Source organism: Barbus barbus (genome assembly GCF_936440315.1).
Source record: "Barbus barbus genome assembly, chromosome: 6".
Taxonomy (NCBI): domain Eukaryota; kingdom Metazoa; phylum Chordata; class Actinopteri; order Cypriniformes; family Cyprinidae; genus Barbus; species Barbus barbus.
In genome coordinates this window covers 14,505,539-14,649,717 of record NC_136734.1, presented here as the reverse complement: position 1 = coordinate 14,649,717, position 144,179 = coordinate 14,505,539, and the positions used below count along the sequence as shown (strand labels likewise).

Genomic DNA, 144,179 nt, shown 5'->3' with positions numbered 1-144,179 from the left:
GATGACTTAAGGGAGCTATTTTGGTCCCTTAATTTTTTAAGGTGAAACGGTTACTAAGGACTTTGTAGCAACAAAGAACACTTTAGAACACTTAAGCAATTAAGGGAAATACTTAAGTGACAGCCTTAACTTCCCTTAAGTAAGCCCTTAGGTTTTTTTCTTGCAACCCATGTTTCACTAAGGGTACCCTTAACCTTATAATTAAGGGTTTTCTTATCTTAAGGGTTTTCATGCAACCGGGCCCTGGACTGCAGGCTGGCCATTTCAGTACCCGGATCCTCCTTCTACGCAGCCATGATGTTGTATTTGATGCAGTATGTGGTCTGGCATTGTCATGTTGGAAAATGCAAGGTCTTCCCTGAAAGAGACAACGTCTAGATGGGAGCATATGTTGTTCTATAACTTGGATATACCTTTCAGCATTGATGGTGCCTTTCCAGATGTGTAAGCTGCCCATGCCACACGCACTCATGCAACCCCATACCATCAGAGATGCAGGCTTCTGAACTGAGCACTGATAACAATTTGGGTTGTCCTTGTCCTCTTTAGTCCGGATGACATGGCGTCCCAATTTTCCAAAAAGAACTTCAAATTTTGATTCGTCTGACCACAGAACAGTTTTCCACTTTGCCACAGTCCATTTTAAATAAGCCTTGGCCCAGAGAAAACGCCTGTGCTTCTGGATCATGTTTAGATATGGCTTCTTTTTTGACCTATAGAGTTTTAGCCGGCAACGGCGAATGGCACGGTGGATTGTGTTCACCGACAATGTTTTCTGGAAGTATTCCTGAGCCCATGTTGTGATTTCCATTACAGTAGCATTCCTGTATGTGATGCAGTGCCGTCTAAGGGCCCGAAGATCACGGGCATCCAGTATGGTTTTCCGGCCTTGACCCTTACGCACAGAGATTGTTCCAGATTCTCTGAATCTTTGCATGATATTATGCACTGTAGATGATGATAACTTCAAACTCTTTGCAATTTTTCTCTGAGAAACTCCTTTCTGATATTGCTCCACTATTTTTTGCCGCAGCATTGAGGGAATTGGTGATCCTCTTGCCATCTTGACTTCTGAGAGACACTGCCACTCTGAGAGGCTCTTTTTATACCAAATCATGTTGCCAATTGACCTAATAAGTTGCAAATTGGTCCTCCAGCTGTTCCTTATATGTACATTTAACTTTTCCGGCCTCTTATTGCTACCTGTCCCAACTTTTTTGGAAAATCTAAAATGAGCCAATATTTGGCATGACATTTCAAAATGTCTCACTTTCAACATTTGATATGTTATCTATATTCTATTGTGAATAAAATATAAGTTTATGAGATTTGTAAATTATTGCATTCTTTTTTTATTCGTAATTTGTACAGTGTCCCAACTTTTTTGGAATCGGGTTTGTATAACTTTTTATCTTTTTTGAGCATTATCAACTCTGGATGATGGATAGTAAAGCCGAGAGTGTCTTCTTTCCAAAGATACCGAATTTGTGTGTGTAGCACACTTTGTCACGAACTGTTACCATTTTAATTTAGGTAGGTTATTTTCACCTATGAGGCCCACAATGGGGGCGAAGGTTAACAGGTTAAAAAGACATACACAATGAGTGATTGGAACATGCTAGTCAAATGTGTGGGTTACATACATAATATGGAGTTATGCATAGAAATTATTAGTTCCTCATAAGCCCTTTTAGCGTAATTTTTTGGTGCATATATACATGGAAAGGCAATTTCTGTAAAGTGCGTTCTTCTGTGACGTGAGAATGTGTTCTGTGAAGACCAAAGAGGTTAAAAGGTCTCATAAGGAATCTCAGTCTGGTTCTTGTCCTCTAGGTGCGGGGAAGTCAATCCAAAGAGCTTGTGATCATGATTACTATCATGGATTTACATGTGATGGTCATGCTGTGCATCTTTTTGACCATCAATCTTGGTTACTTGCCCCAAATTTGACAAACTCCTTTCTGAGTTGGGATTATTAATAAGTGTTCTATTGTGTTAATGTTGCAAGCTGTTCTGTGAAAGAGTTGGTTGGTTAGGCTTGTTTCAGACTTGGGGTATCATGGACAGATTTATGACGTTGTCTTGTTATTCTTTGTGGAAATTGGCTCTTTGGGTTGTTCCAACACCAATCTGATCGAATCTTAAATTGTCTGATTCGCTCTGATACCCTACAAAGGTCAAGGCTATAAAACCTAACAAAAGTCAGAGGGGTGGACCATCCTGCAGCATTGCAAATATCATGCATCGATACATCGGATGAGAAGGACTTGGAGGCTGCCATACCTCTGGCGGAATGAGCCCTGACCCCCAGTGGTGAGGGGAGACCAGAGGACTCGTTAGAAGTAGTGATAGCTTTCACTATCCACCAGCGGAGTGTCTGCTTGTTCTCAGTAAGACCCTTCTTATGAGGACCGTAGCAGACAAATAACTGGTCTGACTTTCTCCACAGGGCAGCTCTGTGGACATATCACACAATTAACCCTCTGGGGTCTGAGGGTGTTTTGGGGGCCTGGAGAACTTTCAACATGCCCTGACATTTGTGCTTTTTTCAGTTGCTTATAAAAATATAAATGGCTAAAGTCTAATAACACTGTAAACAGCATAAACTGGACTACAATAATATGTTAGCAGCATTTATGTACATGATTGTGTTTTTGAGAAATCAACGTTTATGTGTAGTTAGTGAAAAACTAAAATTTTGAAGTCACTGAAATAAGTCCATTAAACACATACAGAACAATTGTTCACAAGACTTTTGAGAACTGGATCTTGTAGCCTAGAATTTTTGCTTCAAAATTATGTGAAAATCATCGTGTTTATTTGCTCACAGAAAACAATACATTGATTTAAATTTTTAAAGACAAGTTTTGTGATTGAAAGCCAATATTCGAGGGAGTGGTAATGGCCTTGAATATTAAGTGATTTTCACCTGAGAGACAAAGGGCCCTCCCTTAAAGGCTGCTAATGGGCCATCAGTGTGACTGTGACTTTGAGGCAGGTAAGAGAAAATGTGAGGAGATTGAGAAATGTTTTTTTTTTATTAAATTTTAAATTTAAATTATGTATTTTATTTACAACACAGTATAATCAAAACATACATGATGAAGGTCAAAGAAACATTATTGTGCACACTGATCTAACCACAGGGATGTGAACAGACTTTGAATCATTCCTCCAACAGATTCTGTTCAACAAGTGAAACAAATAAATCATATCTGATATTTACGTGTTATGTAAGTGTTTCTGCTACTTTCCATGGATTCAAGAATATATATATATATATATATATATATGTGTTGTAGTTTGGGAAAAACCCAACAAGTAATGTGTTCAAGTTTATGTCACAATAACACGTTAACTAATGCAAAACAGAAGCATTACTTACTCATCAGATCGATCTTCTCTACTTGATGAACTCTTGCTCTTATTTTGAGGGAAATCTAGCCTTTACTCAGCGCGTCTTCTTCCAGAAACGAACAGTATAGCAGCGATGAACTCTTCACTCCTGACTCTTTGTTTATGTTGGGCATCTCTACGCGCGCGGATCAAGTGGTTATTTACATGTGAACACGAGGGGGCGGGATCTCATTAGAAATAATAAGTTAGACTGGACAGACTGAACATCGTGTTGATTTCATACAGATTATTTCATCACAGAATATTTGTTTTCGATATGTCTTCATTTGAAAGAAGACACTTGAAGCTTTCTATAGATATAACTCTCATGTTTCTGTGTTGAGTATTTGCTGAGTTACATTTCATTTTAGTGACGCGTTTCTGAAAACAGTTCGCGGAGACGGAGAAGACAGAGAGCGCACGCTGTTTGTTTTCTTTACTATGAGTGTATACAAATAAAAGTAGACCCCTTACAGATTCGAATGGTGTATTGCTCTTATCTGAACAATCAAAAATGGCAGAGTAATTCAAGCTCAATTCTGCCTTATCAGGAAAATCTGCCCCAAAACGCGTATATGTGTTTGTCGGCCCCAGAGGGTTAAACTCAGTCTCCTGGTACCCTAGAGTAAACATGTCACTAACGGGTTCCTCCCCAGAGACCGCTCGCCCACATGAGCATGGTGAGCAGCAATAGCAGCCACGTAGACATTTAAAGTGGAGGAGGATAACTCTGAAAGATGGTGCCCCTCGCCTGAGAGAAGCCTTGGAATGCTTGAGGGAGAACCACAGGGGACATTGTGAGGTCTCTCAAGACGCAAACAAGTCTACCTGGGCTCAACCAAACTTCTTCCAAATCTGCTCCACCACCTGAGTGTGGAGCTTCCATTCTGCGGGCCTCAGCTCCTGTCTCGACAGGATGTCTGCTCCCTGATTGGGGTGCCCAGGGATGTAAACTGCCCTCAGGGAGAGCAGTTATCCCTGGGCCCACAGAAGGGTCTGGTGTGCCAGCCTGTAAAGGCACTCATGACCGCTCCCCAGCCCATGAGGGAGGCATCTGTCATTAGCATTATGTGACGACACGGATCCCCCAACACGATGCCTTGTGACACGAACCAAGGTTTCTTCCACATGTCTAAGGCACATAAGCATCGCCGTGTGACCTTGATCATGCGAAGCGGGTTGCCCCTCGGGGAAATCCCTATGGTCCTGAGCCACCACTGCAAGGGTCTTATTTACAGCAGGCCAAAAAGTATAACGTTGGACGCCGCTGCCATCAGACCCAACAGTTTATGGAACTGTTTCACAGTGAGTGGCTGTCCTTCTCTCCCTCTCTTGACTGCCGTGAGGATCGACTCAATCTGAGCAGGAGACAGATGTGCCTGCATCATGGTCGAATCCCACACTACGCCTAGATAAGTGGTCCTCTGTAGTGGAGAAAGCACACTTTTCTTTGCGTTTAGTCTTAACCCCAACTCTTTCATGTGAGTGAGAACGACATCTCGATGCCGAACCGCTATCTGCTCTGATTGAGCTAGTATCAACCAATAGTTGATGTAATTCAGTATGCGGATGCCCTGGAGTCGCAGGGGAGCCAGAGCAGCATCCACACACTTGGTGAAAGTGTGAGGTGAGAGTGCAAAAATAACCCGGTATTGGTACACTTCACCCCCGAAAGCAAACCTCAGGAAATTCCTGTGTTGAGGAAGGATGGATATATGGAAGTATGTGTCTTTCAGCTCTATCGTTACAAACCAGTCCTTGGACCTGATTTTAGACAAGGCCTGTTTGATCGTGAGCATTTTGAAGTTGAGTCGCATTACTGAGTGGTTCAACAAATGCAGATCTAGAATCAGACATGACCCCCCCATCCTTCTTCGGAATAATGAAGAGCCGGCTGTAGAACCCGGACTCTCTGTCGAGAGGAGGGACCACCTCAATAGTCTCCTTCCTCAAGAGAGTGTCTACTTCTTGTACCATGACCAGAGCCTGCTCGGGGTCCACCAGAGTGGGAAACACCCCGTAGAATAGGGGGCGGACGCGACCCGAACTAAACCTTGTAGCCTCTTTCTACAGTGTGCAGGACCCAATGAGACACATTTGGCAGAAGCTTCCATGCTACCAGATGATGTACTAAGGCAACCAGTTTCTCGAGACTGGCCTCTGGTGTATTTAGAGCTGCTAGCTCGGTGCCCTGAAGTAGAGGACCAACAGGAGAGGACCGATCTAGCTGCTCTAGAAACCTTCTTGGCGTAGCAAGCCTCTCAGGACTGCTACGTTTCTGGGCGGAAGCTGTGAGATACACTCACTGGTGTTCGCTGTGCTCTGAGTCCACAGACTCGTCTCCTTCGGCGCTCACCTCAGCCTCTTCCTCATAGGAAGACAACACGAGAGACAAGCCATCTCTCAGGGCGTAAGAAACCGTTTCAGAACATGTTTCCGTCCCCTGAAAGAGAGTGCTACACTCAAAAAAATAATAATTTTTCTTTAAGAGGCTCCTCTGTCCTCCACTCGTTACTTGTATTAATAGCACCTGTTTGAACTCGTTATCAGTATAAAAGACACCTGTCCACAACCTCAAACAGTCACACTCCAAACTCCACTATGGCCAACACCAAAGAGCTGTCGAAGGACACCAGAAACAAAATTGTAGACCTGCACCAGATTGGGAAGACTGAACGGCAAGAAGCTTGGTGTGAAGAAATCAACTGTGGGAGCAATTATTAGAAAATGGAAGACAAGACCACTGATAATCTCCCTCGATCTGGGGCTCCACGCAAGATCTCACCCCGTGGGGTCAAATGATCACAAGAACGGTGAGCAAAAATCCCAGAACCACACGGGGGGACCTAGTGAATGACCTGCAGAGAGCTGGGACCAAAGTAACAACGGCTACCATCAGTAACACACTACGCCGCCAGGGACTCAAATCCTGCAGTGCCAGACGTGTCCCCCTGCTTAAGCCAGTACATGTCCGGGCCCGTCTGAAGTTTACTAGAGAGCATTTGGATGATCCAGAAGAGGATTTGGAGAATGTCATATGGTCAGATGAAACCAAAATACGTGGCTGGGTCTTTCAGCATGACAATGATCCCAAACACACCGCCCGGGCAACGAAGGAGTGGCTTCGTAAGAAGCATTTCAAGGTCCTGGAGTGGCCTAGCCAGTCTCCAGATCTCAACCCCATAGAAAATCTTTGGAGGGAGTTGAAAGTCCGTGTTGCCCAGCGACAGCCCCAAAACATCACTGCTCTAGAGGAGATCTGCATGGAGGAATGGGCCAAAATACCAGCAACAGTGAAAACCTTGTGAAGACTTACAGAAAACATTTGACCTCTGTCATTGCCAACAAAGGGTACATAACAAAGTATTGAGATGAACTTTTGTTATTGACCAAATACTTATTTTCCACCATAATTTGCAAATAAATTCTTAAAAAATCCAACAATGTGATTTCCTGGATTCTTTCCCCCCATTCTGTCTCTAATAGTTGAAGTGTACCTATAATGAAAATTACAGGCCTCTCTCATCTTTTTAAGTGGGAGAACTTGCACAATTGGTGGCTGACTAAATACTTTTTTGCCCAACTGTATACTGTTGACTATGTGCAGCATTTTTGCATTGAGGCAGATTAAGCGTGCATGTTTTTTAAACAGAATTCAAACAGATTTGACATCTCGAGGTAAAGTTACCTTTTACTTTCACGCACTCATCTAACGTTAAGCATAAAAGTTATCTGCATGTAAACCTTTACATGATTTCTCAAAAACAAATCTGTTAACAAATTTTTGTAACTTGGATTATTTTCGACCGACTGTGCATCTTTTTAGGCAAATTACACGTGTATTGTTTAAAAAAAAAAAAAAGATAGCTTTGTCATCTCGATTTCACTTTGCAAATATGAAAAAAAAAAAAACGTTATGGAAACAGACGTGTACATGAAAGATGTATGTACAAGTTCAACAAATCGCATTAATCAAATGGAATAAGCATTCATTTCATGCTGCGTTGTAATTTCATTACAAAACTCAAACAATATGTCATCTTTACTATTTCAGACACATTGTCGTCGTGATATTTCAACATTGACTCCAGTGTGGGATATTCACTCAGTTATGGTATGTATAAGTTTTTGTTTTTTGTTTTGTTTTGTTATATAACTAAACTTTACTCATTTCTTTTCAAAAGTATTGATGTTTTCTCTCTCTTTTTTGACTTTTAGGTATGAAAGCTACATGTAAAAGTTTATAGGAAATGTGCTAATCTACATAAAGTGTTCAGCAGCAAAGGAGGTGTTTCTACACAGAAGATATCAGACATTATGTCAGTTGCAGACAAGGTGTGGTAAATTGCATTTAATTTCTTTAGAACTAATTACAGTGATTGAACTTATCAGATTTTATTATTGTGCCATTTTTAATATACATGTTTTTAATGTTGTTATAATTTCAGTGTGGTGACACACATCAAATGAGAGTGTGTGTGTGTGTACCTCAATGAGGACATGACAATAGTCAAAGAATTCCAGGTTAGTATATATACTTTTTTTGTATAGACCTAAACATACATTGCCAGACTGTATATTGTCAATATTTCAGTGAAACTGAACAATGTGTTGTTGTTGTTGTTTTTTAATGCCTTAGGACTGCAACCCTGAATTCACTCTGAGACTTTCCAAAGAAGGTGCTGCAGATGAGCCAGATGTTGGAGTTTTGATCGATGGTGTGAAGCTACTACAACACTTGGACACACAACTATTTCCTTTGGATTAGTAATGCTGTTCGGACTGATCTATGCTCTCAACTTAATCTACCTTCAGAGTCTCAAATTAATATTTGAATATTACTGATAGTACTGATAAATTTGGATGGCAGCGAGCTTTCCTCAAAGCCTCAAGCACTTAAAATTTAAATGTTTCAGTCAATAGGACATAGGACATGTTTCCAAAAACTGGAGGGATATTGAAAACTTTTAAGCTTAAAGACATGACTAGGATAGAAATAGAATTCTACAAACTGATGACACTAACTCCAGCATGGAAGAGACTGCACCTAAAGCACCTTTCTGTTTCCTCTAGCTGTAATAATTTTGATATGGGAGATGTTAGCCCTAGTGCTACTGACTCAGGCCAGGAAGTCAGCTTATCTGATGACTTGTTTTCCAGCAGCACTGAGACTCTTACTTGTGTATCCCGAGATACACAAGTAAGTTCTTGGCCTCAGGTTTTTGTAGTTCCTCGTTTTTCATGTTTTAATGAAATTCAACTTCAGAGAACTGAATGCTACTTATTCCATCACCAAAACTAAGATCTGACATTCAAGACGAGGAGCTCTTTAGGTATGCAACAAATCACACCGCAATTATTAGGATACTTTTTGTTGACTTAAATGTTGAAATGTAAAAATAAAAAATAAAAAAATTATATTTTATTTTTATTTGTTTTTTAAAGTGTAGAAGTGCTTAAACTGTCATCACTAGTTATATGTAACCATCCCAAAGAGGCACAAAATCACTTTCACTGACTTTTTTATTAACCGTTCCCATCTGGTGGAATGACCTGCCTCAACTGAATCCTTACCCATATTCAAGAAACGGCTAAAAACACATCTCTTTCATCTTTATTTGACCCTCTAACTCTAGCACTCTCTATTCTAATTTCATTTTATCTATCTGTCTTCTTTTTATTAGAAAAAAACACACACATTTGACCCTCTATCGATTGCATATTTATTCTCTAACTGCTAGCTTTCCTTGTAAAACTAACGCTAGCTTACTTTTTCTATTCCCTCTTGTTTCTTAAAAAAAAAAAAAAAAAAAAATACTAGTTCCCTATCGATACTCCACTTGTACTGCGTCTTGCTAAAGACGCTATGGGAAAAAGCCTTTTTTCTCCTTTACCGAAGCCTTATTCAATCACGCAGTGAAACTGCACGATCATTGGTTCATGCAGTGTGTTAAAACGAACCAATGTGTCGGCAGCGGAGCTGCACGAGCCTATGGCGACGGAGCCCGCCAGATCCCGCCAGAATGGGCGGGGTTATCTGGCTATATAATCAGCCGTCTCGCCATAGGATCCTCAGATTTCTTCTCCTTCAGCGACGACATCTCGCCTTCGCTGATCCCAAGAAGCCGCCATCGCCGTTGACACGCCGAGCTCTTCCGTGTCCTCTCCAGAGCGGTTGAAGAGCTGGGACTGGATTGGTCTCCACCAGAGGAGCCCTCTCGCAGCCGTCTTGATGAGTGTTTCCTGCCGGGGCGCCGTCAGGCCCCTCTACAGCGACCCTCGCCGTTCTTCCCTGAAGTTCACGACGAGCTGACGAAATCGTGGTGCGTCCCCTACTCCGCCCGTCTCCGCACTTCCTCTTCATCCGCCCTCACTACAATTGACGGCGCTGAAGAAAAGGGGTACGGGAAAATGCCTCAACTGGATGAGTCAGTGGCTGCCCATCTCTGCCCACCCACTGCAATCGGCTGGAAGGCTAAAGCCGCCCATCCGTCCAAGCCATGCAGGACCACTTCAGCACTCGCTGGACGCTCCTATGCTTCAGCTGGACAGGCGGCGTCGGCACTTCACTCTATGGCGGTTCTACAGGTCTATCAGGCCAAACTCCTCGCTGCTATGGACGAGTCTGAACCTGATCCTGCAACTCTCAGGGAGCTGAGAAGTGCAACAGACCTGGCTCTGCGCGCCACCAAGACCACCGCCCAGGTGATTGGACGGTCCATGGCCAGCCTAGTGGTGCTCGAGCGCCACCTGTGGCTCACGCTGACGGAGATTAAGGACGCAGACAAGGTCTCCTTCCTTGATGCACCGATTTCGCCTAGCGGCCTCTTTGGACCTGCGGTGGAGGGTTTTGCTGAACGCTTCACGGAAGCACAGAAGGCGTCGCAAGCCATGCGACACTTCCTGCCCAAGCGATCAAGCTCTTCTGCTGCCGCTAGTCGCCCCAAGCCTGTGCCGACTAAGCAGCCTGCGAAGCCCCCGCCTCCTGCCTCCGCCTCTCAGCCTGCCAAGGCTCCGTAGACGCGAGGGCGTTCTCGATCAGCCAGACGCTACCCCCATCTGCAGCGCCAGGGGCCCTGACCCAGGATTGTGTTGGACCCTGCGCAAGCGTCCTTGCAACCGTCCGTTGTTATAACGGGCAAAATAAAACACAAACATTCTCAAAGAGAGAGCAAATTTCCTCTTCCTTCCATCACGAGCGTCCTGCCTCCGTGCAGTCGATCGCTCAAGTTTATCCAGCCCCTTGCCACGCGGGCCGAGGCCTGGAGGGCCATCCCCGGAGTGTCAGAATGGGTTGTACGGATAATAGAAAGAGGTTACTCACTCCAATTCGCTCGCAGACCCCCGCGCTTCAGCGGCGTGGTCTCCACTTCTGTAGACGGCAAGAACGCTCACGTTCTACGTTCAGAAGTGATGACGCTGCTGGAAAAGGGAGCCATAGAAATGGTTCCTCCAGCTCAGAGCGAATCAGGCTTTTACAGCCGTTACTTCCTCGTTCCCAAGAAGGATGGCGGCCTCCGGCCCATCCTCGATCTCAGACGCCTGAATCGCGCCCCTCATGAGGAGGTCGTTCAGGATGATCACACTGAAGCAGATCCTCTCGCAAATTCGCTCAGAGGACTGGTTCTGTTCCCTGGACCTGAAAGACGCATACTTTCACGTCCAGATAGCTTTCTTGAGATTCGCCTTCGAGGGAGTGGCTTATCAGTACACGGTCCTTCCCTTTGGACTGTCCCTGGCTCCACGCACTTTTACGAAGTGCATGGACGCGGCTCTTTCCCCTCTCAGGCAGATGGGAATCCGCATTCTCAATTACCTCGAAGACTGGCTCATTCTGGCCCAGTCAGAGGTACAACTACTCTCACACAGAGCCCTCCTCCTCAGCCACTTAGAATGCCTGGGGCTCAGGGTCAATTTTGCCAAGAGCGCGTTGTTTCCCAGCCGACGGGTGTCGTTTCTGGGAACAGTTTTGGACTCAGCTCAGATGAGAGCTGTGCTAGCGCCGGAACGCGCTCTGGCCATTCAAAAGCTCGCAGCCTCCTTCCAGAGCGGCACCGCTCGCCCCGTCAAAGCGTTTCAGAGGATGCTGGGCCTCATGGCCGCAGCATCGCCGGTGCTACAGTTGGGCCTGCTTCGCATGCGGCCACTTCAGCGCTGGTTGAAGCCAGGCCTGTGTAACAGCCCTAGCCCCCTGGAAGAACCCACAATGGTTCAGAAAGGGTGTGACCATAGGGATGGTCTGCAGCAGGAAAGTTGTCACGACAGACGCCTCCAACATGGGTTGGGGGGCACTGTGCGAAGGCAAACCGACCTTTGGCCTTTGGTCGAAGGCGGAGCAGAACCTCCACATCAACTGCTTAGAGATGCTAGCAGTGTGTCAAGCCTGCCAGTTTTTCCTGCCAGAGCTAAAGGGACGACATGTGCTGATCCGCTCAGACAACATGTCAGTGGTGTCCTACGTAAATCACCAGGGAGGTCTCTCCTCGAAGCGCCTCTTCCTTATGGTAGAGCGACTTCTGGAGTGGGCTCAGCTCAACTTGCGCTCGCTGAGAGCAGCACATTTGCCAGGCAGATTGAACCGAGGAGCGGATATGTTATCACGGAGCAAATGTCCCCTCAGAAGGGTGGATGCTCCACCCGCAGATGGTTCGAATGATCTGGAGAAACTTTGGCAAGCCCGAGGTAGATCTTTTCGCCTCCAAAGACAACTCTCACTGCCCAGCCTATTATTCGAAGGTCAAGGACGCGTTGGCCCACGACTGGCCCAACCTCCTCCTCTATGCATTCCCTCCGATCGCTCTGATTCCTCAGGTCATCAGGCGAATCAGGGAACAACGACACAAGGTCTTGTTGGTGGCCCCCCTGTGGGAGAACCAGCCTTGGATGTCAGAGCTGACCCAGCTGCTAACCGCAGCCCCCTGGCCCGTGCCCCTGAGACGAGACCTCCTCTCTCAGGCGAACGCTTTATTGTGGCACCCTCGTCCCGAACTGTGGGCGCTTCACCTCTGGCCGCTCAACGGGAGCCTACCAGACTCCCAGAGCGAGTGCTAAATACCATTTCTGAGGCTAGAGCCCCGTCTACGAGACGCCTCTATGCCCTTAAATGGGCGGTTTTCTCCGAATGGTGTCTAAACCGCGGTGAGGACCCCCCTACATCTGAGTTGGCAGTGATTCTGTCCTTCCTGCAGGAACTGCTGGATAAAGGACGCTCTCCCTCCACACTCAGGGTGTTCATATCGGCTATAGCGGTCTTCCACGCCCCTATCGTGGGCCAATCAGTGGGCAGGGACAATGTTATCGTCCGCTTTCTAAGGGGTGCCAAGAGGCTGAATCCGCCTCGGCCCCTTACTGTCCCTACGTGGGACTTACCCACTGTGCTAAGGGCCCTGAGGGGCCCTCCTTTTGAGCCGCTCCAGTCCACAAACCTTCAGTCGCTGTCGCTGAAGACTGCTCTGCTACTAGCACTAGCGTCAGTCAAGCGAGTAGGAGACCTGCAGGCGCTCTCTGTGAGCCCTGCCTGCCTGGAATTTGGGCCAAACGACTCCAAAGTCGTCCTAAAACCAAGGCATGGATACATACCTAAGGTACTTTCCACTCCGTTCAGAGCTCAGGTCATCACACTCTCCGCACTTCCTCCTGAGATACGGAACGAGTACTGCGTACTTTGCCGTGCCAGGTAGCTGCACGACTCAGTGGTCGCTTCAGTCGAAGTAAACCTGAGGATCCTATGGCGAGACGGCTGATTATATAGCCAGATAACCCCGCCCATTCTGGCGGGATCTGGCGGGCTCTGTCGCCATAGGCTCATGCAGCTCCGCTGCCGACACATTGGTTCGTTTTAACACACTGCACGAACCAATGATCGTGCAGTTTCACTGCGTGATTGAATAAGGCTTCAGTAAAGGAGAAAAAAGGCTTTTTCCCATAGCGTCTTTAGCAAGACGCAGTACTCGTTACTTATCTCAGGGAACCGAGGTTACGATAGTAACCGAGTACGATTTTTTTTTTTAATATTCTATCAACTTGTTTTCTTTATTAAAAAAAAAAACCTTTCTACGTGTACTGCATTAGGCTAACCAAGACTTGTAATAGCACTTGCATGTTGTTGCTCTTTTGTTGGTTTTGATTGCTTCTAATGTCCTCATTTGTAAGTCGCTTTGGATAAAAGTGTCTGCTAAATGTAAATGTAATGTGTGAAGTAAAATATAATAGTTGCTTTCCTATTTTGTATTCCACCCCCCAAGGGTTCTGGTTGTTTAATTGTTCTAACAAATAATTAGGAAGGGGAGGGACCATTTACATTTGTGTTTAAAATTATAGGTCAGGAGAAAGTACAAATTGTATACTATGCAATGATATAACAATACTACTTAGAAAATGTGTAAATGTTTGATGTTAAAGCAATTAATGGAGCAATTGCAACACAATAAATGTTTGACAATTTAACATGTTTTTGACCATTTATTTAATAGAATTGAGAAAATCTAAGGTAATTATATAAAGCAAGTAACAATAAGTTATTGGAAAAGAGTAAAGTTTATGTATTCCACAAGCTTAAATCACAGTTCATACGATTACATAACATTTATTAATTCATGTCAACTGAACATGACAGAGTTAAGTTGAAATAAATGTTAACTTTTACGTTGAATTTATGTAATTAAATTGGATGGAAAATTGACACGTAATTGAAATACATAAGTTTTAAGTTTTGGGGTTAAATATTTTTTTGAGTAGATCTGGCAGGTGAAGAAGAAGAAAGGGACATGCCTGTCTCCATTCTCTCTGCTAGATCCATCTGTGAACCCTACGATTTAAGGCGCCGCTCTGCCTCGGCAGAGGTGGGACCCGAACCGCGGGGAACACTGGTGAGAGCACCCTGCTCAAAGAGTGCTCTCCGGGAGTGGAGCGTCCGCATTGAGAGATGAACACAATGCAGACAGTCAGCTCCCTTGAGAGCTCACCGAGCATGCTCCGCTCCCAGGCAAGCAACGCACAAACTGTGTGTATCCCCACCCGTAATGAAACGATAGCAGGGAGGAACACACAGCCTGAACGCTGCTTGTCAGACTCTTTACTCTTGCCAGGCTTTGCCATAATGACGATGAAACTGGGCATACGACAATAAATATGATGTGGCACACATAGAGCGCTTACTGAACAACAGAATCTGCCGCTGTCTCCACTGCACATGCTTTTATACTTCCTGGTCATTACGTCATTCCCGCCAGTGACGACACGCCATTCCGTTGGAATGATTACACACGTGATTCAGAGCGTGGTCTCGCAGAAGCATTCCCAAACCGTTTTCCAACACAGTGGCTGTATCCGAAATCGCCCCCTACACCCTCAAATGCACTATTTGAGGGGACAGCCATTTTAAGTGGTGATCGAAACCATAGTGGATGTTCTCCAGTGCACTCATTCAATCCCACAATGCACCGCAAAAACGAGTGTACAACCGATGTACACTCAACAGCTAGAGAATCCCCAGAATGCACTGCGAGAGTCGCGCGCCGAGTCAATTCCCGCGTCTCACCAGAAGATGGCGCCCGCTGCTGAATCATCCATCCATTGATTTTAGAAGCGCTCGTCCACGGCGTAATACAACACAGGTACAAATTAATTGTAAATTGACTATTAGAGTTTATACATAATTTCCGTGACAGAGTTCATTGGAGCTGCCCGTATCAAATGATTATTTAACAGCAAGCAAACTTTGCAAAAGCGGCAGTAATTCCGGTGCACTCAGTGTCAGAATTCACTCACTCGTTTTCATTCACTCCTTCAAGTGAACTGTATGAGTGGACTAATGTAGGGAATAGTGAATGAGGGTATAGGGGGCGATTTCGGATACAGCCAGTGTGAGTTCTTGAAGGTGAACACATTTTTTGAATAAAATGTACAATTTTTATTTACCTTATTTTTTTCCTCATAAAATCTCCCTCATATTTCATGTCTCATAGTTGCTTCACATTTTCACACAATAAATATTAAAATAGTTTATGATTAGTTTTCATACTTTAGAATATCAAATATAAAAATAAAATAAAATAAATATTTTATGTATTTAACAAAAATGAAAAGTGTCCATAGTTGGAAAGAAATAAAGACCTTCTAGGCATTAAGAAGAAACGAAATCTAAGAAATGTAAAACTGTAGTATAAATGAAACGAGTGTCCTCTTTCAGTAAACAAGAGCAGAGATATACTTCTAAAATGCAGTCATCACTGTAGGTGTTTAACGTTTTATATTCCGTACATATTGCTTAATTCTGGGTTAGGCATTTAATCCTATTAAATAGGTCCATGTCAAGAAATGCCTACAGACTCTTAACGTGACTCTTAACGTGAATGATTTTGCAGAAGGCAATAACTGAATCACCTTGAAGAGCTTATCTTATGTGCAGATGTGCTCACACCCTGAATCTCTACTAACTGGGTCTTATCGCTTGAAACTTTGCTGAACTCAAACGCTGACTAAAACATTAAAACACAGTGCTCCTGTGTGTGTTTATTGCTAGTGCAAGCATAAATTACACATGGCAAACATTAGCAGTGTTTCCCCTGATGCTACACTCACAGACCTTGTGATATACAAACAATTCACATCAAACCTTGCTGCAGGTGTTACACATTGTGTGAAAATGTACAGGCACATTTAGGTCACATTCCCTTGTTGGTGGTTCTTTGGAGTTGGATTTTTGATTTAAAAATCCTTACCTTTTCAGCAAAGTACTATGGTGTTTATTTATTTATTTATTTATTTTTTTCATCCAGCAAATTTTAAACAGTAAAATAATTTAATAAAAAAAGTCAACAAATATTGTAATAAGTCAATTGTCTTAAAAAATCAAAACCTAACCCATTCTTGCTAGCACCAAAGCACCAGAGAATGCTTAGTCCCCTGACAGCCCTACATTGTCGTAAGTATTTTTATAACAAAAGAATGGTTTTGTCTGTGGAAGGTGGTCTAAAGAAATTATTTATGCTAATTCCCAAAACAAGCTTTCAAAGGTAAATCCTCTTGGGGAGTGGGCTATTTCATGTAATTTTGTTCAAGGAATCCTTTCAAAATCCAATATTAAATCCAATAATTCAATATGGAATTTGTTCAAGCTCAAAAAATATCTGTAAGGTATTTAGGTTGTTGCACAGTTCAACCTGACTGTCAGGGATAGTTTACATAATGTGTATGAACATTCAGCACTGAGCGGAAAAAACATGATGAATAGCCCACCTTTATTTATTCCAAATGGAGCTGTAAAAAAAATGGAACATAAACCAAACGCCATTGCCATAAACTACAGCAGAACAGATATGCATGTAGTGCTAATAAATGACTAGAATTTGGACAGTTGTTTAAACCAACTTTATTACAGCCTTAAATTTGGGATTTTCTCATTTTGTTGGGTGACGGGTAGTGCAGAATAGTTTTTTTGTAAAACTATTTTTGTCTTCCTAATTTAAATGGAACATAATGTTTTCTGAATTGACTGTCAAAATCTTGTTTTATTTAAAGTTATATCTAGTTTGAAGCCACATTTATGTTCTGACAGCACTTCTGGGATAAGTATTAACAAGTGTTATTCTGAAATGGTGGACACGTTCTTCTTAATTTAGGTAACAACAGGTTTTCTGCATAGTTTTGATATACATATATATAAGAGTTTATTTGCAGAAACAGATAACTCCATTAAAATGTTCAAAAATCATGTTTTTTATTAAACTGTCATGTTTTTATTGTGTTTTATTGTGCTAGTAAGATAGTATTTTTAGTTATATTATACCTAATCAAAATAACCCAAGTGCAGTTTGATTGAAACTAACTGGAATGCACAATGCAAAAACTTGATTTTTGAAAATGGTTAAAAACGGAGTTAAATTTTTTTGCAAATTAACTCTTCATATATATATATATATAATATATAAATATATATATATATATATATATATATATATATATATATATTTATATAAGTAAATAAATTATTATAACAGTATATCAGACGACTTAAAATGCATCGAGAGAGAGAGAGAGAGATCTGTAAAAAGATTTCATAGCAAATAGACATGTACCGCAGTTACATGTAGGTTGGCATTACTTACTAGAAAAGTATTTTAACTATTAATCAGAAGACAGGAAGCATGTAAAATATAGTTTACAACAGGTTTTCTGCAAAATTTTGATCATGCTGATACTTTAGAGTCCTTTAAAAAAATCTAGCTTTATAAGTAAGCTTTATGGGGTTTATAATAATAATAATAATAATAATATTAATAATGATACACAAAGTTAAAAAGGTAAGTTACTCAGTTTTGTTTGAAGATTACAAAGCTGTTGTTTTTTTCCCCCTTGGAATAAAATTTTCCATCCTAGGGAACCAAACCTATTAAAGGAATATCACAGAATAGGAATTAGCTCGAAAATGTAATTCCATGAATCAAAGTCAAATAAATAAATTTAATCTCAATCTCTGTGGAATTAATGCATTATAGAACTGAAGCAGATGGAGCTGGGCTTTCTCCTTGAGTCAATAAAAACCTAATAGTTATTCAAACAGACATGCTACAGCCTTTTCCCAATAAATGGACTAGTCCTGGTCAATTATTCTTTGATTTCTCTGCCTCCATTGCATGAAATGGTGTTGTCTGGACCTGTGAAAGGCAGAGAAATTGATGCCTTTTATAAATAGTTGTGGGCATTTTAAAATGGGTACAGTACAATACAGCTGATCTTCAGTGAAAGAACTGAAAACAACAGAAGGCAACTATGTGATGTATTATACTTTTAAATGATTTGTCAGTAGTGTCATTCATTGTAAACAACTATGCATAATCGTCATTAATCAGGAAAGCAAACATGTGGGCTGGCCACCATTAAAATGGCACTTCTAAAGGAGTGATAGGCCTGTGACTCATTGGAGTGGGATACAGAAGCTCATTAGAGGTCAATAAAAATGAAGTAATCATCCAGCAGGGCAGCAGAAGGAGCAGTTCTGCTCTCAGGGGTCAGTTTCTCTCAGCAGTGACCAAATTAATCATATTTATTCCTGCAAACAAGAACCACCTCAGATCTAAAGCACATGCTTAAAGGATGTCTGACGCTGGCTGTTTTTCTTTGAATGTGCTTGTTTGACATTCTTCCATTTCATTTCAAGAGGCATCAGGTATGTAACTAGACAGAAATATGTAAAACAGAAAGCGAATGCTTGATAGGAGATTTCCTATCAATGTAAAGGGATTTCACATTTGTCATCTTCTAAACCCTTCAGTGCTTTTTTTAATGCACAAAAGCTCAATGGCTTTGAACTTGCCACTCTTGTTTACCCCCTTGAAATCGAGCATGTCTCTGGAGACATGCATTGTGCAAGTTTGCAGGAATGTAATAGAATGGTTTTATTACTATGGTGGCAAAGCATGTTGAGTTGACTTAGAAGATGCTGACATCTGAAATCTGAACCACAGATTACAACATATATGCACAAAGATCTGCCCTTGCAACATCCTTCCTCTGGTCACTTTAGTTTCAACAGAACAATGAATTAACCTTGCCGTGGGTACATGATAGTATTTTTATCTGGGCTAACAGTGAATGATGTAAGACTGAAAAAATTGGGTAAAAATGGATACAAAACCCTTTCTGTTTTCTGGGTTTCTGGAAATGGGGCAACAACTACTTCCCAAGTATAGGCCCAAAGCTATGAGGAACTCTACTGCAGAAACAAGAACAGGAGGTTTTCTAGGTAGTATTAAGGGCATTTTCTGCCTCTTTCAAGTACACCGACAGTTGGAAACTCGCACCTCCGAGTCGAAAAGCTCTGCTGAAGACAACACAGTTCAGTTCAGGTTTTGTTCCTGTCTGATATTTTCAGTGCAGTCAAATCAATAATATTACTGAATACTGTTTTTTTAAATGTCACACATTGAAGTAGGAAACATGACATGGGTGAAGCCTAAAGTAAAACAAATAAATGACTACATACATGCATACATTTCTAACACTTACTATTTATACATGGTGTAACTACTAAGCGTCTTTGTTAAATAAAGTAATAATTCACCCAAAATGACAATTTGCTGAAATTTCTTCACTTTTCTTCACTCTCGGGCCATCCAAGATGTAGATGAGTTTGTTTCTTCATGGGTACAGATTTGGAGAAATTTAGCATTACATCCCTTGCTCACCAGTGGATCCTCTGCAGTGAATGGGTGCCATCAGAATGAGAGTCCAAACAGCTGATCAAATCATCACAATAATCCACAAGACTACAGTCCATCAATTAATGTCTTGTGAAGTTAAAAGCTGTTTATTTGTGAAAAACATCACAAAAAATCCATCATTAAGCATTTTAACTTTAAACCGTTTAAACCTTTAACTGAACTTAACAAATTGTATCATATAGATATCAGAGTTTCCCACTTCTAAATATGCTTTGCATGGTCGTTCCTGAACATTCATGTAATACAACATTTCCAATTTTACTTGAAGGGCACATAAGTACACGGAGTAACAGGAACTTAAGGTGAGACTAATTGGTAACAATAACAAACTGAGGAAATTAACACAGGAAGTTAAAATGGAAACAATGGAAAAGAATGCAAACTATTATATTAAACAGTATTAATTATCCTTTATAATAGTTTTTTACTAACTTGACTGTTTTTAATAATAAATATGTTAACATACAAACATATTAAAGCATTGGTTGCTTGTTCATAAAGAAAGGTAAATTGTTTCCCATATGCCTTGAACATGAATCCTGGAAATGGAACATCAGATGGAAATGGTGCACGAGTTGAGAATGGATGAAGAAAGAGAAGGGATTTTGGCCCCTTAATTCAGAAGTCCACTACAAGTCATTCTACTGTATATATTGAATAAATCTTACTGGTGGATTTGTGCTAAGATACATAACAATAGACTGAGCTGAGCAGAAGATATATTCATTGACCTTCATTATAATCCAGTAATGTCTCTGTCACCTCAGTCTTAGTCATTAGGAGTGAGAGAACTTTGAAGAGAATGAAAGACAGCATATAATAGAAGGCCAGCCTTCATTTTCCAGAAGGATTAAGTTTTAATTTCCTTGAAGGTGCTGTGCAGTGGTGAGAATAAAATATTTTGAAACCTGCAAATAGTTTGAAGTGATTTGGGATTATTATTTATTAATTAATTCCAGGTCAAATAATGAGAGCATTCAACTGCTGCTATTGTATAGAAGTTATAAGAAGAAACATTCCTTATTTTAAATCATCATCATTTTTGCCTTCCTTCTCTTGCCTTCAGGTCCAGGCTGAAGAGAGGGCAGGTAGACATGAGGTGCATCGCTGTATATATATATATATATATATATATTTTTTTTTTTTTTTTTTTTTTTTTTTTTGATGAAATAACTTTTTTTTTTCTGTTCTTAGTTAGATTTTATATCCAAAAACTGCCACCATTGCTCTGTCCTAAAATTTGATTACCTTCCTACTTGATCATTGTTTTAAGACATTTTACAATACCAGTCAACGTTTGGATTTTTGAAAGAGGTCTCTTATGCTCAACGAAGTTGTATTGTGCAATAGTTTGGTTTTATTTTGTCACATGATCCTTAAGAAATCATTTTAATATAAAAATTCAGCTTTGCTATCACAGGAATAAATTACATTTCAAAGTATTTTCAAATTAAAAAACAATTATAATACTATTTTAAGTAAAAATATGTCTTTATTGTATTTTTGATCAACACATGCAGAAAGACTTCTTTTAAAACATGAGAAAATCTTAATTATTCCAAACTTTTGACCAGTACTGTATATTCACATCCAACTTGAAGGATATTGCAAACGTATGCAACTAAATTATGCTGATAAAATACCTAAAACTTAAAATGACTAGTTTGGCCAATTATAATACCTAGTTTTAGTCCAATTCTATTCAGTTGCAATAATGGAGGTCCAGAATTCACTTAGATGAGTTCAGTGGAAAAACAAATCCAAGATGGTGACTTAAGCAAGAAAAATATTGATTAAGCATATGCATATATGCCATTTAATAATGAAAAGTTTATACAGAAAATAGTTCAGTGTAAATAAATGTATATTTTACTTTAAGTACCTAGTTCAGCGCAAGTATTTATTTGAACATTAGAGTATTACACTGTTGGCTTAGCAAATATCAATCAATGAGTCGAGTCTTTTGTAAGAAGTGCTATTTCTGTGTTGTGTAGAGTTGCTGCCTATTGAAATTGATGCCAAATTGGTCACATATTAGGTTATATGATGGTTAGCATGCAACCTTACAAGGCAGATGCCTTTTTACGTAGCTGAAAGTAAGGCTGCTCACTAGCTTTTTGTTTTTGTTAAAAGTTTTTATGACCTGTCAAACCTTTTCTGAGTGGATGAAACCATTAGTATTAAACAATCGTACTGATGCAACTTTCTTTTTCCAAATATCTCTGTCCTCTGGCTCATAAATTATTACTTTAAACTGAGTTTCTTTCATCATCACAGTGCTTGAAGGCTTCTTTTTTGAAAGCACTTGATTCTTCCATCTTTCGGGCAACTGGGAGCTTTGTCATTGTACTGAATAATTATGATGTTGTAGCCTTGTGTCCATTATTATTATTTAATGAAAAAGTCTTTCTAACTTCCAAATTGTGTAGACATTTAGGGCAGCAATCTGTTCATTGTAAGAGTAGTAGCATTATTTACTTATTTAAATGTTAAACTATTCTCATGTCATATATGTATGATCATATATGTATGTAGGTACAAAGAGCTCCTTAAAAACCACAACACATTCCTTGTGTGTTTGCGCACACTTGGCGAGTAAAGCTCATTCTGATTCAATTCTAAGGCTGCTTCAAGTGAATTCAAGTGAATTTCTTATTAAATTGAAAGTAATAAACAAACTTGGTAAAGACTCACAGCATGACTGCAATCAATTTAGCATGCTGTAATTGCAAAAGCAAGAGTTATTTGAAATAATCTCAATATGAAAGCGCAAGCTTAGGAACTTGGGAACTACATGCTTACCATGTCTTAAATTCTACAATGTTACATCTTATACGGATTGAGCTCTCAGGAGAGGCCTCTTTGTGTTTCATCACATTTGATTGTATTGTCACATGCACTGCTTCTCATCTTGTTTGTTCAGGACCCCTCTTGTGCTCGCCAGTGTTCTTGTAGCTACGCTGCTTGGTCTGGTTTATAGTCCGCATTCATCTTTACTTTAAAATCTCAGAGTTCCAGGACATGTATCATATAAAAATCTTCATTAATTCACAGTGGCGCTTTTGTATTTTGGCTTTGAGAGAACAACATGAATAATCTGCAACTGCAAAGCAGTAAATCAGCTCTCCTAAGCCAAAACAAACTTCTAAGTCAATTAAAGTGTTTCCTGGAGGGTTTTCTTGATGACTGCAAAGTAAATTGAAAACAAAACAGCAGCTGTTTGGCAGCTCTTTGTAATTTGGTGAAAATCAAAATGAGATAACAGTGTTAAACAATCCTGATAAAAAATTTCAGAACAATATGTTCCAACAAGCTGTCCCTATGCAGCTCCTGCTGATTCATCTATCCTTAGCATTCAGACAACGCTCCTATTCGGGAGTCGGTATGATCCAGTGCATCCCAGGCATTTAAAAAGGTGAGCTCCCCTTTCACTGCTTGGAGCCTGTCCTTGTATATTGACTCATCACTTTGTTGACAATGATTAAAGTCGTTTAAAAAAAGTTATGTTCACAGTGAGCTGTGTGAGTTGGGAGTAAACCATCTGCTTGTAACATGACCTCTGGCCTGAGCACTGATTTTCTCATTTTCTCACCTCTGTACCTAATCCTGGTGTGTTCCTGTGAATAGGGCTGCGGAAGGTGAACAGTAGGAAAGTTAATGCTGAGTCGTAACCTATCATTCCAGCTGACTTCACTATGGTAATTTGCCCGAGCCGACAGTTACTGATAATAATAAGAGTTTACATTTTTAATGACACAAAGCCATACTCAGCATTGTCTGTGAAATATGAAACATCACATTGTGGATAATCCAGATTCTGAAGACTCTCCAGTAGTTTATATTAAAATATTTTTGGAGTAAAAAGCAACTCATTCGTAATGCAAATGCCTCAGAAAAACAAACCCAGAAAAAAATAAGAATTACAAAGAAATAAATGAAGAAGAAATTATATTTAGCGTAAATAAAAAAAAATTATTTTAGGATTATTGGGAGTGAGATCACAGTAAAAAAATAATGAAACAAAATTTTTCAAAATACATACAAAATATTTCTTTAATAACAGAAAATGCTCAAAAATGACTCAAAAATGCTGTAACCAGAAATATATCAGAATTTAAAAATATTATCCAATCAATAATTGATTTATTCAATCAAATAACATTAGGGAAATAAGGTAATATGATTGTGGCCCATTTAGCATGAAACTTGTAGATTGCATTTTTTCCCTACAATTATCAAACATTTGGAGTCAAATATGAAAATGTGAAAAATTAAATAAAAGATTTAATTCATAGTGTTGAAAAACACTATGAATCATAGTGTTGAAAAAGCCAAGAGTGTGTGTATAAAAACAAGTAAACTTTGCTGTTATATTGCAAATGTTGACAGTAAGGAGATTAAGAGAATTAAGGAAAACCTTGATAATCCTAAAATTGTTTCAAATATTTAAAGAAGATCCTGGCTTTCAAGCTGTGCAGTTGAGTTTGACTAGAAGAATGACATCACTCCACTGTCTATTTAAAAAAAAAATGTGTCATATGACTTGGATGCAATCCCAGTTGCTAAGACACCCTGAGAGATGGGGTATGTGTAGGCGCTCTCCCTCCATCCAGAACATGTTGTGATCAACAGATAATGCCTTTCATTATGGAGGGCTCGGTGAGTATCTGATAATGTTCCCCAGGCCAGATGTTCCAGCCACGGCCTGTGCAGAGAATCCAAAAGAGCTTTTTCACACGATATTACAACTGTGCAATCTATTTTATGCAAGCAGTAAGTGAAGAGCTGTTTTATTTTATGAGATTTAGCCATTGTATTTCAAAGCCCATATAAAAGCAGTAAAAGATCACTGGCTGTACGTATAAATTTTACCGGCGTTCTTAGCATCTATGTCTGTGTTTTGTCCAATTTATTTTATTCTATAGTCAGGAATGTTTTTTTTGTTTTGTTTTTTAATCATGCTGGCTGACTTTTATTAGCTGATTTCTCTGTTTGTTAAACTTGCCGTCTTTGGTTTAATACTACAGCTCATATTCATGTAGCTGCTTAGAAGTCAGGTAAAACTTTAGATTAGGGAACACTATATGTTATTAACTAGTTGCGTATAGGCATATATATTGGCTGTTAATTAGTACTTATAAGGCACATATTAATACCTTATTCTGCATTACCATATTTTAGACCCTTTAAACCCCATACCTAAACATACAGTAACTACTACAACAACTAATTTACTTTCTATCAGTAAGCAGAAGATTAGGATCTTGAAGAACATTTAAAATTGAATAGAAATCTGTTCTCTAGGTACAACCCTTTGGGGCACATAAATAGGCCCAACGCAATTATACAAAAATAGTTGTATAGTCAGTATTTACAGCTCTTTTGTTCAGGTTTGGTTATTTAAAGCGAATTGTCAAAAGAGTCATTGGGATTCTGTAAGCAGAAAAATCCTGTTCAGTGTTGTGTGAGTCTCTGGTGATCTGCACTCAGTGTATCTCTCTGCTGTTAGGTAGGCATCTCCTCACTGAGTAATCGATGTTATTGTTTTATAATTTATGCACTGGCTTCTCATTAATTGTGTAATTGGCATGATACATAAGAGCACATATTACTACTCTGAGGTACAAATACACACTGTTTAGGGCAAGCGTGGGGAACGTTGATCCTGGAGGGCCGGTGTTGCTGCAGAGTTTAGCTCCAACCCTAATCAAACACACCTGAACTAGCTACTGTAATCAAGGTCTTCAGGATGCGGTTAGGTATTTTTTTTCCAAGGGGTTTTTCAGGGTTGGAGCTAAACTCTGCAGGAGAGTGGCCCTCCAGGATCAACGTTCCCCACCCCTACTTTAGGGGGAAAGAGGTGTCCCTTTGAGGGTACTGCCTCAGTGACAAGTAGTAAAACTGGTACATTTTTTGCACTGTCAAATAAAAAGGTATATTTGATTTCTTCTGTATTCTTCTGAAATCATTATTTATAGTAGATTATTTGTTGTCTAGTGTTACTGCAAATCTGCATTCAAGATAAGTCAAACTGAATGAATGAATGAATGAATGAATGAATGAATGAATGAATGGAGCATGTGGCACATAATTTTGACCTTTTGATTTTTGTCTAACACTGACTTATCAAGTTGTATGAACAGGAAAAAGCAAACATATTATTTTATAAGCAAGCAAATTTAAATGCATTAGTTAACACTGTATTCTCTAACTAAGATTGGACTGGCAAGTTTGTGACCATGAGATCCATGACTTGGTCAGCGTGGGACTCTTTGTGATATCAGGTCACTAATGAACAAATAACTGAAGAGTAAGGGAATTCTAGAATATTCAGATATCCAAATTTAAAAAACAGAACTAAAATGATAATTACCCCAGTATACATTTTAGAATAATATGAAATTAGTCAGCTTGAGCACAGAGCTAGGAGAATCAGGTTGAAAATAAATTCTACAAAAATGTAGTTAACCTTAGAGAAGTGCAATAAAAAACCTATACTGCACACACAATGTACCTTAAAAATGCAATAATCTTAAAAATATAATTTGTAAGTCAAATACTACATTGTTTTCATGAAAAAACATTTAAAACCTTTAAATTTTAAACTTCTAGTCCAAAATTTTAGAAAAACAATTTCATTTATTTTCGTATATTAATTTATTATTGTGACATTTACTGTACAAGTCACTAAATTTGAATGACATTTTAGAGTGTACAGAGAAGTGGTTCTCAACGTTTTTGATTTCCCTTTGTTCAAGACATATTTATCTAAGTTCTTTGAATATTGATCTAATAGTCATCCTAAGATGATACCATATGTGCCTCTTGTACTAAATTTGTCACGTTAATGCAGCTGAATCTTTATTTTAGTGTTTTTTTATTTCTTTATTCTAGTGTTTATATGTTCATATAAATACATTTAAATAAGGTCCATCCTTTAGTGTTTATGGAAAAGTGAAGCTTGAATATTCTTCAACTTTTATTAATTTCTTTCTGTGGAACACAACAGCATATTGGAACGGCATAAAGGTAAGGAAATAAACATAATTTTAATTTAGGATGAGCTATCCTTTTTAATGAATTTTGACTGTGCATTTGTTTCCACTCTATTCAGATCTGAATTCATGTCTTTGAACTGATCTCCAGGTTTCTCTCTGGCTCAACAATGAGCTTACTGACAAGGTTGAGGTTATCTCTGTTCATCGTTACTCACTCGTCTATGTTTTCCATTAACAAAACCCCCAAGATTTACTCCAGCCTTCATCCGAATCTATCAACAACAATATCTCATTTTGCTCTTTACCTGTCATTACATCAAGCTGAACTACAGCCAAAGAGTCTTTATTCTGTATTAGCCATCTTAGACATGGCTGTTTTTTTGTTTTAAGATATTCCCTGAGCTCCTGCTGTCCGACATGATTGATCTGCTCCGTGAGCGGTGTAGCCTTTGCTGTTTTGAAGGCCAACATAGCTTGAAGGAGACTTAAGGGGAAACAGTAAATATACTGTATTACGCAGATGTTTTACAGATATACAGTTCACATTCTGTCAGACTTATGGAAATAATACATGTTGAGAGGAGAATGTTGTTAAATTATCACCAACTATCCTTACCTTACTATCAGAGTGTCTTCATTTTAGTGTATTGGTTAAGACTAAAATCCTTTTGGGAACAGCTGCAAATTAATACTTGAATTTCTTAGTAGGTGGGTCTGCTATGATATGGTCATGCACAAAACAATTAAAAAAAAAATTAATGAATGTACAGTATGAATGTTTCTGTTCAGTGTGTGTCATGGTAATACTTTTATGTATTGCTTCTGTACAGTTTTTGTAACTATTCATAAATTGCAAAAATTGTTAATAAAAATTGCTAAGTTTTGTTGTTCTTGTATTACTGCTCTAATGACATTCTCAGGGTCACGAACAAAAAGTTGTATAGACAGAAAGAGAAGTGTATAGTTGGTCAAAACAACTTATATTTCAAAATATGTTCTTCACATTTTTGAACAGTGATGTCTGACTTTTATTTCTATATACCATTTTCAGAGGTCTATCGATTGAGATAGGAATAAATATGCTCTGGAAACAGAATCAGTTAAAACTGTCTGCCAAGGGGATCGGAAGCAGGAAAAGTTATTTTTATCAGAGTCACTGCAGTTACTTTGCACTCTCTATGGTTTCAGCTCTTTCAAAAATCTATTACACTCAAGGTCAAAAACCTGAAGATGATCATGACTTGGATAAAGATTTTAAGTTAAATGCCAGAGAATTAAATGATCATATTAGTACATTATTATTGTTGTTGTTATTTAACTAGTTGCACCTTAAAGTCTGGCTTCAGGCAAATGCAAATTAGCAATAAACCAGTTAGTCACTGCTGTTTGGAAATTTGTGAAGATAGCACTGCCCCAAAATTGTCAATATTGTCAATCAATATTGCTCTGTCAGTCTAGATTGATGCTCAAACAAACAGAGTAATGTTTGAAAGGGCCACATGTTTACAATTATCAGGGAATCAATCTATCAAAAGTTTCCTTGTTACATTATTGTTTCTGCATATTCAGATGGGACATGACACACATACTGTATACACCTAAAACTTGCTTAATTCTGAAAAATTGACTAGTACTGCTTGTAAAAACTAGCCTATAAAAATGATTGCCTTCGAAATGCTGTGAAATGTGTCTTTGGCTGTTGCTCTGTTGTACTTGTAATGCACAGTGGGATCTTGTGTCATTTCTGTTCTGCTTCATTTTGGAGAATTTCCCGTGGAGTGATTCTAAACACAAGACATTTCATACCAAGACACCTTTTTATTTGTGTCAGGATGCTTCATTTTGACGAATAGACCAGAGAGAATACAGACAGATAGAGGTTGTAAAGCTGCTTCCAGCAGCCTGAACTCAGGAACTTTAACAGGGAATGAACAACACACCGTAAACTACATCTGGTTTCACATTTAAAGATTGCAGGAGAACAAACAGTTGCCACTTGTTGTGACTCATGACATGAAAGTAAAAAGATCTTCCCACTTCAATTTAATATGACATATTTTAGCATTAGTAACTGTAAACTTTGTAATTAGTGTATCTTTTTTTTAAATGACACATTCTAATGACTCACTCTTCCCTTTAATGTGCGATGGTCTGCTGTCACCACATCTCTGATCTAGTTCTTTGTTCCTGTTCTTGTTCTGCTGCCTGTTTTTATTATAATTACTGTAATTATCTTGTTTTTCTAGGACATATTAATGTTATGAAAATAATGTGTTCTGTGAAGGACCCTGTGAAGGACCTTTTCTATCCATAATACATAAGAGTCAGCTAATACATACATTTCTCAATATGGTCATATTACACTGTTTACTGTGCATTTAATCTTGATATTTAAATACATTCAGTAAAAGCAAAAGCCATTTTTGGAATGTGTGTGGGTGTCTCCGACTATCTTTCTGTCTTTGTGTGTGTGTGTGTGCATGTTTATGTGGTTTATGAGGACACAAATTTGTATAATGACATGGGTATGACAGAGGTATTACAATATGAAGGTGGTTTATGAGGACACTGCCTATGTCCCCGTAATTCAAAAGGCTTAAAAAACATACTAAATGGTGTTTTTTTGAAAATCTAAAAATGCACAAAGTCTCCTGTGAGGGCTAAGTTTAGGTGTAGGGTTGGTGTAGGGCAATAGCACACACAGTTTGTTCAGTATAAACATCATTACGCCTATGGAGAGTCCCCATAAACCACAAAAACCAACATGTGTGTGTGTGTGTGTGTGTGTGTGTGTATACATATAATAGAAATATTGTCAGTGACAAAAAGTCTAATCCTACAGCATGCACTTCTGTATTCAAAATTGAAACATCTAAATAATCCCTTCACAGTTGAAATAAATGAAACTGACAAAGCTACAATTTGAGTGATACTATGAGTGATACTATGATACCTGTTGTTTTGTCCCTCATGGTCAGAATGCTATGAAGTCTTGGTTATTACAGTTTCTCCCTGTGCCAAGCTGTCATTTCAAATGGAGTTACATATCAACTTCTAATACCCATCTGTTTCATTTGCTCTAATAGAATATGTTTATGCCAACAGGTGAGAAATGATAGGAAAAGCAAGAGCTGAGAGATTCATGATAATTTTACTCTTAGTACAATATTTGCTGGTGCACACCTTTAAACATTTTCATATTCACTCTGTCCACTCTGAGTTTTTTTTTTTCAGTTCAATAATCAAAGGTTATACACCCCCCCCCCCCCCCCCCCAAAAAAAAACAAAAACAAAAAACTTTTTCTAACATTTAAATGAATAGTGTCACCAGTTTTGATCCATTTCTTTATCCGCCTACTTACAGAATCTGTTTACTTGCTGTAGAAAAAAAAAAAAATAATAATGTGAATAATAGCATAATGTATTGATGTTAACAGTCAAAATGTATCTACGTCATACTGAAAACAAACATATTTTACAGCTTGAGAAGGTTTCCATTTCCAGTGACGCAATTCATGATTATCTTTTTCTGAGGTCTTCCAGAATTCAATAAAAGTCATTTTCAGCAGTACAGCCAGAGATTAACTACGACTTACTGTTTTGACTGCTTTGAAATTGGAAAAAGAAAGAATCCAGATAAATAGAATGTAATTCATCATGTAGACAGAAGTGTTATCATGGGAATGACTTCAGTATGGCAGCTCAAGAATGAACTCTCAAAGATTAAGGGTTGTACAATGCAACCCAAGTATACTGAATGTTTTTTGAAGCCAACAGAATTGCAGAAGGTTTTGAAGGCAGCAACAGGAAATTCAAGTGGTGCTTCACTGGGATACTGTGTTAAAGGAACATTTCTCCTAAAAATTGAACTCACCCTCAGGCAGTCCAAGAGATAGATGAGTTTGTTTCTTCATCAGAACGGATTTGTAAAAATTTTGTATTACATCAATTGCTCACCATTTGATCCTTTGCTGGGAATGGGTGCCGTCAGAATGAGAGTCCAAACAGCTGATAAAAACTTAACAATAATCCAAAAGTAACCAACACGACTCCAGTCCATCAATTTATGTCTTATGAAGCAAAAAACTTGTAAGAAACAAAACCATCACTTCTGGCCAAAATACAAGTCCATAATCCATAAGAACACTTCTTACAGTGACCCCTTGCGCGACAGAGAGCAGGAAGCAGGGACCCCCGTTACAAAATGTGTTAAGCAGAGCTACATATTAATCATAAAGCCTTTGATATTAATAGAAACTAACCATTTTATGATTAAGAATAAATTATAATATGTTATATGTATATTATGTTAAGACAGTAGATGAGAACTATGCACATTGTTGTTGCACATGCGTCACTGCCTGTTTATTCAGTTTATGTTTATCCTGTTTATGTTTATCTTTTTTGTTAAAACAATCATTTTATTCAACGGATTATTGCAATATAGCATTGAAAGTGCGAAAGTCTGCTCACTTTACAATCACTAAAAAGCTGTCACTTATCTTAGTTACAACACTACATTGAAATCAATAAACTAGTCTACTCTGCATAATGAATCTCTTACTTACATTGTCTCATTGTTTGTTAATGAGAGAGGATTCGCGAGACATTTACATTTTACATTTAGTCATTTGGCAGACGCTTTTATCCAAAGCGACTTACAATTGGGGAATACAAAAAGCGATTCATCTTGAAGAGGCAGTCAGACAGAGGAAGTGCTCGTAACACCAAGTCTCAGTCATTGTTCAAATAAGTACAAACTAGTAGGTGGAGAGAAAGATAGAAGGAAAGTTTTTTTTTTTTTTTTTTTTTTTTTTTAGTTTAGGATGAAGTCAAGTACTGCCGAAAGAGATGAGTTTTCAGTTGTTGCTTGAAGGTTGCCAGAGATCCGGCGTTCCGGATAGGGGTGGGAAGATTATTCCACCAGCCAGGAATGGTGAACGAGAATGTTCTGGAGAGTGATTTTGAGCCTCTCTGTGATGGTACCACAAGGCGTCGCTCACTAGCAGATCTCAAACTTCTGGAGGGGATGTAGGTTCGTAATAGTGAGTGGAAGTAGGAGGGTGCAGAGCCTGTGGTAGATCTGTACGCAAGCATCAGTGACTTGAACTGGATGCGAGCTGCCACTGGTAGCCAGTGCAAGGAGATGAAGAGTGGTGTAACATGCGCTCTTTTGGGCTCGTTGAAGATCAGTCGTGCTCGTTGAAGATCAGTCGCGCGAGAGTGTGTATAACTCTGCACTGAACAAAAACTCAGGCGTTTCGAGCGGTGAGTGAGTGGATTCTAACTTAGACACCTCTGATTGGCCATTGCGTTCAAGAGATCAACAAACATGTCTGTGATTGGCTACATTTCTCACCCCTGCATAAACACAGCTATGATTCTACAAACTATTACCAAACATAGTTTTATTTATATAGTTCAGTAGCACCTGCATGTTTTGATACCACATAATTATTTGCATTTGTGCTGTTCATTTTGGCTTTTCTAAGTAGCATCCATAATAAAAATAGACTACAACTGTCCATCAGTGTCCTGCCCCTTTAATCTTCGAGGCTAAAATGCCCTTTCGGTAAGATCTATGAAATCTATGCATTTCTACCCCCCCTCCAACTGACTGAGATTTTGTCCTTGTAACATTGCTTGTCCCCTGCCCCTCCAGAGGTCTGTGTACGTCACTGCTGTCCATTATGATAAAACATTTAATAGCCAACAATTATGCATGGGTTTTAGTATTTCACCTTTTAAAATTTAATTACCTATTGGTTGTTCCCTGTCTATCATATCATGGTTAGTATTCAACAGTAGTGCTCAACAGAATTTTTAAAACTTAACCTCTTCAGTGACAGTACACTTCTCGTTACTGCATAAACATCTGATATAATCATAAACGTCCTATTAAATATTATTAAATACATTTTAAAAAAGGGTTCTACTACTGAAAGTAAATCATCTGTCTAAAACAGTTCAGTGGAGCATTCAGTATATTCACTTCACCTTTAGTGACAATGAAGACATTTCGGCTTGATATTTCTACTGTATTCTTCAGAACTTTTGACATCACCTGTTTGACCTGAAAGAGTGCTACTTCTTTCAACATATGCTTTGTATTGGCTGAGGTCAAGAACAAATGTGACCCTGGACCACAAAACATAAGGGTCATAAGGGTAAAAATTTCAAAATTGAGATTTACACATCGCCTGAAAGAATAAATAAGCTTTCCATTGATATATGGTTTGGCCGAGACACAACTATTTGAAAATCTAGAATCTCGCCTTTAAAGTTGTCCAAATGAAGTTCTTAGCAATGCATATTACTAATAAAAAATTAAGTTTTGATATATTTACAGTAGGACATTTACAAAATATTTTTATGGAACATGATCTTTACTTAATGTCCTAATGATTTTTGGCATTAAAGAAAAATAAATAATTTTGACCCATACAATGTATTTTTGGCTATTGTTACAAATATACAACTTAAGACTGGTTTTGTGGTCCAGGGACACAAATTACAACTGACATGTCACTGGAGCTAATCAGGTGTAAAAGTTCAAGTTCAAGTTCAAGTTGAGCTTTATTGTCATTCCGCTACATGTGGGGACATACAGTGGAACGAAATGTCGTGTCTCGCAGGACCACGGTGCTACATAAATACAGTCATACAACAATGAAGTAAAAAAACACTATAAACCTATACACTACTAACAGATTTAACTATAAGTATACTATATTACTTTACTTATTTACCCTATACAAACTAAAAGAATAAAGGATAAAAAATACAACTATACGAATGCTTCACATAAATATTACCCTATACAAACTAAAAAATAGAAGATAAAAAATACAAACTATACGAATGCTTCACAAATACTGTACATGTGCAAAGAGACATTTGAGTCAGCAGCTGGTTGGGGAACAGTGCAGGATGATTTGTAGTGCATGAGCATGTAAACATACATATATTGCTGAGTCTTTTGTGAGTTTGTGCACGCGCAGCAGTGTGTGTAAGTGTCCATAGTGCACATAGTGTAAAGTGTAAGTGTCCATAGTGTAAAGTGTCCATAGTGCACATAGAGGAGAGTGTCCATAGTGTAAAGAAAAATAAGAATAAAATAAATAAAAAAATAATTAAAGTTCCATACACTTTTTCTTTGGTGTGGTAAGGTTTGGGGTGGGGGTTGGTCCATGTTCAGGAGGTAGGGGTTTGCATGGGGTTTCAGAGGGTGGCAGGGTGGTTTGAGTTCAGGGCTCTCACAGCCTGGGGGAAAAAGCTGTTGAGCAGTCTGGCGGAGCGGGCTCTGATGCTCCGGTACCGTCTTCCTGATGGTAGGAGCTGGAAGAGACTGTGGGAGGGATGGGTGGAGTCCTTCACGATGCTGTTGGTTTTGCTGGAGCATCGTGTAAGGAAGATGTCCAGGATGGAGGGGAGAGGGGCACCGATGATCTTTGCAGCTGTGTTCACTGTCCGCTGGAGGGTCTTACGGTCAGCAGCACTGCAGTTCCCGTACCAGACAGTGATGCAGCTGGTCAGCACACTCTCAATGGTGCCTCTGTAGAATGTGGTGAGGATGGGTGGAGGGAGACTTGCTCTTTTCAGCCGGCGGAGAATGTGTAGGCGCTGTTGTGCCTTTTTGGAGAGTGGCATGGTGTTGGTGGTCCAGGTGAGATCCTCTGTGATGTGCACCCCCAGGAATTTAGTGCTGCTGACTCTCTCCACAGTCGAGCTGTCGATGGTCAGTGGGGGGTGGTCAACGGAGTTTCTCCTGAAGTCCATCACAACCTCCTTTGTCTTCTCCACATTGAGGGACAGATTGTTTGTGCCACACCATTCAGCCAGCTGTGCCACTTCCTCTCTGTAGTGCGTTTCATCGTTGTTGCTGATGAGACCTACCACTGTTGTGTCATCAGCAAACTTGATGATGTGGTTGGAGCTGAACTTGGCAGTGCAGTCGTGGGTCAGCAGTGTGAAGAGCAGCGGGCTGAGCACACAGCCTTGTGGGGCACCTGTGCTCAGTGTTGTAGTGCTCGAGGTGTTGTTGCCGACACGGACTGACTGAGGTCTTCCAGTTAGAAAGTCCAGGATCCAGTTACAAAGGGAATTGTTAAGGCCCAGCAGGTTTAGCTTATTTATGAGCTGTTGTGGGATTATTGTGTTGAATGCCGAGCTGAAGTCAATGAACAGCATTCTAACATAGGAGTCTTTATTTTCTAGGTGGGTAAGAGCCAGGTGGAGGGTGGAGGAAATTGCGTCGTCCGTAGAGCGGTTTGGACGGTATGCAAACTGGAGCGGGTCGAGTGTGTTGGGGAGGCTGGTTTTGATGTTATGCATGACTAGCCTCTCAAAGCACTTCATCATGATTGGAGGCAGTGCTATGGGACGGTAGTCATTGAGACAGGACACAGGTGATTTCTTTGGTACCGGTATGATTGTTGTGGATTTGAAACACGTGGGGACGACTGCCTGACTCAGCGAGGTGTTGAAGATATCTGTTAGGACATCTGTCAGCTGTGCAGCACAGTCTCTCAGAACACGGCCAGGTATGTTGTCAGGACCCGCAGCCTTGCGTGGGTTAATCCTAGATAGGGTCTTCCTTACGTCGGCTGGAGACAGACAGAGCGCCCGGTCGTTGGGAGGTGTGGGCAGTTTTTGTGCAGGTGTGTCATTCTGCATTTCAAACCGTGAATAAAAGTGGTTGAGTGCATCGGGGAGGGATGTGTCCTCATCACAGGCCTGTGGCGGGGGCTTGTAGTCAGTGATGGTCTGGATGGCTTGCCACAGGCTCCGTGTGTCTCTGCTGTCTGTGAAGTGGTTGTTGATTTTTTGGGCATATGACCGTTTTGCTTTTTTGATGCCACAGGACAGATTGGCTCTTGCTGTTTTGAGGGCTGCTTTATCTCCTGATCTGAATGCTTCATCTCTGGTCTTTAGCAGCCCACGAACCTCTGCTGTCATCCATGGCTTCTGGTTTGCACGTGTGGTGATGGTCTTGGTGACTGTCACATCATCAGTGCACTTTTTGATGTAAGCAGTCACAGTTTCAGTGTACTCATTCAGGTCTGTGTGGTTGTTGTAGGTGGCTGCCTCTTTAAACATGTTCCAGTCTGTGTCCTGGAAGCAGTCCTGCAGTGCTGAGGTGGCATTGTCTGGCCATACTGTGATCTGCTTTCACAGTATGGCCTGTGAAAGGATGTGGGGAATGACGAAAACATTCTAGGTCACGCCCTTGTGAAAAATAAATGTGCTTAATTGTAATGAATGTGCATGTGTAGTGTATTTAAAATGTTCTAAATAAGAGCACACTTTCATCAATATATATATTTTTAAACACTTAAGTACACTTTTAAAAAGTGCACTTTATAGCCACATTTCAAAGATAAAATAAGTAATTATTAAATACACACAAAGATGTACTTAAGTCCTATATCAGCGGTTCAAAAAGGCACTCTTAGATTCATCTAGTTAAAGCATATAATTTCTGTAATAAGCACTCTTTAAAAAAGTATTCTGAAGTGTACTTCTTCTCCACAAGGATTTGCTGCAGGTGTTGCATCAGGAAACAAAAACAAAAACAATAAAACAAAAAGAAAAGAAATAAAAAATAATAATGAGAAAAGACAGAGTAAATATGTGCACTACTTTAAGCGCTTATTTTTTATTTATTTATATGTTGATATCATTGGGAGACTTGATCTTATCTTGTAATCTTTTGTTAGCACTTGCCTTTCAACTTCTTCACACGAATGCTGTCCATGGTGCTGAATACAATGACTTTTGGCATGACTAAACTTTCAAGAGATAGTTCATCCAGAAATTTGAAAATTCTGTCATAATTTCCTCACAATCAAGATTTTCCAAACATGTATTACTTTATTTGTTCAGAGAAGTATTCATAAAATGAAATGAAAAAAAAAAAAGAAAAAAAAAAAGGTAGAGCAGACCAAGTACCATTATAACAGGGTGTACTGTGAATATTTCTCTTCTCCTGCAAGTTCAAACTGCCATTATCTATGGCACATTCCCATTAGCATCCACTTTAAAGGGTAAGTTCACCCAAAAATGAAAATTCTTTCATTAATTTCTCACCCTCATGTCATCCTAATCTTCAGAACACAAATTAATATATTCTTGATGAAATTCGAGAGCTTTTTGACCCTGCATAGACAGCAACACAACTGACCAACCGACACATTCAAGGCCCAGAAAGGTAATAAGGACATCTTTAAAATAGTCCATGTGACATCAGTGGTTCAAAGGTAATTGTATAAAACTATGAGAATACTTTTTGTGCGCAAAGAATACAAAAATAAAGACTTTCTCAGCAATCTCTTCTCGTCTGTGCTCGACACACCCTCACAAGAGTACTATGACACATGTGTGTGCATTTATCTGCTTGTAAACAAGACACAGCACATCCAGGTTCAACATCAGAGCTTCTTCTCCTGCATTAGCAGCACATTAGCAGTGTCATGGTACTCTCATGAACACGCATCAAAGACTGACACAGAGGAGAAGATATTGTTGAATAATATTGAATATTGTTGAATATTGTTATTTTTGTGCATTCCAAAGATGAATGAAGGTCTTGCGGATTTGGAACGGCATGAGAGTAATTAATGACAGATTTTTGGAAGAACTATACAGTAGCTTTACCAATTAAAGTGCATGGTTCACATTCCTGCAAAGATATTTAATCTTTAACTGTCTTGGGTGGTACATTTTTGAATTTCTGACTTTCTATCTTTTTTTATTGTGAATTTACCATTATTCCTGCTTGGCCATTAAGAAAACACAAGCTGTGGCTTTTATAATTATTGATTTGCCTTCATCAATTTTTTTTTAAATAGTGGGAAAAGTGTGCAATATCTAATTTAGTTCATTAACATTTATGTTAAAAAAGTACTACAGCTATATCAAAAGTGATGCAGTTCTTTCACCATTAAATGTGGAAAAGTCTTGAGGTCCCTGTTCTAGTGGTCCTGGAGGTCTTAGCCTGCTCATCTCTAATCTCAGACATCACACTAATTTTTATTGGGTGTCTGGGAAAACTCATTTTGAAACAAATCTAATTGGCTGATTTTTAAAAGTTTTCAGGCAGTCTGTTGTGCAGCAATCTTTAACAGTTCACCAGGAAACAAAAGCAATTTCCAGGATGGCATCAGTGAGCACTTAAATGGAGCAACTTAAAAAAAAAAGTTAGTGAAGTTCACAGCTTTTAAAAGACATTCAAGTGTTTGGTAGGTAGTTGAATTTAAAACAGATGTGTTAAAATGTTCAGTAGCTAGTGCCCAGACCTTTCGTTTTCAGGCAAAGGTCTGGCATTGCGAGACTAGGTATACTCCCTAGTCTAGTGATCCCGGATATCCCTAGCTTGATAGTTACTGCTTTGGTGGTCCTGAGAGTGCTTAGCCCAGTGATAGTCCTTAACCTGTCTTTGATGATCTCTCTGTTGGCTCCACACATTTCCACGCTAGATTCCTCTGGCTCTGAACCTTCCCTCAGGTGGCAGCATTGCTGCATCTTTCCGGTGGTGGAGTCTGCTTCCGAACTCCTCATCATGTTGACAGAGGCTGTCTCTGAGTTTCAAGACATGGCTGAGATGTCATCATCCTTGTCTGTCTTTCCTCTTACTACGTATCTCTAACACCATTTCCTTCCTGAATATTGCTTATATATATTGTTGTTCTTTGTGGCATCATGAGCATTATGAGTCACCCTTTAAATAGGGAGGATTATGTCACAGTTTGTGGTTTTTTGTTCCATTTGGACTTTTAGTTTGTAGATTTGTCTTATTTCTTTCTTGAGGAACAGACCAACTCATAATTGGAAAATTTTGGATTTGTTTAACCTCCTTAGGACAGTCCTAAGTAAGGACATGCCCAAATGTGAGGATGCAGAACATGGTGTCCCGTGAGAAGCATTAACAGTCTCTAAATTAGAGTGACACATTAAATGACATTGACTCATCCAAAATTACCATGAACTTGTTTTCCTATCTTGATGCCGAACAACCTTGAACAGTTTTAGCATCTGAAAGGAGTCTCATTCATCTTTTAATTTGATACTATACAAGGTTAACTTTGAAGCTATTTTTCTCCACACAAAATTGCACCCTGGGGATTTCCGAGTGCTAGACAAAGAGGAAATGGTGAAAGGATGTCCACTCAAGCCAATATTCCAGCTGCGGCAAACTGTTACTATAGTAGAAAAGTTTGACCCTGAAGCCTGTTTTGTGATGTGAATATCATGGATGTCATGCTGTGAATATTATCATAGTGGTCTTTTCTCAGCTGGCTTAATGAATAAATCAAAATGGTCTTTTGGTATATACATATGCCGGATTCTTGTATAATCTTGTATAAACTTGTATAATTAATTCAGTTTGATGCAATTTTTGCACAGTGGTTTTCAAAATACATATTGGTCCAAAACAGCTTGACAAAGAATAGTGCTTTCCAACTTCCCAGTCATCAAGCTAAAAGCGATAACAGAAAAAAAAAAAAAAACTTTCTGAGATGTTAAGTAGATGAGCAAGAAATATGGGACGATCCGAGACAATTAAATAGCCTATTTACAGTAAAAAACAAAACAAAAAACAAACAAACAAAAATATACTGTAATTAAATATTACCTTCTGGCATTACTGCAGTATGTGATACTGAATGGTAATTTTTCTGATGAAAGGTTATCAGATATAGCAAGAACAAAGAACAACAATTTCAGTGATCCATAGAGGGTTTCAGGGGAAGTTATATGGCTTGGATACACAATATGCACATACTTTGAATTTTGCATGATGGATGGGAACACTGCATGATCCCTGATTACATTCTGGACATGCTGTGGATGAATACAATCAAAATGTATTCAGCAATCATCCTACACAATAACACATTCCATGAATGCAAAGCGTGCTCTCTAGATGTGATATAAGCAGCAGTGCACTTTTGTTAAAAGAGACACAGGGCTTTGTTTATGGTGTTGTCTCTAACACTCCCCTCAAGGTACTGGACCTCCCCTGTCTGTTGATAGCTAGACCACAATATGATGAATCACAATTTTTGTGTGCATGTTATACAAGGTATTGACACATCACATGGGGGCGTACTGCTGACTGTGAGAACTGATTCACAGCCCTTTAAGGCAAAGCAATTATGTGGGTCAAGGGAAGGAAATTGTTCTAAATGTAGGCACTTTTGCAACAAAAAAAAAAAGAGTGATGATGCCAATAAAGTGCTATAATATTTCAATAATCTGCAAAGATACCATAGTGAATCTTTTCAACTTGAACGTCATTGAAAAATAGTAAGAGTGAGGCTTCATTCATTTTAACAGAAAAAATGCAGAGACTGTATACTGGTATACTGTTGATTACATACTGCTATGTACAAAATGCTAATATGCAGATGGTTCCTTAATGATCCTTTGTGCTTGATCTAACCTGTATTTTGAGTCTGATCTAATGCAGTCAGGTTAATTTTTCAGAACCCAGTTGTTGGCGATGTCACTTTGTAAAGAAACACTATGCACATGTACTCATTTCTACATGGAGATGATAACAATAGCCTATCGTTTTCAAACACTTGCACTTTGAAACTCGTTTTCAAAAGGTTTTTTTTTTCTTTTCTTTTTTGAAAATGGTGTCCTGTATAAATGCCCTCTGAATTAACAAAATGATGCCATTAATGGGACGAAGACTAATTAAAAGGTAAGTCAACAACTCACCTACTCATACTGTATATCACAACTTTGTCACTTTAAAATGAAACTTGAAATAGCATAAACACATGATCTGTGGGATTTTTATTGAGCAATCATCTTGGAGAAATTAGGCTGTGTCTGTGATCAGTATCTGTGATCATGACTGATGGTCAGAAAATTAGCTGTTAAAAATAACAGATGAAGGAAGGTAAATCTCAAGAAACAGGGTTGGGCACCCCTGGTTTAAATTATTACTGCCTTGAGTTATTATTTTTGGATTGAATGTGATGCTTAAAATGCCTAAAAATGCTAACTTAATGAGATTTATACTTGATTCTATGAATTAAACATTAATAACATAATTACACAAAACAGAATTGTATTTGGTTTCTTACTCTTTTTTGATAGTGCAAGTAATTATTTCTATGTGTGTGTGCCGCCGCCTAATTTACCTTATTTGCATGTAAGCTAAATGCAGAGCTGGGTAGATTACTTACAAATTGTAATCCGTTACTGATTCCAAATTACACAACAAAAATTGTAGTCAGTAGCATAATCCATTACATTACACATTTTATGTAATGTAATCGGACTACTTCTTGATTACTTTTAGATTACTTTTGACCTAACTCGTCTATCACATTGATTTAAATAGGATAATATTGTACCATAATGATGTAAAAATAAAAGAGTAAGACAATATATTAAATTCATTGTAATTAACAAAATTAAGTGGTGAAACAGTGGTAAAATATAAAATAATGCAAATAACACTTTATTTCGATAGTCCACTTTAGACATTCTACTGACAGTAGGTAACTTTGCAACTACATGTCATCTAGCGGTCATTAGAGTATTAGTTGACTGTCTGCGTAATATCTTCTAACATTTTATTTTGATGGGTCCACAACATACAACATACTGACTATGAGAAACTTTGCAAGTATATGTCAACTTATTCTACTAACCCTAAACCTAACCTAACAGTCTACTCTGAGAGTTAGTAGACATGTAGTTGCAAATGAATGAGAATTAATTGACATGTAGTTGACACGTAGTTACAAAGTTACTTATAGTTAGTAGAATGTCTAAAGTGGACTATCAAAATAAAATGTAACTTTTTTTTTTTTTTGGGGAAAACGAAGCATGAACACGTGTTACAGTAGCATCTACTGAATGATAATTCAAGTAAAAGTGAATGTGTTCATCAGTAGCTGATGCAATGTTGAAATACTTAAACTTGAAATGATTTCTGTAAATCCAATGGTCAAATGCTGTGTAGCCACCTGACTAATGACTGATCTCTGTGTGAATGTCCACAAAACTAGACTTTCTGAGTGTATATAAGTGGCAGGCTATTTTAAAAAGGAAAATTTCAAAGATGATAAAGAGGAATTGGGGAGAATCAATAAATTACAAATAAAATGTGTGTATAATATGTAAACTAATCATGTAATCCATAAAAAAGTAACTAGTCTGATGATGGGTATTTCAAAATGTAATTTACTCTAAGTACTTAATTTTTGGAATCTGATTATGTAATCCAGATTACATGGAATCAGTTACTACCCAGCTCTGCCTAAAAGGTACATTTTAGCCTCCTAGACAGCTTTTGTACCTTTATTTCTGAGAGTGTAGAAAAGTGTGTTTGTACTAATATATTATTTGCATAACCTAAATGGTACATTTTTGCCTCAGAGACAGATTTTTACTTTTATTTCTGAGAGTGCAGGCTATTATTACAATAGCTGTCACTTGGTTTGATTTTACCTAATAACATTCATGCATTTTAAGTGTACTTTAGGGGTTTTCCCCCCACCGGACCGGGTTTGTATCGTACCTTCTGTTCGTCTGTCATTGGATCCTCTGCTCTGGATATTTCAACACGCGCTCGTGTTGAGATCAGTCAACTCCGCCTCCTACCTGCCACGCGCTCACAGTTACTGCTGGATCAAAGAGCGGCACTGCGCCCGGCATTCGTGCTCTTCTGCTGACAGCACGCACTTCATATAACTATTGAAAACTGGCTTTTAAAGTTAGATGTAAGACTACAAATCTAATACACTTTGCCCAGTATAAGAAACACACTCACGTTTGATTCAGTCAAGTGAAATTCTTTAGCATCGTTAATAGTTCGAGAGCACTGAACGCTCTGGCACAAACGAGTAGGCTATGGACAGTTTCAGACTGTGCGGGGAAAAGATGATACACATCAAGAAGTTGTGGATATAAACGGACAGAAGAACAGAGCACATTCCTATTATCCTATGGCTTGAAGGTAAGGTGCATGTTTTAAACAAACACTGCTTGATTAAAATTGTCAAAGAGATGGATTACCTTTTTAGACTGGTGTTTTCCATTGCTTCCGTTTTTACAAAAATAAGTTAGTATAGCGTAACTTTTGATTGTAATACATAAAAACGCGTTTTCTGATTACTAAGCAACTGAAGTAGACTGTGCTCATGAACTAATGACAAATTTAAGGGGTAAAACAGCTGTGGTTGCCAAAAATTCAGAAATTATTGTTTGCCATTTTGTGCCTGTATAATTTAAAATTCACAACAATATATAGCATACAGTATTTATATTCCAATCTACCCGAACTACAAAAATCTGTTTGTATTTTAAAATATATTGCTAAACACAGCAGCCTAGTATTATACAATAACAGCATTAAAATAATATACTGAAGACCAAGTAAACCTCATAAAATGTAACTTAAACACCCCCATTTTACAAGAAAACAATAAACATAAATATTAATATCAGATCAGACGAAAATAAGAAAAATTTGCGTTTCGCTACAGATTATAAAACTACTCATATTTTTGCTCAAAATAATCTATGTATTACCTTTTTGAATGTATTATAGATTTTCACAGTGAATTATATAATTCATACTTTATACTTCAAAAAAACTGTTCTTTTTTGTATTTAACGTCTTTTAATATAATGTTATCAATGTTATTATATTGATAATGTATCAATATAATGTTTAACATTATTTTTTTATTTAACAGTGTATTAAGCACATAGTAGAATGACTGAGGTATTGAGTAAATGGATATAAGCCACAAACACATTATGGCACTATTTTAGCTTATGCTTTTTCTCATTTTGGACCCTTTATAGACATGGAAAGACAATCAATGTGTCTATGTGTCTTGATATCCTTCTTTTACTAATCTACCAAGTCGCCTAGTCTTAGACAGTTGGCAAAGAGAGTCCTGCCCAGAATAGTCTGTGCTAAATCATTTACATCCAGTCAGTAGGAGAGATGGTGTTCACGGAGTGCTGGTCTGTGTACAGATCGTAATAGTATTCTGTTGTACCTGCTGAGTTTCTGTAATATTCATCTCTGCAAGAAACTGACTCTGTTTGACAAGAGGAAGAAAATATGATGAATGTAATGGTCTGCCTCTGCTACAAAAATTGACCTCTCGGTTAGAACAGCCATGCACTGAAGAATTCAAAATAAGCATAAAGCACATGAGAAATACTTTTGTATGTGGAACAATGAAAGTGACTTAAAAATGTCTATGGGAGTCTATCTCCCCTGGGGCTTCTTGCGTGGAAAGGTGTGGCCCTGAGAGCATTTGCTTGACATTTCCATGGAGGAAGAGGCATACACCACAGACTGCCCTTTTGTTATTTAACAGAGCCTGTTTTTAGGGGCTTGTAGAACAGGGGGCAGTGTTTCACAACAGCTTCAAACAAGATCATTTTAAATAATTGCGAACAAAAAAACACAGGTAATGAACCGCATTAATCTGACAATTAGTTATATTGATTAAAAATGTTCCTGGCGTGGATGCAAGGTTCAGCTAGAATTAAAGAGATGGCAACAGATAGCAGAGGCTGTTGGCCGTGTTGTGTATCTCCATGCCAGATGCTGGGCTCTGACAGCAACATTTAGTATTGGGTTTTAGTGCACAGACTGAAAATACACCCATTTATGAGAGGTAAGCAAATAAATGTCTCTCATTTTATGTTCTTTCTTTGGAAGTAGTGAACTCAGACAGCACATTGTGAAAAAAGCAGGTTTTAATACAGCACATTATGATCTAAATATATTTGGTAGCAGATGGTGGAATGCACATTAGTAATGCTGTACACAAGGCACAAGGCAAAATTGGTGTCCTGGAAATGTCACCACTGTGATTTGGTTATAACTGTACAGTTCACAGTAGATTGCAGTTTAAGGACTAAAATGAACAAGGGTCAAAGTGTTATGTAAGACTATATACATTTATACCTCTGAGTATGACATCTAACTCATAGAAAAAAACATTTTAATAGACATTTTTGACAAAATCTTTCATGACATTTCTAGCTTTCTGTTTACCTTTCTGTCCACTATGTGATTTTGTTTAATTTAGAGGACAGGGCAGAGACATAAGGGGCTTTAGACCATGACTAATGTTATGGATCATAACCATGGGCAAACTTAAATAAATGCTATCTCTAAAATGTGCATGCTTCAGCAAGTGCAGGCCCAGCTGGAGAGTCGTTCAGACATTTTACAACCATGCTAAACTCAAAACTAAGATGCGCATTTCTGGAAGAAACTTCTGCAGAGTTCAGGTCTAGGACAAACAGCTCTCAAGTTGAATTGGAGGATATTTTGAATACAAAATAAAGTATAATTATTATGTAAATTAAACCTATAATTATTATAGTTTTAATTTTTAATGATTTAATTATTAATTATTTAATCGCTTAATAATAACAAATACATTAAGAAAAATCTAATATGTCGTTTACATCAGTGACATTTGACATCAGTGCAGATTTTTTGTGAATAACTACTTACATTTCATGCTGTTTCTCACAAAAAGCTATAATATGACCTCAGATGACTCGAAATGCTGACATCTAACTCATAGAAAAACAAGTTATATTGACTACATTAATCATGCTTTTTTGTACTTTTCTGAGCTTGACAGGTACAGTCATTATGAGATAAAACTACAGAAAATTAAACAAATTACACTGTTTGAGAAGATTTCATATTAATGTATTATTATTTTACAGTACATTTTTAGAAAGGCTCAAATTTAAAAATTTGCTAATGTCTTGTAGTATAAACATGCATTTACTGTATGTACTGGGACTTTCATATTTCTGACATTATACATTACAGCTGCTATGTTCTATATGTAAATAGATCAAATATTTCCATCAAGCAACTGTACTTAACTTTTGGCTGAATTTGACTTTGAACTAATTTCATGGTGTGTTTCGAGAGACAAATTTGGAAAAATCTAAAGGAAAAAAATCCCTTAATTAATCTTTGAGGAACCTTATTTAATGGGTATTTTTGGGTTACTATTCCTTATTCCTTATTGAGTTTGTTCACTCAAAAATGAAAATCCAAACCCACAAGACTTCATTCATCTTGCTAATACAAAAGATATTTTAAGATATTTTATAATATTCTCTCATCCCCTCTACTATGTAATCAACATTTTGAAATTCCAAAAGTACATAAAAGTAATCCATTGAGCAGTTTTATTTAATTGTACTGAAGAAACAAGATCACTTTATATCATTTAAAAGATTTAATTTAGCATTTTGTTCACACAAAAACTGATCAATACGTATACGTAGAGCACATCAAATATGGTAAACAGAAGCACAAACATGCGTGACATGCAAAAATCCTGATTGATTTGAACAAAATTAAAGTGTTTGGAATGACATGAGGGTGAGAAAATGATGACAGAATTTTCTTTTTGGGTGAACTATGTCTTTAAGGGTCAAAAAAAATATCTTCTCACCTTCATGCTGAGTGAAAACTGCATTTATTCCACTTTTTGTAAATAAACAAGTTGTTTGGTCTTTTGTCCAGTCGTTTGGGAAAGCACTGATCATATTTGAATATGACCTTTCACTAACAAACTTGACACAGAAGAAAAATGCTTCATACATATGTGTCCACTAAATACTTGATTAATGTGTTACATCTGTTACATGTTAATGGCATGTAGCTAATTAGATTAGGATGCATTCATCATCATGTCCTCATGCTTTTAATATGGATGAACTTTACACACTGCCTGCCCTGGATGAACAAACGCTGCCTTTGGCCTTGGTAATTTAACATGCTGTACAAAAAATGTTTTTATAAATAGATCAAGTTGCTTTACCCGTGAAAAAATAAATAAATAAAATCTCCCCAAAATACTGGCCAAGAAGTTGTCGGGGGTGTTCCAGCCCCACATCATCATTCGTTTCATGCTGTTTCCCATACTGCAGCAGGAGAGGTCTTGCTTGACCCTTGAGGCTGGAAGACACCTTCCTATATGGGAAACATGCAGGGGCTGCTCGAGACATGGTTGTTAGGATACAGCATGGGCACACAGTCCTAATGAGCTCATCTGAGGCTTGTTATAGTGCTTCTCCACTGCTGCTCTCCAAGAAGCAGACGTATCTACAGTTTCCCTAATGGTTGCTTCAGAATGAGTGAGTGCTGGAACAGACAGAACTGGAACACTGGAATAATGTAGGTTTGACACACATCGATGTTATCTAACAAACGCAGTGTTGCTCTTTATTTAATTTATTTAATTCGGATTACGTGGAGAAGTGCCTCCTTTGTTCCATTAAACCTCTGATTACCTGAGGGTGGTGCAGACACTGTGGCCTTTGGGATAAATTGATTTTTTCATTATGAAATGCCAACGTAATAATTGTAAACCTAAGCATAAAAATTAAATCACAAAACCTTGAAAGTTAATTTTCAATTATGTGCAAAGATAATGATTTTTTTATTGCATTTCATGGCTTTTTACAAAAGCACTGAATTGAGTTTTTGTCAAACTATAAACTGCAAATGTTTCTTTAAATATGATTTCTGTAAGATTAAAGTAATTCATAGTTTGTTTGTTTTTTCTGGAAATTTGTTTTTAGACTTTCCATATTTGTCAAATCTCTTGACACACTATAAAAATAGTTTGGTATTAAATTGAGCCTAATTGAGTTAAGCAGGGCTGTAACCTCTATAATTAGACACATTATCTGCCCAATATTTGATGTTTGAAAATTTGGTTACACTTTATTTTACTGTGTCCTTGTTTCAGTGTAATTATACATTTAAGTACTGAGTAATATTAATAAACTACATGCACTTACTATATGGTTAAGGTTAGGATTAGGTTTTGGTTTAGGGTTACTTGCATGTAATTGTGCATAATTTACTGTTATTGTAATAGTAAGTACATGTAAGATATTTAACAAGGACACCTTAAAATTAAGTGTTACAATTGTTTTTTATTTTTTTTTACAGAAACTGATCACAAACTCCAGTGTGGTGCTTCAGTTTTAATAGTGAAAGAGTGTGAAGTAAGATTAAAGTTACTAAACATTTAATACTGCTTAACAACTGTTTATGTCATTTTTCATCTTTATTGGAATTAAGTACAGTTTTATGATGGAAGTCTACAGGATTCACAAATAGAACATAGCAACTGCAATGTAATTAAAAACGCATCTGTTGTTGTTGTTGTTGTGTGTGTGTGTGTGTGTGTGTGTGTGTGTGTGTGTGTTTGTTACTAAAAATGTACATTCTAATCATATTTTTAGATTTAGTTTTTATCTGTAATAAGTGTAGTAGTTTTTACAGAAATTATGGTTACCATAGAATCATACCAAAGAATGTGCTGCATTTTTTGGGGAACATTTAAATGACCCTATGTTTGAGATATTTGTTTATAATTTCCATTTATGAGGGATATCCTGAAATGTAAATGTGTAATACCTTAAAATTACATGATCATCTGTATCATTTAAAGATTTATTTTTTCATGTCAGTATGTTAGATAAAACTTTTAAATTTATGGTGCCCTGCTAATGTATTTTAAAAAAAATCATGATAATATTGCACAATGACAATTATCATAATCTCATGCTTCCAACAGCCTGTTCAAAGAAAAGACATTTATTTTAACCTCCATATCAAGGTTGCTGGATTGAATCCAGCAAAGCACTATATTTTCTGTGCTAGTAACTTAATCCAGGACACACAGGGGAAATGGTATGGTCAGTGCTTTTTCTTTGTTTTCTTTCTCAGAAGCACTCTGCTGCCCATACAGTCTTTTAAGTTTTTAAACTCAGAAGACAATTGCTTATTGATTTATATTTTTCAGCACTTCTAGTGCATATTTATCTAACTTACATGCTTTTTGTAACGATAAACTGACAATATCAAGTTTAGAAGGTCAGTTGTACATTTATACAAGTACAGTTTGGTATGTGACTTAGCAGGGTTGTTAACAGAGATTAAAGGGTTAGTTCACCCAAAAATGAAAATTAGCCCATGTTTTACGCACCCTCAAAGCATCCTAGGTGTATATGACTTTCTTCTTTCGGACAAATCCAATTGGTGTATTTATTTTTTCGATACAAGCCAAGAGGAGACTGGTTTTCCTTTGGTAAAGTAAGGAAACTTTGCTTCCTCTGCTCCTGTAAATAAAATTTCATATGCAAGTGTGTGACGCATACGTTCTACGTCATCCACCCGGAACGACTTGCACGTATGACAGTCAGCAGAAGTGAGAAAAAGGTATTTATAATTTATTTTAAATATGGATTATTTTCTAACAAAACTGCATTGATTGACTACAGGAGGCCTTTAGTACTTTAGGCTTTTAGTTAGGCCTTGTGAGGCATGTTTTATTATGGATGCTTTATTTGACTACTTTTGGACTGTTGAACAAAAACATGCCAAATTATATTAAAAATTGGATATTATTCAAAATCACTGTTACTTAATATCAAATTGGATATTACTTAAAATCACTGAGGCAACCTATATACATCAATTTGATAAAATTTTTAATGTGTTAAATCAGGTATAAATAGCTTTCAATGTAACAATAATAGTTTAGTTGGACACAATATGTGTGTAATATGTCAGTTTTGGTTTTGTTCTGTTTCTTCCTTATTTGGTTCTTCCTGCTTTAGTTTGTGTCCTAGTTCTGTTAATTAATTATCGTCATCACCTGTGTTCTATTAATTACCTTGTTTCCTCGTTTGTTCCTCCCCTTTATAAGTCCTCAGTTGTGCCATTATGTTTGTCCGATCTTAAGTTAACATATGTTCAAAGTGTGTTGATGCTACTTATTAAAGATAACGCTTTTGTTTTCACTTGTTCGTCGTGCGCCTTTTCCCTACAACCACGAACCGTTACAATGTGTTTTTTAAAAGTATTATTAAAACCCTTGTATATGTACAGGATCTTAACAATTGATGGTGCCTCACTGAATGGTTTTTTTTTTTGTTTTGTTTTTTAAATGCATGTAAATATCATGGTATGATGCCTATTATTATAATCTCATACTTCCAACAACTTGTTAAATGAAAAAGCCATTTACATTAACCTTCTGTGTCGAGGTTGCTGGGTGTGTATCTGGCAATTTCTCAACCATTTCAGAAAACAATTCACCTAAAGATCCTATGAAAGCAGAGAACTAGAGAGTCATTATGTCTCAGTGTAACTTGCAGGGTCAGCAGCAAAGGTGACATCTCTTATATTGAATCAAACTGACTGGTTGTGGTTAAATGTTAAGAGATTTCCACCTTTTCACACAGGTCACGGTGCTTCATTGTAGATTCTAGTGCAGCTCCTTGTTCAACAGTAGCAGTGAAAGAGACATTCGGAATATTTCTATAGGATGAATTCATCCAGCAGCTTGAGTGCAGCCATACATCTTGTATAGATGCCAGTAGGTATGATCTGATGTCACCTGAGGTTCAGGTGGTTTTTCAAATTTAATTTCAATATCAATAGGCTGAAAGGAGCCATTTTCAATATCCATTTCTGTTGTAGTGTGTCCCATCATATATTGCTAGTAAGGGTGCAATATATTGTATCTTTTTCTTGAAATGTAAGACCTCCTCCCACTTTTTCTCATTTTCTAGGTTGTTTTTGAAGTCTGTATCCATATGTATGGTTCTTTTTTGTACACAGACTTTTGGAGTGAAATCATGTATCTGTGTACAGACATTTTTTTATATGTGTCTTTGTATGTTTGAGGTACAAAGTATATCAGGTAAACGCAGGAAAACCTATCACTCCTGATCCCTCATCAAGGTTTAGCACCTGCAGATTTATCTGCGTATCTTGATATGGTGAATTTTGCAAAGCCTTGTCATTTCAATGGGAAACACTGTCAGTCAAAAGCCTTAAATATTGAATGGACTGGTAACTTAATCCACCATAGGACATACAGGGGAAATAGTGCTGTCAGTCGTTTTTTTCAGAAACTCTACACTTACCATACACAATTTATAAGGATGTTTTTATACTCAAAGATTAAGAAAATAGCTTATTGATTTTGTAGTACTGATAGCCTCCATTCATATCTAGCTTTATAGAAAACTGAAATGTACTGCAGATCATTGAAGTCATTTTGTTAGGGTGCAAATAGCTTTCTTTAATCCAAAAAAACCCAAAAGGTGAAGTCTAGCAGAATGTTTATGCTGCTCTTTTCCATATAAAGCGGGTGATACAGGCAAGCCTGTAATTATTATTGTCCCATTATTATCCTGTTATACTAATCTAAATGTCTGCTGCTTTAATAACTATCATCTGGTTATTAATTGAAAACACTTAAAAACAGAACCAAATAAACCAGCCCAATCTCATGGCAATTCGTACATATTTTACAAGATGGCTAACTCATATTAATTTGTACGAATGACCTACACCTAACCCTGCCCCTAAACCTACCCGTCACTGGGGTTTAGACAAATCGTACTAAATCGTACAAGTGAGGTTGTACGAATTCATATGAATTAGCCACCTCGTAAAATATGTAAAACATTTTCCACCTCGTAAAAGTCTTAAAACATGCAAGAGCAGTAAACCTGTGGCAATATCAGGGTAAAAGAAAAGGAAGCACACAAAAATACATTATTTTTACCTGGGATTGTTGCATTACAAATACATTGATGATATTGGTAATTTGTTGTTGTTGTTAATATTAATAACAATAAGGAAAACCTTACTTATGAGCTTTAAAGTCACAATGAAACAGAAGCAGCGAAAGATCTTTTCTTGCGTATTGTGACAAATATCCGAGAGTAACGGATTATCAAAGAATAGGCAGAAATGTAGGGTGAGGACTTGGTTCTATACACCAGTTGTGGATTGGTTGTTGACCAAAGGCAGATTTGAGTTTGGACTTTGTTTTATTACTTTTATTTGATCTTTTTAATGGAATGTTTATATAATTTATGTTATATAGTTTAATATTTGAAGGCTAGATGCTAAAAAATAATTAACATTTTAATTTTATATTTTTATTTTTAAATATTTAAATAAAATAAAAAAATAGTTTTTACTATGGTACCCAAATTGGTATCAATAACTGTGGAATTTTACAGGTATTGGTATTCAGATTGTACAAAACAAAAGAGTGAATAATTTACAGCTTGGAGCTCCAAGGAGGAAGATGAGATCAGGCAAAGACAATCCAAAATAACAGTCTTTAATAACAGTCACCTCAAAAACGTGTAACATAGACAATAACTGGCAACTGAAATGGGGAAAACTCAGGACTTATAAGCCCAGGGGCTAATGGGATAATTAATGAAACAACAGGTGGTGACGATGAACTTAACAAGACACAGGCAAAAAGAAGGTCAAAAACAGAAACTTAACACAGACATGTGACAGATATTGCCCCCTCCCGGGAAGGCGTGTCCTCAAGGCCGTAAAGAGTTCAAACTGAGGAGGGAGGGTGGGGGCTCTGGAGGAGGAAGTGGAGCAGGAGAGAGGGCAAAACAAACACAGAACAAAATAAAAGTCCATGGGGGAGTGGAAGGTGGAAGGAGCCAAGGGGAAACCAGGAGCAGGAGGAGCCATGTGTTGAGCCAGAGACCAACCAGGACGAGGCCCTAGGGCGGAGTCAAAGGCGGGAGGAGCCAAGGTGGGAATGACACCTTGACAGTCGTGGACACCCTGGGGATGACCGACGGAGATGCAGCCCTCGCAGATGGAGCCGAAGAGCCGATGAGTCCACGCTCAGTCGATGGTCCTGGAGACTGAGGAGGAGCCGCGGGGACAAGCGTCCGAGGAGGAACTGGAAATCCAGAGGTCAGAGGCTGAGCCGGTGGGACCGAGGACGAAGGCGGAGTCGGAGGGAAGGAGGAGCCAGCCGAAAGCCGTAGGTGCAGTCAGGTCGACAACTGACCAAGGCGGAGCCAGATGGACGAGGGAGCCCGGAGAAGCTGTATGGCCAATGGTTTCTGGTGGAGCTGAGGGAGGGAGGAGTAAAGGTGGAGCCGAAGTGTCGATGGACCGAGGTGGAGCAGGGGGCGCAGAGGTCTTGAGGCGGAGACAGGGGATCCTCTGTGGATCCCCTGTCAGGATTGAATCAGGATTGAACTGATGGTCCGAAGACACTCGGCATGTCTAGCTGACCAGTAGGAGGTGCAGAGGGGCTGAAGGACATCAGCGATGGTGGGGTTGAAGGACTGGTTGAGTGAGGAGGTGGGAGAGGGAGGCTGGGTGGGAATTCAGGACACACAGGAAGCACAGGAGATTCAGGGCTGGACGGGACCAGCGGTCGATCTCCCTACTCCAGGCAGAGAAGTTTTACGGGGGGGAAGGTCCATGGGAAAATTTAAACAAAACAAAAAAGGGAAAAATGCCGCTCAAACAGTTTAGGTCAGATATTCTGTTACGGAGCTCCAAGGAGGAAGATGAGATCAGGCAAAGATAATCCAAAATAACAGTCTTTAATAACAGTCACCTCAAAAACGTGTAACATAGACAATAACTGGCTACTGAAACGGAGAAAACTCAGGACTTATAAACCCAGGGGCTAATGGGATAATTAATGAAACAACAGGTGGTGACTATGAACTTAACAAGACACAGGCAAAAACTAGATCAAAAACAGAAACTCAACACAGACATGTGACAACTATGACTAGTGAATCTGGGGTAGATTCAGTGCAGATTACTAGAGATCACTAATACAGAACCTGACAATGTCAACACCTCAATAACGTAAGGCACAATGAAATGTCCAGAGTCAAGGTTAATCTGTTTGGTGACCTTCTATATAAGGATACATTCTTGTTGAGGTAAAAAGTTGTGTGTTGGACAAGGTAACACATACTACAGATCAATTTTTACTATTATGGGGGAAATACATAAAATACATTGCTACAGTTTCCATATTAAATGATAACTAGTGGTGCTGAAAACTGAGGAAAATTCTGATTGAGATGATCAAGATTATGGGAAGATTTTTAGTTAGTAACAACTTTGTATAATAATAACAGGAAAATATAGAGTAAATACTCAAAGCTATCATATGGATTCATAAGACCTGGAAATAGCATGCAAGTCATATGAAAAAGAGCAGCCTGAGGGTGAGCGGATGATAGTGTGAACTATCCCTGTATACATATGTTGTTGTGAACCTTTTTTAAGGGCATCCTGTAGCTGTACTAATGGAGCATAGCACTGCCAACAACAAGGCCATGACTTAGACTCCCAGATCACAGAACGAACCTTGAATGTTCTGTAAGTGGCTTAAATGCATCAGAAAATGCTGTGCTCTCCTATGAGGTTGAATTTCAGATCTAAAATTAGATTTGAATCCAGGTAGGGATAGGTTTAGGGTTAGGGGTCCAGACCTAGATAAAAATGCATTTCTGTTGGTTGATTTAAAAGTCGATGGAACATTATTTGGAGACAAATTCAGGTTTTATAACCTATATTAAGCCTCATCTATGCTGCAGAAAATACAACTCAACTGGAAACTGCAGCAGTTTTTAATAATGGACAAATTTTTAAGGTTTTGCAAAAACATATGCATGGCCATATTTCTCATGAGATTATGTTGGAAAAAGTGAAATATTCTGAGATTAGTTTACAGGATTCACAGCAAATTTCACTTTACTGATACATCTTTTGCTGACAGCTTCCCACCTTGTCCTGAAAAACAGTTTTTCTGTCTGTTAGAAAGAAAATTAAACAGTCTGCAGAGATCAACTTAGTGGAGTTGTTATTATTGGATGGTTGTGATTTCCAGCATGTCAATCTAAAGCCAATTTACAATCGAGGATTAGTTGTTTACGCTTCCCTTGAGAATTTCTCATCTGGGTCTGAACATTTTAGTGCACCTCCTGTGAAACAGGCATTGTCAGTGAATTGCCAGCCTGAATATATTTGTGCTAAATTACCTAGCTAGCTTTTGAAGGGAAAATTGCCTCTTGGTTAAATATGTAAAGTGTGATGCTTGGTGGTGCTTCATTACTTTAAGTTCATGTAAGACCAGCCTGCTATGGCCTTTTGAATTCAGGCTTTATAAAAGTAATTAATCAGGCCTCCTGAGAGTGAATCATCCACCAAGAAGGGCATCAAACTCTCATTGATACCACTTATGTTCAAACTGGCCTTAGTCATGCAGAAAAAAACACCTCAAAGGAGGACTCTGGAGTTGAGCAGCCAACCATAAGGCCTGTATAACACAAGAAATCCCCCGTCAAGAACCAAGAAAGAAGAGCTCTTCTCTTCTCTTCTCTTCTCTTCTCTTCTCTTCTCTTCTCTTCTCTTCTCTTCTCTTCTCTTCTCTTCTCTTCTCTTTAATTGTTTTAATTGTTTTTCAATTGAATCAGAGTCTGAAAGTTATCGATATACTCCATCTCTCATTTCTTTTCCTATCATCATCGCTCCTCTCTTCTCCTCTCATTCTCTCCTTTCCTCCTCTCCCTCTTTCCTTCCTTCCGTATGCACCCCAGCTAACTAATGAGATGAGACAGAGCAGGGGCGTCAGTGGGGCAAAGCAAGAGCTCCAGTGGTCCAGGGCACTAGCATATTCCAACATACTGCTCAGACAGACACAGCGAGACAGTGAGCGATTCCACGGCTAGCCTCTGTGATGTGATCCCAGGCACAGAACACGCGCACAGAACTTAGAGGTGCATTATCATGTTTGGATGCAAGATGCCTGCCTTGAGGTCTCAGATGGGTTGTTTTTGAGCCAACACACACAGAAAGACATGAGAACTTAAATATACTCTGTGCTGCTCAATATTGTATATATAGGTTTCTGTAAAATAAAAACAAATTAATATCCTCTGATTGGGGGGACTCATAGCCTGAAGCTAAAAAAAAACAGACTGTGCCTATCATACACAGTTCAATTTTCTGTGATATCTGTCAACTGCACCTGCCTAAAATCTGGAGAAAGGGTCCAACTTTCAGCAACTTGCCTTAAATAGGTAAATATCTAATAGGTTTATTTTATTGTTTAATTGTTACACAAGCTACATGTATTTAATAATTGTGTAATTACAAGCAACGAAACCTAAAATTCCAATGAATATTATAAACCAAAGTTCCAATGAATATTAAATAAATTTGTGAGGTTGGAACTACAGCTCTTGACCTGTGCTGGAAGCATAGTCTCAACAACACATACAGTAATGCTCTTGGGAACAATAAACAAGCCAACATTCAGCACATTCCATATGTTTCATTTTTACAGCTGTCAAAAATTAGTAGGAATTGTACAGGCTCTTGCTTTAAATGACTTAAGCACATCTGCGGCCGCAAGATAACAATAGATTCTCAAAATTAACTTGCTTTGCTCATTGAAGTGAACTTTGGACCAGTTCTCCTATGTGAATTAGTGTCATTGTAAAGCTGCGTTATTCTATAAATCATAGATTTCCAATCACCAACTTCTCTTGCAGTGGCTGAAAGGGTCATCCCTTAGGGTTTCTTCTGGATTGCCTCTTTTTCAGTGGGGGTTTCGGTGTCAATGAACCGCTAGTACCCTAAGCATGAGCGCTACTCTTCTACACAGTGGTAACCTCAAAACTTTTTCTAAACACCAAACCTCTTCTAAATCTCCCAAATAACTCACCACTACATGCATAAGAACTGTAATGTAATTTTCTTTAATTAAAAACATTTAAAATGGTTGGCATCAATAGCCTCGTGGTTAGTGTGCCGACATACAACACAACTGCATTCACAGCAACCTGAGTTTGAATCTTACCTATCTCACTCCCCTCTCTCTTCACCTAATCCTTTCCTGTCTACTACACACTGTCCTGTCCAAAAAAGGCATAAAAAGCCCATAAACAAATCTAAAAAAAACAACACTTAAAATTACAATCTTTTCAGCGTTTCCCACTTAATGTGACCCCATGCAAAGCATGCTGGGAAGTAAGCATCCACTGTTCAGTTAGTTGTCAACAAAAATGATTCATGTAGTCCCAACATTAAAGGCAGCGGCTATTTACACTATTTACATAAGTAGCATCCATCACTATTTGCACTTAGTGTAAATAGCATCCATCGCTATTTGCACTTAGCGATAGATGCTATTTACACTTAGTGCAAATAGCGATGGATGCTATTTACACTAAGTGCAAATAGCGATAGATGTTATTTACACTAAGTGTAAATAGCAATGGATTCTATTTACACTAAGTGAAAATAGCAGTATTTTTAACGATATGCTATTTACACTAAGTACAAATAGCTATAGATTCTATACTATGTTAAAACAGCAAGATTTTCTGCTATTTATAATACTTATTGCAAATAGTGGCAATTATCTGCACCTCAGTATTGTAGTACATTATAAAACAGTACGCAATAATAACGTATTGAGTGTAAATTATAATTTTATTAAAAAGTTCAAACTCAAGGATGAATCACTACCTATTGTTTGTGATCCAGCTGCACCTCCAGAAGAAGTAAGTCTCACACTTTATATTTTTTACGATTATTTGCAAATTGCCTTTGCCCTTCCACAGAAGAGAGGGGTGGGGTGAGCAGAGCTCATTAGCATGTAAAGAGATATGCACCGAAACAAGTCACTGTGAACAGAGCTGTTTTTGACAAGGTAAAAATAGTGTTGTTATGCACGACCACTGAGACCATTTCAAGAAGACCCTAAAGAATCATACCAACTTTTGGAAAATGGGCATGCAATGTCCCCTTTGAAGCACAGCCACCACAAAATCAGACTTCCTTTAAGATTATTCAGAGGTTAGGATGATGGGATAGACAGATGGGATTTCTTGATTGATTGATTTCTTTCATAAATTGGAGTGACTGCTCTAAAATATGAAACACCAATGTTTCAGGAGTGTATAACATGCTTAATTTGATAACTCTTTTATTTTATATATATTTTTTTATATTTTATATATATATATATGCTTTATTTTTTAAAATTAATAGTTTTTTGTATTTTTTCCAAGGCACTGTTACATTCCAGTGTTTCCTGTCATAGCTGTGCAAAGATTTGATTTAAAAAGTAATATCACAGCTATTAAACTATTTCTTGTTATGATGTCTTGTTACAATCAAGAAATCCCATCTGTATGTGGGAGTGTGGGAAAAAATCAGATGTAACACCCTGTGTTAATTTTTTCATATGTAACTGTAATTTAGTTACACATTTTTTCTCAGTAACTGTTATTACAATTACTTTTATTGTGTAATTAAATTACGTAATTATGTTACATGTAACTAGTTAATTCCCAACACTGGTGGTAGTTAAGCAGTGAGTTATGTGGTTGCACCCCAGAATGATGAGATTGAGTGTAAAATAGTGTTATAAAAAATTTAGTCTTTATTTCAGTTTTCAAATTACTCTTTTTCAGAATTATTGCTCATGCTTTGGCAGTTTGATAAGGGTTTTAAACTACCCCTAATTATCGGTTCACACATAATGTGCCTTTGTGTTTTACTGCTCTGATTTTTGTATTTTTTATTTTCTATCTAAAAATGCATTGTGCAAAATCTATCTAAAAATGCATTGTGCAAAACCATTTTTTTTTGTGGATGGCCCCTAACAGCCCCTAAACATATATCACTATCAACTTGATTGATACCTTAAATTGTGTAACTTGTCGAGAGGAGGTTTTTTGACTTTACCCAGCCTTAACAAGTCCAGCAACCCACAACATCCTTGCACATGTCACCATGACCTAACAAACTGGCATGTTTACGTGATACTGTATATTGAGTGATACACTGAGTATCATTACTGAAAACAGACTCTGGGAAGCTCAAGATTCCCTCAAGTATTAAGTGTGATTTTCCCCTCGTAATCTGGCAGATGAGATAAGATAGAAATGCGGGACTACATTCTCCAGGTCTAAGTGTCCTTTTGTAGTTATTTAAGATCAGCTTTCCTTCTCTGTGTTGACCTTAACGGTTCTGAGAGAAATATAAAAACTGCTCTCCACTGCAGATTGCACATCTTCATATACTTCTGGCACACTATAGGACCTAAGATAAGCAAAGGTCACTGCATCATTATACAGATTTGCCCTTTAAACAGCAAGTACAGCACTTAACAAATTGTGCTGTGAGCTTGGTTTACCATTTAAAAGAAACTTCTAATAACATTTTTATATTATTTATACAATGACTAATTTTCTCGAACATGTTTTTTCAACTTACAAGTTTAACTGAGGTCTCTCTTTATATTTCCATAAAACAGAGCACAAAAAGACTGTTTCTTATTTTGCTGTGTAACTTACTTGAAACACACATGAAAGTCATATAAACTGAAAAGAACCAACTGCTTCATTTACAACACGATTTCCGGAAATGTTGGGACGTTTTTTTTATTTTTTATTATTTGAATAAAATGAAAACTAAAAGGCTTTCAAATCACATGAGCCAATATTTTATTCAAAATAGAACATATAGAACATAACAAATGTTTAAACTGAGAAATTTTACACTTTTATCCACTAAATGAGCTCATTTCAAATTTGATGCCTCAAAAAATACTCAAAAATGTTGGCATGGGGGTAACAAAGGGCTGAAAAAGCAAGATTGTTTTTTAAAAGATTAATCTGGGAGAACATCTAGCAACTAATTCAGTTAATTGACATCAGGTCTGTAACATGATTAGCTGTAAAAGGGAGGTCTTAGAGAGGCAGAGTCTCTCAGAATTAAAGATGGGCAGAGGCTCTCCAATCTGTGAAAGAGTGCATAAAAAGATTGTGGAATACTTTAAAAACAACGTTTCTCAACATCAAATTGCAAAGGCTTTGCAAATCTCATCATCCTACAGTGCATAACTTAAAGATTAAGAGAAACTGGAGAAATCTCTGTGCGTAAGGGACAAGGCTGAAGACCTTTGTTGGATGCCCGTGGTCTTCGGGCCCTCAGACCCCACTGCATCACTCATCAGCATGATTCTGTCATTGACATTACTAAATGGGCCCAGGAATACTTCCAGAAACCACTGTCGGTAAACACAATCCGCCGCGCCATCTGCAGATGCCAACTAAAGCTCTATCATGCAAAAAGGAAACCATATGTCAACATGGTCCAGAAGTGCCGTCGTACCCTGTGGGACAAGGCTCATTTGAAATTGACTGTTTCAAAGTGGAAAAGTATTCTATGGTCAGACGAGTCCAAATTTGACATTCTTGTTGAAAATCATGGACGCCACGTCCTCCGGGCTAAAGAGTAGGAAGACCTTCCAGCGTGTTATCAGCGTTCAGTTCAAAATCCAGCATCTCTGATGGTATGTGGGGTGCATAAGTGTATATGGTATGGGCAGCTTGAATGTTTTGGAAGGCACTATGAGAGCTCAAAGGTATATAAAGGTTTTAGAGCAACATATGCTCCCCTCCAGATGACGTTTATTTCAGGGAAGGCCTTGTGTATTTCAGCAGGACAATGCAAAACCACATACTGCTGCTATTACAACAGCATGGCTTCGCAGTAGAAGAGTCCGTGTGCTGAATTGGCTAGCCTGCAGTCCAAATCTTTCACCTATAGAAAACATTTGGTGCATCATTAAACGAAAAATACGTCAAAGACAACCATAAACTCTTCAGCAGTTGGAAACCTATATCAGGCAATAATGGGACAAAATTCCAAAACCAAAACTCCAGAAACACCATGGTAGACATGCCCCCGTCCCAACTATTTTGAGACCTGTAGCAGGCATCAAATTTGAAATGAGTTAATTTTGTGCAATAAATTGTAAAATTTCTCAGTTTAAACATTTGTCATGTTATCTATGTTCTACTGTGAAAAAAAAATATTGGCTCATGTGATTTGAAATTCTTTTAGTTTTCATTTTATTCAAATTTAAAAAAACGTCCGGGTTGTGTGTGTATGTATATTCATAATAATAAATAATTAAATTCCACGGTTATTGCAGGTGCAAAATAATGTTGTTTTTTAGCCTAGGTAATCGTTTGCATATGTGTTTGGGTGAATCGGTAGGCTAAATAGTAATTTATATAATGGCCATAGATTAAGAATTCATTTTCATGAGTATTTAATTTGAATCAATTATGGCCACGTTGTACTAATTCATTCCCACCATTTTGATAGTTAAAACATGGGAATGAATTAGTACAACATGGCCATGATTTACTTAAATGATGGAATGAATTAATAAAACGAGAGAATGAATTCTTAATTCATGACCATGATAAATATATTTTTTTTATCTGCATATCATGTGCTGGCTCCTAAAATCAGTACAAAAATTGACTAAATGTAGCTTTTTGTGAAAATTACCAATAGATCAAAATCTGTGTGTCTGTGTCTAGGTAATCTATGTCATAGGTGCGGCATGTTTCTTTAAAGGACCTCAGAGAGCTATGCTGATTCGCAGAAGCCTTGTGTTATCAGTATTTGTGTTTTAAATTCATTTTTTCTACAGAGTACAAAACATGCTGAATCAGTGCAGTACTTATAGGACTAATATTCTCAATATTATGGAATAGTGACAGTAAATTAGTTAACTGTCCTGTTACATTAATAATGTATCTGTATGCTTCAAATCATAATTTAAAAGTATTATTGGATCTGAAGACATTGTAGTAATTATTTCAGTGAAAGCTAATATAGTTTTAATCTTAATAATATTATTATTTAGAATAATATTTACTATAGAGATAAATGCCATATTCCAAATCAGCCAGCAATTAAATCACAGTGTTGCAAATTTTGATAGGCAGCAAAAAAGTATTTAAAATTTGGATAAAAAGACAAAGGTACAAGACTATTTTTTAACAGTTTTAATGAGGGAAATAACTATTTATTGATTTAAAGATGTTGGTAATGTACAGAAAAATATATTTTAAATGTATCTACAAATGCTTGTATCTCCATATGCTTTGTATTAGATTTTTAGAAGGTTTTTTTTTAATGTATATATATGTCTACTGATGGCTTTAATAATAGCATGTGCATCTACTAACAGCCTTGTCTGTTATTGTTATTGTTAAAAATCAATTCCCCCATGGAAAAAAAAATTATGGCAATTTTACTTCCCGAACCTGACTGTTGCAAAAGAGGGATCATCATATCTTGGGGCCCTTGACGTCAAACAGTTTGAAAACCCTTGATCTAAGTAACTTAGGAACAAACCTCTGTGTTAGCACCTTAAATGTCTGCTGATTATAATATAATACATATATTATAACATTATAATATATATATATATATATATATATATACTGTGTATATATATATATATTTATTTTTTTTTTTTTGCGCTGTTAAGTGACTAAACTGTATCAACGCTCAAAAAGATCTTCACTCTGGGGCTTTGAAAAGAATACTTCTTGATTAATTTCACAAATCAATATATCTTCATTCGCTACATCACTCCTGCAATACGATATCCTCCCTCCTCCCAGGTCCACAGACTGCACATATTGGTTGCTGTAAGGTAGAGTTGAATGATGCTTTGCTTGCAGAAATTGCAATACAATCTTTTCCCCCATCATGTGTTCAAGTGCGTATCACGAAAAGACCACTTTTACTGTGGGTGGGAGCGGATATGAAGAAAATGACACTGAAATTGCTTTTTCTTTCTCTGTAGTTTCCACACTGTCCTATTGCTGGATCTAGTCCCACTGTTTTGTGATATCTTACCAGCCACTGGTTTGTCTGGGGGAGACAGTTCTCATTAATGCGATCACAATCATACACTGTCAGAAACAGAGCTCTCTGGCCATGAAAAACATGTCAAATACTGTATCCAACTAGACCGAGATGTATTGGACAGCTAATCAGGGAGCAACGGAATATCAGAGATCATCTGCTGCAGGAAACCAGCCTTCATTCAGTCAAATCAAAGTGCCACATGCTATTGATTGCTGAAAGATGTTTGAGGCTAATTGTTACCTATAGCAGAAGCAGAAATCACCTTGTTCCTCCCCGGCATTAATTTTGATTCAAAAGCTTAATTCATCTCTGCCTTCGCCTAGATTTCCCAAGAGGCAAAGTGCAGACCGGCAGCAGTCAGACCCTGATAACAGATGTAGTTTAGGCCTGGAGCACTGAAATACACAGGCCTGTCAGTCATACTTTAGATCAAGGACACGCTTGGATTAGCATATATATGTGTATTATTGATGTAGACAGTTAATTCATCAATAATATGTCAATTTTTTTACTGTATACATTACATAGTTACTTAAAAAAATATCTGTATTTGTATTTCAAGTAAATACTGTTCTTTAGAACTTCCTATTATATAAAAAGGAAAAAACTATCATGGTTTCCACAAAGATATTAAGCAGCACAGCTGTTTTCAACATTGGTAATAATACTAATAAAATGTCTTTTGAGCAGTAAATCAGCACATTATAATGCTTTCTGAAGGGTCATGGGACACTGAATGCTGAAAATGATGCTGAAAATTTTGTTTTGCCACAGGAAAAAAACATTTTAAAATATAAAAAATAGAAATTATTTTAAATTGTAATAATATTTCGCAATATTACTGTTTTAATTTATGTCTGATCAAATAAATGCAGCTTTGGTAAAAGACCTCTTTCAAGCAGAAATGTCAAAAACTTACAGATTTCAGTAAATATGATCAAAGAAGGCTACGAAAATTAGATCTTTCATTCAGAAATATAAATACGAGGGAACACCGAGGTCAAATTCCCCTAATTATTGTTCACAATGAGTAAAATCAAAGAATATATTTCTGATTTGCAGCAAAAGATGGTTTAACTTTACAAATTAAAGAACTAAAGCATTAAAAATGTCCATTCTTCCATCAAGGCAATAATTAAAAAAATTCCCAATCAACAGAAAATGTTACAAATCTGCCTGGAAGATCTGCCTGTTTTGTCTTAAAGCAAGGTGAGGAGAATAGTTTGAGCGGCCAAAGACTCTTAAAGGATGACAGCTGGAGAACTGCAGAAAACAGTTGAGTCTTGGGGTCAGAAAGCCTAATAACAATAATAATAATAATAATAATAAATAATTAATCAAAAATTAATTAAACAGCACCTACATTACCACATGTTGTTTGGGAGGGTTTCAAGAAAAATCTAGAAAATAATGCACTCATCCAAAAACGAACTCCAGCATATTCATTTGCTAGACATTACTGGAACTTCAAAAGGGACTGGCTTGTTTAGATAGATGGCATCATGGATTCTATCAAACACCAACAGATAAAAAGTTAAAAACTGATGATGATGAATATAAGTTTTAACTTAAAGATTTAGCCAACCCTTTCAATTCAATCTCAAGTCAAGAATATGTTTAATATTTTTTGTTGTGTCAGGTACTTACTCTAAGGAATACTAAAGTTAAAAGTACGTTATAAACTGGCACAACAAGAAAGAACTACTCTGTAAACATCACTGACAGAATATCAGAATCAGAATCAGAATGAGCTTTATTGGCCAAGTATGTTTACACATACAAGGAATTTGTTAGTGGCAGAAGCTCCACAGTGCAATAGAAAGACAGCAACAGGACAGGACACAGATAATAAAAGAATAATATCCAAATAGGCAATGTACAAAGCAGCAAAAGCACAATATATAATATAGACAACTATGTATGTACAGGTCAAGTATGTGCAAATTAGAAATGAGAAAATAAAAATACAATAAGTGAGTGTGATGAATGGATAATGTATTATAGTTGTGTGTTCCACATTTATTGTTGAGTGTTCATGAGATGGATTGCCTGAGGGAAGAAACTGTTCCTGTGTCTGGTCGTTCTGGTGCTCAGAGCTCAGAGCTCTGTAACGTCGACCAGACGGTAACAGTTCAAAGAGGGAGTGTGCTGGATGTGAGGGGTCCAGAGTGATTTTACCAGCCCTTTTGCTCACTCTGGATAAGTACAGATCTTGGAGAGTGGGGAGGGTTGTACCAATGATTCGCTCAGCAGTCCGGACTACTCTCCGTAGTCTCCTGAGGTCAGATTTGGTAGTTGAGCTGAACCAGACAGTTATTGAAGTGCAGAGGATGGATTCAATGATGGCGGAGTAGAACTGTTTCAGCAGCTCCTGTGGCAGGTTGAACTTCCTCAGCTGGTGAAGAAAGTACAACCTCTGCTGGGCGTTTCTGACAATGGAGTCTATGTGAATATTCCACTTCAGGTCCTGGGAGATGGTGGTGCCCAGGAATCTGAATGACTCCACTGTAGTCACAGTGCTGTTCATGATGGTGAGTGGGGGGAGAGCAGGGGGGTTTCTCCTGAAGTCCACAATCATCTCCACAGTTTTGAGCGTGTTAAGCTCCAGGGCCTGTATTCATGAAGAATTTTAATGCAAAAAGTAGCTCCTAGTGACAAAATTCTAAGAAAATTCTTAGAAATGTGGGCGTTTACTCTTAAAATTAAAGAAAAAATCCCAGTAAAGAAAAAAGTAATTCAGAAAGCATCTTAACCCTTAAAAGAGGTCAAACTTGTTAGGAGTATGGATGAGGACTTTTAAGGGGCTTAAGAGTTTCTTTAACAGCGGAGAAAATGGATGAAAATGAAGAGGGAGAAGAAATGTGTTGCACACAATGCATGACAGTGAGTTAATAAGACACTACACATTAGTTCGTGCAGGGATCATGTTTGTGACTGATCTTATTAAAGACATGCTAACATCTCAGACACCGTGCAGAATTGCCATAGCGCCAGAAATCACTACATTAAAATATTTGGCAACTGGAAAAATGCAACTATGCAGCAGTGATGATTTGGGTCTGTTACAGCACTTATTAGGCTTATATGTCTCTGTTCATTTCCTATAAAAATCAGTAAATATGCAGGGCCGGCGCCAAGGCGCCCAAACGAGTTACTGTTCCCCCCCACTTTCCATCCTCTCCCCTCCTTGCTGAACGCAATCGATTTTGAAAGCGAAAGTACCGATAAAACAGCGCACACAATGCGATTGCACGCTTTAGCAAGCGTCAGCAACTGCACGAGATCACAGATTGCAGCCTCCCCACCCCCCCAACACACACACACAACGTGATTTGTGCCCCCCCCCCTAGAAATTTAAATGCCCCCCGATGGAGGTGCCCTGGCGCCGGCTCTGTAAGTATGACAGCATGGTAAATAAAAAATAAAGAATATATATATATATATATAATGTTTGTGTGTGTGTGTGTGTGTGTGTGTGTGAGAGAAAGAGCGAGAGGAAAAATTCCGCCTGTAATTTCAAAGTGAAGGCTTATAATATACCCTACTCTTAAAAGCACTCTTTTATTTCCTTCTTGACAACCAACCAATCACAGTCTTCAAAAGATTGTGTCATACATAGCAACGGGGTCAACCCCGCCTCCTCACTAAGATGAAAGTTTTTGTCTTTTCCTTACTCAGAGTTGCTCTCAGATCGGTCCCGAATCGCTCTTAAGCTAAGACTCCTACGTAAAAGTTTTTAAGCTAAATTAAGAGTTTTCTGAGAGGATTCTTAGAATCTTTATGAATACGGGCCCAGGTTGGTAAGACTGCACCAGACAGCCAGCTCCTTAACTTCCTGTCTGTAAGCAGACTCATCACCGTCCTGGATGAGGCCAAACAGTGTGGTGTCGTCTGCAAACTTCAGGAGCTTGACAGAGGGGTCTTTAGAAGTATAGTCATTGGTGTAGAGGGAGAAGAGCAGTGGGGAGAGTACGCAGCCCTGAGGAGCTCCAGTGCTGATTGTACGAGTGCTGGATGTGAATTTACCAAGCTTTACTAACTGCTGTCTGTCTGTCAGGAAGCTGTTGATCCACTGACAGACGGAGGTGGGGACGGAGAGCTGGGTTAGTTTATTCTGAAGGGTTTCCGTGGTGATGGTGTTAAAAGCAGAGCTGAAGTTCACAAACAGGATCCTCACATAAGTCCCTGGTCTGTCCAGATGCTTCGGGATGAAGTGCAGTCCCATGTTGACTGCATCATCCACAGACCTGTTTGCTCTGTTGGCAAACTGCAGGGGGTCCAGTAAGGGATCAGTGATGTTCTTCAGATAAGCCAAAACCAGTCTTTCAAATGATTTCATGGCTACAGACGTTAGGGCCACAGGTCTGTAGTCATTAAGTCCAGTAATTTTGGGTTTCTTTGGGATGGGATGATGGTGGAGCGTTTGAAGCATGAAAGGACTTCACACAGCTCCAGTGATCTGTTGAAGATCTGTGTGAAGATGGGGGCCAGCTGGTCAGCACAGATTTTCAGACAGGCTGGTGACACACCGTCTGGGCCTGGTGCTTTCCTTCTTTTGTTCTTCCTGAAGACCTGGCATACATCTTATTCGCTGATTTGAATTGTAGGTTTGGGGTAGAGGAGGGTTGCTGGAGGTGTTAATGGTTGTGTGGAGAGGTGTTCAGGGCGGGTGTGGGGTGATTTTTCAAAACGACAATAAAACTCGTTCAAGTCGTCTGCCAGGTGTTGATTCTCCAAAGCGCTGGGGGATGGTGTCTTGTAACTGGTGATATCCTTCATTCCTTTCCACACTGAAGCAGGATCACTGGAAGATAATTTTATCCTTAGCTTGTCAGAATAATTCCTCTTTGCCACTCTGATCTCCTTTTCCAGTGTGTATTTGGCCTGTTTGTACAAGACTTTATCCCCCTTCCTGTAAGCATCTTCTTTGGCCTGACGGAACTGTCTGAGTTTTGCAGTGAACCATGGTTTGTCATTGTTGTAGATTAGATGAGTCCTGTTAGGAATGCACATATCCTCACAGAAACTGATATAAGATGTTACAATCTCTGTGAGCTCGTCCAGATCGATGGCAGCAGCTTCAAAAAAAGACCAATCAGTGAGAGAGAAACAGGCTTGTAGATCCCGCTCTGTTTCATTAGTCCATCTTTTAACAGATCTTAATATAGGCTTTGCAGATTTAAGTTTCTGCCTGTAGGTCGGAATAAGATGAACCAAACAGTGATCAGAGAGTCCTAAAGCTGCCCGTGGAACCGAGTGATATGATATCCTTTATTGTTGTGTAACAGTGATTCAATATTAGAATATTACTGTCTCTGGTGGGACATGTGATGTGCTGTCTGTATTTTGGCAGTTCGCGGGAGAGATTTGCTTTATTAAAGTCCCCGAGAATGAAAACAGAGTGCGGGTGTTGTTGCTCACTCTCTGTGATCAGATCAGCGAGTTTCTGTAAAGCTGTGCGCTTGCGGTAGAATGTAGACACTCACGAGAATGAACAAGCAGAACTCCTACGGCGAGTAGAACGCTTGCAGTTAATGAAGAGCGTTTCTAGATCAGAACAGCACATCTTCTTTAACACAGTTACATCTGTACACCACCTCTCATTGATGTAAAAGCACGTCCTGCCGCCTCACGATTGTCCCGTTGATTCTGCGTCCCGATCTGCTCTGATCAGCTGGTAATTAGGCAGATGTAGTACGCTGTCCGGTATGTCGCCATTTAGCCAGGTTTCCGTGAAACACAGAGCAGCAGAGTTAGAAAAATCCTTGTTTGTCCGGGAGAGCAGAAGAAGTTTGTCCGTTTTGTTGGGTAGAGAGCGGAGATTCGCCAGATGGATGCGCTGACGAAGCTTCACAAGCACGCCAGCTTGCTTCCCCCGCCTACGCCTCCTGTAGCGTTTGACCAGAGCTACGGCTCCGTCAACTACAATGTCCAGCAAAATGTCCGAAAAATCAAAATCCGGTAAAAGATTTTGTGGTGTGTTCTGCCGAATGTTCAGCAGGTCATCCCTGGTTAAACTGATCGTATTTGAAAAACAAAAAACAGAAAAAACAAACAAAAACAGTACAAACACTGGAGAGCAATGCACAATAGCTGTCATCAGTGGCGCCATCTTGATTTAAGTCCTGAATAACTTCATTTTCTTCTAAAAACAGACATTAAAATTAAAATACCCTGTAAAAATGTGCAAATTACATCCTAGCCATTTAGGATTTGAAATAAGTGAAAAAAGCATTTCAGGAAAGGGAAAAGGCTCAGTGGTTCGAAGTGATTCATTGATTCTTGTTGGGTCATAGCTGGATGGAGGATCCTCTCTGCTGTGTTTGACACAGACATCATTTTGTCAGACAGTTTGCATCAATCAGCAGCCCACACTTGCTCCATTGAGTCTGTGGCGCCAGCGTCACACAAACATTCACAGAGGTGATGCTGGGTAAGGGTGGAGGGCAACAAATATAGATTGTTGCTATAAAGGACCTGGGAGATTGTTTCTGTAAAAGGCCATTTGTTTTATTCTCCATTCTTTGTTTGTAGTTTTGGCTTACTTTTTCTTTCTATGAGAACGAAAAGGATGAAAGATTATATATTGATTTATTTTATTTTTTTTGCCTTGATGCTTGAACGTGTTTTTCTTGGTTCGTTACACTTTGCTATTATCATTTGTAAGTGTCTTATAGTACAACATATGGTTCATCTGTACACTGACTTGACATCACAAGAAAACGTTTAATTATTGATTTGACTGAGTTTAACAAGATAAAATGATGACTCTCTTGAGAATTCAGTGCTTTAATCAGAAGACGACTATTCTAAAGCTCAAGAGCAATAGGCTTTAGACTCAAAGAGGGCAAATGTTAGAAAACCTGTGTAACAGAGTGGATGGATGTGAGGAGGTTGGTGACATGCTGGATTAGAGAAACTGCCATTCACAAGTCCTAAGTATTTGATTGAGGATGAGCACAGATCAGACTTAATTTCCACACCAAATTGCATGTCTAATTCAGGAGATTCAGGAGAGAGAGGTGTTTGTTGGTTTACACCATAACCAGCAGTAAAGTTTCATACTTTATATAGTCCAATGAATATTTCTCATCAAGTGTCTATTTTTGAAATTCAAAAAAGAAAAAGTTCATTAAACGTTCATTGACACATTCACGATAGTGTTGTTCCTCTATTTGGTGTATGGTTGTGCGTATTAATAGTTATTTATTATAATGCTATAGGCTTTTCAGCAAAATATAGTCATAAAACAATTCAAAATCAAAACTGTGAAAGTATATCTATCTATATATACAGGTCCTTCTCAAAAAATTAGCATATTGTGATAAAGTTCATTATTTTCTGTAATGTACTGATAAACATTAGACTTTCATATATTTTAGATTCGTTACAACACAACTGAAGTAGTTCAAGCCTTTTATTGTTTTAATATTGATGATTTTGGCATACAGCTCAAAAAATTAGCATATTTCATCCGACCAATAAAAGAAGTGTTTTTAATACAAAAAAAAAGTCAACCTTCAAATAATTATGTTCAGTTATGCACTCAATACTTGGTCGGGAATCCTTTTGCAGAAATGACTGCTTCAATGCGGCGTGGCATGGAGGCAATCAGCCTGTGGCACTGCTGAGGTGTTATGGAGGCCCAGGATGCTTCGATAGCGGCCTTAAGCTCATCCAGAGTGTTGGGTCTTGCGTCTCTCAACTTTCTCTTCACAATATCCCACAGATTCTCTATGGGGTTCAGGTCAGGAGAGTTGGCAGGCCAATTGAGCACAGTAATACCATGGTCAGTAAACCATTTACCAGTGGTTTTGGCACTGTGAGCAGGTGCCAGGTCGTGCTGAAAAATGAAATCTTCATCTCCATAAAGCTTTTCAGCAGATGGAAGCATGAAGTGCTCCAAAATCTCCTGATAGCTAGCTGCATTGACCCTGCCCTTGATAAAACACAGTGGACCAACACCAGCATCACTGACTGTGGGTACTTGACACTGGACTTCAGGCATTTTGGCATTTCCCTCTCCCCAGTCTTCCTCCAGACTCTGGCACCTTGATTTCCGAATGACATGCAAAATTTGCTTTCATCCGAAAAAAGTATTTTGGACCACTGAGCAACAGTCCAGTGCTGCTTCTCTGTAGCCCAGGTCAGGCGCTTCTGCCGCTGTTTCTGGTTCAAAAGTGGCTTGACCTGGGGAATGCGGCACCTGTAGTCCATTTCCTGCACACGCCTGTACACGGTGGCTCTGGATGTTTCTACTCCAGACTCAGTCCACTGCTTCCGCAGGTCCCCCAAGGTCTGGAATCGGTCCTTCTCCACAATCTTCCTCAGGGTCCGGTCACCTCTTCTCGTTGTGCTGCGTTTTCTGCCACACTTTTTCCTTCCCACAGACTTCCCACTGAGGTGCCTTGATACAGCACTCTGGGAACAGCCTATTCGTTCAGAAATTTCTTTCTGTGTCTTACCCTCTTGCTTGAGGGTGTCAATGATGGCCTTCTGGACAGCAGTCAGGTCGGCAGTCTTACCCATGATTGCGGTTTTGAGTAATGAACCAGGCTGGGAGTTTTTAAAAGCCTCAGGAATCTTTTGCAGGTGTTTGGAGTTAATTAGTTGATTCAGATGATTAGGTTAATAGCTCGTTTAGAGAACCTTTTCATGATATGCTAATTTTTTGAGAACAATAAAAGGCTTGAACTACTTCAGTTGTGTTGTAATGAATCTAAAATATATGAAAGTCTAATGTTTATCAGTACATTACAGAAAATAATGAACTTTATCACAATATGCTAATTTTTTGAGAAGGACCTGTATATATATAGTCAGACTGTGTCTCGTGTTTCCCCGCCTCTCGTGTCCATATTTGGCCTTCCTGTTCCTGTCCTCGTTCCCTATAATCATTAGTTCATTAGTCCCTAGCCCTGTGCTTAATTACGCCGCACCTGTTTCTGTTCTTCCTCGTTGATTTCCCAGTGTTCTTAAGCCCTGTGTCTCCCTGTATTGTTTGTCAATTCCCCTAGCTCCATGTTCCGGATTGAAATAAACTGTGTTATTGCCATCTCTGTGTCTCCTTGCTCCAAGAAGAGCGTGTCATATATATATATATATATATATATATATATATATATATATATGGTAATGGATAAATTTTTTGCTCATATTAGTGAAAATTGTCTTTAAAATTGTAAAGTTTAAATCCTTTATTATATAGCTGTGTATATTCTAATGTATACCAGTGTTTTATTGTGTTCATATTATTTAATTCAGAAGCAAAATAAGACAATACTGTAATTTTAGATTTAGATGTGAGCAAAGAATTTACAGAAATGTACTAGTACATTTACTTTTAGTAGTTTAAGAACTAGATTTTCAAAACCAACGTACAAAACAACTGCTAGAGATAGCAAAAAAAAATTTAATTGGATTTCTGACTTTATAAATACTGAGATGTAAATACTTGATATCCGTAATTTCTCTTTTGATAGTTTGCCCCAGACATAAGAAAATAGTATATTTTTTTATTTTATGAAGGAATTCAAACATTATTTTAATAAATATGATATATTTGTAATATATATGATAATTGTCCCTAAGCTTTAGTACCTTTTATTCTCAGCCTCGCTGCTTTTTCCTGTCAGTTTGAGATGTTGATTTTGAAGCAGGAATAGATCTTGCTGTGTAAATTCCAAATCAATACAAGACAGCTATTATGCCACTATTCACACAGAAAAATCAATCATGTTTCAGCAGCTGTCCAGTGTTATGGAGCTTAGAGAAGGAATTCTAGAAAGGATAGAAGATATTTTCTATAATGTGTGTGTCTCAAATATTATACATAGGAAATGAAGATGGGTGTGACTGTGTGAGTGTCAGGTGAATGCTGTGATTGTGCTGATTGTTCACTTACAATGCATAGTGTGCAAGAGTGCTCATGATTCCCCGTTCTCATAATTTTTTCTTCCTCAGCATCTCACCGCTTTTGTAACTGTATCAAATTGAATCTGTCCTCATACAGTCATAAAACATTTTTTGTGAATATAAATTACCTCTCATTAAACGACTGCAAATAACGACTTTTGTTTCTCATTTTTGTCTTTAAAAAAGACTCCACAAATCTGGTTTTCTGAGTTTTTGACACCATCACAAACTTGAAATCCTATAATGCTATTATGGATGCTATTAAAAGTCTGAGAAAATATAAACTCAAACCTTTGTTAAATTAAGAAATGTAGTTGCAACTTTAAACATTTTTAATAATTGTGAGGAGAAAAGTCTAAATTTTGAGATAAAAGGGGCAATTGACATTTTTTATTCTGAGACAGAAACCAAAAAAAGCTAAATTGCAAGATGTAAATGCAGAATTCAGAGACAAAACTGAGAATTTTTATATGTAAATCCAGAATTCAAAAAAAAAAAGTCAGAATCGTAAGATATAAACTGTGAAAAACCATAAACCATAAAAGTGTTATAATTGTGAGATAATTGTGAATTATTCCATGGCAGAAACCAAAAAAGGAGAATTGCAAGATGTAAACTCAGAATTCAGAGAAAAAAAAGTGAGAATCATGAGACATTTTTTATGTAAATTAAGAATTCTGAGAAAATAATCAGAATTTTAAGATATAAGCTTTTAAGATATAAACTGAATTTTAAGAAAAAAGTGAGAATTTTCAATTCAATATCAAACGCTTATGACTTCAGGAGTGTTTGGGAAACTGTTTGAAAACAATCCTAATTTTCGTTCCATTTGGTGATGAACAGGGGCTATAAATTACACAATCTGCTATAAATGAAACACAACAGAAAACTATACTGTGATACGATAAAGCAACCTCTGATCAATAATATTTTCCTTTGAGTTAGCGTACTACTGCTTGGTTTCATTCCATGTTTGCGGCTTCACTGACAGTGAATTATGTCTCTCAGTTTCAGGCTTCTACCCTGGCCACAGCTCATGGATTTCCTCACGGAGTATCCCTACAATGACACTTATTATGACAACGGGACCGGGGCCCTCAACAGCACAAGCTGTGAGGCCAAGCATCAGTATAACTACTATGCCATGCTCCTGACTCTCCTCATCTTTGTCATTGTCTTCGGCAATGTGTTGGTGTGTATGGCAGTCTCCCGAGAGAAAGTCCTGCAATCCACCACTAATTACCTCATTGTCAGCCTGGCGGTGGCAGATCTTCTTGTGGCCACATTAGTTATGCCCTGGGTGGTGTACCTTGAGGTAAGAAACATTAATTTTGTCATATGGAGCCACATTTCTGGGTTGGTGAAAGCTGAAAATAACCTATATGTCAAAAAAATGAGCCTCAACCTTGACTTTTAAACACTTTAAGTATATGAGGCATGATTCAAAGTGCCTCGCTATTGTTTAAATATGTGCTGTTGAATTAATTTAATTGGATAATCAGCTAACAACGCCTTTGGGACAAGTCCCAGGGGCTTCTGTAAGCTGGCGCCTTACAGCTTTCGGATTTATAATGCACGCGGCACCACACAGCTTCTGTGTCAGCTGTGTGATTTCCAGCTCCCAGATAGCCAATTGATCTGTCCTTTGTCCTTGAAACATATTGCACCTCAGACTATAATTTGTAGCCCCAGAAAGGTTCCATAGGAACTAGAGGACTAATTGAACTTGCAGGAATGCATCAGTAGGGTAATTTCACTTTTTCGCCTTATGTCCTTAGGTGTTACAGTCTGTATGGGACCACAAATAGAACACTTCAAGTGCTATTGTGGAATTTTTATGCAAGATATTTTGACTTTTGACCCAAGCATCACACCGCAGCTAAAACGATTCACTTAAAAAAAAAAAAAAAAAAAAAAATACACACACTTCAGTATAGGGACCAATTTGCACTATTAACTGAATTTTGCCTTAGTAAACTCCTAATTTGCTGCTTACTAATACTAAGGAAGTTAAGTTTACGTATGGGGTAGGATTATGGGATGTAGAATAAGGTCTTGCAGAATAAGGCATTAATATTTGCTTTTTAAGTACTAATAAACAGCCAATATGCATGCATGCTAATGCCTGCTAATAAGCAATTAGTTAATAGTGAGAACTGGTCCCTAAACTACACACGAGAGCTTTCAGTTTCTTGCTTGACCTCTTGCAACATAAATATATCACTTTTAAAGTTTTCTGTAAAAATACACAGAAATCCAGTGTTAAATTTGACAGCAAATTTTGATTTAGTTTTTGTCATAGTCTTGACTAAAATGCCATTTATTTGTAGTTATCTGATTTTTTAGTTTTTGTCTACTTTTAGTCGACTAAATATACAGATGATTTAGTGAACTACAACCCGAATTCCGGAAATGTTGGGACGTTTTTTTGGGACGTAGTTTTCATTTTTGAATAAAATTAAAACTAAAATAATTTCAAATCACATGAGCTAATATTTTATTCACAATAGAACATAGATAATATAACAAATGTTTAAAAAGAGAAATTTGACAATTTTATGCACAAAATTAGCTCATTTCAAATTTGATGCCTGTTACAGGTCTCAAAATAGTTGGGACGGGGGCATGTTTACACATGGTGTTTGAAGACATCTGGACATCGAGGTTATGAGTTTCTGGAGTTTTGGTGTTGGAAATTGGTCCCATTCTTGCATGGTATAGGTTTCCAGCTGCTGAAAAGTTTGTGGTCGTCTTTGACATATTTTTGTTTAATGATGCGCCAAATGTTCTCTATAGGTGAAAGATCTGGACTGCAGGCAGGCCAATTCAGCACCCAGACTCTTCTACTATGAAGCCATGCTGTTGTAATAGCTGCAGTATGTGGTTTTGCATTGTCCTGCTGAAATACACAAGGCATTCCCTGAAATAGATGTTATCTGGAGGGGAGCATATGTTGCTCTAAAACCTTTAAATACCTTTCAGCATTCATAGTGCCTTCCAAAACATGCAAACTGCCCATACCGTATGCACTCATGCACCCCCATACCATCAGAGATGCTGGCTTTTGAACTGAACGCTGATAACACGCTGGAAGGTCTCCCTCCTGTTTAGCCCAGAGAACACAGCATCCATGATTTCCAACAAGAATGTCAAATTTGGACTTGTCTGATCATAGAATAATTTTCCACTTTGAAACAGTCCATTTTAAATGAGCATTGGCCCACAGGACACAATGCCGCTTCTCGACCATGTTCACATATGGCTTCCTTTTTGCATGATAGAGCTTTAGTTGTCATCTGCAGATGGCATGGCGGATTGTGTTTACCGACAGGGGTTTCTGGAAGTATTCCTGGGCCCATTTAGTAATATCAATGACAGAATCATGCCGATGAGTGATGCAGTGTTGTCTGAGGGCCCGAAGACCATGGACAGCCAACAAAGGTTTCCAAAATTTTTCAAAATTTTTCAAAATTCTTCAAAATTCTTCAAAAGTTTTCAAAATTTCTTGCTTTTCAGCCCTTTGTTGCCCCCATGCCAACTTTTTTGAGACCTGCAGCAGGCATCAAATTTGAAATGAGCTCATTTAGTGAATAAAAGTGTAAAATGTCTCAGTTTAAACATTTGTTATGTTCTCTATGTTCTATTTTGAATAAAATATTGGCTCATGTGACAGTCTTTTAGTTTTCATTTTATTCAAATTTAAAAAATGTCCCAACATTTCCGGAATTCGGGTTGTAAAATCTAACAGGTTTAGTTAATAGTACTATATACTATAATAATACTTCTGGGGAAAACTTCTATTAACCTGAATTATATTAACATTTGAACATGCAATACAGACACAGATTTATCTGTTGTGACATATAAAATGTATTTTGTGCCACATTCCTCATTATTTTAAGCAGACATGTTTATTTCTATAAATTCTATAAGTTCTAAGTTACTAAAGTGATTCAGTCAAGAGCAGTGAGTTATTTAAGTTAAGTTTACTTAAGACATAGCAAACTCTGTCCACATGAATACTCGCCAAAATGATCTGTATTTGTCCATTAAAGCGCAATAAGATGAAGAGAACTCAATTCGGTACTTGTACACTGTCTGAGGGGAGGCTTTCTGTGTGTGTGTGCGCGCGTGCGCGTGTGTGTGTGTGTATGCTATGTCAAGTCATCAAGCTTTTTCAAATTTACCCATTTCTCTTTTTCTCCAGATGTTGACATTTTTGAACGTTTTATGAGACATGCAGCAAGTGTATGCTAACTTATTCCCCACTAAGTACAGTAGATCAGTACATTACAATTCAAATGTGCACATCTAACCTTTCTACCATGCAGGAGATTAGTTCTGATTGGATCTCTTCTTAGACTTTCCCTTCCTAACATTTTCATCTTGTTTTCAGTAGTTGACAAAACGTTTGCTAGACTTTCATTATAGTTTTGTCATTCAAATTTATTTAGTTATCGTCACGTTTTTTTTGGCTTTTTTTTGTTGTTGATAAAATCACTTAATTAACACTGCATAAATACTGTAGGGACCAATATTAAAAATCTGTCCAATATCTTGTTTAATATTTCTAGTTTCATATTATGGCCAATAATACAAATGTTGCAGATATTATGATTATATGCTATTTTGTCCAAATAAATAAAACATAGATTAAAATTAATAATTTAAATGCTACATACCTGTTGAAAAATTAAACATATGCTGGGTAGGTATGTTTTGAAGCATGACCAGCTAAGAACCAGCTTAAACCAGCTCATGACTAGCTAAGGACCAGCTTAAATCAGCAGCCATGCTTCAAAACATTCCTTACCAGCATATGCTGATTTTTAGAAAAGGTCACCTAAGTTTAAAAAGTAGGGGAAATTGCACAATTAAACACCTAATATTGGCCCATATACATATTTGCTCTGTGCATCGGCATAAAAGGTTAATCGATTTAAAAAAGTGTGTATCGGATACAAGTTGGCAGTTTAATCGCGATGCATCATTTCATAAATATTTGCATAGGTAAAAACTGATTTATTTATATATAATTACTAGTGGATGTGCTATTCTTAGTTTAGAAAAGTGTTTAGAGAGTGACCTGTGACCAATATTTCATTTGTAGATTGATTTATCCTCTCTAAACCGTTTCTCAAGCACGTTCTGTCATCACCGCTGCTGCGTGAATATGACGTATCACAACACTGCGGAGACCTGAGGAAAGCGAGGATTAAAGTCCTTAATGTCGATCATTGATCAAATCGATCCACCATGGTAAACAGCGAAAATATTTGTGCTGTTTAATGCATTTGAGATGTTGTGTTTTTCTCAGTGCATAACTGACATGTATATTTTTGATCTGTAAATGTTAGAAAGTCATGCAAATATATCCATTTTGCTGTCCGGATGGGCGAGACTTACGCGCTGCTTCGCACATGGACGCTAAACAGACGGTGCGCAATAGAGTAGGCTACTAGATCAATAATTCTGATATTAAAATATGCATTTTGCTCAAATATATTTTTGTTGGACAATAATTAAAAAAAAAAAACTATACATAAGTGTATTTTTATGAAAGCAGGGAGTATTGTAATGGGTAAATAAAATGTAATCTATACAGTAGCCTACTAAAATTACTAAACTCAAATGAGTTAATGTGTGTTTCTGATAGCAGTTAAAATGTAGTCTTTTTCTTTATTTATTGTCATTTTTAATTTAGTGATTTTAACTTTTAATTTAGATATTTTAATGCTTTAAAACAATTAAAGATTGTAATGTTCTAATGTTTTGCTATCTGTTCTGATAAAAGGTACAGCTGTTATAAAACCAGAGAAAAAGGCTGCATGGGTATGTGAGACAGTCAGTAGTACTGAAATAAGCCCGGCTTATTTGGTAAACTTGAAACAGGCCTCAAGGCATTAGAAGTTAATTTCTGATTTGCTGTCTGTCTGAACCAGAGAAATAAAAGCGATCATATTTTTTTTTTTGATTGCATTGTATTGTATCGAATCGCAATGTGTTTAATCTAATCGAATCGAAATTGGTGACCCATACTCGGAATTTGTGCTCTGCATTTATCCCATCCAAAGTGCACACACACAGCAGTGAACACACACACACCGTGAACACACAACCGGAGCAGTGGGCAGCCATTTATGCTGCAGCACCCGGGGAGCAGTTGGGGGTTCGGTGCCTTGCTCAAGGGCACCTCAGTCATGGTATTGAGGGTGGAGAGAGCGCTAGACATTCACTCCCCCCATCTACAATCCCTGCCGGCCTGAGACTCGAACCCGCAACCTTTGGATTACGAGTCCGAATCTCTAACCATTAGGCCACGACTTCCCCATATCTGTAGCTGCTTCCGTATCTGTAGCTGCTTCAAATGTATATTCAGTGTATTGTATCGTTGGCTATGCATCTAGACGCATATCGCATCGGCCTTAGTTATGAGATGCACAGCCCTAATATATAGGCTATATTAGGGATGTCACAATTCTCAATATAATATTGAATCGTTCGGTACGACATCCATGGTTCAATACTTGCTTGTGAATTGCGGAATTTCCTGGAATGTCATTAGTTCTGTTACGTTGATGAAGCATCTATGGATGAAGCTTCGATGGAGCATCTGCGTGAGGGCGCCCTCTGGCTACCAGTATGATCGCATGTGTTTATAGCGCTCAATAATGGCCTATCTATTAATAATCTATCATATTTTGAGGTAAAATCAGAAAAATAATACCTTGGTCAAAAGACAATTTAAGTAGACATATAATAATCAACGCTTCTTCCAATGTACAGAAGTTTACAGGAGTTTTTGTTGTTAATTTGTTGCAAAAAACACTCTGATGTGCTAAGCCATCAGAACCAAACCAAATCGAACCGAAAACTGTGGTTAAAAAATCGAGGTATGTATTGAACCGTGGCCTAACTGTATTTTTGCATCCCTAATATATATATGAACCGTAGTAACGCCTCCAAGATGCTTCAAGAGACCTACCTGCAAAACTACCTGAAAAACTATGCTCAAGTGCACATGGGGCAAAAGCTGTTTTAAATGCATAGTGTGCTCACACCAAATGTTGATTTAATTTAGTTAATAGAAGTTAATTGGTAAATAAAATCTATTTATGGCATTATTTCTGAAAGCATCCTCGCTATACAGCATTTTTACCCAAGTGACTAAAATTTTCCACAGTACTGTAGCTTTGCAGGTAGGTTTCTTGAAGCATCTTGGAGACGCTGCTACAGTTCTTCTGGATTCAGTCTGTCTCAGTTTGTTCTGTTTCTTCATGTCATTCCAGACAAACTGGATGATGATGAGATCAGACCTCTGTGTGGAGCACTGGCTGTTGTCAGACTCCTTGTGCAAACAAAAATCTCACTGGATTATTACAATTAATGGCAAAAATAATGTTTGGAAATGTAAACTGATATTTCCTGCTGACACACTACAGAAAAAGAAAGAAATAACTGATTTCAAACCATTTTTTTGTTGGTGAAAATACTTGTGGCCTAAGACGTTTGCACAGTACTGTATATATATATATATATATATATATACTGTATATCTATACTGTATATATTAGGGGTGTAACGGTACACAAACATGACGGTTCGGTACTTGCCTCAGTTTTGACATCATGGTTCTGGATGGTTTAGATACAGCAGGGGGAAAAACTAAACATAAAATTGCTTTTTACTAAACAAATTGCTCTTTCTTTAAATAAATTCAATTATAATTAAAATTTTCCTACGGATATAAATCTACCTCAGCTTATGCTCTAAACTATAGGAAGCCATTTTACATAACAACAGAGCCCAAACTTCATTTTAATTACTATTAATTTTTAAATTTAATCAATAAAACTAGCAGTAAAGAGGAAGGGATGATCGCAATCACTTGCGCACTACGCTACCATTTGAACTGAGCTGTTTATACAGCGATCTGTCACGCCACACGGAAGAGCTACAAAATGCCATTTATTGTTTGAATTTCCTGAAAAAATTGCCATAATTCGTGACTGTTTCTAACAAAATATAAACTGGAAGTTTTCCTCTATGACATTAAATTACAGTCTCTGCCACAGTTTCAAATATGAAGCTCGCTTATGTGTATGGTAACCGTTTGCTTTCAATTCACATTCAAAGATTGACTTATTGACATTGTAATGTTTATAAGTCTAAACAGGCATATCTTGCTGGCTAAACAACATTTGAAGTCCCTCCCTTCCCAGATGGATTGCTACAGCAGGTTGTTTGATAATGGTGCATGTCATTTGATAATGATATATTAACCTTCATTGATAGATTCATCAATTGACTTCCAGTGGCATAAAATTACAACAAATTAACTAATCTTTTGTCATTATGTTGTTGCTATTGTTCAAGCGCTTCTGCATTATCATTTGCTTTATTCAGGCTGGCAGCAGTTATTTTAGTATCACAGAGATATTGTTATATTTTTTATTGACAATTTTAATTTGTTTTTATTTTCAAGTTTTCCGTTTCCATCTTAATTTTTAATATTGTTCTTAATTTCATATTTATTTATTTAATATGTCTATATAGCCTTTATAAACTATTTCAGTTTTATTTTTTTGTGCATCAAGTTACCCTGAAACTTGATATGGATGATATTTCATGGCTCCATGAACATTTATGTGGAGAGTTTGCCAGGTTTGATGGCACATGGTTTATTATTGTTCAATGTGGCCATTTTATTGTCATGAATTTAAACTTTAAAAAAAAAATGTATTTTCTGTAGAGCAGAATGCCTGTCACATTTGTTTTTATTGATATCTCAATAATATTGAATGGACTCAAATGCAGTACATTAAAATTCTCCATTTGTGCCACAAAAAGCACACATTGCCTACATTCCCAGCACTATTATAATTATTTCTGGTTAATGGTGCAACTTAAAAGCAATCCAACAGAGAATGCCTGTTGTGCAGTAGCAGTGGAATTGTAGGCTTTGAGATAATATTGCCCTGAGCACAAACTGAATTTTAATAAATCCAACAGTTGGCTTCAGCTACAAGGTCTCTGCAGTCACTAGGTCTCTGCCAACCAGTGTTAGTATAGTTAACTAAAAAAAAATTTTTCGAATAAAATATACTTACATGAAAATTAAATTAATGATAATAATAATAGTTTCAGCTATTTGCCATGGCGACATTTCTCTCTTTATAATACTTAACCTCTGATGTGCAAAAACCTCATTGGTAGTGCAGCATTATTAAAGATACATGAAAAGCCTTATCGTGGTTCAAATGAAGGCATGCTGACATTTTCATCCTGTGGTAACTTTGAAATTCTGTGGCTCTGCACAATTGGCTTTTCATGTACGGGCAGGTCAGGAGAAAATGAGAGGCCCACCTGGCATCATTGCCATGTCGCTTACCAATGTCATCTCACTCCGCATCAGCCTGTGGAACTAGCCTTTGGCTGCACTTCACAGGGTCAGCTCAGCTGCTCTTTCAACCTCCTTGAAAAAATGTGTCCACCATATTGTTTATGGTGAATTATAATGGTTTTTGCAATGAATTCTGGAGATTTTACAACGTAGCCATAAAGTAGCTCACAACTCAGACCAGAAACATGAATGATGTTATCCACCATTCAGTTTACTCATATAAAAATGTATATTGTAACACGCAATTAAGTATATTGTAATACACAAAAAGAAAGGACTGTATCATTTTATGTCTGTCATCATGTCCATTGTCCATTGTCTTAAGAGAGCCAATTAAATTATACAACCACTCCAAAAAATGCCCACCCACCATCCCACTTCTGCCTCCTCCACCGTAGTCTTCTGGCAGCCCCTCTGCTCACTCTCAGCCCACCATCCGTCTCCATCGTCGGCGTGGCTGGAGAACCCCTTGCCTATGCCTCCGCCCTCTGAATCCCGGACTCTGCCTCGGCCCGTCGACCCAGCGGCTCTACCATGGCTCCTAGCTCCCTCCTCATACTCGGCCCTCTATCGCTCCAGCTCCACCGCAGCCTTCTGGATCCCCGCCCTCCGCATCGGTCGCCTGAGCCATCTGTTCCACCTCGGCCCTCCGGATCCTCCCCATTGCCCTGGCTCCTCCTCTCTCCGTCTCCGCCTCGGGCTCCTCCGCCACCCCCCACCCCCACACCCCCCACCATAGATCGACTCCCTGAAGTCATCAACCATTCCTCCACCATGGCTCCTCCCTCCGTTGGCTCCACTGTGGGTCGCTTTACGGCTGTGGTCTGGGTCCCAACTGGCTCTGCCTGCTCCAAGTCCCTCCTGTCTCTTCCCTGGCTTATCCCTCCTTCATCACCTTCCTGGACTCTGTCTGCCGGCCCCCTCCTGGGTGTCCGTCCTCCTCCCGAGCCTTCTGCTAAGTTCCCACCCGTCTTTCCCGCTGTTGTTCCTGCGGCCTGAGGACTCGCCTTCCAGAAGGAGGGGGGGCGGGGGGGGGGGGGGGGTATGTTATACCGCTGGACCTGTTTTGTTGTGTTTTTTGTCCCCATGTGCTCCCCGTGACCCAGTTTCTCCCTTGTTTAATTGTGTTCATTTGGTTCAGATGTGTCTCATCAATTACCCTCGTTTAGTCTTGTATTTAAAGTGTAGTCTGTCCTGTGATTCCTTTGTCCGGTGTCGTCAATGCTATGTGCTATGTGTGTATTCCTGCATGCCCTGTGTTATCCCTTGTTTGGATTAATAAAGACTTTGTGACTCTCCTTCGTCTCCGCGTTCCTCGACTCCACACAGTAGTACCGTGACACCTATATGCACATTCTTTGACTGTCCACATATTAGTAGATTTTGGAATAAGGTTTTTCTAATTGTTACAGAATTATGTGATAGGGTTATTCCTAAACATCCCAATAGGGTAAACGTACAAGCTCACCAAAATCTACATTGAGACATTTTTAGTGCACAAGATATTGGTTTCAGTACAAAAAGTTATGTTAAAATAAAATATTAATCTCTCACACAAAAATATTGAATTTTATTTTAAATGACAAAAGCATTTAAATTAAAGTAAAGTCGTGACGTATTGTCAAGTATGGTGACCCATACTCGAAATTGGTGCTCTGCGTTTAACCCATCCAAGTGCACACACACAGCAGTGAGTAGTGAACAAATGCACACACACACACACACACCGTGAACACACACCCGGAGCAGTGGGCAGCCATTTATGCTGCGGCGCCCGGGGAGCAGTTGGGGTTCGGTGCCTTGCTCAAGGGCACCTCAGTCGTGGTATTGAGGGTGGAGAGAGCGCTGGACATTCACTCCCCCCACCTACAATCCCTGCCGGCCCGAGACTCGAACCCGCAACCTTTCGATTACGAGTCCGACTCTCTAACCATTAGGCCACGACTTCCCACAATTAAGATATACATCATTAAATTAAAAAAGTCTGGCTGTACTTAATGGGTACATTTTTGTACCCTTTAAGCACACCTCTGTTCCCATTAAGCTCACATCATATTTTATTAAAAATTCTTGCTTATTTTAAGGAAATATTTTAAAGAATAATTGTAAAAATATATATATTTGAAGGTACAAAGTCAATCACAAAAAAACAGAACACTAAATTCAAGAAACAAAGCATTCAATTTAATCAGTTAAATATTCATAGTGAAGTGTCATTTAAGCACATCGCAGCATCCAGACTAGTCCACGTTCAGCTAAGTAACACGTATTCAAAATCAAATAAAACAAACCAATAAAACATCTTTTGGATCTAAAGTAATTATTTCCCAAATTCATGTTCCAGGTTATAATTTGCAAAAGTTTGAACATTAATATCTTAATTTTACAATAAGTAGTGAAACTTACCCCAAATAAAAGCTTAAACATCTAAAAATGCACATTTAAGCGGCTCGTCTTTTGGTGAAAGTTTTCAGACAGCTTTCAAAATGGCCGCCAGACAGTGGCTGTATCCGAAATCGCCCCCTATACACTCATTCACTATTCCCTACATTAGTCCACTCATACAGTTCACTTGAAGGAGTGAATGAAAACGAGTGAGTGAATTCAGACACTGAGTGCACCGGAAGGACTGCCGCTTTTGCATAGTTTGCTTGCTGTTTAATAATCATTTGATACGGGCAGCTCCAGTAGTAAGCTTGAAGGATTTATCTTGAACTCTATCACGGAAATTATGTATAATCCCTAATAGTCAATTTACAATTAATTTTTTACGTGTGTTGTATTACGCTGTATTACGCCGTGGACGAGTGCTTCTAAAATGAATGGATGGATGATTCCGCTGCGGGCGCCATCTTCTGGCGAGACGTGGGAATTTATTCGGCACGCGATTCTCACAGTGCATTATTAATGAGTGTGCATCGGTTGTACACTCATTTTTGCGGTGCATTGTGGGATTGAATGAGTGCACTCGAGCATATCCTCTATGGTTTCGAACACTACTTAAAATGGCTGTCCCCTCAAACAGTGCACTATTTGAGGGTATAGGGGGCAATTTCAGATACAGCCAGTGTGAACACATGGAGACCCATATCTCCGTATGTAATGATCCAATTGACTTGAAATTTCAATTGGTTAAGACATCAAGCAGGATAATAAATATTTTTTTATTTTAATAATCTGATCTCAAATATGGAAGTGTGCTTAATGGGTACGTGAGCTTAATATGTACCCTATTTGTTTGTTTGTTGAATGATGATTCTGAGTTAATTTGAATGTTTATCAGTGTAGAATATTTCACACTACATTAATCTTTAAAATTTGGCATGAACCCACATTCCCGGCTGACAAAATGTGGCTCACAGAACTAAAAAATATTGTGCTGTTAACACAGCTAAACCAAGAACAATTAAGGCATGGTCAGAATTTATCGAGACATTTTCTTATATAATAACTCAATAGACTAACTACCGTGAAAGATGCATACAGTCATGGCCAAAAATATTTGCACCCTTGGTAAATAAGATCAAAGAAGGCTGTGAAATGAATCTGCATTGTTAATCCTTTTGATCTTTCACAAAAATCTAACCTTTCATTGGATAATAAGAATTTAAAATGGGCTGAAATATCATTATGAAATAAATGTTTTTCTCTAATGCACATTGGCCACAAATTAACGGCACCCTTTTTTCCAATACTTTTTTAAACCTCCATTTGCCAGTTTAACAGCTCTAAATGTTCTCCTCTAATGCCCGATGAGGTTAGAGAACCAGAGACCAGAGACCATTCCTTCATCCAGAATCACTCCAGACCATTTAGATTCCCAGCTCCATTCATTTTCCATTCACCCCACTCATTTTCTATAGGGTTCAGGTCAGAAGACTGGAATGGCCATAGCAGAAGCTTGGTTTTGTGCTCAGTAACCCATTTTTGTGTTGTTTTTGTTTGTTTGTGTTTGGATTATTGTATGGTTAGAAGATCCAAAAATGGCCCATTATAAGATTTCTAACAGAGTCAGTCACTTATTGTATTGATTTTTTATCTGTTGGTATTTGATAGAATCCATGATGGCATGTGTCTAAACAAGATATCCAGGAGATATCCAGGACCTCCAGCAGAAATATAGGCCCACAACATCAAAAGTATATATATACAGCAGTATTTTTTCTTGAAACCCTCCCAAACAACATGTGGTAATGTAGGTGCTGTTTGACAATTTTTGTTTAAGGTTTTCTGACCCCGAGACTCAACTATTTTCTGCAATTCTCCAGCTGTGGTCCTTGGAGAGTCTTTAACCACTCAAACTCTCCTTCTCACCGTGCATTAGGACGATATAGACACACGTCCTCTTCCAGGCAGTTTTATAACATTTTATTTTGATTGGAAATTCTTAATTATTGCCCTGATGGTGGAAATGGGAATTTTCACTGCTCTAGCTCTTTTCTTAAAGCCACTTCACTAATTTGTGAAGCTCAATTATCTTTTGCTGTACATCAGAAATATATTATTTTGTTTTTCTCATTGTGATGGATGATTAAGGGAATTTAGGCTTTGTTTTCCCTCCTATTTATATTTCTGTGAAACAGGAAGCCATGGCTGGATAATTTAATGTTCACAATCACCCTGGAGTCCTCAAAATTGTGAATATGAATGGGAATATACTTCAGAGATATTTTTCTCATAAGAATTTCTAGGGGTGCCAATAATTGTGTCCAACGTGTATTTGAGAAAATGTTTTATTTCATAATGATAATTCCCCCATTCTTAAATTCTTATTATAAAATGAAAGGTTCGATTTTTGTCTATAACAATATATAATAAATGTTAAATAAATTAATTAATCACTCCACTCCATAAATGAATCCTCTCCACTCCAATATGCACACAACCCAGGACAAAGATGTGGTAAAGAAATTAATTCATTTAATTACTCAAATAAATGAAAAATAAAGACCCACACACACAGTGAACAAAAGAATGTGAAAACACCACTTACTTCATGATCCTTACATAATTGATGTACACAGTCGTAGAGTTGTACATGACATTTTAATTTTCATGAATACATTTTAATGATGGAGGATCAATGAAACTTAAACCTTAGTCTCTTAAATTTTAGCTTTGGTTGAAGTTAACTTAATGTTATACTTTTTCTATTTCATATTTTTGCATTATTTAAAAAAATAGTTTGAGATAAAAAAAATAATTGGCTGTAGTAACACCACGGACCCCCTTTCGAAGAGCCTGAATTAAGCACAACGTACAATGTATGTGGTTACTGCAGCAAGAGACTTAAATGTAGGCAGATCAGATAGAAATCTTCAATCATTCTAGAGTTTCCTGACAGTGGTGCAGACACACTGTATTGAGCTGTCGACCGAGATAGAGAGCCATGTAAAAAAGTGTCGTCTTGTCACCGTTTACCTGTAAATAATGAATAGCTTTATAAAGATGTGCTCAGGCAGACATGTTCTCACTGTGATTTCTGCATCTAATGATGGAGAGGAAAGAAAAAGGGAGGGCTAATGAATTATGCCAGCACCGATTTATAAAAACTAAGTCAAGTTAATAGGATGAGAACAACTGAAGATATAGTGACAAGCAAAAGAACATTGAGTGAATTTATGCTGAGTTATGTTGACAGTTCCAGCTGACAAGACATGATTTAGTAGGATTTGAAAATAGACTGATGATATTGCACAAAGCGTTCATTGGAAGTGTGTTTTCATAGTAGGGATTTGTAAGTGGCTAGGCTGAAGCAGTGAGATAACACCAAATCAATGACTACTCCCAAGTGGAAACCTTCATCATTTCTTTCGTGCAGAAAGGGACATCCAAAAAATATATTTCTCTAGAGAGTTTATGAAGGGCTTGAAGAATGAATAAATATAGTGTTCATAATATAGGACAATATAAGAATATTCATTGCAGTGTCAAAGAAAAAAGGCCCACGTTTCCTGCAACTACAGTTTTGGAAGACAATACTAGGACTAGTTTACAACAACAGTTGTATCACTACTGCATGTATGGTAGAAAAAAAAGCACAAAAAGTGGAGAAGTCACATAGTGTGCTGGACAGATCATTAACAGCTGGTCTATGTGGTAATTACAGTACATTGGTCAGAACATCTAAACGTTTGTTTCAATCATCGACCTCAAATGTAGCTTATAATCTGAAAAATATAAGTAGCAGTAACATTACATGGCTGCTCGCTCTAACATTAGCATAGACAAATGTGCGCTATTGAAGTGTTTGTGCAGAGTGCGAAGGCTGAATAGCAGCACACTCACTGCATGACAGTTAACTTAAAATACGCCATCATTTTTGTTCATACAAATAAGAGTAATGCATCTTTCGAATTTGTGAAAGGTCTAAAATAATGAAACAAAGAGGGTGAGCTTTCTGCCATCTAGGTCTCTGTGAACTTGAGTGTGTAAAAACAAAAGAGAGAACCAAAACTCTGTGCTTGCCTTACAGACATAAAAATATATCTATAGAAAATGTCTAGTTTTAAATTAACCAATTAAAATGGAAAACAAATCGATTATGTAATCTGTATGAAATGTGCACGTCAACTGTGGAAATGACAAGTCAGTGTCGTCGACTTCATCACTGTAGCCAAAAATACAGAAAACACTACTTTATCAATGAAATATTATTACATTAAGGCAGTCTTCTTGCTGTTTTTTTTTCCTGACATATTCATAATCATTACTTCTGCCTGTGCATTATGGCAAGCTTTATGTGTGCGCTTGAATGCTGATAGGCTATAGGCAATTAAAGGCTAAATATTATGAATTATATTGTTTATTAATATAAACATGCAATTAGTCGACAAATCATTTAAAATGAATGACAACTAGTTGACCAGAAAAATCTTAAGTCGAGGGGCAGCTCTAGTTTTTGATACACTCAAATAAATAAAGGTGTTTAAAATAGGGATGCACGATATGAAACATTTTAACCGATACCGATAACCGATAGTTAAGTCCTTCTCGTGGCCGATGCCAATACCGATACGTTCATATTTTTATATTATAATTTTCATATAATCTGCAGTTTGTGCACCCAGGAGAATACAAAATCTAAGATTCACTGATTAAACTGATATTTTAGTAGCTCTGGCCTAACTATAGCAAACATCAGTCCTGACTCTTCAAATGTTTTTTTTATTTTTTGTGTAAGGCACCACAATACTTTGTAACAGAAATGGTTTAACAGAATTATGACAGAACTATGGTTTATCTGCAATTAACAACTCATTAACAACAAATTTATATTCAAATATTTAAAGAAATGCATCTATTCGACGTTTTTAGTGCACAAGGATGAGAAAGTTATATAGTCTTTAAGCAGTGTTTTATGCTTTACAGTAACATATTACTTTTTGCTGTAACGCAGTAGTGTAAGGCATTACTAATCAATTTTCAGTAATATTTTCCTCGGTATATGTTCAGTAACACTTGCATTACAACACACTTTTAGCCCCCAATTATTATTATTTTTTTTATTATTATTTAATTTAAATTCGGGCTCCTACTTTTTTATGTCCCTAGGGCCGAGCTTTGGGCCAATATTAACGTCATAGTTCAGACACGGGCCGGGCCTCGGGCCTGTTTTAGGCTTCTCCTTATCTTTATATTTTAGACATCCATCAATTATTGATAAAAAAAAATTGCCGCGCTGGTGGAAACAACATGAGTCCGTGCCGAGACTGTCAAGAGCAACTCGACAGTGTTTAGTGTCCCGCAGCAGCAGCGAGCAGTCAGCACAGCTGATGAATTCTGCATTCAAATTGTATTTATTTATTTTAATTATTTATGGCAAAATCTGCACCTCTTCTGTGGATTATATTATTTTCATAATGATCCTTACTCAAGCAGCAGAAGTTAAGTGACAGTGTGCAAATATTACTGGCCCATTTTGCAGTGAACTAAATATGCAAGACTAGTTTTACATGTCACTGTTTATGACACAGGTCGTTCATCCTTTGCCGGGCCGTTTAAAAAAAATAAAAAATATTGGGGGCATAAATTAAGAGTATACCCACTTCTCCAGGCACCACTACACCACTGTTTATAAGGTACTGTATAAATATATCTCCCACATCTCAAGTGCTGTTAGCCCTAATACATTTATGTGAGCTATCGTTTCATCTCTTGCTTTGCAAAACTGCTAACTTGAATATTTCATAGAAATGCTGCTGTTTGTCGTCACACTGATTTGTGTGTATTAATGGCTTCTCAGCAGTATTGCTCAGCAGTAATCTCTCCATACAAAAGCAGATGCAGGTTCTAAATGAAAGGTTTTGTGGAAAACAACTGGATATTCTTTACATAATATAAAAAAGTCAACAATATTTTTCAATCATGAGTAATTTTATTTGAAAAGCTTTTTAAAATAATGTTTTTATATACAGGTCTCATATAGAGAAAAGTTTCCTCAATATGCACCACTATTAATCTAAAACAGTGTAAACAGTGTAGATTTTGTCACAGGTAGTATACATGTATGCATACATACATGTAGACGGACAGACGGACGGACGGACGGACGGACGGACGGACAGACAGACAGACAGACAGACAGACAGACAGACAGACAGACAGACAGACAGATAGATAGATAGATAGATAGATAGATAGATAGATAGATAGATAGATAGATAGATAGATAGATAGATAGATAGATAGATAGATAGATAGATAAATAACAAATTAAACCTTAATAAAGTGTTATCTTTTTCATTTTCCAGAGCTGCTTTTCTTTTCGGTTTTCAATTTTTCCAGTGCACTCTACTTCTATATCTCTAATTATTAATTAATTGTTTTATTTATTTATTTATTTGCCAGTAAAGTTTTTTTGTTGTTGTCCACAGTAAATAATTGAACTTGTCTTTTGAAGCCTGATTGCGTGTATGTGCATGTGTTGCAGGTGGTGGGGGAGTGGCGCTTCAGTAAAATCCATTGTGATGTGTTCGTCACCCTGGACGTCATGATGTGTACAGCCAGCATTCTTAATCTGTGTGCCATTAGTATTGACAGGTAGGTTCTGCTGTCAGTTCAGGAAAAGTGTAATGATTCTCTTAAATGGCAAGAATACCATGGATCAATCACATATTCTTGTGGGAAGTGGAGTGGGGGATTGTTATATATACCATATTATATTTATACAGATGTGCTAGCTTCCAAATGTCATTTAAACCCATCATTAGAGTCAGTTATTAGAAAAAGTCAGGGAAAAATGAAAGACAGTAAAAGTTGAGTTAAAAGTTAAAAAATTAAGATTCTGCCTTATGTTGTTACAAACCTGTTTGACTGTTTGAGCATATATACAAATATTGTATATGCTTCTGTGGAACAGAAAGAAAGATATTTCGTCCATATAATTGAAGTAAAATGTCACCAAAACTGTTTGGTTACCAGCATTCTTCCAAAATATCATCATCTGTGTTCTGCAGAAGAAAGTCATAGGTTTGGAGGACAACACGAGGTTTGTAACAACACGAGGGCGAGTAAATGGCAGAATTTCATTTTTGGGTGAAGGTGCAGAATATACAGTACAGAAGGATGACTTCTGTGATGATGGCAAAAACCTGTGTCTTATTCACTATCCACTTGTAATTCAGTTTAATCAGGTGCTAAATTGCCTTCTGCAACAAAAGCCGTGCCATTCCCATCCACAGAAACAGGTGATATACTGAATATAAGTTAAGCAGCGATGTTTTTACTGATCATGGCAGCGCAAGTTCGTCATTTGATGGAGAAAAACGTTATAAACCTGTATTTTTTGCTTTCTGAAGAGTTCCAGTAAAATATGTCAGATTACAGTAGTCCGCTGGAAAAATCTGTGAATTCTGTTATGCAGATTCCATTCAGTGTTGAATTCAGTGCTAAAACTACACACTAAACTACAACACTTTCAGTGCAATGTATGCTTAGTGAACCCCCAGAATGTAAACCCCTGAAAGATTTGGAAATGGTGACGATAATGATGATGTTTAGGTTTATTACAGTTACAAAAGCAAGAGAGATGATGGCACAATAATGGCAGCTGGTATCAGAGGCAGCTGTTCAGGTGTGACCATCATTGTTTCCTTCTCTGTTTGTCTGCTTGAATGCAAATCCACTCCAACCCATCCACCCGCTCTTCATCTCCTTCCCTCTGGGCTTCTCATGCAGGTACACAGCTGTTGCCATGCCGATGTTGTACAACACACGCTACAGCTCCAAGAGACGAGTCACGGTAATGATCTCGGTGGTTTGGGTGCTTTCGTTCGCTATTTCCTGCCCACTGCTATTTGGATTAAATAACACAGGTAAATGTTTTTTACGCAGGTAAATTAGTTTCATCATCATAGCATTCCAAACAAATATGCTGTTTTATTTAGTTTTTTGTTTAACTAATAGAATAACTAAAACAGACAAAAACACCCGCAAACACAATGATATTTTATGAAATATTTTATGAGTGTGAACTTGTCAATGTATTGAACAATAAAATAACGACATAGAAATAATAGTATATAAAAGTTTATATTTCAATTAATATTATAAAAATGTAATATAGAATTTTAAAAAATCTATCTATCTATCTATCTATCTATCTATCTATCTATCTATCTATCTATCTATCTATCCATCTATCTATCTATCTATCTATCTATCTATCTATCTATCTATCTATCTATCTATCTATCTATCTATCTATCTATCTATCTATCTATCTATCCATCTATCCATCTATCTATCTATCTATCTATCTATTGTTACAATCCCTATCAATTTTAAGGGGTATAGGGAATAACATTAATTGCTGAGGTCCGATATATAGGCTATCTATATATATTAGTGCTGTCAAAGATGAACCGCATCCAAAATAAGTATTTGTTTACATAATATATGTATGTGTAGTGTATATTTATTATGTATATATAAATACACATGCATGTATATATTTTAGAAAAAAAAATATGTTTATATATTAAATAAATCTATTTATAATATAAATAATATGAATATAAATACAGACACAAATACATGTAAATATTTTCAAAATATATGCTGTATGTATACATAATAAATATAAACAGAACACATATAGTATGAAAACAAAAACTTTTATTTTGCATGTGATTAATCGCGATTAATTGTTTGACAGCACTAATATATATATATATATATATGTATATATATATATATATATATATATATATATATATATATATATATATATATATATACACATAATTAAAATAGATGATGGGCCATTGTATTATTAGCATAGGTATTTTTTCTAATATTTCGATGGCCTATTGTCTATTTTAATTTCATATATTCTATTAAAAATTAAAAAATGTAAAAAATATTAAATTAAAATAGATTAAATTAAAATAGATAAAATAGTTGTATTATTAGCATAATTTTTTTCTAATATTTCAGTGTCAATAATTCAAATTTTTACACCATGTCTTAGTCGAACACTTAATCGAACACTGCAATATGATTCCAGCAACAAGCTAATTGTCTATCCACACCAGATGCTACATGGCTATGAACGTATGAACGTATGGACGGGATCTTTCTGCAAGTGTAATGGATAATCACATAATCTAATTCATAAATATTAAATCATTTAAATATGATTAAAATACATACTGAATGACTGAACTTTGTCATGAAATATGCTTGTTGGTTCACATTGAGTTCACAGTTTTAATGGTGATGGTTTTTTTGTTGTTTTTTTTATTTCCAAGATCTGAGGCAAATTATCCATTTTTGCTTTCAGTATGTCTAAAAATGTCAAGCCAAATGATATTCAAACCCACATTATACCTGTTCCACATTAAATAAAATACATAATCAGCACTTGAGATTATTGTTGTATTAATTTGTATACAGTTGTTCTAGCTGTGCCGTCAAATAGACGCTGTATCTAAAATAGAATCCATTGTTGCTAGTTGTGTAATACTGTTGTGGATGGTTAGGACAAAACATGGTAAATATATCTTTATCACATTGCGGTGTCGCATCTAGTTAGGACATGGTGTTATACTGTTATACTGTACCATACTTCAAGACATTGTTCAGATGATTTATTTAAAGACATTTGCCAGGTTTTTGTCCTTAAAATACTCTTGTCTGTTGGACAAATTTCTAATAATATCCCAAACCTCCTTTGCTAATTTCAAAAATAAAGAGAATGTGATTTCCATAGATATTAAAACATAATTTTATGAGAAAAACATGGAATTTATTTGTTATTTTTTATCATTTTGTTTGCTATATTTAGTTGCTTGGTTAGTATATTCGCAGGTTTTGGTCCTTTTGTGTTGTAGATTGAAAGGACCTTTGAATTAACCAAAATCATTTGGCGAAGTGGAACTGTAATTCTGTCAAGACCTGCCTGAAATAACTTTAGCTGTGTGTTCCCTAAACAATAATTGCACACCTTAGAACATTCATCAGTCTGAATCAAGCGTTCAAAAGAGTATTAGCACAATTGCTTGCAATTAAGACTAAACTTAATCCTAAACCTAAACCTATAGTAGTACGTTTTAGTTAATATTACCCAGTAATTTGTGTAATTACACTGTATCAGTGGCATAACCAAATATAAAACTCTTACTAATCAAACTTTTAAAATCTCATTATACATATATATTTCTATATACTTTCATATACTCAATTTTTAAGTTTTTAACGTTGTCGTACTGTTATAAATTTTCCAGTATGCTTCTAATCTAATTATAATCTAGAGCTAATTTGCAATTGTTAGGGGAAATTTGCCATACAGGCATTTGCCAGTGTCTCAATGAACTCATTAGTTTTGAGACCATAATTAACTGTGTAACCATATTTTACTCTCTCTCTCTTAGCTACACGGGATGATACCGTATGTGAAATCGCCAACCCCGCTTTTGTTGTCTACTCGTCCATCATGTCATTCTACGTGCCCTTCATCATCACCCTTCTCGTGTACGTGCAGATCTACGTGGTTCTTCGTAAGCGTCGAAAACGGGTCAACACTAAACGGAGCTGCCAGAAGACAGACGCTGATGCTCAGCCCTCTCTCAAGGTGATATGCACCATGTGAGACAGTAGCCTCAGGGAAAATACCCAGCACTCCCTACTAGACAAGACATGGTGTCAGTGTTGTTTTACAAAAGGAGTTGCCCTCTTTCTGGAAAATATGGGGAGCAGCTTTCAGTGTTAATTATAGAATTCCTGAGGTAATGCCAGGACCTGCAGGACACTGCTGGAAATATAGTGACCCCAAAAAATTTACTCACCCCTGGAATCAGTATTATGTTACAGTGTTGTTAGATTCATTTAATGCTTGATTGTGGCTATTGGCAGACGGATATCTCAACAGGGATACTGATGAAAAATACTGGTGATTTTATCTTTAGGCAGTCTGATTTCAGCATCTCCAATGTGTATTTGGTATCGGTTATGGGAGCATTCCCTTAGCCTTTATTGAATATGCATTACCTGCTGGACACTGTGAAAGTAAAGCCGTTAAAGCAAAAGAAGCCATTGTCATGTTTCCTGAGCTGTAAGGTTTTTGTAAGGATATACCAGTTACCCTTTATTCATATTCTATTTTCATCACAATACAGAAGAGCGACAAATTATTTATTTCTTCTGACCTTTGTGCTCTTTCATCATCGATTTCTTGCACCAACTGTTTTTAATGGCCACTTTGGATCAATGGGTTCAGCCGTCTAGTTTTAAAGGGTCCCAAGGACTTTTTGTGGTACTTACAAATTACTGAAGCAATCTTTTTCATTCGGCTTTTAGTGCTAGAAAGGCTCTTTTGTGTTTGTGGATTTATTTGCATTGCATGTGTCATCAAGAGGCACCAAAAATACCTATGAATGATTTTCAGGGCTCCATGCTGTCTTTGGAATTTAATGTCGACCACATGCTGAATAAAATTCTTATTACCTTTGCCACAGGAAAAGTGCACTCATCCTGAAGATGTGAAACTGTGCACAGTTATCATTAAGACCAACGGGGGTTTACCTGCCAAAAACAAGAAAGCAGTAAGTGTGCTTCATTTATAAAACAAGTCATAAAAATTATGTAAAATAATGTTATTCTGTAGATTCAGTATATGTATGCAGCTGCCTCTACATTTCCACCATTACATCCAATATATCTCAGTGCTCTTTGCCCCATTATGAGGAAAGTTATAAAACAGAATCTGTACCTCCGTTTGGAGGTCTAAATACATACCACATAGCTTTTGCTTATGAATTATTCAGTTTAAAAGAACAGCTTATTTATAACATAAAAAATGTATCCCAGCTTAATATAAAAAGACAGCTAAATATGCGACCAAGGCTCATGAAAAATATGTGCCGACCTTTTGGCAAACAATTATATTTAAGTTGCTTCTGTTATGCTGTACCAGGTGAGCTACTGAGCAGGCTTACTATGTCAGAAAAGCCATAGAGTTGGTTATGTGATACAAACATTAAATTGTATTAGTTTGCAAATTGTGCACAATGGTAAATTTGTTTTGAGGTGATTACATGCTATTGTGCAAGGAACCATCAGAAGTGAGTCTTTATTAATTGATCATATGCCCTGTGATCAAAATGTGCTTGAAAATTAATAAAAGTTGTTGGTGTTATCTGCATCTATTGTTTATTTCAGCTGGAAAATGTAGGGAATTATATGTATAGGTAAATTTTTGGAGTTTTGCAAAAATTTTGGTAATTTTTCCACTGAGCCTGGGTTGTAAGCCAGCCACTTGATTTCCATGAAAAAAACAAATAAATAAACAAGCAATAATGCCACTTTTACACATGGTATGTCAATGCAAAATACCTGTTATTCACTAACTATCCTGTTATTCCCTAACTATACCTAGTTATTCACTAACTAGCTGCAGTGCATTTTTTTGTGATAAAATTGCAAACACACGTTTATGTAAATTAGACTCATTATAGACTGCAGTTCATTCACAAAAGTTGCACAATTTCCATTTGCTACTAAATGAAAACAGGTGGCTAATAAACATAGCCAAACTATATATAAAAAGATATTTGAGTGCAATTCATATAGGCTGATTTTATTGTACTTATAAAATACATTAAATTGTTAACATTATCACATTAATTAACAAACCCATTTACCATTTTAATAACATAATAACAGATTTTTAAACTCGATTATTAAAAGCTGGAACCATTACTAATTTGCATGCATGTGACCGTTAACACATTCATGCAAATTAGTACATGAGTGAAACTCATTAATGTTACACACCATGACGTTGCACTTATTTCATACTTACTGATAATGAAAATGATTTTACTTCATTAGTAGTGTCTGTATTTAATGCATTGAAATGTTTTCCTCTGTCATTTACTCATAAATGAGAGTTTTAATTTGACATAACTAGATTTATATTTTAGTTTCTGCTGATCTTGTATATATAGAGCCCCTGAGGGGCCATGGTGATGGGAAAAATATGAAGATGGAAGGAAAATTACATTTCAATACATTTTCTCAGAAGTTTTATTCGAGTAAGCAGAGTTTCTCAGGGGAATGTAAAACTTTTTTGACTGAATGCAAAAGCATTAAAATGTCTTTTGTTTCTCCCAATTCATATTTTTTCCATCACCATGTTCCCTTAGAGACTCCGTACTAAAGTACAAAAATGTATGTGGACACTTTATGTTTGAATACTTATAAGAAAGATAACTAAGGGGTGCATTTCCCAAAGCAACTATTGTCGCAAGTTCCGTCATTACTAATAGAGTTCAAAGGGACTAACGACCATAGTCAGCTAACAATGGTTCTGGGAAACACACCCCTGGTTGTGCAAAGCACATTATTATTAACCACTAAATACATCCACTATTAGTGTCAATGAAAGGCTTTAAAATTGCAATTGAAAAGAACATTCCTCATTACATTAGAAATGTAATGCTGAATATATATATTTTTTAAAACTTAGTAGTAACATGAAGAAACATTGTTTAGAAAAAGATAACAATTGAGTCAATGTAATATTTAGGTTAATGTGACATTGATGTTTTCTTGTTAATTTATCATTTAATTAAATACATTTTGCTTGTTCATTCTCTTGTTCGTGTAATGGTTATAAAGGTGAATAAATGCAAGTGAATAAATATAACAGGAAAACTGTGGATTTTTCTCTTTCACAAACTGAATGTTTATTACAGTTGGGTTACTGTGAGTCATATATCACATCAAATGGATTATAGCTGGATTACTGTGAGTCATACATCCATGCTGACAGCCTGCCTGTGTTAAACATGCTTTGATTTAGCAACTACTTTAAATGTGAATAGTTAATGAGAGGCCATAAGGTCACCAATTAATGCTGTCAGGAACTGTCAGGTTAGTGGAAATAAGCTTGAATGCCCTTTTATTTTCACATGTACCATCATTTTCAATATTGCTTTGTGTGTACTATACTGTGTACTTTTTTGCCATGCTGGTCTACTAGTATTCTAGGCCATATCTAAAATTACAATTGAGTCTACTGAGGTGCCTCAAGTGTCAACAACAAAATTCTTGGGAGTTTGTTGACAAAAGTTTGAGTCAGAGAAAGCTATAGTGGATAAATCTGCCGGTATAATAAGAAGGGTTAGGCATCTTATTACCATTTTTATTATACTTTAATTTATCTACAGTATATCTTTCATATTGCAATATAGTTTGGACAAGCATTTTTCCTACTACTCAAAAAATGTTTTTTTTTTTTTTTTGCAACATGCTCAGATTCATATATTTTCATTTATAATATGTATAATAATATAATAATAATAATATATATACATATAATTTAATTTTCATAATATGTTCACATATTCATATATATTTTTCTTTATTTTAGAAACCACAGATTATTATATTTTATGATATCAATATCTTCAATATATAAGTTTAATTTTTTCTGGTTTGTAGTATCTTTGCTTTTTGATGCTGTTGTTCATTTGATAAAGCAATATACGTTTATATATTTATGTGTTAATTTAGATATTGTTTTCCCCCTTAAAATTATTTGTTTAGGTAGAGGTCAATTGTACATGTTTTTGATCATATACAGTACTTTTTTATTTTGTGCAAATATAAACTAAGCTATATATGAAGAGCTCATTTGCAAACACAGATAACTCTGTTTTCAACCATTTTGTAAAATCATGTTTTTTTCATTGTGCATTCCAATTAATCTCAATCAAACTGCAGTTGGGTTATTTTGACTAGATTAAAAAATAACTAAAAATACAGCACACAAACACAATCAAAGACAATAAGAACATGATAACATAATAAAAAACATGATTTAAAAAAAAAAAAAAAAAAAAGTTATCTGTTTTTGCAAATAACGTCTCTCTCTATATATACTAAAACTAAACTAGTTCGTGACATTCAAAGTGTCTTCATACAACTAATGATAAACATGTCTTCAACAGCAACTAATAAAGGAGGTCTTGCACCAGGGGAGTGATGTGGGGGTGGACACTGCGCCAGGCACCAGCCCTCCAGAGAAAAAGAAATTGGCATCCACTCTGGTCGTCGACCTGCTGGCCAACCCAAGCCCCAGCCATGGCTCTCCCTCCCACGGTGAATTTCAGTCAAATGGAGATGAGAAAAATGGGCATACCAAGGAGGTCCAGACCCCTAAAGAAGCCAAACCTGTTGAAACTCAGGCACTGCCCAATGGAAAAACCCAAACTACAGTGACCAAAACCATGAGCAAGAGAAAGATATCCCAGCATAAAGAAAAGAAGGCTACTCAGATGCTGGCTATTGTTCTAGGTGAGGTCACGATGCTGTAATGTTATAGAAGCCGTATGCCAAGCACGAATTACATAAAAGTCCTAGATTGAGGTCTTGTCCTCAGAATACCTCAGCTTTATTTTCTCTGTTGCAGGTGTTTTCATTATTTGCTGGCTGCCCTTTTTTATTACTCACATTTTGAAAACTCACTGCACGAGCTGTGTGGTGCCCCTGGAAATGTACAATGCCTTCACTTGGCTGGGATATGTGAACAGCGCTGTCAACCCCATCATATATACCACTTTCAATGTGGAGTTCAGAAAGGCTTTCATAAAGATATTGCACTGCTGATGACATTATTCACTGCACGCATAGAGGAGGAGAGATGGAGGATTTCACAAGAGGTTAGTGCCATCTTTCACCGCTATGTGAAATGAAGGATTTACAAAGCCATGCTTTTAGGGCAGAGCTGAAGAACTCATTACAGAAAATGGAGGTTCAAATGAATGTAAAAGCAGAGTTTTATTTGTGTGCCTCCATTATTTCTGGTAGTGGAGTGCATGTGCAAACGTGTGTTTATTCTCTTTGGAACTGGAGTGTGAATGTGATTAATTGTAGAACTGAAGCAAATTTGAGATGATCGGTAATTGGATCTTGCCACAGAGACTTTTATGCAAATAGAGACCTGAATGTCGTAATTACATCATAATATCAGTTTAGTGGCGAGCAACTGGTTACAAAATGCTTACAGCTCTGTTTGTTCAAGTATTTATTTAATCACCAATCTATTTATTTGTTTGAGAACTTAGCGATAGCTATTGTAAAGACAAATAAATGAGGTGAAAATGCCAATTACAGTATTATAAAGCCAGAACATAAAGATACTAAAGGTGCACTCAGTAATGTTTTGTTTATGATGCACTGGGGGCATAGAGTGCAGAATTATGCAATTTAAAGGAACAGTTCACACAAACGATGAACATTTGCCAAAAATGCACTCACCCTCAGGCCATCCAAGATGTATTTCAATTTGTTTCTTTCTTTGGAACAGATTTGGAGAAATGTATAATCATTACATCACTAGCTCATCAATGGATCCTCTGCAGTGAATAGGTGCCGTTAGAACAAGAATATAAACCGCTAATTAAAACATCATGATAATCCAAAACACAACTCCAGTCCATAGATTAATGTCTTGTGAAGTGAAAAGGCATTTTTAAACTGTCACTTCTGACCAAAAATACCACAATCCATAATAATGCTTTGTTTAGTTAAAAAGCCTATCCGCTGTTGTCCTCTCACATCAAAATCCACTGCCTGTTTTTGCTTGATTTGTGAATATTTCTCTCCTGATTCAGATGAGGAACTTTTTCACCGGAGAAAACGTCTCGGTTACGTACGTAACCCTCGTTCCCTGATGGAGGGAACGGAGACGTTATGTCGTGATGACATTAGGGGATTTACTTGGAAGCCCCGACTGCCTCTGATAAGAGAAAACGCCAATGAAATTTGGCTAGTGGATTTTGCATACCTGAGCCACTCCCCGTGCATACGGGTATAAAAGGGCGACAGGTGCATCCACTCATCAGGTTTTCCGCTGAGGAGCCGAGAACGTGTCCCTGGCAACCAGCGATGGTTCAAGATTGTGGCATGGGGACATAACGTCTCCGTTCCCTCCATCAGGGAACGAGGGTTACGTACGTAACCGAGACGTTCCCTATCTGTCGGTCACTACGAGTTATGTCGTGACGACATTAGGGGTCTATGGAAAGCGCCACAACCTGAACCCCGTCACGACCTTGTGGCATGCAGATGTTGACAAGCTAGCGCGTGACAGACAACTGCGATGCGAAGGTCGCAACCTTCCCGTCGCCCCAGCGCAAATTCGCTAACCTTGGCGCCCGCAGGGACCACTGAGTACATTGCTGCTGGAGATAGCCAAGCCGCTGTTCCTTTCCCCAGAAATCGGAAGGGATTTCGACCTTCTATGAAAGACTGCTTCAAGTCTTTCCTGTTTGTTGTTACAGCCCGGCAGTAACGACGGGGAAGCGAGCCTTCCGGAGAAGGGCGCTACGGAGGCCACACCCTGCCCGAAGGGAGGTAATGTGTGGAGACACTGGTATGGACTGGCCCAAGCCTGGGGCAGTGCTACATACGCCTGGACCCCGGGGCAGATCCTACCTAGGAGAAGGGAGGAGGGCTGCCAGCGGGGTCTGACAGAGCTCTGTCAAAGGGAAGACACGGGTTTACCGTGAGGGAAACCGTACCGTGGATGAATACACGTGTGGGATCGCCCGAAGGGAATCAGGCCACACGGGCACCTAGCCGAGTACAGGGGCTGACCGGAGACCCGGGCAAGCTAACACCGGTACTGGGCCTGGCGTCAGACTGCTCCGCCCAGCCTGACTGCCGGGGGTGCTGGAGGAACTCCGCCAGGGTTCGCCGTCCGGGGAACTAACTGGAGGAGAGAATAGGCGCTCGTATCCCCGGGTAAGGGGGAAATGGCGCAGCAAGCGTGACACCGGCCAACTCTTCCCGCCACTTACCTGTTACCCAACACACGGGAAGAGACTGGCTCAACGCGGAGACTGTAAAATCTCGCGAAGGTGTTCGGTGTCGCCCAGCCCGCAGCTCTACAGATGTCTGCCAAAGAGGCGCCGTGCGCCAGCGCATAGGAGGAGGCAACACTCCGTGTGGAGTGAGCCCTCACCCCGAGGGGGCACGGCTCGCCTTGGGATTGGTACGCCAAGGCGATGGCATCCACTATCCAGTGGGCCAACCTCTGCTTGGAGACAGCCTTCCCTTTCTGCTGACCTCCGTGGCAGACAAAGAGCTGCTCAGAGCTTCTGAAGCCCCGGGTGCGGTCCACGTATATGCGCAGCGCTCTTACGGGACACAGCAACGCCAAGGCTGGGTCTGCCTCCTCCGAGGGCAGTGCTTGCAGGTTCACCACCTGATCGCGGAAGGGCGTGGTGGGAACCTTAGGCACGTATCCAGGCCGGGGTCTCAGGACAACGTGAGCGTAGGCCGGCCCAAACACAAGGCACTCTTCGCTTACCGAAAATGCTTGGAGGTCCCCGACCCTCTTGATGGAAGTGAGCGCGGTCAGGAGCGCTGTCTTGGCCGACAGGAATTTCAGCTCGACTGAGTCCAGCGGCTCAAAGGGACCCCTCTGAAGTCCAGCCAGGACAATAGAGAGATCCCAGGAGGGCATCAGGGGTGGCCTAGGAGGATTTAACCTTCTGGCACCCCTCAGGAACCTCACGATGAGATCGTGCTTCCCCAGGGACCGGCCGTCCACTGCATCGTGATGGGCCGCAATAGCAGCCACGTACACTTTCAAGGTGGAGGGCGACAGCCTGCGCTCCAACCTCTCTTGCAGGAAAGAAAGCACCACTCCAATCGTGCATCTTTGGGGGTCCTCCCGACGAGAAGAACACCAGTCCGCGAACAGACTCCACTTCAGTGCATAGGCTTGCCTAGTTGAAGGGGCCCTAGCCTGAGTGATGGTGTCCACCACAGCCTGTGGCAGGCCACTCAAGTCTGCCGCGTCCCATCCAGGAGCCACACATGGAGGTTCCACAGATCTGGACGCGGGTGCCATATGGTGCCGAGCCCCTGAGAAAGAAGGTCCTTCCTCAGAGGGATGCGCCAGGGAGGGGCTGTCGCGAGGAGGGTGAGTTCCGGAAACCAGGTCCGGGTGGGCCAATATGGCGCAACCAACAAGACCTGCTCCTCGTCCTCCCTGACCTCGTGTCTGTGCGATCAGGCTCACTGGGGGAAACGCATACTTGCGCAGAGCCCGAGGCCAGCTGTGTGCCAGTGCGTCCGTGCCGAGGGGGGCCTCGGCCAGGGAGAAATACAGCTGGCAGTGGGAGGACTCGCGGGAAGCAAACAGGTCGACCTGAGCTTCCCCGAATCGACTCCAAATCAGCCGGATCGTCTCGGGATGGAGTCGCCATTCTCCGGGGAACGTGAGCTGTCGTGAGAGCGCGTCGGCTGCACGATTGAGCTCCCCCGGAATGTGGACGGCGCGCAGCGATTTGAGCTGTGACTGACTCCAGAGGAGGAGATGGCGGGCGAGCTGTGACATGCGGCGTGATCGTAGACCCCCCTGCCGGTTGATGTACGAAACAGCCGCAGTGTTGTCCGTGCGGACCAACACGTGCTGGCCTAGAAGCAGTGGCCGGAACTGCTTTAAGGCCAGATGCACTGCCAACAGCTCAAGGCAGTTGATGTGCCAAAGCAGTCGAGGCCCCGTCCAGAGCCCCGAGGCTGCCTGCCCGTTGCATGTAGCACCCCAGCCCATGCTGGAGGCATCTGTTGTGACAACAACATGCCGGGACACTTGTCCTAAGGGCACCCCGGCCCGTAGGAAAGCAAGGTCTGACCAGGGGCTGAAAGAGCGGCGACACGACTGTGTGATGGTCACACGACGTGTCCCGCGGCGCCATGCCCATCTCGGGACCCGTGAGTGTAACCAGTGCTGAAGTGGTCTCATATGAAGCAACCCGAGCGGCGTGACTGCGGCTACGGATGCCATATGCCCCAGGAGCTGCTGAAACTGTTTCAGCGGAACCACTGTCCTGCCTCTGAAGGAACTCAGGCAGTTCAGCACTGATTGGGCACGCTCGTCCGTGAGACGTGCCGTCATACTCACGGAGTCTAACTCCACACCGAGAAAAGAGATTCTCTGCACAGGGGAGAGCTTGCTCTTTTCCCAGTTGACCCGAAGCCCCAACTGGCTGAGGTGCCGGAGCACCAGGTCCCTGTGACCACACAACTGTTCTCGCGACCGGGCCAGAATGAGCCAATCGTCGAGATAGTTGAGGATCCTGACGCCCACTTCCCGTAACGGGGCAAGGGCGCCCTCCGCCACCTTCGTGAAGGCACGGGGAGACAGGGAGAGCCCGAAGGGGAGGACCCTGTACTGCCATGCCCGCCCCTCGAACGCAAACCGTAGGAACGGCCTGTGTCGAGGGAGAATCGAGACATGAAAGTAAGCGTCCTTCAGGTCGATCGCTGCAAACCAATCCGCGGACTGAACGCATTTGACGATGCGCTTCTGTGTCAACATCTTGAACGGGAGCTTGTGTAGGGCCCGATTCAAGACTCGCAGGTCCAGGATTGGCCGGAGGCCACCGCCTTTCTTGGGCACGATGAAGTAGGGGCTGTAAAACCCCTGCCTCATCCCGGCTGGAGGGACCGGCTCGATTGCACCCTTTGCCAGAAGGACAGCAATCTCCTCGCGCAGGACAGGTGCATCTCGGACTGCCACCGAAGTCTCGAGGATGCCACTGAACCTGGGAGGCCGCCTGGCGAACTGAATCGCATAGCCGAGTCGAACTGTGCGAATGAGCCAGCGAGACGGGCTGGGTAGCGCAAGCCACGCCCCCAGATACCGTGCAAGTGGCACCGAAGGCACAATCGACGTGCCCGCAGTGGTGCAGCGAGGGGGAGTAAGGTTGGATGGAACAGAAGGCGGTGCGTTCTGACTCATCCCCACAAAACTCCCTAAGTCCCCGGGGGGACTGGCTAGAGGTGCGCGGGGAGGCATCGCGTCCCCAGACCGCACTCTCTTGGCCACTGGCAATATGGGTCTCGGGTGAGAGTGAGGAGGCAGTGCGTCGCACACTGTCAGCCCGCAGACCTGGGAACCCGGAGGAAAGGGAAATTGCTCTTTCTTTGACAATGTGGGTACCACTGGCCCTTGAGCCAGTGGCGGAACAGAAAGAAAAGAAAACACAGGATTCTCCACCCGGCCCTCCTCTGGGGGAAGGAGCGACGCTAGCCTCGTCGTCTCCTGGGAAAGAGCAAATTCCTCCATCTCCGGGTTGTGCGCGTCAGGGCCGCTTTGTCGTCTTCCTGGAGGACTTGGCTCCTGCGAGAGGCTCGACGCACCGGCCTAGGTGACGACTCAGCACAGGGCGGAGCAGCTCTGGAGGACGCAGGAGGGCGCCCACGGCGACCAGCAGACTGGGGCCTGGCCCTTGGGCCAGCGGTGGCAGCTGGAGCATCCCGCCGTTTAGGGAGGATGTGCTGAATTGCCTCCGTCTGCTTTTGTACTGCCGAGAATTGCTGGGCAAAACCCTCGACAGTGTCGCCAAATAGCCCCGTCTGGGAGATGGAGGCGTCGAGAAAGCGTACTTTGTCGACGTCCTTCATCTCGGCCAGATTGAGCCAGAGATGGCGCTCTTGGACCACTAACGTGGACATCGCCTTCCCGAGGGACCGCGCCGTGACTTTCGTCGCCCGGAGAGCGAAGTCAGTCGCCGTGCACAGCTCCTGCATCAACCCCGGGTCGGGACTACCCTCGTGCATTTGTTTTAGTGCCTTGGCCTGGTGAACTTGCAGGATGGCCATGGCATGCAGGGCAGAGGCGGCCTGGCCCGCAGCACTGTAGGCCTTGGCGGCGAGTGCGGCCGTCAGCTTACAGGCTTTGGACGGGAGACGCGGACGATTCCTCCAGGTGGCGGCGTTTTGCGGGCACAGGTGCACCGCAACCGCTCTCTCCACCTGGGGAATATCCACGTACCCCCTGGCCGCCCCGCCATCGAGGGTAGTGAGGACGGAGGAGGGAGACGAGCGGCTTCTGGCCGAGAAAGGGGCCGTCCACGACTTCGTCAGCTCCTCATGCACCTCCGGGAAGAAAGGCACCGGGGCAAAGTGCGGCCGCTGGTCGCGTTTTGCGCCGATGAACCAATCATCCAGCCGCGAGGGCTCGGGACTGGGCGGTCTGTTGACCTCCAGCCCGATACTCACGGCTGCCCGGGCAAGCATGGCCGTCAGCTCTGGGTCCGGATCGGCAGTGGCGACAACACCCGAGAGGGGCAGCCCCGCCGATCGTTCATCCTCAGAGGACAAAAGCCCATCCCCCGATGCCGCGATCGACATCTGATCCTCGGGCGGCGCACCGAATGAAATGCTGGCGGCCCCGTGAGGCGAACCAGCGAAATCACTCGGGAACCGGACGGAACAAGCGCTGCAGGAGGAGTAAGAGGTCCGTGGGGACGTACCCGGCGGAGAAGCTCTTACTGTCACCCTCAGATCTCCCAGAGCGCCAGCCGGCGGTCCTCTGCTCGAGCCAGAGAGACCGGGACGGGTGGCGGCAGAGGGTGCCAATCCTTTCAGAAAGGAAAGGCGAGAACGCAGCGTTGCCATGTTCATACGCCCACAACAGGCGCATGACTCATCCACAAACGCATCTTCAGCGTGCTGGATGCCCAGACACTGAAGACAACGCTCGTGACCGTCATCCGAGGACAGGAAGCGACCGCAACCAAGAGAACACGGACGGAACGGCATCTTTAAAAAGACGCGAACCGCCCAGTGTTTTAGAAATTTGCTCTTTCAGGTGAAGTGCCCAGGGGAATCGCTGCTGCAGGGACACCGCTGTCTGCACTGTGACGCCACCCAGGAACAAACTCTTTTTGAGGCAGAAGGCTTTGTGGAGATCGCATAGACTTCTCATCCACTCGGCTCCGAAGCAAAAATCTGATGAGTGGATGCACCTGTCGCCCTTTTATACCCGTATGCACGGGGAGTGGCTCAGGTATGCAAAATCCACTAGCCAAATTTCATTGGCGTTTTCTCTTATCAGAGGCAGTCGGGGCTTCCAAGTAAATCCCCTAATGTCGTCATGACATAACTCGTAGTGACCGACAGATAGGGAACTATATTATGGATAGAGAACTCATATTTTAGGTGGAAGCAACGGTTTAAAGTTATAACATCATAATTATTTATTTGTTTCTTAGAAGCACACAGTTTTTCACCTCAGAAGATAACTGACTGGAGTATGGATTACTGTGATGTTTTTTTCAGCTGTTTGGACTCTCATTCTGACAGTACCATCCATTTGTAAGCAAGTGATGTAGTACTAAATTTCTCCTAATCTGTCCTGATGAAGTAACAAACTCATGCATGTTGGCCCCCTTAGGCATCCCACTCCACTCTGTAAAATAAAACAGGTTTTATCAGAGCATATAGTACATAATTTTTCAGTCATTACGTTATGTGTAAAATGTTTTTAAGTAAATTTATTTAAAAAAAAAACATGAGTGCACCTTTAAGCAAACAGAAATGAATGCCTTTGACTTACCGACTATGAAGGGCAATGTAAATACGAATGAAATAATTTTATTGATATTGAAGCCCATGACAAAAATGATCATGCATGTTACATTGGTACTTCACATGATATGTCTATAGTATTTTTTGTGTACATCACCGTTACACAAACTTATCTGAGCTATATAAAGTTGTGTCTATGTTTTTCTGTCTAGTATGTTCACTGAAGTAGGTGTTTGATTTGACATGTGAGAGTTCATTTTTGTGGTTGGAAAAAAATAAAGCACAATTCGTGAAAAAAAAGTAAAAATAAAAGCTGTGTTCCATTTTAAACATGGCCATAGATATACACTGCTGGATCAACACATTATCTCAGAATAATCAAATTTAAAAAAATAATAAATCATTAAATCATGCTTTGCGAAAAGAATCTTATTTTTCTCACACAGTTCACAAGTTTCGATACAGAGTGCTTTATTATGCAGCATGATAATGACCATTAACTATGTTGCAGGTGAAGGTTATAATTGCACTATAATTGAGTTTCCTTTTTTTCTTTCTTTCTTTCTTTTGTCATTATTGGTGTGATTTATAATATTTTATTCAGCTTAACCCCATTTTCTTTCTCAGTGATAATTTGAGAAGCAGTCAGCAAAAAGAAAAGAATATGGTTAAAACATAGCCATGGATGTAAATAATCTTAATGCTGAAGTGTGTTGTTTTTTCAGTGTTAAAATACTTTATCCTATCACAGCTTATGCAGACACAGCTTATGCAAACTACAAGTAAGCTATATTTATAAATGTTGTGATGTAATAAAAACATCACCGACCAGCCAGACACTGCAACACTGGGTCAACAATTAGCAAGAGTTTAGCCATAACTGTTTTGTTTTTTTTTTCAAAGGGGAAAAACTGTTTGAAACAGTCCATTCAATTCCATTCAGTGACACTAGTGGCACAAGGATTACACACTTCAGTTTCTCCCTTACTTGCTAATTATTGCAAACTGATCATCACTAAACATGTAGATCCAGAGAATTAAAGTGTGCCTACAGTAACTAATGTCAGACTCTCAAGCTGAAATACGTTCAATTTGGCACTGTTTGTGCAAAACCTATTCAACTATTTATTTAAGGGGTCAGCAACCTTTTTGTCATGAAGTGCTATTGTCATTACGTTAATCATTGTGCCATACATCCACAGTTCTTTTAAATGTAATGGAAAACAGATTTCATAGTTAAAAACCTGATGATCCATGTTACCCTAACATAACATGATATGTGTGTTGAAAATCTCCAAAAATGGTAGTGATAATATATATCTATATATATATATATATATGTATATATATATATATATATATATATATATATATATATATATTTAGACTTGTTTTTACTGCTCTAAAATATATGTATTTAGCTAACAATTGGTAAATAAAAGCACTGAAGTCTTTCAGCCATGAAAGAAGGTTTTTAGGCCTTGAAACTAAACATCTGTTACATTTTATTCCACCACTGTAAACTGAATAAAGAACTTTAGAGTGCAGATTGTTTTTACTTTGTTAAACTTATCTTGGGTTTTACACTAAAAGCAGGGAGAGCATGTGGGAGAAAAGAAAAAAACTCTACAGCTTGCATGGGTGAAGCAGTCGGTAAGTAGTTTATCGGCGCTGTGTGCTTCTTTTGTCTTGCGCGAGTTAAAAACTTAGACTTTAATTGTTCAGAATTTATAACTCCATCTAGGTTGCTGACCCCTGATTTACTTGCTTAGTTTTTATTTATTTTTATTTTTATTTCAGTCTGTGCTTCAATTGTGCTTTCATTTCTGTCATTTGCTGTTGATCGAGTGACTAACAATCCCCATTTCTTTCATGATGTGCATTTCCAACCCAAGAATCACAGTATATGAAGAGTTTATTTGCAAAATCAGATAACACAGTTTTTGAAAAAATCATATTTTTTTTATCATGTTATCATGTTTTTATTGTGTTTTATTGTATTTGTTAGCTGTATTTTTATTTTTTTTTTGTTATTTTTAACCTAATCAAAATGACCCAACTACAGTTTGATTAAGATTAATTGGAATGCACAATGAAAAAACAATATTTTTAAACAATGTTAAAAACAGTTATCTGTTTTTCAAATGAACTCTTCATATTGTTTTACGTTTTTTTTTTAAAGAATGACCCCTGTTTCTGAGCAGGAATTAATCAATACTTTTATTTGTATGTGCTCATGCAAATATAATGGAATGTAAATGCTGTACAGTTTTTAATCACAATAACTTCAGCTGTATGTGTTTTTCAACATGGTCCTGTCCTTGTACATCAAGTCCTAGCAACTTGTTCAGCTTTGAGAAAGAAAGAAAAACATGCAATGGACACATTTTGCATAGTAAATAAATGTAAGTTTATGGTATGTCAGATATTTTGTAATAGCAATGTAAATATTGAATGAATAAAAATACATGTCAGGCATTGTGAACAGTGATCTTTTTGTTTGAAAGAGCCTGCTACACATCCGGTACATTGATATTTATGTCAAAGGAAATAAGTGTTATTTGTAGGAGTGGGTATTAATAGGCTTCTAATAAAGTTTGAAGGGGCAATCTGTTGTACATTGATCATATGCTGGCTCTTAAATGGTGTGACATTGCTTTAAAATAAGGCTAATGCAAGAAAAGGTCAATGTTTGACAGAGAGTGGGGATGAAAAGCTACTGGCATTCTGGGTAATATGCAAACACAGTAGCAGAAAGCCTTTTATTAACCCAGCAAATTCAGGGCATCTTCGGGAAAGGCCCATTGGATCATGTATCTGCTTCAAGGTTGTTTCTTTGTCAGTTTTAATTTTTTTAAATCTCCATAATTACAATCAGAACCTTACTGAATGAAAAAAAAAGTTTTTAAAGATAAGGGGTTATAATTATAAATGAATGTGCAGTATAAATGTGAGTGTGGTCACAGAGTCTTGTATGAGGGCAGGTGGGGGTTTTGGAAGCTCAGCTATGATTAGATTGTGAGATGCGGCAAGTCACCGTGACAGCTCGTAATTACGGCCCACCATCTAAAAGTACACACTCGCTTCAGTGATGGACTGAAGCTAATTACAGTGGAGGCCTTGAAACTAAAATTGCTTTCAGTCACTGATTATTCTCACTGATTATTGACAACTTTAGGACATTGGGATCAGCAATGTGTATTTGCAAATCTTTGATCAATTTAATCATTGAATCAAAAGAGTCAAAGCTAAAACAGAAGGGTTTAATTAGTATATGAAGTGTCAATTTTCTAATCAAGTATTTTTCAAAGTTATTTTGAAAGAGGAGGAAGGCTCTCTTTTATTTGTTGCTTACTAGTGGTGTTTGCTAAGGCTAGTATCACATTGTTATTATTAGGAACAAAACCCTACTCCACCCCAAAATGAAAATTTTGTCATTAATCGCTTACCCCCATGTCGTTCCAAACCCATAAAATCTTTGTTCGTCTTCGGAACACAATTTACATTTACATTTATGCATTTAGCAGACGCTTTTATCCAAAGCGACTTACATTGCATTCAAGTTACAGTTTTTACATTTTTATCAGCTCTTGCTTTCCCTGGGAATCGAACCCATGACCTTGGCGTTGCTAGAGCCATGCTCTACTATTTGAGCTACAGGAAAGCCTATTTAAGATATTTTGGATGAAACGCAAACCACAAACCTCCCGGTTTTCATCCAAAATATCTTAAATTGTGTTCCGCAGGTCCACATATCAAATTCACAGTCACAGAAGACAATTAAACTCCCCCACACACGTCTATGACCACTTTACACATAATGGATGAAGATGAAGGTCTGAGACATATGCTTCCTGCACTACCACTTGGATTGCCAAGCTGTCCATCCCTGAATTTGTCATATCATCTAGATTAAAGCTCAGATGAGTGCCTCAGAGATAAACAGATGGAGGTGGAGAATTGAGGATTGACTGGATTGATGGTGCCATTCTTCCATTAAAAGATGATGTCAAGTTCAACTAATTTTCCCAAGTCAATATTTCAGGGGACTAAACCTCATAGGCCACATGGTCTGATCTAATCCTTTAGAAATTCAGCTAAACCTTCTCAAACAGCCCACAAGTCAGTAATACACTGCCCCCAAAAAAGTTTTTCAAATGATGTGTCAACAGCAGACCGTCATTTTTATAAGACTCATGGCAAAGAGAGACCTGAGATTCTCCAGCTCCAGGGAAATAACTGCACAGAATAGTATAATTTTACACTTCTTTGTGATATAAGTTCTGCTTCATCACTTACAGTGACTTCTCTTAAGGAAAAAAAAAAGATATTTCCTCGTCTCAAGAAATATCTGTGTACACACAAAACCACGAAACCAACTCAAAACGATGTAGTATACATGTCAGACCAGTATGTGGCACTGTAATTCTGCCACAGAGATACATAAAAAATGGAGAAGAAGACTTGGAGCATGTGCATAAACCTTGCGCGCTGTATACAAACCCAACTCAACAACAAGAAAACTAACATGGAACAATACATTTATTAATCTGTGTTAATGTTAGTTAATAAAAAGACAATTGTTCAGTGTTTGTTCATGTTATTGTTGCCGTTACATGACGTAGCGGTGTCTGAATAGCGGCAAGATATGGGGTGATGACATCATCGTTTCACAAAATATACAGATTGGCTGTACACATGAAAACGCAAGGGTGTCGTTTACAGATTTATCCAGTCTGGGACCCGGTTTAAAAAAAATAGCTGTTTCACACTCCCAAAACGCCGGATCCATCTGGTTGAAATGCCGATATGATACAAAATATTTATGTATACAGCTAAACACATCTCCGTGTGGACAGGGCCTAAGATGGAGCACTAATGACGCTCCCTAAAGAAGCTAAAGACCACATTAAAAGAATATAACTGAGGGAGAAACCCTTTTTAAGTAGTTTTTTAAGGAGTTATTGTTCGCGTCCGTTATGGAATAAATTACGCTCAAAAACAGCGTCTTGGTGGTAAAGAAAACAACACGGTGCTGTAGCATACAGTTTTACAAACAGAATGAGACCATCCACGGAAAAAAAAGTATCAGAAAAGCGGAATATTGTTTATTTGAATTTGGCGCTCTCTCCTGAAAGCGTGGCGCACGCTGTGACGCAGCTGTCATCTGAGCGGGGCGTAACTTAGCGATCTGCCTTTTCCATAAAAAACTGTTGTTTTTTTTTTTTCTACATTTTTTTATATGTGTGTGTGTGTATTGTGTGGGGAATGTGGCCGTATCTGCATGATTATCATATGTATGGACGCACATCAGCGTGTTTATTACCGACTCTATGACGGCTATCATTGTGATTCAATGATCAGCTATTATTGATTATGTGGCCATGTAATGACCATGTAATGAATATGTATAATGACTAAAATAGTTTGTATAATTCTGCAATACTGCAATTCTGGTGGTTATTTTTCCTCAAACAGAGGGGCTGGGGGGACTATACATATTTTCAGAAAAAATATTGCAGGAATCTCATTTATCATGGTATCGTCTTCAAATTTGAAATATAAACTGATGAGACACGTGGCTTTCAACCCATTACTTTTCTGGATTGCTCCAGGACTTATTTCATGTATTTGTATATGAAATAAAAAAAAACATTCAGTGTGGAAAAACATTTTTCAAGGCACATCAGTGTCTATAACTTTTTATCTTTTTGAGCATTATCAACTCTGGATGATGGATAGTAAAGCCTAGAGTGTCTTCTTTCCAAAGATACCTAATTTGTTTGTGTAGCACACTTTGTCAGGAACTGTTACCATTTTAATTTAGGTAGGTTATTTTCACCTGTGAGGCCCCAAATGGGGGGGGGGGGGGGGGCGAAGGTTAACATGTTAATGAACTCATACACAAGTTAGACAAACTAAAAAAGTTCAACATTACTACTATGTAACATTAATTGTCAGATAACTTTGAATGCAAGCTTAGTGAACTTGGATCCACAGTTATTTTTAAGGTCATGTTGCAATGTGACAGTATACTCAGATCAGAATCAGAATCAGAATGAGCTTTATTGGCCAAGTATGTTTACACATACAAGGAATTTGTTGTAGTGACAGAAGCTCCACAGTGCAACAGAAAGACAGTAACAGGACAGGACACAGGTAATAAAACAAAATAACAAGAAATAGCCAATAACCAATGTACAAAGCAGCAAAAAAATTAAAAATACACAATATATAATATAGGCGACTATGTATGTACAGGTCAAGTATGTGCAAATTAGAAATGAGAAAAATAAATAAGTGAGTGTGGTGAATGGATAATGAATTAGTTGTGTGTTCCACGTTTATTTATTGAGTGTTCATGAGATGTATTGACTGAGGGAAGAAACTGTTCCTGTGTCTGGTCGTTCTGGTGCTCAGAGCTCTGTAGCGTCGACCAGACGGTAACAGTTCAAAGAGGTTGTGTGCTGGATGTGAGGGGTCCAGAGTGATTTTACCAGCCCTTTTGCTCACTCTGGATAAGTACAGTTCTTGGAGAGTGGGGAGGGTTGTACCAATGATTCGCTCAGCAGTCCGGACTACCCTCCATAGTCTTTTGAGGTCAGATTTGGTAGCTGAGCTGAACCAGACAGTTATTGAGGTGCAGAGGATGGATTCGATGATGGCGGTGTAGAACTGTTTCAGTAAGTCCTGTGGCAGGTTGAACTTCCTCAGCTGGCGAAGAAAGTACAACCTCTGCTGGGCCTTCCTGACAATGGAGTCAATGTGAATATCCCACTTCAGGTCCTGAGAGATGGTGGTGCCCAGGAATCTGAATGACTCCACTGCAGTCACAGTGCTGTTCATGATGGTGAGTGGGGGGAGAGCAGGGGGGTTTCTCCTGAAGTCCACGATCATCTCCACAGTTTTGAGCGTGTTAAGCTCCAGGTTGTTGAGACTGCACCAGACAGCCAGCTCCTTAACCTCCTGTCTGTAAGCAGACTCGTCACCGTCCTGGATGAGGCCAATCAGTGTGGTGTCATCTGCAAACTTCAGGAGCTTGACAGAGGGATCTTTAGAGGTGCAGTCGTTGGTGTAGAGGAAGAAGAGCAGTGGGGAGAGAACGCAGCCCTGAGGAGCTCCAGTGCTGATGGTGCGAGTGCTGGATGTGAATTTGCCAAGCTTTACTAACTGCTGTCTGTCTGTCAGGAAGCTGTTGATCCACTGGCAGACGGAGGTGGGGACAGAGAGCCGAGTTAGTTTATTTTGAAGGGTTTCCGGGATAATGGTGTTAAAAGCAGAGCTGAAGTCCACAAACAGGATCCTCACATAAGTCCCTGGTCTGTCCAGATGCTGCAGGATGACGTGCAGTCCCATGTTGACTGCATCATCCACAGACCTGTTTGCTCTGTAGGCAAACTGCAGGGGAACCAGTAAGGGTCCAGTGATGTCCTTCAGATGAGCCAGAACCAGTCTTTCGAATGATTTCATGGCTACAGATGTTAGGGCCACAGGTCTGTAGTCATTAAGTCCAGTAATTTTGTGTTTCTTTGGGACGGGGATTATGGTGGAGCGTTTGAAGCATGAGGGGACTTCACACAGCTCCAGTGATCTATTGAAGATCTGTGTGAAGATGGGGCCAGCTGATCAGCACAGATTTTTAGGCAGGCTGGTGACACACCATCTGGACCAGGTGCTTTCCTTCTTTTGTTCTTCCTGAAGACCTGGCACACATCATCTTCGCTGATTTGAATTGTAGGTGTGGGGGAGAGAGGGGTTGCTGGAGGTGTGAATGGTTGTGTGGAGGGGTGTTCTGGGCGGGTGTGGGGTGATCGTTCAAAACAACAAAAGAACTTGTTTAAGTTGTCTGCCAGGTGTTGATTCTCCAGAGTGCTGGGGGGTGGTGTTTTGTAGCTGGTTTTATAGATTTGCCTAAATCTGCAATCAAATGCCAGATATCTCAATATAAACTGAAACATTTCTAATTAAATACTTCTGAGACCAAACGTACAACAGATGGAAAGAAAAAGAAAAAACTAAGTGAAAAGAGATCACATCACCTAAAAGTCATCATTATCAAAAACAAACAACAACAACAACAACAACAACAAAAAAAATGTATAATGTTTTTGTGAACCACCCATCTCTTCTGCCCTAGTTTGGAGGTACACACTGTGATTGAGTTGAGCATCACAAATGTTATGAATTTGATCCTTGGGTAATTTTGTTTTGTTGATTCAATTTTTCCTTTTCAAAAGATCATTTGTAGTTTATTCTTTGCTTTAAAAAAAAGACTATAAATTCAGCATTCAAAGAATGGAGTGAAACAGTTTTTATGATATCAATGCATCCAACCAAAATGGGGGTACATATATGTTATTCTTAACAGTAGCACTGTTAAATATCCTGTCTGCTGCTGCAAAAAAGAGCAATTTATTAACCATGTAACTGAAATCTTTACTGTGGTGGCCAATGGAAAGTGAGTGAGTGTGTTTGTGTCAATATGTGACAGAAGAACAGAAAGATAAACAGAAAAATATGGGAAGGGGAGTCACAGTTGTGACAGAAATTCAATGGGCCAGGGGGGAAATATTTATGTATGGCCCCCTAGCATATGTATGGAAGCCCGTTTCCGCCAATGAATAAAAAATAAAACAAGGTAATTGCGACTTTTTAATCTCACAATTCAGACTTTTTTTCTCGCAATTCTCAGATATAAACTCGCAATTCGGAGATATAAACTTGCAATTCTGACTTTTTTTCTCGCAATTCTAACTTTTTTTCTTGCAATTGCAAGTTTATATCTCAGAAGTCTGACTTTCTCGCACCATTGGAAACCACTCGCCGTGTAATGCTTTGCAGTGCTTTGTTCAATTTGCTATAGATGAAATATATATTGAACTAGATGAATGTTGCTTCTGAATATGATTTTTGAACAAAAATGACTCATTATTCTTTATTTCTGTGTTTTGCATTCGAGGTTGGACAGTAGCATTACCACCAGGCTTTCAGACACAACATTCTTCATTTCTTTATAGTTCTGAGTTTGAAGCAGCTTCTATCGCGTTATTTTAATTTTAACAGCTGTCAAGTAAAGAGTGTATTATTGTAACACGAGAGTAGAAATATATGAATGCACGCAGGTGGATTTCCTTCACTCTCGCGCGCGCTTTCATCTTTATGTTCTTGCTATAGAATTATCTTATCTCCTGTATTTAATGTTGAAAGATATCGACCAAGCAAGACACCCCCGATGAAAATTATACATAAATTAAGGATTCATTATTTTTAACTAAGGTTTTTTAATTATTATTTAGTCAATTATATATGAAGAGTTCAGATGCAAAAGCTTAAATGCCATCTGAAATTTTCTTCTAAAATTAGCATTTTTCGTTTATGTTCTTTTATTTCACTTTAATGACAATGAAAAGAACCTGTACCTGAGAAAAATGCTCATTTTAGAAAAAAATTTCAGATGGCACTTAGAGGCTTTTGTATCTGAACTCTTCATATAGGCTACAGGCCTATATAATATACATACTTCTGTGATTAAATTATCATTGCTATAGACAATAATAATATAAGTTGGTCTCGTTCTGGTTGCAGATCTGGCTGTAAACTAGGTAGTGTAAAATCTAAGAAGCATATTCAGGAAAACGTTTATGAAAATGTCCAAACACAGGAAGCCTATATTCCAGATAAATACCATCTAATTCAGAAGTGCAAAATTCAGTTCCTTGAGGACCACAGCCCTGCAGAATTTAGTTCCAATCCTGCTCAAAACACTGTTGTTTTTTTTTGTTTATTTTATTCAGATTTATTGCTGAACCGTGTGTATTTGGGTTGATGCTAAACTTTGCAGTATAAATGAAGTATGAATGAAGTATTATGCTCTTAAAGGACAGTCGGCTGTACCAGCACAGGGATTTCTGGAAATAAAGCTGCCGATGAGCTATCAATAATAGTGTTACAATAATACGCTCTTTACTTGACAGCTGTTATTAAAATAACGCGATAGAAGCTGCCTCAAACTCAGAACTATAAAGAAATGAAGAATGTTGTGCCTGAAAGCCCGGCGGTAATGCTACTGTTCAACCGCGAAATAAAGAATAATGAGTAATTTTTATGTTTGTTCAAAAATCATATTCGGACGCAACATTCATCTAGCTCAATATATAGTTCATCTATAGCAAATTGAACAAAGCACTGCAAAGCATTACACGGAGAGCTATGGTGCGAGAAAGTCAGAGTTCTGAGATATAAACTCGCAATTGCGAGAAAAAAAGTCCGAATTCTGAGGAAAAAAAGTCAAAATTGCGAGATAAAAAGTCAGAATTCTGAGAAAAAAAGTCAGAATTGCGAGAAAAAACGTCAGAATTGCGAGTTTATCTCTCCGAAATGCTAGTTTATATCTCCGAATTGCGAGTTTATATCTCCGAATTGCGAGTTTATATCTCCGAATTGCGAGTTTATATCTCTGAATTGCGAGTTTATATCTCCGAATTGCGAGTTTATATCTCAGAATTCTGAGAAAAAAAGTTAGAATTGCGAGTTTATATCTCAGAATTGTGAGAAAAGTTGTGAGATGAAAAGTCGCAATTACCTTGTTTTATTTTTTATTCATTGGCAGAAACGGGCTTCCATACATATGCCATACTCTGAAAAAAAAAAAGAAAAAAAAAAGAAAAGTTGACTTAAAATTTTAAGGCAACTGGCTTCAGCAGATTTTTGAGTTCTCAACTTGTTGTTTTAAGTTTATACAATAAAAAGTTGAGAATCTCCTACAAAAATAAGTTGAGAGAACTCAAAAATCTGCTGAAGCTGGTTGCCTTAAAATTTTAAGTTGGCTCAACTTTTTTTTTTTACAGTGCTAGCAGGCCCCCTCTCCTCATTGGGCCTGTCTGACAGCATCCTTGGTTTTCCCCCCAATGATGGCCAGGAGAAAAAACACAAACATTTATTTTTAAGGCTGCCCACTGAACTTTTTAATTGACTTAATTACACAATGTGCTAGTTAAATTATCTAATTAATCTCATTTCAATATTGGCTTGGAAAATTAAAATAAAGATAATTTCAAAAGACAACTTTATTATAGCAGAAGAGTGAAGCATTAAATAGGCATCATAAAAATTGGCTTAGTTTTATTAAGATAATATTGTTTGTTTTATGGCTATTTCTATATGATTTTGAAAACCATCCTTTAACACTGTAGACAATTGAGGGACTCATGCATAACCATTACAAAAGGTGAAACATGCACTGATGCTCAAGAAGGCTACACAATGCATTAAGAGACAGGGGTGTAAACGTTTTAAATTAAAATGTTCAGGGTAAATTGTACTTATTTTGTCTTCTGGGAAACATGTAAGCATTTATGTAGCTTCTGAAGTCCAGTACTAAATAAAAAAAAAATATGGTCTTTAAACAAAATAAGAAGTATTTACATCCTGTTCAAAAGTTTACATCCCCTGGCTCTTAATGCATTGTGTGGCCATCTTGAGCATCAGTAAATGTTTTCACCTTTTGTAATAGTTGTGTAGTCCCTCAGTTGTCCTTAGTGTGAAAATATGGATCTCAAAATCATAGTCACTTTTGTAAAGGGTTCAAATATGCATAAGATGCTGAAAAACCAAATTAATGTGTAGCAGCTGGAGGATTTTTCTGAAGAACAGAAGGCAGTTGAACTGCTCAGGACCAACAAGGGACTCATGAAAAACTATCACAAAATATAACCGATAAACAGTTGTGGATCATCCAGGAAATGACACATAGCATTAACATTCAAGGGTATGTAAACTTTTGAATGGGGTCATTACTAGGACTAAATAAAAGTACAGTACTAAATAAAAAAGGCATGCGATTTTCATGATATCTCTTATTTTGTTTCAGTTTTTACCATTTTGCACATTCTGCAAGGGGTATGTAAAATTATGAGCACAACTATATATACAGTATGACCCAAATTACACTTTGCTACAATGTAAAGTAGTGAGTGTACAGTTTGTATAACGGTGTAAATTTGCTGTCCCCTCAAAATAACATCACAGCCATTAATGTCTAAACCGCTGGCCACAAAAGTGTGTACACCCCTAAGTGAAAATGTCCAAATTGGGCGCAAAGTGTCAACATTATAATGCCACCATTATTTTCCAGCACTGCCTTAACCCTCTTGGGCATGGAGTTCACCGGAGCTTCACAGGTTGCCACTGGAGTCCTCTTCCACTCCTCCACGACGACATAACGGAGCTGGTAGATGTTAGAGACCTTGTGCTCATCCACCTTCCGTTTGAGGATGCCCCACAGATGCTCAATAGGGTTTAGGTCTGGAGACATGCTTGGCCAGTCCATCACCTTTACCCTCAGCTTCTTTAGCAAGGCAGTGGTCGTCTTGGAGGTGTGTTTGAGGTCGTTATCATATTGTAATACTGCCCTGCGGCCCAGTCTCCAAAGGAAGGGGATCATCCTCTGCTTCAGTATGTCACAGTACATGTTGGCATTCATGGTTGCAGCTCCCCAGTGCCAGCAGCACTCATGCAGCCCCAGACCATGACATTCCCAACACCATGCTTGACTGTAGGCAAGGCACACTTGTCCTCACCTGGTTGCCGCCACACATGCTTGACACCATCTGAACCAAATAAGTTTATCTTGGTCTCATCAGACCACAGGACATGGTTCCAGTAATCTTCAGCAAACTGTTTGCAGGCTTTCTTGTGCATCATCTTTAGAAAAGGCTTCCTTCTGGGACGACAGCCATGCAGACCAATTTGATGCAGTGTGCGGCGTATGGTCTGAGCACTGACAGGCTGACCCCCCCACCCCTTCAACCTCTGCAGCAATGCTGGCAGCACTCATATGTCTATTTCCCAAACACAACCCCTGGATATGACGGTGAGCACGTGCACTCAACTTCTTTGGTCGACCATGGCGAGGCCTGTTCTGAGTGAAACCTGTCCTGTTAAACTGCTGTATGATCTTGGCCACCGTGCTGCAGCTCAGTTTCAGGGTCTTGGCAATCTTCTTATATATATATATTTATGTAGAGCAACAATTCTTTTTTCAGCTCCTCAGAGAGTTCTTTGCCATGAGGTGCCATGTTGAACTTCCAGTGACCAGTATGAGAGAGTGAGAGCGATAACACCAAATTTAAGGCACCTGCTCCCCATTCACACCGGAGACCTTGTAACACCAACGAGTCACATGACACCGGGGAGAGAAAATGGCTAATTGGGCCCAGTTTGGACATTTTCACTCAGGGGTGTACTCACTTTTGTGGCCAGCAGTTTAGACATTAATGGCTGTGTGTTGAGTTATTTTGAGGGAACAGCAAATTCACACTGTTATACAAGCTGTACACTCACTACTTTACATTGTAGCAAAGTGTCATTTCTTCAGTGTTGTCACATGAAAATATATAATAAAATATTTACAAAAATGTGAGGGGTGTGCTCACTTCTGTGAGATACTGTGTGTGTATATATATATATATATATATATATATATATAGAGTGCTGTCAAACAATTAATCGCGATTAATCACATCCAAAATAAAAGTTTTTGTTTAGATAAAATATGTGTGTGTAGTGTGTATATGTATTATGTATATTTAAATAAACACACATGCATGTATATATTAAAGAAAAATGCTACATTTATATATTGAATATATTTATATATTATAATTTATATGAATCTAAATATATACACGTGAATACAAGTAAACATTTTCAAAATATATGCTGTATGTGTGTGTCTTTATATATACATAATATACACAGTACACACACATACATTATGTAAACAAAAACTTTTATTTTGGATGCAATTAATCGCGATTAATCGTTTGACAGCACTAAATATATAGAACGGTTCACATGGCAAATTCCAAATGGAAGTGATCATGCACTTGGCAAAGGGACAGACATAATTTCCTCATTATCTGCAGCTAGGATGTTCCTGTGACAACGCAGCACGATGTCGCTGTTTTAATGGCATGGCATAAATTTATTTTTAGTGTTGTTAATATAACTGTTGCAAATGAACATACATTTTATATTTTAAATTTTTTTTTTTTTTTTGCTATATAATATATAAAATCCAATATGTATAAAACTTTTTAAAATATAAAATATATTTTTATTTATACCGGTGTCCGTCAGTGAATCTGCTGATGCACACCATCCTGCGTTGTCATGGGAACATCCCAGCTGCAGATAATGAGGAAATTACGTCTCTCCCTTTACCAAGTGCATTCCAAATGACTACATAATGGCACGCACGTGCCCTGTTCACTCCAAAGTACCCACACCAAGGGGATAGGGCTGATCACTTCCATTTGGAATTTGCCATGTGCCATGCTGTTTCGGCTCGGTATGCATACAGTTACATCCCTAATATATATATACAGCTGTGCTCTTAAGTTTACATACCCCTGCTATCCCTGCTATCTCTCTTTTTGAACGCTATGAATTGTCTGTTTTACTTGTATGGAGAGATCCTTTGACTGCATGATGTGGTTCACAGCAACAGCTTCCAAATGCAATTGTCACACTTAGAATCAACTCCAGACTTTTTACCTGCTTAATTGATGTAGAATTAATGAAAGAATAGCCCACGCCTGTCCATGAAACAGCTTTTGAATCAATTGTCCAGTTACCTAGAGATTACCTCTACAGCCAGGACACCTAGATGAGCCTTATGGTCCCTTGAAAAAGGGGGGATATACATATTAAAGAGCTGTAATTCCTTAACCTTCATTGCTACTTCATTTCTTTTGGTTGTGACTTAGGGGCCATTGACATGACACAGCGTTCGAAAAACTAAAATCGTAAAACTAAAATCGTTTTTATGCGGTTGGCATTTTGGGGGCCTGAAAAAGTTTTTGAAAATAATACTATTATCGTCTCCATGTAAACTCAAAACTGAAACTCTGAAACAAGAAACTGGATAAATCTGAAAACACAAATTTGTGAAAATGGTGACATCACCAACTATTTTTCTGGCTTGCATAATGCAAATGCATTTTTAGTTTTCGTGGATTCGTATGAACAGGGATCATTTTAATAACACTGTCGTCTATATGCGAATATTTAAAAAACAATGCATAGGAAAAACTTCCATTTTTAGTACATTGTTTTTGTGTAAACATCTCACAACTGTGACTTTATTTCTGATAACTACAATATTACATTTCACAATTTTAACTTTCATAACCACAGTTTTAACTTTAAATCTCACCATGATATTTTATTTCTTATTTGAATTGATTTCACGATTATGTCTTTAATTTTTCCCTCAGAAATGGCAGATACAGGAATGGGACTTCAGAGGCAGAAATTGTACTTCCATACAAAAACATGCTAAATTAACTGACAGCCTTAGTCTTTTTCATGTTGTCTTCATGGGGCATGGCATTTTGTAGAAGGCACCAGTACCTCTCTCAGTATGCGCTCATACATCAGCAGGATCTCATTTGTTCCCTACATGCTTCATTGTGGGGATGCCAAGACACTCAGTAAAACAAAGCAGCCTTACAGCACTTTCCTCAGAAATAATTAAACACTGCTCTCCTGGCTAAAAATACCAGTGTGCATTCTCCTGCTTGGCTGAGAAGCCATTCTTTCAGTCCTGTTATAATTATCAGCATTCAAGTACTGTGGAGCATACTGTGCTTGTTATAGAGAGACTAGCAAGACATGCCATGCCATGTTTTATGAGGAACATTAATCATTTATTACTTTTGCTTAATTATTTATGGATCACTGTAAACTATTATTCGAATTCTCCTCTGTTTTCGGTCTTTTATTATCAAGTATTTATTAGCCATGACACAAAAGGGTTTCACTGTGGATATACTGTAATCCCTCTGGAGCATATTAACATCAACATCATGTTAAAAGGCCAATGTTACTTGCTGAAACATATGTATATTATTTTTAATCCTTTAGAAGGATTTCCCTGTTCCCCTTTTAAGAAAAAAAAGATTTACACTTTAGTACACTTAAAATAAAAAAATAAAAAACATAAATAATATACTTAAGTCCGAACTGAGTGTAATGTTTACATTTATATCAAATGGTAATGTAATGTTCATGTTTATGTAAATGTCATGTTTAATGTCATTACCACTCAAATTTTGTGTAAAAAATATTTCTAAGAACACATTTGTAATGCCGAAGCTACAATTTAGTACATTTAAAATATATTAACTTTAAATATAATATAAAATAAAAGATAAAAAAAAAATAAAAAAAATAAACTTTACATTAAGGATGGGAAGATTCCCCGATTCGCTTGGTGCATCTGCAAAAAAAGTTAACAATGTGATGCATCGATTTAAAAAGTGTGCATCGGATACAAGTTGGCATTTGTATCGCGATGCATCGTTTCTAACATATTTGCATCAGTAAAAACCGATTTATTTATATATAATTACTAGTGGATGCGCTACACTTGTATTGTTTAGAATGTGACCAATATTTTATATGTAGATTGATTTCTCCTCTCGAAACTGTTTCTCAAGCACGTTCTCTCATCACGGCTGCCCGTGAATATGATGAATCACAGACCTGAGAAAAAGCGGGGATTAAAGTCCAAAACCTTACTTGAAATAACCTAACAAATCAATCGGGGCTATAAGCGGTTATAAACGACAATTTAAGTTCACACAGTCTAACTAATTTGTGCATGCTTATTATTATAAGCAGCCATTAATGTTGATCATGGATCAAATCGATCCACCATGGCAAACAACGAATATATTTCTGCTGCTTAATGCATTTGAATCGCTTGTTTTCCTCAGTGCATAACTGACATGTCACAAGTGAAATTTTGGTTCCTTGCCGCTATTGCCTCTGGCTTGCTTAGTTGGGGACACTTAATTTCCACCGATATTGTCGACTTGATTGCACAGATACTATTTAAACTGAACTGAGCTGGACGATGACATCATTGAATTGAACTGAACTGAAAATTGAGTGTTTAATCTAGTCATTTTACATTATTGACACTATTTTCCTATTTTGATATTGGAAAGTTGCTTTGACACAATCTGTATTGTTAAAAGGGCTATATAACTAAAGGTGACTTGACTTGACGAGTATATTTTTCATCTGTAAATGTTAGAAATGCAAAGATATCCATTTTGCTTTCAGGAGTGGGTTTATGCGAGTAAAAAAGGACGGGTTTAAGGGCCCTGTTGAGTCAAATATGCATTTTATGATAGCAGTAACTGTAAAGGGAGTATTGTAATGGGTAAATAAAATGTAAGCTAATACAGTCCTAATTACTAAGCTCAGATGAGTTAATGTGCGTTTCTAATAGCAGTTAAAATGATGTTTTAATTTTGTGATTTTAACTTTTAGTTTAGTGATTGTTAATGCAAAATGGGGGTCATGATGCAATTTCAAGTTTCCCTTTCTCTTTGGAGTGTTACAAGCTATTCATGCAGCTCCCTAATCCCTGAAGTTGCAAAGACTAAAGTCCCAAAACCAAAAAGATATTCTTTATAAAAGTTTAGACTCTGCCACGCCCCCCTAAAATGGCTCATTCAAACACACCCCCATACGTCTACGTCACGATGTGGAGAGATTTTCATAACACCGCCCAAATGTTTACACAAATAAAGGGGGCGTGATTTTTATTTTCACTGTAGTAGACCTACTTTTGCTGCCGCCGACGCCATGTCGTGGAGACGCTGTGTTTCGTAGTGAAATATAAACTACTTTGTTTGGGCTTCCAAAAGAGGACACAACTTTGTAATCAGTGGTTAAGTTGTATTTACAACACTGTTCCAGAACAGTTAAACCCAAATATTAGAGTGTGTGTGGCACAATTTACGGAGGACTATTTCCTGAACCTCGCAGGAGAGTAGCCTTGCTTGCAGGCTTGCACAAACACTGTTTCTATAAAGTGGGGCAGTTCCAACTTTGCAAGGACAGTCTGGCGCTTCTGACTCACAGCCTGTAAGTACGTTTCTGCTACTGACGATTCAAAGACGAGTTTTGAGCAGTGTAGAGAAGTGCTTGTTGTTTGTCATTTCTCCGATCACAAATACAGACATTGTAATGTTTACGCGGCGCGATGCAACGCATAAGACAATATAAGTCATTATAATCAGTGATTATGTCCCCACTGGATGCAACAAATGCCTCATTTGTAATGGGTTTCATTGTTTTAGTCTCGTCGCGCCGGGACACGGCATCACTATACGGTGAGCGGCATTACATTTCCGTCACACGCTTGAGGTATTCGGCCAATCACAACACACTGGATAGCTGGCCAATCAGAGCACGCCTCGCTTCTCAGAACGATGAGCTTTGTAAAAATCTACGTGTTTCAGAAAGGCAGGGCATAGAGGAGCAACAATAATCTACAGTATGTGGAAAATAATATGTTTTTTAAACCACATAAACACATTGCATTACACCAAATCTTTTTAGCAACGTCATATGACCCCTTTAAGAGCAATGTTAGATTGTAATGTTCTAATGCTATCTGTTCTAACTATAAAAGGTACAGCTGTTATAAAACCAGAGAGAAAGGCTGCATGGCTATGATAGTATGTGTGAGAGTCAGTGGTAATATCATTGCATTCCTATTGGTCAGTGTTAGAGGAGGTCAGCTTAGCCTGACAGTTTGCCTGCCCTGAACCAGGTTAGCTTTCCAGCATAAGTAGCCACAGTGACTGAGGTTGATCTTTGTTAAATTTGCTTTATGGAACCAAATAATTTGACAGTGAGTCAGACTAATTGAAATAAGCCTGGCCTATTTGGTAAACTTGTTTTATGAAACAGGCCTAATTTATGATTGGCTGTCTGTCTCAACCGAAGAAATAAAGCGATCATATTTTTTCCACTGCATCCTATTGCATCGAATCGCATTGTCGAATTGAAATCTATTCACATTTCATCATAGTGAATCGCATCGCATCGCATCGCTAGCTGTTTCATATGCATCTTCAGTGTATCGTATCGTTGGCTATGCATCGAGATGCGTATCGCATTGGCCTCAGTTATGGAGATGCACATCACTACTTTACATATGCTTAGGTATGTTATTCAACACATCAAAATAATTGTAAATACATACAAAAACCATAAAATATTATTAAAACAATGAATTATAATATATTTACAGTATTACATAATGTATTTACTTTTAGTTTGACATTATTGCAAAGTGTATTTTGTTAGTGTACTTAAACATTTATGAAAGTGTATAATATGTTTTAGAATAATTTATGTAATAAAATAATTACTAATATATTACTAATAAAAGTTATGGTGTATGTGTGTGTTAGTGCTAAAGGCTAAAGCATTATTTAAACATGAGAATGTAGTTCTTAGCTGACCATTTAGAGCATATTAATGTCAAATGATATCATGTAATAAGGGAAATGCTATTTGACAAAACCATGTCATCACTTCAGTTTCTATTACCAAAACATCAGACGTTTGTTCAGATTAGGATGGTAATCATGTCATTTCTTCCTCTGTGCTCTCCAGTGGAGTGGCCCTCTACCAACAAAATAACAGTTAAATATCACGCATGCAGAGGTCTGATTGCTTTCCCCACGTGCATCCTGTTCAAAATGTCAGCCCCAGCTTTCACTAAACTCTAATCAGGGCTTTAGAGGAACACAAATGCAATAAAGCTACAGCATTTAGCTTCAATTAACATCCATGCTCTTTGAAAATGGCGATAGAAAATGGCATTTCAATTGGATAATGAATGATTAAAACATCTTACGATGTAACTGGTTATTTGTACTGAGCGATATGCCAAAGTTTGTGCCTTGGAGATATAAAAATTAGCTTTGTTTGAGAGCTAGTAATGCAACTGAAGGAAGCACAACACTCAGATTAAGAGAGTGATAACCTTTAAAACCCGCAATACAATTTGCCACATATCTTTTTTTAACCTAAGGTTTTGGGAGGCAAAAAAACATTCACATTTGGCAGCTGGACACAGAACAGATAACACAGTCTTGCTGTGCAATAATTCTAATATCTGTTTGTCTGTTTGTGGTTTAAGGATCAATTATAGTGTATGAAGAAATGTCTGTCTGGTATGTATCTTTATGCATGAATTGCAGGCTTTTGGCATAAATACAAAGTACTGTCATGAACAGTGTTGGGGAAAGTTTCTCTTAAAAGTAATGCATTACAATATTGCGTTACTCCCTAAAAAAGTAACTAATTACGTTACTTAGCTACTTTTTATGGAAAGTAATGCGTTACGTTACTTTTTAAATATGAGCAGGGCTTGATTGTTTTTAATACAAGAAATTACATTAATACAAATGTAAAAGCCCTGTATCTTGTGAAGGAACAGTAATTTCACGTCTGTAAAGTAAAACTCAGTATAAGAAGGTTTAACACTCTTCGGCAATAAAAAAACAATGAAGTACAATTGTTAGTTTATCTAAAGTAATTTTTGCTTATTAGTATGGTTGAACTGGATCATCAAAGGTCAGCAGCAAAGACATTGGTTAATAAAATGGGATTAGATACATTTGTGTTAACATATTTAATTATTGCAGTTTGCGTCATATTCTGAGTTTGCATTTCACTGTTTTAATTCATTTTGATGAATACTAAATCTGTTTTTTGGGAGTGGGATGAATTCATGCACATTCACATTTAGATCTATAGTAACAGCATGCTCACACAGCGCACTGTCAGTCAATAAATGGGGAAAAAGTAACTCAGATATTTTCTTGTAAATTAAAAAGTAATGCGTTACTTTACTAGTTACTTGAAAAAAGTAATATTATTACGTAACTCGCGTTACTTGTAATGCGTTACCCCCAACACTGGCCATGAAAGTCTAGATGTCACACTCTGATAGGTCCTTAACTCAGTCTGCTAGTAATCATAGGTGGAAAGTAGCGAATTACATTTACTCGCGTTACTGTAACTGAGTATCTTTTTTGTGTACTTCTACTTTTTAAAGTATTTTTAAAAATTTGTAATTTTACTTTTACTTAAATATATTTAGTTTGAAGTATTGTACTTCTAGCCCGATCTGACAGCAAGTTGTTCATATTTTACGAGGTGGCTAATTCGTACGAATTCATACGACCTCACTCGTACAAATTCATAAGATTTTTGCTTAATCGTACGTATTTTACGAGTTGCCAATTTGTATGAATTTGTACGAATGACCTACACCTAACCCCGCCCCTAAACCTATCCGTCACTGGGGTTTAGACAAATCGTACTAATTCGTACGAATTAGCCACCTCGTAAAATACGTATGAATTGCCGTGAGATAGCGTTGCTACTTCGCTACATTTTAAAACTCATTGATTACAGAGTAAATAAATAAATAAAATCGCTCCCTGGAAACTACTGCAATAAATAATGGGCAGGAGAACAAACTGGCGCTAAAATCACAAGAAAGATGCAGACGGAAAAGACAGGCGTTATGGAGCAGACCCAGCTGATAACCAAACCCCGTCGTATTCTGCTGAAGTTGAAGTCGAAGGAAATGAACTGAACCCCTGGCCATGTTTATGCTCTATTATGCAGTGTAAGCTGTGGTTGCCTAGAGAGACCAAACTAGCAGTTTATAAAATCTCGACATCAACCCTTCGCAAGCATGTAGAGGTAAGGTGAATGCATCATTGCATTGGTGGTTAAAATGTAGCTTTGACAGTTTTGCAAAAGGTTCTGCACAAATTAGCCAAAAAGACTGTGCAGGGTGCGCGATATCGTCTGCGTTAATATCGTAATTGTTGTTTTACCGATGTGCGATTTGACAATATCAGTATTTAGCCAAAAAACAAACAAAACACTCCTACAGAGTGCCTAGATTAGACTAGTGCGCACATGCATTTAGAGTGTGTTCTTTCACTGCGTGATTCAGTATGTTGAAATGCATTTAAAATTATCTAAAAATTGAAGATATAGGGGCAGAAAATTTACATTTATATCATTTAATATAGTAAATCAATATCACACAAAGAGTGCCGTTTTTTTCCAAAAATCACCATGATTACATGATTTTTTGGTTTGTTTGTTTGTTTGTTTGTTTTTTGCAGTAGTTCAACAAAAAAGAAGGTAATTAAGTGACTTTTTAGACACCATATTGCCTGTTTTTGATCTATTTCGACAACAAAAATAATCCTAAACACAGCCACAGCACTGTTTTGCGTCTCTGAGCAACATGATGGTGTTTCATTCCTGAATGAATCAACTGTTTAATGAATCGGTTCAGTCGCAATGACTTACTTATTAACAGTGACTTGGTTACACCTACTGTCGGTTTTAACTTCACATTTAATGTATCTTTTTTTTTTTTTTTATATAATTTCAAATGAGTATTCAACATTTTATGTCCTACATATCAAAAACATTATTTCTGCATTTGTAACTTCAGGTTAAATGCATTCATGTACTGCATTAAACAGTGTGTAAATACATCTAAATTCCACTTCAGATGAGCTTCTGTTTCTCCTCTGGATTGCAAAGATGAATTTTGTTGATATTGATTTAATTTGCCTGGTAACAGCTCAAATGACTTATTATTCTAAATAACTGACTCATTTAATTAAAACCAACTAGTTGGAGATTTAAAGGCCTATCCCAGGGGTGTCAAACTCGCAGCCCTGTCAAGTTTAGTTCCTACCCTGCTCCAACACACATACCATGTAGTTTTCAAATAATCGTGTGGCCCTCCAGGAACTGAGTTTGACACCGTTGGCCTATCCAATTTTTGTGTCCCTCCCACTGTTAAAAAGTAACTAAGTAATTTTTTCTCTGAGTAAATTTTAAATGAGCTACTTTTCTAGATTTTTAGACTGGTACTTTTACTTGTACTTAAGTAAAATTTCATTAATGTAATGGTACTTTTACTTGAGTAAAATATTTTCGCTGGCAGCTGAATGATACAAAAATGGAGTGTCTATTTACACTAAGTGAAAATAGCCCGCCTTGTTGGCAAAGGCTATGTACACTAACTCCACCCACAAATGTGTGATTGCGTTAGTCAACAATAAAAAAAAGACACTCATTTCATATCAGTTTCAGTGGTTTAGATGATAAGATGCGTGCTTTTTGACGCGATCGACCCGAGTTCGAACCTGCCTTTTACCGAACTTTTTTTCTCCCTTTTCAAATCTCATATCACATCGGAAAGGCATTTATTTTCAATAAAAATTAAGGAAATAATCAAAAAGTTGAAAATAAAAGTATTGGGTAGGGTTAGGGTAGGTGTAGTCTCACGTAGCCAGACCTCAGACTGACGGCTGAAGGTCTGGAATGTATCGTACCATGAGGCCGTTTGACCGACATGTCAAACAACCAATCACAGTTCGTTTCGTTTAGCGTCACGTTTTGGGGCGTGGAAATGTCGCCACAATAACAAACTCTCTGTGAAACTCTCTGATGTATTTTAAAGATTCTATACCTCGAACTTTAAATATTTCACATACTTTTGAAAATCCAGCGTTTATTGACCCTGATAAGCATTCGCCGTCACATTTTAAACACGGCGGCTTTCTTCTTTCATGAGGGGTTTGGTGCCACGGCATCTTTGTTTCCCGGCGGACCGAAAATAAACGAGACACTCGCGTCTCCCGGAAATCCGGTTTAATTCAACAAGTCAGATGACGACATTCCTGAAGTGTTTCCAGAAAAGTGTGCCATATGCATCAGACGTTTAGCCAATGTCCGTGGTTTATTGTCCCAATAAGGTGGCATCCATTTAATAATTTTAATTAAAACTATAATTTACACTCAATACTTTATTATTGCGTACTTTTTTATGATGTACTGCAATACTGAGGTGCAGATAATTGCCACTATTTGCAATAAGTAGTATAAATAGCAGAAAATATTTTAACATAATGTAAATAGTTTACACCATAAGAGCACTTAGTGCACTCCGCTGCCTAAACAAATATAGTAGCAACGTAAATTAAATTTTTCCTTAAATTTACATGTGATGAGCTTGAATTGTTCCTGTGGGTTTTACAAGTAACTTTTCCATAAACTGGGGTAAATAACAGGTAAAAAACAGAAAATAAAATAATACAGTAAACATCAAATTAACATATGTTGTGAAATAAAACTACATACATAATTGTTTGTACCATAAACCATACAATTTGAGAGGTCAGAGAATTCTGGGATTATCCATTTTCTTGTTTTTAACCTTGGTTAAAGTTTAAAAATGGTACAGTTTACTGAAAAATTACATGAAATATCCCATTTGATCCATCACAGTATTTCACCATATGACAACTGTTAACCAATTAACAGGTGCTTACTGTAGAACCTTTAGAAATTTTACAGTGTAAAATAAAATTATAAGATCTTTTGTTTAAAGTGAAAGGGCATACAACCAAGTATGGGTCACCAACTCGTGCTCTGCATTTATCCCATCCAATGTGCACACACACAGAAGTGAACACACACCTGGAGCAGTGGGAAGCCATTTATGCTGCAGCACCGAGGGAGCAGTTGGGGGTTCAGTGCCTTGCTCAAGGGCACCTCAGTCATGGTATTGAGGGTGGAGAGAGCACTGGACATTCACTCCCCCCATCTACAATCCCTGCCGGGCTGAGACTTGAACTCACAACCTTTGGATTACGAGTCCGAATATCTAACCATTAGGCCACAACTTCCCACAAAGGTTTGGAGAATGCGGATGTTTACATCTCAAAGTAATTCATATTCAGTCAATTCAATTTCTGCTGGTTGCTGTATTGGTCAAAGTGGGCATTACCGTTGCTGGTTCCCATAATGATAATAATGTACTGCTGGAGAAGGATTCAGGGAAAATAAAACAAAACAAAATAAAATAAAAATTTAAAATAAAATAAAATAAAAATGCACACATCGGAAATCTGTCACTGGCAATGAATGGCTGCTTTGTTGCTGCAAACCACTGTGTGAACATCCAACTGTTGGTAATGCAACAAATGTTGAGAGTTTTATGCAAATGGTCTTTCTGACATCCATTACATGCAGCACAGAGGCCATGGTATGTGCTGATTGCCATGCACAATCAAAATAAATAAAATGCTGAGAGTCATGACAACAGCAGAGTAGTACTGATACGAAATAACAAGTCTAATAATAAATCCAAAATTAACTACAAACATTTAATTTTGTATTATGTGTACACTTTTTATGGGTACTTATTTATTGCATTGCAGAGTAAGTTGCACTAGAGAACTGTTCTATTATATACCTGTATATGACTGGAATAAATTTAATTTGCCATGGCTTGAAAATATAATTTCTATCTTATTCTGTTGCCTCAAGCACTGGAATTTCATTCTAAAATGTAAATAGACTTTTTAATCATTATAAATATGATTATAAGTAGTATACTTCTCCCTTCTAAATGATTATTTCGCCACAACTTGAGCTAATACACACTAAAGTGTGTGATTTTTGTATGAGAGCGGACTGTAACCATCAAAACAAAGACAAATGTTTAAAAGGTCAATATTTCTCGAATCGAAGCACAAATATCCCCAAACATGCTCGGCAGGAGGTCACAGGATGTTATCCTTCAAATTCCAACATCCTGGGAATTCCAAATGCAGATGCTCTGTGTCCTACATTTCCCCCGACAGAAAGATACCTGTCACTTAAATACCATACTCAGGGTTAATCGTGCCTCAAGGCCAACGCTTCTATTGATTTCACACCACTTCTCTTCAATAAATCCCCTCATGCTAAAACTCACTCAAAGCGACTGAATAAAGATCTTGGCTGCTGTCCTGAAGAGAGGGAGCTGTGGACGGCTTGACTGAAATTTTCTTCCTCGCCAGTCCTTTTTTGATTTATTACCCCTGGTCTCCCTTCCTCTTTATCACCCACCTCCCCCATGCAATCTTATCCCAGCGGCTTAACCGTATTTGTTTGGATCCCATCTGCACAGCCGCTCAACGCACTCTCTTTGCCTCTTGTCCATATGAATCGAGCGAGTTGACAGCGCTTTTGCAGGCGAGGTATCAAGGACGCTATAATTAGGTACTCTCTATTGTTTTCCTCTCCTGCTCTTAGCCGACAGATCTCTGCAAAAGGGGGTTTGGGCTATTCTGATTAAAAAAAGGTTGAGAGGAAGGGATAAGAGAGGTACAGCAAAATCCACTTCAGAAAGGGTACTCCTAAATTTGAGAGTGTGAGAAGGTGGCATCACATGGAGATACTGAACCTCTCCATTATTTACTAAAACACAGCTTTGTCAATAATAATGCTATTTCCATTATTACTGAGACAGTTGTCTTCTAGTAAAATACAAATACATGAGACTCAGCAGCAAATTCCAGCTATGTATAATGCATGTATGAACTAGATTCTGAAGAAAATGTGTTAGGGTGCTAAAGTGTGGTTTGGTGGTTACTATGGGATGCCGAGTGGTTGCTAGGAGATAGCTCAAGTCAAAAGAGTAATAGTTGTATTATAATTCAATGGAATGTATCATTTGTATCATTTGTATCATTATGTATCATAATAGACATATCAGTGTTGGGTCCGAGTCCACCTTGTCAAGTCCTAGTTCCCTTCCAGGAACTTCGAGCTGCGTCGAAACGCATATGGGAACGCCTTCAGCGTGACCAGGCTCTGAATATGATGTGTAATCAGTCAAACAAGGGCGAGGCGTCACGGGCGGGGTGACGTCACGACCAGGAAGCATATAAGCACGTGCGGCGGAGCCGGCTTCAGCTTTTTGTCATTACTTTTTTTTATTTTACATTACATTACACGTGGGAAGTTGTGGCCCAATGGTTAGAGAGTCGGACTCGTAATCCAAAGGTTGCGGTTTCGAGTCTCGGGCCGGCAGGGATTGTAGGTGGGGGGAGTGAATGTCCAGCGCTCTCTCCACCCTCAATACCACGACTGAGGTGCCCTTGAGCAAGGCACCGAACCCCCAACTGCTCCCCGGGCGCCGTGGCATAAATGGCTGCCCACTGCTCCGGGTGTGTGTTCACGGTGTGTGTGTGTTCACTGCTGTGTGTGTGCACGTTGGATGGGTTAAATGCAGAGCAGAGCACGAATTCCGAGTATGGGTCACCATACTTGGCAGTATGTCACTTCACTTGCACATGACATGGATTCGTCTGTACTCTGGAAAAGTTTCTGCGTCCAAAATATCCAAGTTTGAGTCTGTCCAAGTTCATTCAAAATTGCAGTTGAGTCCAAATACCCAACTCTGAATAGTTACAAAAGAAGTTCAAAACAGCTTTCACATTAATTCTATTTACTGTACAAATTTTATATTGGATCAGTAAAGGTAACCTTATATGTCTAAATAGTACTACAGATAGGTCTAGCCTTAAAGGGACAGATCACACATTTACTCACACTCACGGTGTTTCAAATCTGTATGACTTACTTGCTTCTGCAGAACACGAAAGAAGATATTTTGAAAAGAATTAAAAATTTATTCAAAATATCTTTGTGTTCCTAACCCTATATGAGCAATAACAAACCCACAATAAGACTGAAGAATGCCAGAGCCTAGCAAGTCATTTAGTTTTCCTTTTGTTTTGCCTGAAAACTTTGTTTAAATGGAGATTGCCGATGTATTATCATATACAGGATATAATTGGGTTGAAAAAAAGCTAATTTATGGACTGAATAATGCAGAATAACAGAAATACACTCATAAAGCCTGGATGCTAAACTATTTTGCTCAGTATGGAACATGCAAATGAGGTCAATGTATAAATAGCAGTGGTATCCCTGCTGTCCCCTTTTCACATAATTATGGGGACAAATGCAAAGCTCATTTAGTGGCAACAGTCCTAATGATCCGCAAAGCTTCTTAAACAAGAATTAAGAGTGCAGACACTTTTTAACCTTGGTCTGTAAATTGACACATTGAGAAAGAAAATTAAAAGTTGTGAATTAAATCTCAATATGAAGCAGAATTTGAAGACATTGGTGGGTAAATGTATTACAGGTTGCACAATCTTCAGAAGGATTAATTTTAATGCTTAATTTTGTCAAATCAAGATTAATGACAGCATACACATCTCTCGTGTTTTATTTATAGAAGTCTTATAACTGTCTTTTGGAACCTTGGCTCATTGGAAAAATGGCTATGAATATAACTATGGATCTGTGAGACCTAAGGATGACCGTCAATGCAGTCTTAACAAAAGGATCATCTTTGTTCCCCCTTCTCCTGAGACTTCATGTCAGAGCGTAAAATTCAGTTCCTGGAGAGCAACTGTCCTGCAAAGTTTGGCTCCAACTTTGATTAAACACTCCTGGACCAGCAGTCTTCAGGATTACTAGAGACTTCCAGGGAGGTGTTTTGGGGCTGATGGGAGCTACACTCTGCTGTACAGTGGACAGTTTTGCTGTATGGCATAGCGGCCCGGTTTGGTAACCTGACACTCACCCTTAGATCTCAGGTGAACCATTTGGTGCATACTGCAATGAAGGTGGTCGGCATGGGGGTTTATCTGCTTCTACAATCTCATTTTAGCAAAATTGTTCTCAGGCAGGCAAAGAAAATGACTTTGGACCATTGTCGTGCTGTACGCAAAATTTGAACTATTTCCATCTGGTCGGCTTTACCGCACTCCAAGGTTCAGATACAAACATTATAAAAATTATTTTGTTTCTTTGGTGACAGGACTGTTAAATTTTAATGTGAAAGATATAAGGACACGATTGCTTACAAATGCAGGAATCTTGTTATTGGTCTATCTGTATTGCCCAAAACAATTTAACAATTTTTGACATATGTGCCTTATGCAGACAGAGTCATGCCCATAACCCTCTGAGGTGAAGCTTTCAGTGATAAAAAAAATGGGGTGAACTTCCGGTTGATCCTCTTACATCCCAGAATTCCGAGCGCCAAGAATAGGTCTAAATAAGATGACTTGTACCAAAAGGGTCGAGAGGAACAGAATAATCTGCATTATATACACCTCAAGTCAAGTCACCTTTATTTATATAACGCTTTTATCAAATTGGAGGATAGAGTGTCAGTAATGTATAATGATAAGATTAAACACTCAATTTTCAGTTAAAGGCATTTCATTATTGAATTCAGTGATGTCATTGTCTAGCTCAGTTTAGTTTAAATAGTATCTGTGAAATCAAATTGACAGTAATCGCTAGAAATCAAGTGTCCCCAACTGAGCAAGCCAGAGGCGACAGTAGCAAGGAACCAAAACTCCCTCTGTGACAGAATGGAGAAAAAAACCATTGGGAGAAACAAGGCTCAGTCGGGGGGCCAGTTTTCCTCTGGCCAGGATATTATTGTTTAATTATTGTTTAATTATTGATTTAATTAAAATTTGAAATGTATAAATGTATTATATTTCTATTTTTATATTGTTGCAATTTCGAACAATAATAGTATTATGTAGTTAGGTATTTTATTATATTTTTAGTTATTTTGTTTTATTTTAATTTTTATTGTATTTTTAGTCAAGGTCTTCACTGGGGATATGTCCCCGGGGCTAATCCAGGTGTCTGGCCTCCGCCAACGATCAAGGCCGCAGACATCATCTCCCGGCGCCGATCCACCATCTGATCCGGACACGGACTGAGAAACAGAATAAGAAAGAAACAGACAAATAATAGCTTCTTCTTATGATGTAACGAGAACATTGTGTGTTATGAGGAGTGTTCCCGGTTCCGGTTGATCTAATTAATGCAGCCTAACAATCCTTTAACGGATTTGAATAATAGAAGTGTAGTAGTGTGTTATGTGTAAGCCAGGTTAAAGAAATGTGTTTTAATCTAGATTTAAACTGACAGAGTGTGTCTGCCTCCCGAACAGTGTTAGGTAGATTGTTCCAGAGTTTGGGTGCTAAATAGGAAAAGGATCTGCCGCCCACAGTCGATTTTGATATTCTAGGAAGGCCTATTATCAAACAGCCAGAGTTTTGAGAACGCGGAGGACTATAATGTGATAAGAGCTCGCTCAAGTACTAAGGAGCTAAGCCATTCAGGGCTTTATAAGTAATTAACAAGATTTTAAAATCTATACAATGTTTGATAGGAAGCCAGTGCAGTGTTGACAGAACCAGGCTAATATGGTCATAATTCCTGGTTCTAGTAAAGACTCTAGCTGCTACATTTTGGACCAACTGTAGTTTGTTGATCAAGCGTGCAGACCAAGCACCCAGTAAAGCATTACAATAGTCTAACCTTGAGATCATAAATGCATGAATTAGACGTTGCATTTGACGTTGAGAGCATAGGTCGCAATTTAGATATGTTTTTCAGATGGAAAAACGCAGTTTTACAGATTCTAGAAAAGTGGCTTTCAAATGAAAGATTGCTTTCAAACAGCACTCCTAGGTTCCTAACTGATGAAGAAGAATTGACAGAGCAGCCTTCAAGTGTTAGATAGTGTTCTAGGTTATTACATGTGGGGTTTTTAGGTCTGATAATTAACACCTCTTTTTTTCAGAATTTAGCTGTAAGAAGTTACTCGTCATCCAGTTTTTTATAACGACTATGCATTCCATTAGTTTCTCAATTTGGTGTGTTTCACCAGGCCGTGAAGAAATATAGAGCTGAGTATCATCAGCATAGCAGTGAAAGCTAACATCATGTCTCCTGATAATATCTCTCAAGGGTAACATGTAAAGTGTGAAAAGTAACGGCCCTAGTACTGAGCCTTGAGATACTCCATACTGCACTTGTAATCGATATGATACTTCTTCATTCACTGCTGCGAACTGATGGCGGTCAGAAAAGTACAATTTGAACCATGCTAAGTCACTTCCACTAATACAAACAAAGTGTTCTAGTCTATTTAAAAGAATGTTGTGGTCGATAGTATCGAACGCAGCGCTAAGATACAGTAGAACTAATAAAGAGATACAACCACGATCAGATGATAGAAGCAGGTCATTTGTAACTCTAATGAGAGCAGTCTCAGTACTATGATACGGTCTAAATCCTGACTGGAATTCCTCACAGATACCATTTTTCTCTAAGAAGGAATATAATTGTGAGGATACTACTTTTTCTAGTATCTTTGACAGAAAAGGGAGATTTGAGATCGGTCTGTAATTAACTAGATCCTTGGGGTCAAGTTGTGGCTTTTTAATGAGAGGCTTAATAACAGCCAATTTGAAGGTTGTGGGGACATATCCTAATGACAATGAAGACTTAATAATAGCCAAAAGAGGATCTAAGACTTCTGGAAGTAGCTCTTTTAGTAGTTTAGATGGAATAGGGTCTAACATACATGTTGTTGGTTTAGATGATTTAACAAGTTTATACAATTCTTCCTCTCCTATAGTAGAGAATGAGTGGAATTGTTCCTCAAGGGATCTATAGTGCATCTGATGCGATACTGTAGCTGACGGCTGCATGGTTACAATTTTATCTCTGATAGTATTAATCTTGGAAGTAAAGTAGTTAATAAAATCATTACTGCTGTGCTCTTGGGAAATGCCAACACCTGTTTATACTTTATTTTTTGTTAATTTAGTGACTGTATTTAATAAATACCGGGGGTTATGTTTGTTTTCTTCTTGAAGAGACGAAAAGTAATCAGATGTAGAGGTTTTAATGCTTTTCTGTAGGATAGGGTACTTTCTCGCCAAGCTATACGAAACACCTTTTTTTTTGGTGTTTTTGTTTTCCTCAATCTGCGCTCCATTTTCCGGGCTGCTCTCTTTAGGGTGTGAGAGTGCTCATTATACCACAGAGTCGGACTGTACTAGAAGTGCTAGAAAAGAGAGAGTCCATAGTTTCTGTTACATCATCAAGATTTTCTGTGCTGTTGGGTATGCTGAGGAATTGAGATAAATCAGGAAGATTACTTACAAAGCAGTCTTTTGTGGTAGAAGTGATGGTTCTACCATACTTGTAACAAGGAGTAGAATTTACAGTTTTAGTTATATGGAGTTTACACAAGACTAGATAATGATCTGAGATATCATCGCTTTGCTGCAGAATTTCAACACCACTAACATCAATTCCATGTGACATTATTAAATCTAGAGTATGATTTCGACAATGAGTAGGTCCTGAAACGTGTTGTCTAATCCCAATAGAATTGAGAATGTCTATGAATGCTGATCCTAATGCATCTTTTTCATTATCGACATGGATATTAAAATCGCCAACAATTAAGACTTTATCTGCAGCCAGTACTAACTCAGATAGAAAATCAGCAAATTCTTTAATAAAGTCTGTATGGTGCCCTGGTGGCCTGTATACAGTAGCCAGTACAAACATCACAGGGGATTTATCAAAAACGTGTTTCTCTAGATAATGTTATACGCAGCACCATAACTTCAAATGAGTTATACTAAAAGCCTGCCCTCTGAGAAATACTGAGAATATTGTTATAAATTGTAGCAACACCTCCCCCTTTACCTTTTGGATGTGGCTCATTTTTATAGCAGTAATCTTGGGGGGTAGACTCATTTAAAGTAATGTATTCATCTGGTTTTAGCCAGATTTCTGTCAAACAGACCAAATCTAAGTTATGATCACTGATCAAATCATTTACAAAAAGTGCTTTTGTAGAAAGGAACCTGATATTCAATAAGTCAAGTTTTATCAATTGTTCCTCTCCAGGAACTCGAGCTGCGTCAAACGACGCTTTGGGGAACGACTACAGCGTAACCGGCTCTGAATACCAATCAAATCTGTCCAGAAATGGGAAGGGACGTCACGGGCGAGGTGACGTAATGACCAGCTGGTATAAAAGCACGTGCGGTGAAACCGGCATCAGCTTTCTGTCATTCAGCTAAGCGCTCTGTGTCTTGTGAGTCCTATTTACCGTTGTCTGTCTGTTTGTAAACATGTCAAAGCGAAGTGGGAAAAGAAGTGAGGCGCAATACGGGCTGTGTGTTCCTCCATGCAAACGTTATTTTTGTGCGGAGGATACACACAGTCTGTGTGTACTTTGCTTGGGAGCGAGGCATGCGGAGGCAGCCCTCGAGGGGGCTGACTGTCCGCACTGCGAGGGTTTTCCTCTGCGTGTGTTTCGCTACCGAAAGGCTCTTTTCTCCGGAGAGGGCTCTTTCACTAGCGTTCCCCGCGGCACTGGACCCGCTTCCGCTGAGGCGGACCGGAGACGGCATTCGCGGGGTTCGCAACGGGATCTGGCAGAGGGATCGGAGACGACTCTTTCTCCATCCGCACCTGCCGGATCCCGCGACCGCTCCCTGAGTCCGGAAGCACGCGTGGCGGTTTCTTTGCCTCGGGCAGCGGCATCGGCGCTTCTCGCGTCTTCCTCCTCCGAGGTTGGCATGGGAGGCGTCGAGCATGTTGCACCCACTCTGTCGCCCCATATGAGGAGCCTGTGGAGCGTCTTGTCGAACCGCAGAGAGGGTTATACTAGCGTTCTCTGCGGTTTCAGACCCACCTCCACATCTGAGCCTGCCTTTTTTTCCCCGACCTCCACACTGAGGTGTCGAGGTTGTAGGAAAAATATTTCAGCCCGCTTCTTCATCCCCTCATTCTATTACTTCGGTAGTGTGATGGGGACGAGTGAGCGCGGTTACAGAGCGATGCCGTGGGTGGAACAGACGCTTGCGAACTATCTGTCCCCTGACGCTGCATCGACTCTGAAGGCAAGGGGTACGCGACAGTAGATCGGGCTGTCTGCACATCATGGTGGCATGCCAGGCTGACCTGCTCAAGGAGTTGGATGAGGGCAGGGGATTAGTGCGGAGCACATCCGTGAACTTCGCAAAACCGCTGATTTGTCTCTCCGCGCCGCCAGGGAGACCGTCAAGGCGATCTATGGCAGCCCTGGTGGCGGCGGAGAGGCATCTTTGGTTGACCCTGTCGGATTTATGGGAAACCGCGACAGGGCCTTCCTTCTGGACGCCCCACTTTGCCTTCTGGCCTTTTTTGGTTCGGGAGGCAGGTGGCGGTGTTCCAGCGGTTTCTCCCTCGCCGCTCTCTAGCTCACGGGGCTGCTGGGCGAGAGCAGGAATTAAAAGTGGGTAGAGAGAGGCTACAAAATCCAGTTCGATTCTCGTCCGCCTCAATTCAATGGGGTGAATTCCACGTTGTGGGCCCCGAGCAGGCTCTGGTAATGGAACAAGAGGTAGATACTCTCTTAAGGAAAGATGCCATCGAGGTGGGTCTTCCTTACGAAGAGAGTCCGGGTACTACAGCCGGTACTTCATAGTTCCAAGGAGGATGGAGGTTTGCATCCCTTTTGTAGATCTGCATCAATTGAACCGCTCAGTCTGCAAGACTGAAATTCAAGATGCTCAGGTAAGTACTCAGATCAAGTCCGAGGACTGGTCTGATAGCAGGTAAGTATCTCAGATCAAGTCTGAGGACTGGTTTGACACGTAGATCTAAAAGACACATACTTCCATGTCTCCGTCCTTCCCACTCATAGGAAGTTCCTGAGGTTTGCTTTGGGGGCAAAGCTTACCAATATCGGGTACTTCCCTTCGGCCTAGCACTCTCACCCCACACTTTTACGAGTGTATGGGCGCCGCGTTGGCTACGGGGCGCCCGCATACTCAATTACATCGACCATTGGTTGATTCTCGCTCTATCAGAGCGGAGGCCGGCTCAACATTGAGGTGTTGTTCTCGCTCACTTAAAAGTCTTGGGGTTAAGACTGAACCCCAAGGAAAGTGTGCTTTCTCCATTACAGAGAACCACTTATCTGAGGGTGGTGGGGATTCGACCACGGTGCAGGCACGTATGTCTCCTGCTCGTCGAGTCAATCCTCGCGAAAGTCAGGAGGGTGAAAGAAGGCCAGTCACTCACTGTCAAGCAGTTTCAGATACTGTTGGGTCTTGTGGCAGCTACGTCCAACGGGATACCTTTTGGCCTGCTGTACATGAGACCCCTACAGTGGTGGCTCAAGACCAAGGGGTTCTCCCCGAGGGGAAACCCGCTTCGCATGATCAAGGTATCTCAAGGTGGGAGCAGACACCCTGTCGAGGCAGGGGCTGTTATCCGGGGAATGGATGCTTCACACCGAGGTGGTGGAGCAGATCTGGAGAGTGTTTGGCCAGGCTCAGGTGGACCTCTTCGCTACTCAGGAGACAGCGCAATGTCCCCTCTGGTACTCTCTACGTCATCCAGCTCCCCTGGGGCTGGATGCCATGGTACGGACGCGGCAGAGGCTGCATCTGTACGCCTTTCCCCCGATCGCTCTGCTCCCCGGAGTTCTGGAGAGAGTGTGCCGGGACGGACACTGGCTGCTATTGGTAGCCCCGTTCTGGCCGGGCCGAGTATGGTTCTCGGACCTGATTTTCCTATTCGACGGCTCCCCATGGGAGATTCCAGTCAGGAGGGATCTTCTCTCACAGGCAGGAGGCACCCTGGTGCACCCCTGCCCGGAGTTATGGAAGCTGTGGGTGTGGCCCCTGAGGGGGCACAGCTGATAGCTTCCGGTCTCTCAGCCGAGGTTGTTGAGACCATTCTCCAGTCCAGAGCTCCCTCTACGAGGACACTGTACGCCCTGAAGTGGAGACTCTTCACTTCATGGTGCGGAGATCGCCAGCGAGACCCAGTTAATTGCCCAGTAGGTACAGTGCTGGAGTTCCCGCAGGCTCGACTCGCCGCAGGGTTAGCCCACTCCACCTTGAAGGTCTATGTGGTGGCAATTTCTGCTTACCACACCCCTCTTGGTGGATTGACAGTGGGCGCACAACCCCTAGTTGCACGTTTCCTCCGTGGTGCACTGAGGCTAAGGCCTCCGGTACGGTCCCGGGTCCCGCCTTGGGACTTGGCTGTGGTGCTGAACGCTCTCTGTAGGCCTCCCTTCGAGCCTATCGAGGAGATCTCGGATCGTCATCTCTCTCTGAAGACCGTATTTCTTCTGGCGATAGCATCTCTGAAGAGAGTGGGGGACCTGCAGGCCCTTTCAGTGGCCCCTACCCATTTGGACTTTGCACCTGGTATGGCCAAAGCCTTTCTATACCCTCGGGCAGGGTATGTCCCCAAGGTTCCTTCTGTCACACCACAGCCTGTCGTACTGCAGGCCCTTAGTCCTCCTCCCTTTTGGGAGCCTGACCAGCTGAAGCTAAACCGTATGTGTTAAATGCGAGCACTGGACTCATACGTCCACAGAGCTGCCATGTGGAGAAGGACGGACCAGTTGCTAGTGTGCTACGGTCCTCCTAAGAGAGGTCTGCCTGCTTCCAAGCAGACCCTCGGTCGGTGGATTGTGGATGCCATTCACATGGCATATGAGTCTTCTGACCTCCCCTCGCCGATGGGAGTCAGGGCTCATTCCACTAGGAGTGTGGTGGCCTCCAAGGCCTTTCTCGCAGGTGTCCCTATTCAGGACATCTGCAACGCTGCGGGTTGGTCCACGCCTCTGACCTTCGTCAGATTCTTGGCCTGGACATGTGAGCCACTCCAGGTTCTTCCGTTCTCTTGCCCTAGCTGTGCACCTCTTTTGGACACACAGGGCAGGGGTGCGGAAGTCTGGAGCCGTTGGTATCTCGTTCCCCAAAGCGTCGTTTGACGCAGCTCGAGTTCCTGAAGAGGAACGTCTTGGGTTACTTTTGTAACCCCAGTTCCTCGAGGGAACGAGACGCTGCGTCACGGGGCCACACTTCCGGCATCCCTGCCAGCGCTTGCTTCATTCTAGAAGCTGATGCCGGTTTCACCGCACGTGCTTTTATACCAGCTGGTCATTACGTCACCTCGCCCGTGACGTCCCTTCCCATTTCTGGACAGATTTCATTGGTATTCAGAGCCGGTTACGCTGTAGGCGTTCTCCAAAGTGTCATTTGATGCAGCGTCTCTTTCCCTCGAGGAACTGGGGTTACAAAAGTAACCCAAGACGTTTCTCTGTATTGTAAACATTTTTTATTTGTTGAACATGAATGAAATTGTTACTCTTAATTTGGTTTGGATGT

General features: G+C 38.9%; 1 protein-coding gene across 1 annotated transcript; it reads left to right on the top strand.

The window, feature by feature from the left end:
• Positions 1-42,555: 42,555 nt before the first annotated feature.
• drd2b (dopamine receptor D2b) lies at positions 42,556-99,672 on the top strand (the record flags this gene model as incomplete). The annotated part of the gene is made up of 8 exons (XM_079418759.1): positions 42,556-42,599; positions 73,164-73,470; positions 90,491-90,600; positions 91,738-91,874; positions 94,434-94,633; positions 95,517-95,603; positions 99,015-99,360; positions 99,476-99,672. Exons 2-8 carry the CDS (start codon positions 73,192-73,194, stop codon positions 99,670-99,672), a joined length of 1,356 nt encoding a protein of 451 aa, XP_079274885.1. The 5' UTR covers positions 42,556-42,599; positions 73,164-73,191.
• Positions 99,673-144,179: the final 44,507 nt, after the last annotated feature.